Below are 144,179 nucleotides of genomic sequence, written 5' to 3'. Positions count from 1 at the left end.
GCTTGGGTGCTTGCATTTTTTCCTCTAATAGCTTTATGTACTGCTCATTTGTCACTGAAGTTCCAGTAAAGCCTTGCAAGGATTGGATAGCTGAAGTTTTAATTTCCAATCCAGTCTTTCCAATATCCTTGCCGCTTTACCAAGACTTAAACTTTAGTGAAAAATGAGCAGTATGGAAAGCTGTTTGAGGAAAGAAATGCAGGCACCTGAGCTCCTGGCCCCCTTAAGACCCAAAACCCATCAGGCCCAAGATGATTGTCCCAACCTAATAGCAGCCCTGGTAACAGTATTTAGATTTATGTGTGGATATCTTCAATAAGCTGCTGAAGTACCAAAGAGCATCACCTTTACATGGACTTATTACTACAGCTACACAAAGGGACTTATGTACTATTCTATTCAAACAGCTGAATCCAACTTTGTATGCATACAAAAGGTGCAGTCAGACATTAAGGGGCCTATTTTTGAAGCCTCAAATTTTTCTGGTTGAGTTTTAAAGGGGAAAAAATAAAAAAATTAGAGAAAAAAGAACCTTGAATTCGAGATGTATTATGCTCCAAAGCTGCTAAAAAACAAAAAATAAAAACTCCAGCCAAAACCTGTCCAAATCACGTAGACTTCTTTAGATGTAGTATCGTTATATACCTGTATCTCCCATGAAGTTGGTCTTGAAGCAATTAAATATCATTTTACTAACGATAGTACCTATTCTTCACATTTACAAATTTTTTTACTTGATGCAATAAGATCTTTATTAACACACAATTACTTTTTGTACAATAACAAGTTTTATTTACAACAACGTGGCACAGCGATGGGGGCGAAATTTGCCCCCTCATATGCCAATCTCACTATGGGTTGGTGGGAAGAAGAGTTTATCTATAATATGGATAATCCTTTTGTTAAACATATTGTATTCTTTGGTCGCTATATCGACGACCTGATGGTGATTTGGCGAGGTACACAGTCGCAATTTTTGCAATTTGTAGAATATGCCAATGGGAATAAAATAGGCCTTAAATTTACACACTTTGTTAATAGGGAATCCATTAATTTCCTGGATCTAACTCTATATCAAGATGGTGGCCGAATTTTGTCCACTATATATAGAAAACCGAACTCTGGAAATTCTTTGCTACAGGCATCTTCCTGTCATCCCAAACATGTTGTTAAGGCAGTATGAGATTGCGGAGATTATGTACTAATGTACAAGAATTTGTATCCCGGTCAGATATACTATGACAAAGATTTCGAGCTAGGGGCTATTTAGATACACATCTTAACCAGGCTTTCAATAGAGCCCTCAATTTTCACCCTAGTGAACAACGGGAGATGCCCCGTCCAAGGACGGATAATAACACATTGGTTAATAGTAGGTAACTCTATTCATTTTGTCACAGAATTTAGCCCTCAATAAAACAATATAAAGAAACTATTTGAAAGAAATGTAAGCATTCTAAGAACAGATCCAACCCAATATCAAGTATTAGATTTAGGCTATAAAACAGTCACTCGTCGTACCCGTACAATAGGTAATTTACTCGCTCCCAGCTCGGTCCAAGTACCCACTACTAACACTAGTTGGTTAAACACCAAGGGCATGTATAAATGTGGTGTGTCCAGATGTCTAACTTGTGCGCATGTCACTAAGACTAAACTTTTTAGATCTAGTGTAACTGGACCTGAGTATACCATTAGATGGTACATAAACTGTAATACTTCATTTGTAGTTTACCTTCTAGAGTGCAAGATCTGTAACATTCAATATGTAGGTCAAACTTCTCGTCCATTAAAAAATCGTATTAGAGAGCATATTTTGGACATAAAGAAGGGACATGGAGATTCCCAGGTAGCAAGGCATTTCCAGGAGTGTAATGGGGGAGACATTACTAAACTGTCGGTTTTAGGCATTGATAGAGCGGTGGGGGAAAACGAGGAGGAGACGTTTTGCCTAAACTACTCCTCTTGGAAACTAAGTGGATTTTTTTCTTAGAAAGTAGGAAACCTCTTGGCCTAAATAGTGACTTTGATGTCACGTGCTTTTTTTGAGATATTACTGCTGGTACTTCATTTCCTACATTATGCATACTTTAACATATATTCTCTATGAGTGCTTTAATAAAGGCCTGTACCTTAAGGAAATTCTTACTTATGTGCTGAATATGCACTAAATATATTTAATGCACTTTATTTATATATATGAAGAAAAAAATCCATACCAAGAAAACCTTATCAAAATTGTGACTGTAGTTTTTATATTTTATTCTCTCTTATTTTTTGGTTTCAATTATTCACTTTTTCACTTATTGTTTCATTTCATTTATTTTTCTATATTGTTCAGTTTTAGTTTTCCCATATATATCTTTTTTTTCTTTATTTTTCAGTTTTAGTTTGATGTGTATCTTTTGTATTTTGTATTTTTGTATTTTTGTATTCATTTGTTTTTTAACCACTAGGTGGAACTTCACAATTTGTAACATAAGTGGAAACACATGCGTGCTTTGTTGTGATTGGGGACAGCCCCTTTATAAAATGTGTACAGGGGTGTGCCATTTAGCCTATGAGTAAGTGCCCTATCAGGCACGAAAGCGTTAGGTTTTATGTCCTAATAAATTTTCTACTTTTTTAAAAAAATATTTAGCTCTTGATTATTGGAGATCCTCACATTCTTCCTTTTGGAGTTAGTGTCTCAAATCACGTAGAAGTCAATGGCAGATGGTCCCTTTAACAATTGGAATTGAAATGTTTTTTGCCTTAAGGTTTCTCTACAGTTTCGGGCTGCTTGCACTAGTTTTCCTTCAATAATCTGAATAATTCAAGTTTTTTGAGAGACAACTCGAAAAAGTCGGGTCTTCGAAGCGTCAGTTTAAAAACAGTGCACAATTCAAATTGACTCTCAATTTTGTTACAATGTATTTCGAGAAAAAATATTGGTAAATTGAGGTGATTCAGTTTTGGGAGTTTGGTCGATTATTTTTAAAGGATAAGTAAACCTTAAAAATAAGTGAATGTAAAATTAATGAGGGTACTATTCTAAGCACTTTTGCAATGTACATTTGTTTGGTCTATCTGGAGACCATGGTTGCTATGGGGCGGTGCTTAGCAATGGTATCCATTGGGGTAGATTAGGGAGGCTTGATGCTCTAGCACGCTCATCTCTGCAGTATAAACAGATAATTGGCTGGATACTGGTGATCCCTCTCATTTTGACTACAGGTGATGGATTTGAGCACTTCATATCAGCAGGTTATGCTACCTATACCACCTACTCTATTTTTTCTATATGCATTCTCCTTGCACTCTTGGCTATCCTTACTCCTCCAAAAAGGTGTCACTTTGGATCATAACAATGACAAAACGCTTTTTGTAAAATTATATCGTAATTACATTTCTAACACATGTACTGTGTTTTACAATGATGCCTAGCAACTGTTTGGCAGCCATCTTGGAAGTGGTATATATGTTTGTTTGTTGGTGGGGGTTCTGTTTGTTTGCTGTTCCTGATAAAGGTCCTAAACCAGGACCTTTATAAACTCTCCTCTCTTTTTGTAAAGAAAGAATTGTTCAGTGTACCTTCCTAAAAAAGCAATACGTTTTCCGAACGAAAGAGGTGTGATTACCAAAATAATGTGTTATAGAAATGAAAAGAAGTAAAACCCCTCTCTATTCAATTGACCACCAATTAAAGAAAATTCAAATATTAGTGCAGCAGTGTCAGAGTTTATTAACAGTTTCGTTAACGGTTACTAACCCAGTGTTGCTTCAATTATTGGGTTACCCAATAAAGTGCTATGTGCTAGGTGCTAATAATTCATTAGCAATTAAAAATCATGTAACAGGATTAATTAATATTGTGCTATAAAGTGCTAGTGCTTCAAATGAAATTAAGAAGTTAATTTAAATAACCAGGATTAAATTGACCCAGGTGAGATTAAAGTTAATTCATTATTATATATCACACATTAAAATCCATTCATTATAGAAGATTGTAAATAACAGTTAATCAGTTATTTACAATCTTCTATAATGAATGGATTTTAATGTGTGATATATAATAATGAATTAACTTTAATCTCACCTGGGTCAATTTAATCCTGGTTATTTAAGTTAACTTCTTAATTTCATTTGAAGCACTAGCACTTTATAGCACAATATTAATTAATCCTGTTACATGATTTTTAATTGCTAATGAATTATTAGCACCTAGCACATAGCAGTTTATTGGGTAACCCAGCAATGGCTGCCCAATAATTGAAGCAACACTGGGTTAGTAACCGTTAACGAAACTGTTAATAAACTCTGACACTGCTGCACTAATATTTGAATTTTCTTTAATTGGTGGTCAATTGAATAGAGAGGGGTTTTACTTCTTTTCATTTCTATAATCTCCTCTCTTTTTGCATAATATACAAATCCTGAGTGTGCCAGTTTTTACCTTTTGCTTTATCATGTTCCACTTGGCACCCAGGTCACAGACTCTGTATGTATATATATATATATATATATATATATATATATAGAAGTAACAAAAAGGGTCCGCACACACAGGACTTGAGTGAGAAAATAAGTTGGTCGTTTATTCAACGTTTCGGCCCAGTCACATGAGCCGTCTTCAGGACGGCTCATGTGACTGGGCCGAAACGTTGAATAAACGACCAACTTATTTTCTCACTCAAGTCCTGTGTGTGCGGACCCTTTTTGTTACTTCCATACAATGTTCAATTGCTCCAGCACCTAGGCATCCATTTTGTGTTCTGTGTGCACCGACCCTATGGCTTTTATATATATATATATATATATATATATATATATATATATATATATATATATATATATATATACGCCCCACAGTGCCTGCACTCAAACCAATAAAGCCAGAGGTGAAAATGTTGCAGTATATGAATGGAGGATCAGCACTCACTGTTATTTGTGAATACAGTATATGTTGATTATATGTTTCAGCAAAGGATGGTTTTGGCAGGGGGGCCCAAGATGAAGGACAGAGGCCACTCCCTATGAAGTCCCGTGTGGTTTCACTGAATTTTCAGGAAAATCAAACCATAGCATTGGGGCAAAATTTGCTTAACGTCTTGCACTGCAGTAAGGGGGTATTAACATTACATGTACAATTTTAACTGAGAGCTGTGAATGCTGGCACTACAAACACATTATGGGGAAAAAGATTCTGGCACCTAAAGTACATTACATGCAGAGACTGTAAGGTACTCTAAAGACATACAAAGAAGCAGTATGTGGTGTTTATAAAAATGGCCTGCAGGTGTCACTGTCTACATGAGTTACTGTGCATAGTTCCTGGTAGCTTAAAAGTGAAAGTTACTATTGTGGAATGCCTGCATGACTCTGCTAATAAAGCACTGTTATACTCTACTCATCCTCGACTACCCAAAACATAACACAGTAGGTACTGATCTCCCAAGAACATAAAAAGAAGGCACCACAAGCACTATAAAGAACATTATAGACTAAGAATAATCAGAGTGCCCTCGCACACCAAATACATACATAGAGAGCAATGGACAATGGCACCACAAGCAGTAAGATATAGAGAATACTGGCAGGCCAAGCACAATATACAATAAAACAAAGTGGGTATAAGTAAACTAATGCATTATATAGTAAGAATCAGTGAACACAGGCACTCCAAGTCTATAAATTCTAGCACATCCAGATGTACTGCGTCACTCTATTGCTCTGCCAAAATGCAAGGTATGAGGAGCTGCATTAGTAATGTGAAAAATTCAAATATCTCTCACTACATGCATCCCTTTTATGCTAGTTAGACAGCAATGTTATATTATAATGGGACATTTGTACAAATGATCTAATCCCACTGCATCAGCATAATAATTATATGTAAGCATAGTCATTTAGTTTGAAAAAAGTCACATCTAGCCCTTTGGCCTAAGTAAAACCTTCTAGCTGATACAAAGGAAGGAGAACAAACCATTCTAAAGCTTCTCCAATTTACTACAAAAAATTTCTTCCTGACTCTAAGATGAAATTGGACCATTTTCTGGATTAACTTTGTACTAAGTTAACCCTGTATTTTTTGTATACCCCCCCACCCAGAAAGCAGGACAGCACAGTGGAATTCCATGTATAAATACCCCTAGAAATCATAGCGGAATGGCAACTTCATTTATAAATACCTCCAGAATTCATAGCAGAATGGCAATTCCATGTATAAATTCCACCAGAACTTATATCAAGATGGAACGGTGGCAATTCCAAGTATAAATACCCCCAGAACTAATATTAAGATGGAACAGTGGCAATGCCATGTATAAATACCCCAAAATTCATAGTAGGATGGCACAGGCACAATACCATTTATAAAACCCCCAGAATTCATAGTAGGATGTCAAAGGCACAATTACATGTATAAATGCCCCCAGAATGCATGGCAGGATATCACCATGGCAATTCCATGTATAAAACCCCCAGAATTGATAGTAGGATGGCACAGTGCAATTCCATGTATACATACCCCCGAGAACCCATAGCAGGATGGCAAAGGGGCAATTGCATGTATATATACTCCACAAAACCCATAGCAGCAGGATGGCAAAGGGGAAATTACATGTATAAATACCCCTCACTGCCCATAGCTGGAGAAGAGACAAATAAATGAGTACATACATTGACAAATTGGCAATGATGATCAGCCCCTCACCTAGGATGATTCACAAGGGTGCCTAGTGGAATTCCAGTCTGCCACACAGATCAGGAGGATTCTCAGGAGTCTCAAATGCAAATGCATAATGCAGCAGTGTGTGATGTGCCAACTCCATGCTGCTCCGAAGCGAAACTACTGTAGTTAATGCTGGGCCCAAGCACAGAATGTGCACCACCACCTCCACCCCTCTAGACGCGCTGACATTTTACGCTGTGGCGCAAGGGGAAGGGGGAGTGGACCCTGGTGCAACTTCTCCCCCTGCTCCCTGTTGTTACACTGCCAGCCCGCCACTGTCTCCTCTTCCGGGCTCCTTCACTGCAGCAGACGGGACTCACAGACACAAACCAGTCCAGAACACACAAAAAAACAGCAACAAAAAATTCCAAACTGGAGGAGGAATATTCGGGGGGCCACGGACCCTGTGCCCGCCCCCCCAGTTCCAACACCTATGCTTGATTTATTTCACACAAATTTACATCTTATACGAGGTTTCAGTCCCACTTGGGAACCCTTCTCAAAGATATTGTGCAGTATGAGTGTTGCAATTAAGTACCCACCCCCATTAGTGAATTCTGGCACCAAGATAATGTCATAAGTCCATATTAAAGGGGAACTATCGTGAAAATGGAAATTTAATATAAGCTTCCTCATACTGAAGTAAGAAACTTTCTAAATACAATCAATTAAAATTCTGCATTGTTTATTAAATAATCAAGTTTATATTCACTATTCCTCTCCCAGCATCTGTTTCTCTACATTCTGTCTTCATGCAGCAGTTAGGTGTCAGATGAATGATCCAATATATCTTATAGGGGGGCTCCCTTTCCTAGCAGACTTATTAGAGCTCACTCAAATAACTGATTCCAGTACAAACAAAATCTAACAAAATAACTGCCTTTCGCACAAATTCTGCACGTAGAGAGACAGGATTCTTAGTGATTTTAATAGAGTGAGCTCTAACACATCTCACACCCAATACCTAAATGAATTAAAAGCGAAACAGATGCTGAGAAAAGAATAGTGAAGATAAACTTAACTATTTCAAAAACAGTACAGAATTTTTAATTGATTGTATTTACTTCAGTATGCTGAAGCTAATATAAAATTTTAATTTTCGCTATAGTCAGTACAAGGTTTTTCTCCTTCTCCATTAAACAAAAGGAATCCTGGGAATGAATTCCAAACAAGCTCCAAGAAAATCCTATTTACATGGGTTTATCCTATAGGCTAAAGCTCACCCACTGGGTTTTTAAAGCAGAAGCCAGGATAATAGCTGATCAGATTCCCAACTACAGACTGGTTTCACCTTTCTTGAGGCTCATCAGTGTAGAGCAGGGTTATCTAATCAGCTTAGATAGAGTCACTGTTTGGTTTCGCATACAAGTCATTTGGGTTAAGGAGACTGCCTCATACAGATTTAAATAAACAAAAGGAAACCTGGGAATGAATTCCAAACAAGCACCAAGAAAATCCCATTTACATGGGTTTATCCTATAGACTAAAGCTCACCCACTGTGTTTTTAAAGCAGAAGCCAGGATAATAGCTGATCATTTTCCCAACTACATTTCTTGAGGCTCATCAGTGTAGTGCGAATCTGGTCTGTAGTTGGGAATCTGATCAGCTATTATCCTGGCTTCTGCTTTAAAAACCCAGTGGGTGAGCTTTAGCCTATAGGATAAAGCCATGTAAATGGATTTTCTTGGAGCTTGTTTGGAATTCATTACCAGGATTCCTTTTGTCAGTGGCGTAACTACTCACCAGTGGGCCCTGGTACAACATGGGCACCTGGGCCCCCCTGTTGGGCTCTCCCCCTATGAATTGTGCCAGCTGTAAAATCTCCCCCTGCCCAGCCTCCGGCGATAACCGTTATTGCGGCTCCTGTGGGCCCCAAGGAGGTGTGGACCTGGGTGCAATTGCACCACCTGCACCCCTGGTAGTTAAGCCACTGCCTTTTGTTTATTTAAATCTGTATGAGGCAGCCTCCTCAACCCTAATGACTCCTTCTCCATTCAAACATGTGCAATATTTCTTCACACCACCAGGTGTCAGTGTACGCACTCTTTCTGTATATAAATGTGTCCATTTTCAAGAAAAGAGAAACTTTGTATTTTACAAAAAAGGAAACTTTGTCTTTTACATAACAACAATAAAGAACAACTTTTTTTTTACAGAGTTGCAAGATTATTCAATTTGTATTCAAATAGATAATATGTTTAGGTTCCTGTAAAGTGGAAAAATACAGAACTTGTAAATGTCATGAAACCATTTCTGAAAACAAAGTTAGGTCAAGAAACAGTTCAGTTGCAGTTGTCCATTTAACCCCTTAGGGGTAACACAATCCAACTCATAAAAATAAAAAAGCTTCACGTTTTAATAACAGCTTCTCAATATCACCACCCCTCAATGGACATGCATTTAAATTGGGACAGATCATGCCTAGATTCCCGCCAGTGTTTTGCTACTGGTTGCTGGGCAATGTCCTGTTTACCAAGATCTACTTTTCTATCTATATCCAGTACTGCCCTGATGCTGGCCCTATGCATATTGATCCTTTCAGTTTTGCTGCAATAAATGAGACTACATGGACATTTGATGACATACACCACCATGGTTTTGGTGCACGTCATCCTATGCCTGATTTTATACTCTTTACCTGTCCTTATGTGCCTGAATTCTGCTCCCAAAATTAGTGTATTACACACTACACAACCCTTGCACTTGTACACTCCTGGATGAGGTGTTAGAAAGTGTTGCATTGACCACTATTTCCCAATAGCTGTGCTCAACTATTGGGAAATAGTGGCCAATGACGATACCTTGGGACAGAGGGTTCCATGCAAACTCAGGTTTATCTACTCTAGAAACACCAGGCTCAAGTGTCCATGTGGTCTCATTTATTGCGGCAAAACCATTAGACAGCTAAAAGAAAGGATCAATATTCATAGGGCCAGCATTGGGGCAGCACTGGATATAGACAGAAAAGTAGATCCTGATAAACAGGACATTGTCCAGCAACCAGTAGCAAAACACTGGCGGGAAGCTAGGCATGATCTGTTCCAATTTAAATGCATGCCCATTGATCACATATGTAAAACGTCCATGGGTGGTGATATTGAGAAGCTGTTATTAAAACATGAAGCCTTTTCGATTGTGTTCCCCCTAAGGGGTTAAATGGACAACTGCAACTGAACTGTTTCTTGACCTAACTTTGTTTTCAGACATGGTTTCATGACGTTTACAAGTTCTGTATTTTTCCACTTTACAGGAACCTAAAAATAAGATGTATTTGAATACAAAGTGAATAACCTTGCAACTCTGTAAGTAAAGCTGTTCTTTATTGTTTGTATGTAAAAGACAAAGTTTCCTTTTTTGTAAAATACAAAGTTTCACTTTCCTTTAAAATATACACATTTATATACAGTGTGAACACTGATACCTGGTGGTGTGACAAAATTTTGCACATGTTGTTTCAATGGAGAAGTAGAAAAACCTTGTACTGACATTCTTAAAATGGATTTATAATGTTATCTTGGTGCCAGAAGTCACTGATGGGGGTGGGTACTTAATTGCAACACTCATACTGCACAATATCCTTGAGAAAGGTCCCCAAGTGGGACTGAAACCTCGTATAAGCTATGCCCTTGGTGCTTACAATAGTGACCAGTAGATGACACTGTGCTAAAGTATAAAACCCTTGGTAGCCATGCGCTCAGGGTCCATCTTGTGCTGGCTCTAGCCTAAGCAGGCAGGCAGAGCTCGAGTGGAACCTAGACAGGTCAGGTCTAGTAAGGATAGGATACTCACCTTAAGAGGTCACTCTAGGAGTGACAGATAGATAGGCTATTTAGCTGAGCAGCTTAAGGCTCCGATGAGGAGAGTCAGAGGGATTAATATCCCAGGTACTAATTGCCCAGAAGTAGGGACTAAGTGTACAGACTTAGGGTTGTAGAGATTCCCCTGGGTTCCACTTAAGGAAAAGGCTGAATGCTGGGTGTACTTTCATTGCTGCTGTGTATGTTCTTTTCCCTGTGGGGACTAATACTGACCAAAGGTGCTGTGAGTATGTGCCTATCCACTGTGTGGATGTATGATCCTGCTTGCTCTTATGTACACTCCATTGAGGATTGTATTGTTCAATAAATATGTTCATTGGTTAAGTTATAAGAACCATTGGTGCTCAATTATTGCACCCTGCATCAAGTTACAAAGTTACAGTTACACTACACCCTGCCTCCACACCATTTGCGATGGCTTACTCTCTAAGATTGAAAGTCTCATTCAGAGCACAATATTGGGAGTGGGGCTCATAGAGAATGGTGTACTCAATTTACTATAGCACTACACACACAAGTATGAGATCTGTTATTCAGAATGCTCGGGACCTGGGGCTTCCCAGACAAAAAGTCTTTCTGTATTTGGATCTCCATACAGTACAGGCATGGGATCTGTTATCCATAAACCCGTTATCCAGAAAGCTCCAAATTACAGAATGGCCATATCCCATAGACTCCATTATAATGAAATAATACAAATTTGTAAAAATGATTTCCCTTTTCTCTGTAATAATAAAACAGTACCTTGTACTTGATCCAAACTAAAATATAATTGATCTTTATAGACACAGAGAATTGGCCCATCCACCCTCATTTAAATACCTATGTACAAGCACCTGATGACATCATCAGTGGGTGTAAGAAAAGAATGCCAGTATGTGAAGCAGAAATACTACATTGTGTACACATGAAACAAATGTCAAAGTGACTATTAAAAACATGAGCACCACAGCCAGCCCTGATAATTTTTTACAGTACATGTTTTTACATTTTTACCTTATTCTAAATTTACCATTATTTGTTTTAATGTGCTATTTACCAGATTAGACGGAAGACGTGTTTTGGGATTCAAAACATATCTATTCAAGGCTACGTAGATTCCCAGAAAGCAAGCCACTATAAACGCTACAATTGCTGCCACAAGTGATCCTGTGATGAGACCTTTGGCTTCCACACCTTGAAAGATAAAAACAGGAAAAGGAAAATGATAAACATAATAAACTGTACTTGAACCATGATCATCTTATTTGGTTTCACATACTACCTCATTGTGATGTTGAACATGTTAATCTACAGCTCCACTGGAGCTACAGGGTAACAGAGCAATAGGTGGTGTGAAGAAATATTGCACATGTTGTTTGAATGGAGGAGAAAAACCTTGTACTGGACAACTGCAACTGAACTGTTTCTTGACCTAACTTTGTTTTCAGACATGGTTTCATGACTTTTACAAGTTCTGTATTTTTCCACTTTACAGGAACCTAAACATAATATCTATTTGAATACAAAGTGAATAACCTTGCAACTCTGTAAGTAAAGCTGTTCTTTATTGTTTGTATGTAAAAGACAAAGTTTCCTTTTTTGTAAAATACAAACTTTCACTTTCCTTTAAAATTTACACATTTATATACAGTGTGAACACTGATACCTGGTGGTGTGACAAAATTTTGCACATGTTGTTTCAATGGAGAAGTAGAAAACCCTTGTACTGACATTCTTAATATGGACTTACAATGTTATCTTGGTGTCACAATTCACTAATGGGGGAGGGTACTAAACCCTAAAAATGAATAGGCCTAAAAATGCCATGTTTTATATACTGAGCTTATTGCACCAGCATAAAGTTTCAGCCTCTCAATAGCAGCAATGATCCAGGACTTCAAACTTGTCACAGGGGGTCACCATCTTGGAAAGTATCTGCAACACTCACACACTCAGTGAGCTTTGAGCAGCTGTTGAGAAGCTTAGGGGTCGTTGCAAACTATTAAGCAAAAATGAGGTTCATCTGTAATATAAGCTGATGCCACAAGGCTGATTATTAATTCAGATGCTAGTTGCACTGGTTTCAGTACTGCCATGTAGTAATTATCTGTATTAATTTGCTAATCAAGTCATATATTGTGACATTTATATTCTATGTGTACTGTATATTGTGAGTCGGTCCCTAAGCTCAGTAACTGACAGCAGCATAGAGCATGTGCAGTGAACCAGCAGAAAAGAAGATGGGGAGCTACTAGGGCATCTTTGGAGACACAGATCTTTACTGCTAAAGGACTGTGGTTGCCTTGGGCTGGTACAGAAGCCCAAAACATAATGTACAACATTTCTAACCTACTTCTTTAGTTTTACTTTCCTTGTCCTTTAATTGCAACACTCATACTGCACAATATCCTTGAGAAAGGTCCCCATGCGGGTAGAGGAAACCACAGTATTATATTTTTAAGAAAATCTCCCTCATGATCACTTTGCATTGGGAGGGAGCTCTCTGTATAGACAACCATGTCGATGCATATGCATAATGAGCCAGCCTGTGCACCCTCCCCTATACTTGTTTTTCGACTTTTATATCAGGTTAAGAATGGGTGAGATCAAAGTATTGGGATCAGAGGTGGAGTGTACAAATACAATGAATAATGTTGCCCCTATTGTAAAAGATAAGGATATTAAAAATATATTATTATTAGTAATTATTATTATTATTATTATTAATAATAAAAATAATAATATAATAATAATATAAAATATAAGTCTCTAAAGAGTTCCATGACCATATAAAAACATGAGGTTGAATTCTGAACACTTTTATAAAGGTCATGGAGCTCCAAGGTGACTTCTAATATCCTCTTTTCTTTCTTGATCCAGCACTACATTACTGCAAATGTATACGGTACCAATAGAATGGGGCAGGGAGAGCTGGAGAAGTCACATAACTTTTTGCTTACATAGAGTTGTGTAAAGTGTATAAATTTACGGGAACCATTAACTAGTTAGTAGTAATTCATATAAATAGTACATTAATAAATGTGCTAATGTAATTCTTTTAATTAAGGGTCAGGGTAAAATTTTTTAATTAATTGGAAGGGTCAGTGGAGTTTGCCCTACCCACCTGCCTACCCCTGTCATGCTGTCCTGTCTTGTCATCTCTTGACATGCAAGTTAAGTAAGTTTATTTGAAAGTAACGTATGTTATTGCATAAGTTATGAAAATTGCAAGTGTAGGAGGCCCAATGATGTTGCTGTGGGGCCTAATGCGTTTTTGTTTATGTTGCTGTTTTGCTTGTTTTTTGTCTTCTGTCTTCTGTGATGGCAGCCTCCAGGACCTTTTTTTGTGTTGTCTGCAAGTTATTGATATAGTGGTTCCACCATATAATGTAGCGTAAAATTTTGTGAAAGCGTAAAATATGATTTGTTTGTCAGTGAGTAAAAGGGTTGTCTCTCTTAGTAGGGTGTAGATCTCTCAAAGAGATAGTTATCCTTCATGAAAATAAGTAGCTGCTTATTTGCTCGGCCAGTGGCTAGTGATGGGCGAATTTATTCGGCAGTCGTGAATTCACGGAGAATTTCCACATTTCGCCGCCGGTGAATACATTTGCAAAATTGCCGCAAAAATTTGCCAGCGTCAACGTTTTCTGACGCCGGCGACAATTCCAATGCCGCCAACAATTCCGACACCGAAGTAAACAGACACCCATTGACTTTAATGTACGTCAAATGTTGTCGCGTCAGAACTGTCGCCAGCGTCAATTTTGAAAAAGGTGAAAAATTCACGAAACGCAAATTTTGATGCCGGCGTCAATTTTCGTTTCACTATTTTTTTGCCCATTTCATGAATTTCGTGGGAAATTCGCAAATTTCGCTGCAAAGCATAACTGGACAAATTTGCCCATCACTACCAGTGGCCCTTACAGGTACCTGATCTATCCAATAACTATCTAAAATGGTATTGAAATCTCCTGCAGCTACCAGATCTCCTGTTTTGTAGTAACACATTTATTAAGGTGTGTAAGGAACTAGGAATACTTAGTGCTGTGAAATTATAGACCCACTATTGTCATGGGTTTACTATTTAACTCTCCCAATAAGAGCACTATCCTACCCTCTGAATTTGTGTGTGTATTGCATTTGTTGTTATTGGACACAAGTCTCTTAAAAGGAGTGCTACTCCTTGTGTATTATTGGAGGCAGAATAATAATAATAAGTGTGTTAGCTGTGTGTTCCAGAATTTGGGTTCTTTACATCTTTTACGTATTCTTATAGGCTACTCCCCGTATGACTGGTGAGTTTAAGCCCTTAGTGTAATATTGGTGTGTAGGCAGACATATCAGGTCATTGTGCCTGATCCTGAGCTTTCAGAGCCAGCACTTCAGAATGGAACTGTGGCTGAGCATCATGTGGTTTGTAGCACCCGCAAACCCACCCCTTTTAACTAATGGTCCTAAAGTCAATGACAAATGTTAATAAATCAGCCCCTTAGAGTAGAGTAAAAAACTGTTTTGTATTTGAGCTCTCTCAAAATGATTTAAAAAAATATTTTAAAGACGTTTAAAGCTACAAGATAGATAAACCCCTGTCTTTGTAAATGCATGCATCTGCATAGATTACTGATATGACAGGGGGCCAGGGAATGTGCATTGATCCATTTTTCTTCTTTTTCTCTATGTCTGTAGTTAATTTGTCCAGATCAGTAGCACTTCCATTGTATTTTAGTACATTTTTATTAAGCCTTGGAGTGCTCCCACAACCTTTCCTTTTTGCATTTTGTATTGTAGCAGATCTATTCTGTTCGGAAGTTCAGCAGCTATGCTGCAGGCCAGGCTTCCATGTGGTTGTAGCACCCCCACACCCGTCTCTTTAAATGGTGGAACAATGCCTTTGGAAATGAGTGTTGGTCTGGCCAGTTTCTCTCTCTTAAAAGCCGCAAGCGGGGGAGGATTAATCTCATGGAACCAATGCTGGCGTCTAAGTTATCTCTCCCCTTTGAAAGCGGGGGAGGACTAAGCCCTATGATGAAAACCAATGCCCAGGTCGGGAGACCTTTATTTCAGGTAATGCTCTTATGCCGGGAGGCTTTAGCATTTGAAATCATTACCAGAGGTAAATAGTTAGGGAACCACCATATGGGTTTTACCTTGATGTGGTATGGTGACTTATCATTATTATGATCATAATTTTGTAACTAAAAAATCCCTGTCTTTGTAAATACATGCATCTGCATAGATTACTGATATGACAGGGGACCAGGGAATGTGCATTGATCAATTTTTCTTCTTTTTCTCTGTTTGTAGTTAATTTGGCCAGATCAGTAGCACTTCCATTGTATTTTAGTAGATTATTATTAAGCCATGGCGTGCTCCCACAACCTTTCCTTTTTGCATTAGATAAACATGTTACACTGTTAATTTTCATGGCATTAAAACGCTTACCTTTCAGTATAACACATTGTTCAGAGCTTGAAAGACTGGTTTTCTTAATTTCTGGGAAATTCATTAGGACACTGAGGCAATATTGTGACCATGGAGTCAAGTTTGATATATTCCATATATTGTTTGTTGTAATTTCTATAATGGGCATCTAAAAGATAGATCAATTAGTCCGTAAGAAAGTTTTCAAATTAGTTCATGTTAATAAATCTAAAGTTGAAAGATTTTGGTTCAAAGCAGCACAACCAAATATACATATGTACATATACCTAGTGGCTAATTTGTAGTTTATTTTATTTTTTCTGGAACCACTAAATAATTTAAGCAATGTCTTAAAGACCTTTCCCGGTCGCTATCTTCTGAAACTTTGTGTAATCTTCGGGGGGTCTTTACCGCCATGAAGCCTGCAGTTGTCAGGAATGGGTTTCAACTGTGCATGCACAAATGCAACGTTAAGACCCAAAAACTACACAAAGGTCCAGAAGATGACGACCAGGAGCTCCAGTGCGCTTCTCTGGTGACTTACATGTTTTTGAGTGCCTTACTCCATTAATGTGCTGATATACAGTAAAACCCTGCTTTACATTTTCCCAGGGACCATGAAAAATCACCATAAATTCTGGGAAAATGTAATGAACAGTTCTTACCCAGGCCACAAATAATTGACGTTTTTCCAGGACGTAAAGAGGGATTCTACTTTACAGTGAAACCTCAATATTATATTCCCTGATTTTACATGATTTTTTTGTGGTCCAAACTATACAGTATATTATGGATAAAGCATTTCCTTGATATAACATTTTCCCATATTTTACATAGTTTTTTCTGGTCCACTGATAATTAATGAAAATGGGAGTTCTGCTATATGAAGTTTACAGTTGAGCCCTGAACTGTAATATTCTCAAGTAAAGTAAAAAAAAAATTTAATTAGTAAGTCTTCTTTTTCTTAATACTTGCCTATGGCAAATGGGGTATATTTTCTGCCAGCATTTTTCAGCTGGCAGAGAGAAGCAAGTTATGAACAGTCAACCTGACATTTGCTTTAATGATACGCCTATTACTAGGAGTGCCAGGTGGATTTCATTTAAGTGACATAAGTAATGTATTAGATAAGACACAAAACCATCATGTTCAGCCTTTCTGTGAAACCTGCATAACTGTTAGTTGATCCAGAGGAAGGAGAAAATAGAACAAAATCTGAAGACTTTTCAGTTTGCATTGGTGGGGCAGGAGGAATTACTGTACTTCTTGACTCCAAGAGAGCAATTTGAATAGTTCTTCAATCAACTTTGTAGTAAGAGTAGATAAACTTTTCATGTCCTGAAAAGTCATACAGTCCTGTCTTAAAACTACAGTACAGTACAACTGCTTCAGGAAAAGAATTACACAGCTTTACAGGTCTTGCTTGAAAAAAAAAAACACTTTTCTTGGATGTGCTTGCACTAATCTGGTGTTGAATAATTCATGAGACAGTTCATTGTATGGTCCGCTTGTATATTTATACATAGCTATCACATACGGTATCCCCTTAACCACCCCTTTGACAGTTAGGTCAACCTTTCCTCATAACTGAGACTTGGGGTTTTAAAGAAGAAAACACCATTTTTGTGGGGGGGGAAACTAAAATTTTTGAGGTTTATTATACCCCGAGGCTGTCTGAATCAAAAAAAAAAAACTCCATCTCAAACCAGCTGAGGTCATGTAGAAGTCAATGGTAGTTGTGCCTTATACAATTGGAAGGTATCAATAATCAGGATAATTTCTGATTTTCAGGCGATAATCCGAAAAAAATCTTAGCTTTTGGGCGTCAAATCTGATAAAAACATACGATTCAGATTTTTTCTCATAATTTTATCTATATTTTATTTATAGTCTTTTCCCACACCATATTTTTTTTTAGTTAATTTTTTTGATAAACATGATAAAATTCTGAATGGGAGGACTCTAGTAAATAACCCCCCTTGCTGTATTACATCTCAAACATAATTTTAGGGGGGTAAATAGGTATTTACAACGGTAGAGGAATCAATTTTTTGGATTAGAAATAGTGTTAATATTAGTGATTTCATTTGATGTAAATACAAGCTCCTTTACAGATTTACAGATACAGTGAATATGTTGTTAAAATGACAAAACAGAGAAAAAAGAAAACACAGCAGCATAGGGGAAAGATTGGCAGTGTATTTTATAGAAGTCAATGGCAGTTGTCCATTTACAATAGGAAGATATCATAATCGGTACTTGGTTTCGTACAATGATCCGAACAATTTGTGGTTTTGGATGATAATCCGAAAAGATAGGGATTTTTCGGGGCATGAAATCCAAAAAAATTACAAGGTTCTTATTTTTCCATGATATTTCCTGCACAAGATTTTTGTTCGGGTAAATTTATTCATAAATACAGTAAAAATGTGCACGGCGTTTGGTCGATGTGGTTTTAAGAAAACAGTGAGAGATTTTTCGATTTTAGTAAATAACCCCCCTAAATGTGTATAATTCATATGACACTACATTCATCAGCTAAGAGATGAGAAATTAACTAAAATGTTTGGTGATAAAGCATGTGTTCTGTTATACTGGCCTGTAAATGACATAGGGAATCTCTTGGTACATTAGTACAAGGCACAGCCACACCTGAGAGTCACTTGATGGCAGACTTAGGGGAGGGTATTGTAAGTAATATATCAGTGTTTGCAGATGACAGAAACTATGCAACCCAATTCATTCCATTCAGGGTGTGGCATTTTTGCATCAGGATCTAGACAAACTGGCACTCTGCAAGGCTAAGTGGCAGATGAAATTCAATGTCGACCAAAAATTAGGAGACAGCACCTTCAAGGAATGTCAATTTTAGAAGCCTTTATTAGCATTACATGGTTTTGATCTGAAAAAAAATACAAAAAATACAATGCTTCAAGCCAATATTCAGCCCTTTATCAAGTTACAGATTTACAAGTTGTAAAACTTTTTACATTTTGAAATAGCACCATCTTGTGGAATTCTATCCCTAAATCAGTCATACTGCAGATACATTCAATCGCTTTAATAAGGGGTTGGAAGGAAATACAAGATTATTTAAATATCTCTTAGTACAAGTTGAACCAAGAACTGGCCTGCTTGCCACCTTGGAGTCAGGAATTCATTTCCCCTTTCTGAATCTGAGGCTTGATCAATTAGCAGTTAGACATTTTTATTTGTCTATAGGTTTGTAGGTTTCATATATATATAAAAGGTTGCTCATCAGTGATCCAGGTGCAGATTCTGAACTGTTACAATCTGTTACATTTAGTTGATACATTTCTCAGCAATATCAATGGAATATTAGCAACTAATATATAAGTTATAGTAGTTAATACTCAGGAATTCTGCTGAGCAGGGCCAAAGATAAAGAATGTAGCAATTAAATGAATCAATTTAGAATAGTTACAGAGTCAACGACCCCTCCACCCCCACCCTGAGCTGCTTTAGAAAGACACGAAGGTGAAAAATTAAACATTACCATTCAATATTAGGAAAAACTGTCACAAATAAAAAAGTAATTGGTAAAAGTCTTCACCAGAAAGTATTTCTGCTGAACTACCTGAAAATAATTGAACTGAAAAAAGTTTTTAAAGGTGAACACCCCCTATATCTTTGCTGCTCAGATTGCCAATTTGTCCATTCAGTGATAGTCTGAACAGTTACAATCAGGGATGCAAAGGAAACAATACACACTTCTTATGTCTCCTGTTCAGAAACAAATTCATCCACAAATTGCCTTGCAGTATATAGTTTCAGGCCATACCTCTAAATCCTTGTGTGAAACCGTAATTATGAAGTGATTTTTGTTTACTGAATCTATGAGGTATTTGCTCTGTTGTACTTCCCATGGTATTGTTATATTTAGAAGAATTGAGGTGTGATGAGTCTTCAGTGTCACTGCTGGTGGTCCAATTGTTGCTGGAAGGAAATGGAAAAAAGCCAAGAAGGAAATATTCAGGTTAGAACTGCCTTTACTTTATTTTTTAGTATGAACAAGTGAGACATTTAAAGTAATTATCATTCCATGACTTTTAATTTCTATGTAGTGATGACCAGTTGTATATTACCAGTTGTCATATTTTTAAATTTAAAATAAATACCTTACCATTTCTTTTTTTTGTTAAGCATTTTTATTTCTGTTAAATGCTTCAGTGATGTCAATGAGTTTTCCAAATCAGCATTTTGTACGTCACTTTGGTAAAAAATGAAATGTTTCATAATACAGGTATGCAACCTATTATCCAGAATGTTTGGTAGCTGGGGGTTTTCAGATAACTGATATTTCCGTAATTTGGATCTTCATACTGTACCTTATGTCTACTAGAAAATCATATACAAATTAAATAATCCCAGTAGTCTGGTTTTGCGTTCAGTAAGGATTAATTGTTTCTTAGTTTGGATCAAGTACAAGGTAGTGTTTTATTACTAAAAAGTAAAAGGAAATCATTTTAAAAAAATTGGATTATTTGGATAAAATGGAGTCTATTGGAAATGGCCTTTCCGTAATTTGGAGCTTTCTGAATAATGGGTTTCCAAATAACAGATCTGATATGTGTAGTAGTAGTAATAAAACATTTTAGAAAAGAATTTATTATTTAAAAAGCCCCACATATCCCAAGCATGTCAATACCAAATATAAATAGTTTTATGTAGGTTTCTGACTTATAGGTACAACAATACACTACCAAATTTTCAAAGCACCATTCCAGAATGTTATGGACCCTGTCGGTCTGGCATAGTCCACCTTTATGTCAAGTATGTACAATATATATAACTTGTTCCCAATAACATCCCTGATCACAATATAGTAAAGATCAGCTCCAAGCTTATGCCATTTTTTACCTTAAAGGGTATCTGTTATGATATATTTCCCCCCACCAAAGATGTAGGCTAATAGAGCCAGTGGTGGGGGCATTTTTTTTAAAACTGTTAACCCTAACCGGAATGTGGGCTCTATTAGTCTGCACCAAAAATATTATAGGGCAACAGGCGCCCTTTAAAAGGGCAGATGTGCACAGCCCTCTGTTAAACCACTTGCTCATTTGTGGCAAACTGGAACTATTAATGTGGCAGAAGGGGCTGATGAGGGGGACTATATAGCCTTCCCTGCAACCCCTCATAGTCTTAAATGTCAGTGCTAAAGAGTGCAGATATGCTTACTAGCAGTTGAGGCTGGTACCTTTATCAAGTGTGCAGTCAAAATCTGCTTTATCCAGCCTCCCATATCTTTTATACAGATAATTTCACATGCAAAATGGACAATGATGGGAGCTAAATGGGGACTACCTGCTCTTTTTCACTTGAGGCTGGTGCATACACACTGTTTGCCAATGCATGCCCTTAGTACATGTGACATTGTGAAATCTAATTAGGAAGTAAAGAGAGTAAAGATTTGGATAAACAACCCCCTGCAGCAGAAATATTATAAGAAATGTGTTGGAAAAGGATGATGAATATTATCTATTTTCACCAGTGGTAAACTGGTAAACAGTTTGAACTCCAGGGAAAACTGTTTATTGCTGCAGCAAGCAAGGCTATGTTTATTTGCCAGTATTGGAAAAATTGGATAAATACAGTAGGTCCCTGGAGTGAATAGGAGAGAGCAGGATGGGTCCTCCATTCCATACTACATTTAGGGTTTTGTAGCTGCCCAGCTAGAGGTAGCTGTCTGATTAGGCTGCAGGTGAGCTGCAGATAAGAGGTGTGGGATTACATCTCAGTGTCCCTGGATGCCTCCTTGTGCTGGAAGAGGGTGTGAGTTTTCTGGAAGACCACTTTGAGAGGCCCTGGACACCTCTGTATACTGGAGGGAGGTGTTGTGCTGCCAGCAGCAAGTGAATGAGTATCCCTGGAGGGGAAGTAGAGAGGTTTAGAGAGAATTTAATTGAGAACAGGAGTCGCTCTCAGATGGGGAGAACCTCAGAGAGGGGAAAAAGTTTAAATGCATGATGCCAAAAGCTAAAGAACTGTATGCCAATGAATTAATGTTGAGAAAAGCCTTTTGAAATAAACCTGTGTTTCTGTGTCCCTGTCTTTTGCTCCTGATCCTCTGCTAAACCTGCCCATCATTGATAATTCCTCCAAAAACTACATGTGTAAGCAGCCAGCTTGTCACAATATATAATCAGATTTTTGTTTAGATAATATATGTAAAGATTAATAATTGCTTATATTATATTACATTGGAAATATTGGCAAGATGAGATAATTTACAATACTTTGTATAAAGGCATTTACTTGGGCTGACCCTTCTGGATTAGTGAATTTGGCCAGAGGAAGTTCATTTACAATATCAGTATCCAGGAGAAAAATGCTATACAGACTTTGAAAAACCAACAAAGACCTATTAAAGGAAAACTATACCCCCAAAATGAATACTTAAGCAACAGATAGTTTATATCAAATTGAATGACATATTAAAGAATCTTACCAAACTGGAATATATATTTACATAAATATTGCCCTTTTACATCTCTTGCCTTAAACCACCATTTCGTTACTCTATCTGTGCTGCCTCAGAGATCACCTGACCAGAAATACTACAACACTAACTGTAACAGGAAGAAGTGAGGAAGCAAAAGGCAGAATTCTGTCTGTTAATTGGCTCATGTGACCTTACATGTGGTTTGTATGTGTGCACAGTGAATCTTACGATCTCAGGGGGCGGCCCTTATTTTTTAAAATGGCAATTTTCTATTTATGATTACCCAATGGCACATACTACTAGAAAAGTATATAATTATGATAATGGTTCATTTACATGAAGCAGGGTTTTACACATGAGCTGTTTTACTCAGTATCTTTTAATAGAGACCTACATTGTTTGGGGGGTATAGTTTTCCTTTAAGTAAACCAACTGATAAAGGGGGTGCTGTGGTAATAATTGACACCTGAGATTACACAAATAAAAAGTCAAAAGTCAACTGTCTAACAAAAGGCTGAAAGAGGACCCAACTCATATATATATAGAAGGGAACTTAAGTCATCTCTGATGGGTAGAAGGCATCCTGAAGCCAAATGTCAGAAAAACACCAAGCTTTATAACATCCCACGTGAAGATTGCATTGCATTGGGTTTGATTGGGAATCAAAATGGCACCCCAGTATGCCAATCTGTTTATGAATCCATTAGAGGAAATTTTTTGGCTTCCAGACCTTTGACCTATTTACGGTATATATAGGGGCAATCCAGGGGCATAAGCGTCGGAGCAGGTTAAAGGGGGCCACATTGAATGCAATAGTGTTCTCTGTAATAGAGGAGCTTAAAACCCAGAAATGTAGCTCTTAAAGTTACAAGAGATGGCTTTTTGCCTTAACTTGCCTCATGGCAGCGGCCCTTGGTATATAGATGACATACTTATCATATGGACAGCATGAGAAAAATAGCTATTGGCATTCCACCAAAAATGTAACCAATTTTACTCCACTGCCACTTAATCTTAATCATTCTTATTCACACATCAATTTCCTGGATACCATCAGTTATCACCGGCATAAGATCAAGACCAAAGCATGTGATACACCAGTGGGGCAACACTTATGCTTCAGGACATGAAGATCTTAACTCTAAAAGGGAACTTAACTCTAAACAGGGGTTTTTAGTTACAAAATTATGATCATAACATTGGTAAGCCGCCATACCACATCAAGGTGGCCATATGGCGGTCCCTAACAATTTACCTCCGGTATTGGCTGGCACCTCCCTGCATGGTAGCATTTCTTGGGATAATTGTCTCCTGACCTGGGTATTGGTTTCAGTTAAATGGCAGGCAGGTGCCAACCTTTGAATACTATGACCGGAGGTAAATTGTCAGGGACCGCCATATGGGTTTACCTTGACGTGGTATGGCCAATTTTATGATCATAATTTTGTAACTAAAAACCCCTGTTTCTGTATATACACATGCACTAGCATAGATAATGGATTACTTATGAGACGGGGACCAGGAAATGTGCATTCATCAATCCCCCCCCCCCTTCTTTTTCTCTATGTTTTAGTTAATTTGGCCAGATCAGTAGCACTTCCACTGTATTTAAATATATTTTTACTTAGCCTTGGAGTGCTCCCACAACTCTCCTTTTTTTGCACCATGTACACTTTTCATTGATCTAACAGTATATATGCTGTGCCTTTCCAGCATTCATTTGGAAAGTAATACAGATGTGTTTTTCACCTAAAAACGGTTTATTTTTGCAGCGTGACTAATGGATCAGGTATTGTAACCACTAATTACACTGATGGATCAGTTATTTTATAGTTTCATTGTTTTGCACAATTTTTGTGTTTTTTTTTAAATTTTATCCCTGCATTATTGCCCCTTATGTGTTTTTTTTAGCATAGTTTTACTAGGGATGCACCAAATCCACTATTTTGGATTTGGCCGAACCCCCGAATCCTTCACGAAAGATTCAGCCGAATACCGAACCGAATCCTAATTTGAATATGCTAATTAGGGGTGGTAAGGGGAAAACATTTTTTACTTCCTTGTTTTGTGACAAAAAGTCACGCGATTTCCCTCCCTGCGCCTAATTTGCATATGCAAATTAGGATTTGGATTCGGTTCGGCTGGGCAGAAGGATTAGGCCGAATCCGAATCCTGCTGAAAAAGGCTGAATTCTGGACAAATCCGAATCCTGTATTTGGAGCATCCCTACGTTTTACAATTTGATACTTTGGAATACAAAGGTGTCTTTTTGTTTGTTGAATTCATTAGACTATGTACCTTCCAAAAATATAGTTTTCTGTGGGTCTTTGTACAGTTAGGGGGTCTTGCGGTACATAATACACAGATTGCAAAAGCTGAGTTGGCAGGCAAGAAAATTCATATGCACTATTTTCATTCGGGGTCCATACATACCACATACTTTGATATCTTTATGCATACTGGCCATCAAACTGTTCAGTATACCCATGGTGTTCATATTTAGGGTGATTTTCCTTTGTACATAAAACATTGTGTGAGAGAATGCGGCAAATCACAACATTTTTACGAGATTTCTAGAAATGTCATAAAACTAAGCTTAGGAAGGATTTGCAGTTTGGTAGTTTGATGTAGAAATATGTCTTTACCCATGTTAGATTCTTTAGAATATGTACTTTCTAAAAATATATGGTTTTCTGGGGGTCTTTGTACAGTTAGGGGGTCCAGAGGCACATAATACACACTTAGGGAGCTCAGATTGCAAAAGCTGAGTTGTCAGGTGAGAATATTCATATGCACTATTTCATCTGGGGTCCACACATACCAAATACTTTGGTAAATCTATGCATCTATGCATATTGGTCATCAAATGATTTGCAGTTTGGTGTATAAAAGCATATTTACCCTTGTTGGATTAGTCAGAATGTGTACTTTCCAAAAATATATGGTTTTCTTTGCTTACTATATTTTGATATAGCTTTTTTTGCCCAATAATTCGGCATTTAACTGTTCAGTAAACCCCTGACAGGGTGATTTATCTTGACACCTAATGATATGTGTGAGATAAGATGCTGCAAAGTGGAAGGTGATTTTCTGAAATCGCTTCAAAAACACCAAAGTTAGGAAAGCTTTGTGGTTTGGTACTTTGGAGTAGAAATACATATTTACCCATTTTAGATTCTTGCTAATGTGTACTTTCCAAAAATATATGACTTTCTGGGGTTACCGCATTTTTTTGTAGCTTTACCCTACATAAAATGCAGTAAATGTGTTGCTTTTGAAGTAGCTGGAATGACAGAGGATGATTGAACATGTGGTATCTTCATTTTGGCACCCCTAGAGGCCACATACTTAGGTACACCTATGCACATTGGGAATCAAACCCTGTCCTTCATATTTAGGGTGAATTATCCCGATACCTAATCATATGTGGGAAATATGATGTTATAAATTGTAAGCTTTGAGGTGATTTTCTGAAATTTCTTAAAAACTTCCACATTTAGGAAAGGGTTGCAGTTTGGTACTTTGGAGTAGAAAGACATAGCTACCCATTTTGGATTCATGGAATGTGTACTTTCCAAATACATATGACTTTCACAAGTTAGTATACTTTTTGGGGTCCCTGGATGCCACATACTTAGGTAAAACTATGCACATTGGCCCCCAAACTTTAGTAGACCCATGGCCTTTATATTTATGGTGATTTATCTTGGTACCTAATGTTATGTTGGAGACAAGACAATGTAAACTGGAAGCTTTAAGGTCATTTTCCAAAAACAGACATACAGTATTTACAGAATGTGTCCTTTCCAAAAAAGTATAGATTTTTAGGGTCCAATCCAAATCCAAATCCAATGTTAGTGGAATTTTTGGCCTTGAAACCAGAAGTATTCATGTTTTTGGAGCAGCACTTTGGAAATGTGGTTGTGTCCTGCTGGGAGTTATACAAACCTATACAAATCTGAAATCTCCATAAAATTATACATATTTGGTATTGGCGTGTTCTGGAGATTTGGGTCTTTACAAAGCAGTTGTAATTCCATACATAAAATGAATAAATGTTTATATTATGGAATATATTATTTTTTTGTACATAAGCTTATAACTTATTAGAGAAATTGAATTACAACAAACTTCTAGCAATTTTAAAAGTGTAGGTTGTTCTGAAAAATGAAAAAAAAAAAAAATATATATATCGTTTTTCTGGGTAAACCTTAAGTCCCCTCAAGGAAAGGTCCCTAAGGGTAAGGCCAGACGAGGAGATTCGGGGAGATTTTGTCGCCTGGCGACTTATCGCCACGTCTTTTGCGCGACTATCTCTAACTGCCTCAGCGTCTTTTCCGCATAGGCTACAGCGCAAAATCGCCTGCGCTAATGCACATGCGGCGATGTGTTTTCAATAGTCGCCCAAAGTTGCCTCACTGAGGCAACTTTAGGAGACTATTGAAAACACATCGCCGCGTGTGCATTAGCGCAGGCGATTTTGCGCTGTAGCCTATGGGGAAAAGACGCTGAGGCAGTTCGGGGAGATAGTAGCGCAAAAGACGTGGCGATAAGTCGCCAGGCGACAAAATCTCCCCGAATCTCCTCGTCTGGCCTTACACTTAAGTGAAAGAGCACTAAATGTTTAAAAACTCTGCCAATAAAAATTTGCAAGTGACCAAATCAGCTGTCAGTGAAAGGGTTAAGTATAAAGATTCTGGCTATGCTGCCAGACTGGATTTCAATGTAACTAGCAGGAGAGTTTAGAAGTAGCAGTGCACGTGGATTATGATTCCTGGGCACTCTGCCAAACTCAGTTACACAGCAGCTGTGTGTAGCAACTTTTCTGCCAAAACAAAGCACCAGAGGGAAGATGAACATAGAACAAAGGTTGAGATAATAGCAAAGACTTTATACAGGCCAGGCCATACACAAGAGTTGTACCAAGGGGTAGGCAGGGAAGGAATCATATTTCAGGTTATGTTATGCACAGCAGATCACAAATACTAAACCCAAGGGTTTTAAAAGACAAAGTCAGGTAAGCCATGATTTAGAAACAAACTGGATTTATAAAACAACCTGACTTCCTCACACTGAGGAATCAACCTAGCTATAAAGCAAAAACCTGTTTGCTCAGATAATGAGCCAGTGGGGAAGGGAAGATAATTGCCTCCTCTGATTAGACAAGCCCGACAACATCATTAACCCCTATTCTGGCACAACCAAAATTCCTAAAAACTGCTCTGTTGCCTTTTCGCTTCCTTAAAGATTTCATATGCCGATGGAATGCATCATGTGCACCAACAGAGTGTAATGATAGTTAGCTCATAGATGAAGTGGTGACACAGGAAGTGTTGTGTTACACCGTGTTTTCTCACTGGTCGCAGTGAGTAATTATAAGTCTGCAGTCTAATGGCGAGGACACATGAAGCACATTGTATGCCTTCCTCAGCCTGTAGAGCCATCTTTTGTAATGACTATGAATATTTTCATTCATCCAGGTCATGGTATATCTAGTATATGTAAATCTAAAACAACTGGACTTGCTGAGTAATCATTGATTACTCAGCAAGTCCAGTTGTTTTAGACTTACCAGTTATTACAGTTTTGCTGATGAAGGTGAATTGCCCTTTAAGCTGTGAGTCTAACTTCTCCAAAGGGACCCTTTATCTTATATTGTTACGATTACTTATTTGCTTATCTCAAAATTGTTACAGTAGTATCTTATCTGCTGCTGTGGCTGTTCTGGGCTCTCTGCCAAAAGCCAATTAAAAAACTAAGTTTTCTGGCTGTTCAGTGCAGAGAAAATCAGGACTTTCCAGTACAAATGAGGGACTGCGGGTTGAGCTGTCAAAAGAGGGACTGTCCCTCGGGACAGTTGGGAGGTGTGTCATAGGATAGAACAACCAGGACCGGATTTACATAGCGGGCGGCCCTGGGACCGCTGTTGTTCGTCACCCCCGTCCCCTCCCTTTTATTGACTCAAATTTTCGTCATCAGGACCAGAGCAATGGACTGAACTTTGGTTAAGGGGATTTGTACATTTTAATATATCTCCAGAGACTGATATAATTGCAATACGTGTCATAAATCTGCCAAGTTTCATCTATCTATACAAGTTTGAATTGTCTTAAATGTAAAAGCTTAGGCTAATGTTAGATTCAAGGTGCAGGCACATCATTTTCTGATCCCAAGCCCAATGCAGTGAATCAAGTAAAGGGACGTCATTAGCTTTAAAGGAATTGTTCAGTATAAAAATAAAAACTGGGTAAATAGGCTGTGCAAAGTAAAACATTTTTCTAATATAGTTAGTTAGCCAAAAATGTAATCTGTAAAGGCTGGAGTGAACAGATGTCTAACATAATAGCCAGAACACTACTTCCTGCTTTGCATCGCTCTTGGTTTCCACTGATTGGTTACTAGGAAGTAACCAACTTGAGGGGGAGGGGCACATGGGTCATAACTGTTTGCTTTTGAATCTGAGCTGAATATTGAGGATCAATTGCAAACTCACTGAGCAGTTATGGCTCTTGTGGCCCCCACACCCTGCTGATTCTGCTGGATGATGTGAAACAAGAATGTGCATTGCATGTCACGTTTTTTAATGCTGCTTCTAATAATTCCAGTGAATTGACTGATGACATGTTTGTAATCTTGGAACATGCGGTATGGAAGACTTACTTATAAAATCAGACCCGTTTTGCAAATTTTCAGTGAAACAAAATGAGTCAGATTCGCCCATCACTACTGATGAAAGCAAGATTGTTTTTTTTGGGGTCTAGGGGCTGCAGACAGTTTGTCAGATGACCTCCAAACACTGAAAAATTTGCCAAATGCAATTATATCTATGGGCGACAAATTTTTTTTGATGCGCCACAATTTTTTTTCACCCATTTGAGTCTATGGGCTTCTTTTTCACTGCAAAATCTGCCCAAAATTTAGCTCATCGCTATCATCAGTCCACAAAATTTCTCTTTAGGCCAGTCAATGTGTTCTTTGGCAAACTGTAACCTCTTCAGCACATGTCTGTTTTTCAACAATGGGACTTTGCGGGGACTTCTTGCCGATAGCTTGGCTTCACATTGGCATCATTGGCTGAGGCGTCGCCATTTTGGCTATTCCTTTATCCATTCGAATTGTAGTTTTCCAATTTCTCCTAAGTCTTTCAGGTTTTGAGATAATTTTAGCTGAGCAGCCTATCATTTTCTGAACTCCTTTATATGTTTCCCCCTCTCCAATCAACTTTTCAATCAAAGTAAGCTGCTCTTCTGAACAATCTCTGAAACAACCCATTTTATTCAGATTTTCAAAGACAAATACACTGTAACCAGCATACACAACATTTGCTGCATTCCTTCCTTAAATAATGGCCGTAATTAACACTTGTTTTCTCACAGAATGAATGACCTCACTAAATGAACTCCACACTTTTATTTGGAAAAAGCTATTATTTTGAACACTGCTATTATTTGGAACAAGCATCAATTAATCATTCAATTACACAGAATCAGCAGCATGCATGTCATGACTGTTGGGTCTTTTCTATTACTCCACTACACCTACTAGTAAATTATTTGCCGTGTAGAAATAGAATTTCCACAAAAAACATTGATTGATCAGGTTAGTGATGTTGTACTGCTTTTATTCGTGTTAAAAGACAAACAAATCAAATCCGATGAAGAAAATAGATTTCATAAATACTGTATGTTCCTGCTCTTCATTCAAAACCTCACAACTTTACATTTCTCCTGCAGCAGAGAATGACGGTGTGGGTACAGAGGAAACTACAACATCTGTCACATTTCTTTATGCAGAGAAGTTTATGAAGAAGGCCTTCAATGCTAGTTCAAGATATAATTCTCTGCTAAGTAATGCAAATTTCAAAAGGAAATTCAGTATCCTCCTCTGTATGCTGGCAAATGCACAGAGTTTGTCAGGTAAAATGGGAAACCTAGAGTTAAATATATGATACAATTTGATTCAATGAGACCTGGTGAGATGAAGCATATGACTGGACTGTGAATTTAAATGGATATATCCTTTTTAGGAAGGACAGAGGGATTAAAAAGGGGAAGGAGTGTGTTTGTATGTAAAGCCTGATTTAAAGCCAAGCACTAAATAAATAACCATTGATGGCACTGGCAAGGGTGTGGAATCCCTCTGGGATTTTGACTGGTCAAAAGGTTACAAAGAAAATGATCATTGATGTATGCTATAAACCACCTCTTATAGGTGACAAGAATGAAGCCCATCTACTTTTACAAATAGAAGCAGCTTCACAACTAGGTCAAGTTATGATTATGGGTGACTTTAATTACCCTGACATTGACTGGGGTAATGGGGTTGCCAAGACAGAAAAAGCTAGTAGATTTGTAAATATATTGAATGACAACTTTTTATTCCAGCTCATTCAAGAACCTACTAGGAATAATTCTCTTTTGGATATTTAATTAATAATGCTGAACTCATCTGTAGCATTTGTGTGGGTGAGCATTTAGGGAATAGTGATCATAAGAGAGTAACTAAAAAACTCTAAATTTCAGACGTGCAAACTTTGACAGTATAAGAGCATCTCTGCAACATATTAAGTAAAATGCTTTTCACAGGGTTGAACAGGGTTAAAATGCTGCTTAATAAATATGCATGTCAGTATATTCCCCTTGTAAGCAAGGAACGTCGTTGCAAAGCAAAACCTTTTTGGTTCAATAGAAGTGTTGGTGTTGAGGTGGGTAAGAAAAGATGTGCTTTTAAGGCTTTCAAGTTAGCTGGGACAGCCAAAACATTTATAAGGTACAAGGAGGCTAAAATCGATATGGAAAAGGTTATTGCAGCAAGCAATAAAAATAATCCAAAATATTTTTTTAAATATATAAATAGTAAAAAAAATGAAGCAGGAATGGGTGGGACCCTTAATATCAGAACAGCTTAGATTCTGAACTGTTATTTTTCAAATGAGGAACCAGTTAATGAAGGTTTCCTTCTAAATAGTCCTAATTCTAGTAATACAACTAATGATGCATGGTTCACACATGAGGAAATTCAAAAGAGACCAGAACATGTTAAGATAAACAAAGGTCCGGGGCCGGATGGTATTCATCCCCATTAGCGAGCTTGCCAAACCTCTTCACTTTTCAGGATTCATTGAGGTCTGGCATTATCCAAAGAGACTGCAGAATTGCTACTGTGGTGCCGCTATTCAAAAAGGGATACCATTCTCAGCCTCAAAACTATAGGCCAGTTAGTCCGACATCAGTGGTAGGAAAGCTTTTCGAAGGGTTAATAAAGTATAAGATAGTGTACTCATAGAAAATCATAATACTATGAGTTTGTGCCAGCATAGTTTTATACGTAATAGATCTTGCCAGACTAACTTAATTTCTTTTAATGAGGGTGAGCAGGGACCTCGGTTCTGGGATGGCAGTGGATGTGATCTTCCACTTTGCTAAAAAATTTGATACACAGAAGGTTACTGGTTAAATTAAGGAATGTTGGCCTGGTACATAGTATTTGTATCTGGATAGAGAACTGGCTAAAAGATAGACTACAAAGAGTGGTGCTAAATGGAACATTTTATAATTGGACCAATGTTGTTAGCGGAGTTCTACTGAGCTCTGTATTTGGTCCTTTGCTTTTCAACTTGTTTATTAATGACCTGGAGGAAGGCATTGAAAGTACTGTTTCTATTTTTTCTGATGATACAAAATTGTGCAGAACTATAGGTTCCATGCAGGATGCTGCCACTTTGCAGAGTGATTTGACTAAGTTGAAAAACTGGGCAGCAATCTTTAAAATGAGGTTCAATATTGATAAATGCAAAATTATGCACTTTGGCAAAAATAATATAAATGCAAGTTATACACTAAATAGTGTGTTGGGAGTTTCCTTAACTGAGAAGGATCTAGGGATTTTTGTAGATAACAAGTTGTCTAATTCTGGGCAGTGTCATTCTGTGGCTACTAAAGCAAATAAAGTTCTGTCTTGCATAAAAAAGGGCATAAACTCAAGGGATGAAAACATAATTATGGCTCTTTATAGGTCCCTTGTAAGGCCTCATCTGGAGGATGCAGTGCAGTTTCTGGCTCCAGTCCTTAAAGGAAAATGAAACCCTTTACCACAAGATGTTACTACAGTAGGTTATAGGGAACCCTGTGTTATTCCTAATTGCTAACTTTATATTTCAAAATACCTTTTCATTTTCATCCAGTATAATTATCTGTGTTGAAGAAAGCAAGTTGCTTCGCGGGCCCCATTTTTTTCCCTTTACGTCATCAACATGGCCGCCATAATTACACTGCGGATGCCCAAAAGTCCCCTTCCCTTAAACTAGCGCATTGATTTTCTTCAGGCAGGACAAAAAGCAGGTAGAAGCTGGCACAAACACACCGATCAGCGCTTAAGGGGAACACATACAAATCGCTTGCCGATGTCTTGCCTGTATGTATGTCTTCCTGATTTTGGCCCGTGTCACCATAGCAAACACGCGACTATTGGTGCATGCTGAAGGCAGTGTGGGCATTGCAGGAATCAAAGTTTGCAAGTACTAGCTCAGAATCTTATGTTATGAGCATGCGCTGCTTACGGATTCTGTCTATATGCATGCTAAAAGTGAAGGTCATGTTGCAGGAGAGATGGATTCTCTGATATTTTTTCCATTATCTCCGTGTTTTTTTCAAAAGCATGCTGTTTAAACTGCTGAACGGATTGATATAAAGGAGAATCACTAGCACTGTGCATCACGCAATAGGTATGCTTCTCCAATGAATTTAACTCTTTATCAGACTTTCCTTGTCCTTTAAGAGGGATATAAATTAGCTGGAGAGAGTGCAGAGACATGCAATCAAACTAATTAGAGGGATGAAAGATTTAAATTATGAGGGTAGACTGTCAAGGCGGGGGTTGTTTTCTCTGGAAAAAAAGGTGCTTGTGAGAGGACATGATTACACTTTACAAGTACATTAGAGGATATTATAGGCAAGTAGCAGGGGGCCTTTTTCCCATAAAATGTATCACAACACCTGAGGCCACCCCTTCAGACCAGAAGAAAAGAACTTTTATTTGAAGCAACTTGGGTGGTTCTTCACAGTTAAAACAGTGAGTTTATGGAATGCACTGCCAAGTGATGTTGTGATGGCTGATTCAGTTAATGCCTTTAAGAGTGGCTTGGATGATTTCTTGGACAGACACAATATCCAAGGCTATTGTGATACTAAATTCTATATTTAAGGTAGATATGGGTATATATACTTTATGGGAGGGTGTTGAGGGGTGTGTGTATGGATACTGGGTTTCATTCGGAGGGGTTGAACTTGATGGACTTTGTCCTTTTTCAACCCGATTTAACTATGTAACTATGGCATTGATAGCAAGTCATGTGCCAAAATATCTCGTTAACATGTATCCTAAAAAATAGCCATAAAAGAGTACAATATCCTTGATGATCAAAGTCATTCATTATCTAGAAATCTGATTTATTTGACATGTTGAGCTGCACCCTATACAGTACATTTGGAGCAGGTACTGGTGTAACAGAGACAACATGATGAAGAGCTAATGGTTGCATTACTTCACAACAATTTTAAGTTACCTCTGCCAATTACCGAACAACAGAAATGAGTCCAACATGGGAAGCTGCAAGTATTTATCCCCACTTAAAGGAAAAGTCAAGTCGCTTTTTAATTTCAGTATCCCTGTGTAGCCTACCTTAGCCCAATGTGAACCGCATTAGTTGCGCTTTGAAAAGCGCTCCAGTTTCCCTGCACCATCGCATTCTTTACACCATTGCGCTCTGATTTACCCGGCGGCCATTTTTTTCTGTATGCGCGCTTCCTCGTTCTAATGCGCATGCGCCAATAGCCCCATCCTCCTGACCTCTACACGGAGGTTTCTTCCGACGCTTAACACAAGCATGTGCGCATGCGCTAGATTTTTTTGGTGAACTGCGCATGTGCGCATCGCCAAATTTCAGCGTGCATTCCTAAGGGAGGGGGGAGAGAGGCTGCGAGTGCTGGAAACCAGACGGAAGAGCAGAACAACATTGCTGCTTCACAGATTAACTGTCAAGGACTTCAGTGGTCGGTATGTAAACCATTCTAAAAGGCTTTTCACTGATAAAATTTATGTTAGGGGGTTTGACATGTCCTTTAATGCCCGTATCTGACCAGATACAACCAATAGACGAGAATGTAAAAATAATACTGCTTCAGCTTGGTAGAAGTATCTTAGGAGTCAAGTTTGTCAGGATTGTAATGTTACAAGAGACCTGATCTTGGATAGGTGTTATTTGGAAAAGTTTGCATTGACAAGACACCTACTAGCAGGATTAACACTCTAAACACCAAAATGTCTGAAGGGGTGGCCTCAGGTATGGTGATACATTTTATGGGAAAAAGGCCCCCTGCTACTTGCCTATAATATCCTCTAATGTACTTGTAAAGTGTAATCATGTCCCCTCACTGTCTTGAGGATTGCTCCAGATTAAAATATTCTGTAGATAAAAATATACTTACCTGTAAAGTATACCTGTATTATAGCTACTTCCTAAAACTCACAAATCTGTGGATAATCTACCAGGCAGATCATTTGTGTCAGATATAGACTTGGTTTAAGAAGCATGACTAGCTGCTCGCAACCACTTGGGAATAATATCCCTGAAATGCCTAAAGATAGCAAATATTGTTATAGAAACGGTAACACAATTTTAAAACCCTGTATATATCCCTTCAAAATACCTTTCATCATAAATAAATTGCACAGTTATATATTTTTTTTTATAAAAAATAATACCACTGATTTATAGTGGTATTGAAAAAGGTGATGTGGAAACTGCTTGACCTCCACTTTAAGCCACAAGTTAAGTTGCAGTATTCTTAAACTTTTTCAGATTCCTCCGTGTGACTGTTTTATGGATTTTCACATGATGATCCATGGAGAGGGTTGGGGGGGGGTGGAGCATTTCAATTTCTATTTGGTTATGCTATAGCTAAAATAAAGGCGGTTTTACTATGGAATGTGAGTGCTGCAATTCTTGTGAATTGTGGAGGGAGCATTTCTGCCTTCCTGCATGCCTGTCTATATTTGCTAATAAAAGCATTTCTAAAGCATATTTTGAATGTAAAATATTGTCTTACAGTTTCTTTAAACAGGTTAAATGCTTTTAAAAAGGGTGTTCTTTTACAGCCTTGCTTGCTAAATTATGCTATTGCGTGTACCACATTCCTTCAAACATACCATCAAAGACTGGATGGAAACGTTGACTCTTTTCCCATTTGGAAGATTCATTTGCAGTTTTTGCTTTGACTCGAGCAATGTTGTTCTCATATTCATGTTCAGTGCTTGACATTACTGTGGTTAGATTGCACCAGTTATCCCGGTGGCCCCAACACTCTGTGTTATTTTCCCATTGCCAGTCTCCGTATCTATAAAATAAAGAGTCTTTTGTTATGACTAGTGCTTCTGTTCATGTTCACATTGAACTAATCAAAAAAGTGATTGGTGCATAAATCGTTAAAACATATCCTAAGATGATGTATATAAAAAAACATCTTGATTGTAGAAACAGATTTAAAAAGGAAAATAGCAAAAGGTGTGGAGCATTGTTCCCTATAAGGTGCGCACTCACATTTTGAGGCCAGTGCACACAACAAATTGTGGTTCCCACAAAGAGTTTTGAGTGAAAATACAAAACTTGGTATTAATTCTGATCTGAGAACACAGTTTTTAAAAACTGTGCACATAAGTTTAAAATGTTGCCCACATAGTCAAGAAGGAATTAGAGGGAACATTGGTGTGAAGATATCATAGAATTTATCAATTTCTTAATTGTGCTTTTTAAAACTTCCCACAAGTGGGAGAAGGCAGGAACCAAGGGACTGGAGTGTCAATTGTTACCTTATCTATCACTTGTGATTAGAGGCTATATTGCCCTATAATGTCACAAACCGCAAGGACCATGTTAATAGAAAACAGAATTCAAGATAAAAAGATTAAGAGAATAGGTTCTTTAAATTTGAAAAGTTAAAAATATTGCCACCTTCAGATGTTTACTATTACCACTGTATGGCTACAGCGTCTGTATAGAACGAAGAGTAAAAAAATATACCAACAATGGACTTTAACTTGGCCTGAAGTACATTTTGCAAAAAAAGGTTTATCAAAAGGCAAAATGACGATCCCCACGTATGGTGTTTTTTATGACTCACAGGGGTGTCTTACTGTGCATGTTCTGTACCTGTTACTAAGCTATGTCGCATCACCAAATGCCAGCCTACCCTACAAATTTGTCACCACACATCGTCACCATGTATGCATCACCATCTCAATCTATACTATGATTGGTCCTTCTTATCAAAGACAATCTTCCTACTAAACTACCTCCAAAGTCCAGAGTAACAATGGAAGGGCACATGGGGACTTCAATAAATCAGTGTAGGTGTTTTATTTATCTCTTAAAGTGCTGTGCCAATATAGATTCAATTGTGTCTGCTTCAAAATCACTATCTGCATTCCTAATAGTGCTGCAATGTTTTTGAATATGTTTCTTACATTTGGGTAATCACCCCTTTATGCTTTCTATGAAAAGGGCATTCGATGCAGTATATAACACCACTTGTTCTATAATTATTATACTTATTGATCTTCCATTTTTTCCCATATCTGTTTTTAAAACTTGTTTTCCTTTTCATTTGATTGCATATATTGCAGCTACCACATGGGTATGATCCCTTATTTATTCTTGTTTGACTGGGAAATTACTATGACAAAGTATATCTCTTAAAAGCACATGGTATATATATTGTACAAATCGCTAGGCCATATGACAATATTCCCACCTTCGTCAGATTGTTTTATTCAAATTTTTAAAGACACAGTACATGATAAATTTCGATATTTGAATTTTTGAATTTTTCTCAAATTCAAATTGAATTGACTATTCCCTAGTTGAAGTACATAAAAAATAGCTCGAAATTCTAATTTTTTTCATTCGAAAAATGTTTGCTCCTTTTTTTGAGTTTTGATTGGAGTATAATTGGGTCTGGTCCTGTCTCTCAACCTCCTTGTTTCCTTCTTTTTCACTTCCCCCAAGTCCCATATTGGGCTCTCTTGATTCTCTCTCCCTCCTAAAAAAAATAGGGAGATAAATCTCACATTCTCCTTTAGAATTGCTCGTTAGCTGAAGTCTCATAACGTGATACTCCTCTAGGTCTTGATCTCTTCCTACTTAGTGACCATGTATTGCTTTGGTTCAAAGAATAGTCCTTAAAATCACTAAACAGTTGACCCTTTTTGTTATCTAATGATGAAATTTCCATTTTATCAATCTGTGTTTTTCATATCACCATATACTTTAACATTACAAAAAGGGTTGAGCAGATTGTATAAAAGGGATTGTATAAAAGGGTCATTCATTTAAAACTGATTCCATTTTTCTTTTACATTTTTATTGGGGGGTTCAAATGTTGGGAAAAATGTAACCCTTAACACCCTTGGGGTCAGATTATTAATTTTGTCTTTCTTAAAGGACTGAAGGTTCCAACAAGACTTACATTGTTTAGTTAATAAAAACTGAATTTAATCTAATATCTCTCTCTGATTGAAACTATCATACACTCATTGGATGCCTGTAGTCAAGCGTTTAGAGTTGAGATTATCCAATTCATTACTCAGGTTAAATAAGGTGGCCATCTTGTATAACAGTTCTAAAGGTTCTCAGAACTGAGGGGAGACACCCATCAAATACAATAATTGATTAACACCCATATCATAGCAGTTTTTGTTACCATTATCTTCATTATCACCCTATAACCCCAGACCTGGTGCCTTGAACTTATCCTTGATTCTGTTCCACCCTTTACATATCCAATCAATAAATAAATAATGTTACTTCTACCTAAAGAAATGTTTCAACAAATGTTCATTATCAAAATTCTGATTAACTTTCTCATCATATTGAGTATTGTCTGCTGTTTTATAACTCTCTCAAATGCCCCCTAAACTGACCAATCCCAGTAAGGGATGGCACCCTTAGGGAGGGAAATACAACCGGGAAGTCACTTTACACTGGAAAAGGAAGCAGGTGGAGTAGTTACTAGTGAGAGACTGAGAGGCATGGTAACTTTGATCCCACACCGCTGAAAGGGTGATGGAAGCCTGACAGGTGCACATGATTGTTATTAAGGTCAGTGACTGTGTCCATCCTGGGACATTGCCACATTTTACTGTGCCCACCTTGCCTGACCTATTTTGCGGAGTAGGTGTCATGCCCTGTGGATTTATATCTGTGCATCCTGTACATTTGTGACAACTGGTGGGACTACACCCTGTATGTACAAGTTGCAGTGTTGAGGTTGCAATATTCTCTTGTTCTTTGAATAACACATTTAAAAAACCTAAGCCTGTTGGGATTGGTCTGTTGACAGGTCTCAGAAATACCACTACCCTGGTATGACAACCAGCATCAATAGTTGCAGCATACTTTCTCTTAAAGAATCATGCCCAGAAAGAGTTTTTACACTGTCTAGAAACTATGCAACTATGAAACTATGTTTTGTGGAAGTGCAGTTGCAAGCACTTCCCCCTTAAGACCACAATTAAGATGGAACTATAGGGAAAACACTGAATTGTGGGTAAACACATGGCAAATTACATCTAAAAGTATTAATTAGCCCACAGTTATTTGTAGGAAGCCCTACATCAGAACAATGAAGGATATATTTCCTTATTACACTGGATAATGTTTCATTAATTTTTTTATGGATTGCTGTGAAATATTCCTATATGGTGTAATGTAACTTTAACTTACAAAATAACTTACAAGCTTAATCCTAAGTAATGGAATTCCATTCATAGCATTATCAGCATTATCAGCATGACTTAAATCATAGAAACAAGGTTGCAAATACATATGTCATTTAGAGATAAGTGCATTTTAAATAATATTAATTGAAAATACGTTAAATGTAAAAGAAATACATACACTTTGTACTGAACATAGTACTTTGCATCTTCACGGTCAATTGCATCCCAGTGTAGAAATGCTTGGAAGTTTATAGAGTTGAAATGAACGTTGCCAACTTTCAAAGTCAACTGCACCACTGAGAAGACTTTAAAAAAGAATTAAAAAAGAATTAAGCAACTGTAATATTTGTCATTAGAAAGCAAGGGCAGCATAGATGAAGAGTACTCTTTAAAATACAGGTATGGTATCCGTTATTGTATTAATAGGAGTTTTTTCAATAATGGCTCATGGTAATACTCTGATTAAACCCAATAGCTCATCGCAATACTTTGATAAAGAACTGTATAAAATATAACACAAAGAACTGTTCTATTGTTGAACCCAATGTTGTATGTTGAGCCCAATATAGTGTAAAAAGACAGCTTTATGACTTATAATTGTGTATAACAAAGCTTTGTATCATAGTATACAAGGTGGCCTTATAATCCATAATCCTGTACAATGAAGCGTTGTGCAAGAGAAATCATGGGAAGGAATCAACTCGATGACCTAATACTTGTTCATTATTCTCATGTATTATGTCTTATGATTTCTGAAGCCCTTATCAGACTCTTCTTTATTATAGATAGGGGCACAATATGCTATTCAGCTACCAGCTAGCTAAGATAAGATCTCTGCTTCGGATGTGCTAGTTCGGAGTCTGGCCAGATCCTGATGAGCGCATGGGAAGCAAGATCTGTTAATAACCAAATCATTGTATCTTCTTACTAAATTACTATATGAGCTCATTGTTTGCTAAGCCTATATAAACTGGGGGTCTCCATTCGGTCAGTTGAGATTCGCCTGTGGGGATAACGCGTGCCTGCGCAGGGTCTTCTGGAGACCGTTTGAGCCTCGATCTGTGGACTGTTCAGGTATCTCCCAGTCGTATAGGCAGAGAGGGGGGCTTGCATACTTTGCTCACTCGGTAATGTATATCTTCTTTATTCTATGTATGTAATAAACCTTTGCTTATACGTAGCTGGTGTGTTTGAATTACTTCCGTGAGACTCATAGAACCACAATTAAAACAGTTATCCAGAAATCCGTTATCCAGAAAGCTCAGAATTACAGGGAGGACATCTCCAATAGACTTAATTTTATTCAAAAAATTTGTACTTGATCCCAACCAAGGTAAAAATAATCCTTATTGGAGGCAAAACAATCCTCTTGGGTTTATTTAATGTTTAAATTATTATTTTTTTGTAAACCTATGATGATCCATATTACAGACAGATTCCCTTTTTCTGGAAAACCACAGGTTCCAAGCTAGAACAGGTCCCATGTACCATGACTTTTGCTTTCATGCAAAAACTTTAACACAGGAGCTGATCATTTGATTTCACAGGTTTTAATACATTCCTGAAATGTCTACATGCATATACAGTATGTGCTTCTCATTTGGAAGATATGGCTTAAAGTGGAGCAGCACCACTTCTGAGTTCTATTTGCCTGCAGACAGTAATGTAACTAGATGATAATGGGTCCCACAGGAAATTAAATTTAGGACCCCAAAATATAGGTAAATAGATTTATTCTACCAAGATTTATCGAAATTGCTCAATAATTAGGGCCTCATTGGGCCCTCTACACTTCTTCCCCCCCCCCCCGAAACAGCAGGGTCTACTTCCTCTGTAGACTTCCTCTGTATTTGGTTCATAACAATAACAGTACTTTTAATCTTTTTTCATGTTGATAGTTGGCTGTATGATCAACAGTGGTGTTCTGCAATTTAAACAAATATGTGGCTTGGCTAAAAGAGCCTGTCCAGAAAAATAAAATCTAAAGCACTGACAAAATTATCTTTTTTATGCAGGCTACATAGGTTAATACAGTAATACAGTAAGTCCGTTTGGGGCCGGCACTTCTCGTATAGAAAGAGTACGGTGCCTGGGTGCTATAAGCAAAAAAGTTATCCACAAGAAGGCGAGCACTTAGAATGCAAAAACGGTGAAATATATTGAAATGAAAAAATAGCTGACGTTTTAGCTAGCCCTCTATCCTTTCTCACAGTACAACACACAGTGCAAACCAATCATTTAAACACCAAGTGGCTGGAAGGCATAAGTGATGATGTCATCAGGCATCAGGGGGGGAGTGGAAAAGTATATACAATACAGAAAAAGGAATACAAAAATGTGAATACCACAAGTCTCTATCAATATAACGTGGTTTTGTAGCATGGTGTCAGATATAAGCATAGTATCAAGTAAAGAACATAATTAACATTGAATCAAGTAAAGAACATAATGCGATCAACACAAAATATTACTGAGGAAATGCAGCATCAATTAAAAGATCCACAGTGATAAACTGGAGCATATTATTACGATTATTATTGATACATAGTAACAAAGCAGGGACATGTTGTTACTGTGTGTGCCCTATCTGTGTGGTGTGTGAAGGGAAAAGGACATAAGGCAACCTGGATGCTTGAATCCAATAGTATCACGATTCAAAAATCAGAGACTTACTGCCAGTCAGGCCCGGACTGAGAATTAAAATAGGCCCTGGCATTTCAGGTACACAGAGGCCCAATCAGCCCACACAGAGGCCCAAATAGCCCCCACCAGCCCACTAAATACTGACTTTCTATGGCACCTTATAGAAGCCCCTCTGGCATCTGCCAAAAACCACAGATTGCCAGTCCAGGCCTGCTGCCAGTATCGGGTTCAAGAACTGGGTCAAGGGGGAGAGTCACTCGATGGCAATTTCCATGTTCAGAATATCAATGTCCAGAGAGATTAGTGGTAGGAAGGGGGGTGCACGGACCAGTATCTTAAGGTCGGAATTCGAGTCCTCCCATGCTTGCGGATACTTGCTGGCGCTCAGATCTAGACCGGCAAGCGCTGGGAGACATGGGCCTGTGGGCGTGCGACTACACGCTGGGACGCAACCGTGTCTGCTGTCTATCGATCAGAGTAACTGTGTTGGCAAGGACTGCTCGCATAGCAACCGGAGGCAAGATCTGGAAACGATTCCCAATGCGATGGAGTGTAAGCGGTTGCGGTGTGCTCAATTGGGCAGGCAAGACCTCAGTTCTTGTAGATAGAATTGAATGGCCAGAGCAGAGCGGGGTAAGGAAATAAAGAAAGCACTAAACATATAGAATGTGAAAAAGACAAATAGGTGTAGACTTAGCAAAGAAGAACGTTGAAAGCGAAAGGAGCTACAGAAAGGAAAAATGCAAAGATGAGGAAGAAAACTTGGAGCAATTAGGCTGAGAACAATGGACTGAATTAAGCAGCACAGCTCGTAGAAATAAAAACCAGACATGGCTCATAGGTATCCACTAAAGGACCTTGTCCGGGATCAGAATCACCACTGCATAGTTTTAAAAAACAAACTAGGTACAGAGCTGGGTAGACCACCTGTCTGTGGCAGGGGTACACAACACAGAGCCCGTCCACAATAATGTGTGTTGTATTCGAGGTGCACTGGGAAGAGCTTTGATTATAGTGAAATAAGATATGGCCCGCTCTCAGTACAGTAGGGAGTAGTGCAACCTCGAATTGCACTGTACTGAGAGCGGGCTCATTGCCATATCTTATTTCACTATAATCAAAGCTCTTCCCAGTGCACCTCGAACACAACACACATTATTGTGGACGGGCTCTGTGTTGTGTACCCCTGCCACAGACAGGTTAGCCGAAACATCAGCTATTTTTTCATTTCAATAAATTTCACAGTTTTTGCATTCTAAGACCTGTGAGTGCTTGCCTTCTTGTGGATATATATATACAATCTTCTAATTACCAAGTCAAAAGTAACATTTCTATATCCTCCTAATATGCAACTAAATATCAACCTGTGCCGATGTGTGAAAGAACTACAAAGATTTTTTCGGCACAGGTTGATATTTAGTTGCATATTAGGAGGATATAGAAATATTACTTTTGACTTGTTAATTAGAAGATTGTGTCACAGCACAAAAAGCAGAAGTGGCACAAGATTTTATAACTGCTGCAAAAGTGTATCAAAAGAATCACATCACATATGCGACGTTTCAGGAAAGTTGCATGCCCTTTATCAAGCTATATGCAACTGTTACAACAGAATGCATTTTACTATATAGTTATTGTTAATATGGATTTTAATCATGAATGATGTCACTTCCTGTGAATCCCTTTAAATGCATTCTGTTGTATCAGTTGCATATAGCTTGATATGTGACTAGCCCAAAATGTTGCATACTGTATGTGATGTGATTCTTTTAATACACTTTTGCAGCATTTACAAAATCGTGTGGCACTTATGCATTTGGAAACATATATATGATTGGGGACGTAACAGAGTTCCTTATGGTTGCTGAGCATTGGGACTATAAGCTGTATGTGAGTGTGCTGAGTCAAATTTTCTGGCAACCAAGTTTGGGAGTTTTACTTTAAAAACATCAAGTAAGTTGCGAGTAAAACTTAGTCACTTTGTAAAATGTATAATGAAGCAATAGAATTCTTAATGAATCAGATAAAATTTATATATATATATATATATATATATATATTCTCAAAGGGAATACTTGTGAAAAAAATCAAGATTTATTGAAAAAAATCCGACGTTTCAAACACCAACTGTGCTCTTTCTCAAGGATAACCAACAAGAACTAATATAGTAAAAATGGGAAAATATTATTATCCAAAAAGCTTACATTTCTAGATAAAGGAGTATTTTACTAAACATTAAAAACCCTAGAGGAATGTTTTGTAGTTGTTTTTGATTTATGCTAAGCTCATTTGTTTAATAGGACACTATATTAAACATACTGTATCATGTGAATACTGGATAATAGATAGAAGTACTGATTGGTATAAGTTTATTTACCTTACAAAAAACTCTGTACTCACCATATGCCCTGCCATCCACAGAATACCCATGTAGGCCTTTTACTTTATATGCACTAAAGAAAATATTGTGCCAAATGCAGTACAGTGTTGTGAACTCCATTATGAATGATTTAAAAGTAAACTCGAACCTAAATATATGGTGATACTTTCATCTACAATACTGTCCTGTGTGATTTCAAGAATAATAATAAGGAATTTTCATTAACACAACATAGTATCTTTAAATACAGAGAATACATTAAATAGAGAATAAAGAACAACCAATACTTACAGCAGGTGCTCAATATCCATAACACTAGAAGAAGCAGCATGTTGTCTGCTGGTAAAAAATGAACTATAAAATACCCTATATAATGCTTCTAGGTATGAGTTAATGTTTGATAAGAAAAAGGGAAGTAATAGTTAAGGATTTAAACAAACAAACTTCTTTTAAAATGCTCACCAATTGTTTCCAATTCAGTTTATTTCAACTATAGTTTGGATTGTTATAAGGATTACAAAGCTTCTGGAAAATTAAAGTTCTTCCTGAGCACATTTGCAAATTGCCTTAACATTTTTACTAGCCTATTCTGATTAAAATGTACTTTTAAAGCCCCTTTTACTCTAAAGCTGTTGCAGTGTACAGGGTCCAAACAAATTAGATATGTGTTTATCTTAATGTACATACAGTAAAACCTTACTTTAACATACACTGATTTTAAGTTTTCCTCCATTTTATGCTGTTTTTTTGGTCCCACCAATTTATAATGCATTTCAGTGGGTGCTTTTCTATGATTTTACATCATGTTTACCTTGACAAAAAATGGTTTTGTCCTCTGTGAATATTATTACTTGTGTAATTAAGTGGTTTAAAAAAAATACTAACCAGGTGCATATTTTGCCATGGTTCTATCTGTATTACTTTAGATTAACACCAAAAAATAAAAGGAATGACAATATAGTGTACTATTTCATCCAGGTCCCACTGCGACACATTCAGTTACATTGAGTAGGAGAAACAACAGCCAGCCAGAAAGCAGTTCCATTAGTGATGTGTGGGTCGGGTTTTTCCAGGTACCTGTGACAAGCCGCCCCGCCAATGTCGTCATAAAAGGGGTGGGCGATAAAAAGTTCAACCTGGAAGTCAGGTAAACCAGGGGGTATCGGGCCTGCCCGCACATCACTAAGTACCCTTCTCATGTGATTGGGACTGTGATATTAAAAGGATTGTGTTAGATAGACAATCGAACTAATATCTAGTACTGAGTTAGATAGGACCCCACTTGTCTGACCATTTTCTTTATTTCTTTATAGAAAGTTAAATTGTTTTACTCATAGTTGAATCCCCCTGAGGGGTGCTCCTTAGTGCCCACTAGGTGGAGGCACTGCACTGTAAATCTCAGCTCCAAGAATTACTTATACAATTTATAGAGAATTCAGAACCCTGAATTGCAAAGGGTTAATCGCTATTTAAGAGACTGTACCAAAATAGGGTTATATAAGGCTAACGCAAGCTTTATCAGATCTGCCAAATTTATGAAAGCTTTGGTATTTGATTTTGGTTCGGTAGTTTGGAGTAGAAAGTAGTGATGGGCGAATTTATTCGGCAGGTGCCAATTCGCGGCAAAATTTGCGCGATTTGCTGCCAATAAATTAGCGAAACGGAAGCGAAAATTCACTAGCGAAAAAGGTCAAAATAAAGTTTTCGCCATTTCGCGGGAAATTCACAAATTTTCCAGCAAAGCGAAATGGCACAAATTCACCCATCACTAGTAGAAAGACATATTGCATCAAATGTGTTGGTTTTGCAATAGTTGTAATGACAGAAATGATAGCGCATATCAGATTTATGCATTTTGGGGCCTGTAAATTTCATACTTAAAACCTATGCACATTCAGCAACAAACTGTTCTGAGGACCCTTGGCATCCATATGTAGGATGTTTTATTTTGCCACCTTATATTAAGATTTTGCAATGTGGAAGCTTCTGTGTAATTTTAGGAAAATACTTCAAAATTGACAAATTTAGGAAAGCTTTGCAGCTTGCTTATTTGAAGTACGAAAATATAGTTACCCATTTTGCATTGGAGAGAATGTGTACTTTTCAAAAATATCTTTTTGTGGCTTTACCCCAAATAAAATTCAGTAAATATGTTGATTTTGCAGGCTGAAATTACAGAAATGATAGATCAAACGGTAGTATTTTAATTTTGGGGACCCTACATGTCACATACTTAAATAAACCTATGCACATTGGGCATTTAACTGTTCAGTAAACTCCTGGCATTCATATTTAGTATGTTTTATCTTGGTACCTAATGACTAGTGATGGGGGCGAATTTGCGCAGTTTCGATTCGCCAGAAAAATTTGTTTCGATTCGCCAGAAAAATTTGCGAAACGGCGTCGGCTTCTTGTTTTTGACGCCCGTTTTTGACGCCGGCACCCGTTTTTTGACGCCGGCGGCCGACGAATTTTCGGGGGTGTTTCGCGAATTTATTCGCTGGCGGCGAAACGCGCAAATTTGCCACGAATTTGCGCCTGCCGAATAAATTCGCCCATCACTACTAATGACCTGTATGAGATAATATGCTGGAAACTGTAAACTTTGAGGTGAATTTTCAAAAATATCAGACATGTTTATAAAGCCAATAACATTAGGAAAGAATATGTTCTTTGCAGAAATGTAGTGTTTGCTAGGGTAAACCTGGAATTGTTAGCTTTGAAAGCTGATGTGAGGGGTTTTCTGGAGTAGAGCTTTGGAGTAAAGCTTTGGAAATTTGGTAGTGTACTGCTGTAAGTTGTTAATCTATACAAGTCAACATTCTCCATAAAACTATACCTATTTGGTATTGGCTTGTTCAGTAGACATGGAACTTTGCAAATCAGTTGCATATTGTGCACTAAATAAATAATGTTTCTAATATATTTGCCAGGTAGACCTAGGGGCAGATTTTTCAAAGTTAAAAACTAAGAATTTCGAACTATTTTTTGGGTACTTCGACCATCGAATAGGCCAAATTCGACTTCGATCCGAAGTAAAAAGTCTCTTTAAAAAAAGTTTGGCTTCAACACTTGGCCACCTTAAAGCTGCCGAATTGCAATATTAGCCTAAGGGGACCTTCCAGACCCTATAGCCAAGATTTGGCTAAGTTTTTAGAAGTCTATGTAAAATCATTCGATCGATAGATGAAAGGATTTCATCGTACGATCCAGCGATTTGACTTAGACCGAAAACGGCCAAATTGGATTAAAAAAAACTTCGACTTCGACATTCGAAGTAATCCAATTCGATGGTCGAATTTCAAAGTATTTTTCACTTCAAAATTCAACCCTTGATAAATCTGCCCCTAAAAGAACTACCCAGAAAATAACCCTAAACTGAAAGAGCAAAAATGTTCAAAAACTGTCTGGCAATAATAGTACCAGTAATGATTTTGGCAGTGAAAGGATTAAACCAATTGTCTCTATAAAAGGACAGCAACACACTAGTGCCAAATTTACCAACACTCTCTTTACTTGCAGACAAATGCAGACAAGGTACTTTCAGTCTACAGATCAGAATGCCTTGTTGTCCTGCCTGTTGTCCTGGTATTGCTTAATAAAATACTTATAACGTCTCCTGTTACCAAGGTTTAAGTTATTTTTCTTGTTATTTTTTTGTTTTTTTCTCATTCTTTCTCCTATTTTTGTCATTATCATATTTATTTTTTTAATTGTTGTCATCACCATCTCCCTTGGATATGCCGTCACCAGAGGAGACTATTTTTAAACTGTACATACCTCACTATGACGAAGTTCTGGATATTGCTTTCATTTCTGATTTCTGCAAAAGATAGTTTCCTATTTCCACAAGCATTCTCTGAGTGATATACTACTGATTATAGTGCCTATTATTTATACTTATTGCGTTATTCTATAAGTTGTCGTTATTCACCAAGGTTACCATATCTCCCTAAACAATTTCACTTCCTCATCTTACAGAGGTGAAGGCCATACAATTCTCTATGGTAAAAATGACTGCTTTAACTAAATGTTTCTGGTGTGCTACAGTTTACACTACAATATGTTCTTTCAAGGACATTGCATCCACCTGTGCTGCATTTATGACTGATTAGTGATGGGCTAATCTGTGCCATTTGCGAAATGGCACAAACTTATCCTAGCAACCAGGGAATGGTTTAAATGAGAGACTGGTAGATGAATAGAAGAGGCCTGAATAAAAAGATAAGTAATTAAAAGTAAGCTATTACTACATAGCAGACCAACTTAGTCAACTCACAGAGGTGACAAAGCCCCAATGTGGGTTAACACGATTCTTTGAACAGTGGGAATGTTTGAAACTAAGTATGGTCTCATTTCTCTTTACAAGTATAGGCTAACTCAATATTGTCACATTCTCTTAAGAGACGGCACAGATCTGGGCTCACTTATAAGCAAGCATCTCCATCTAAGGCAGCTGCTAGTTTACTGTCTAATCCAGTCTTTCCTCTAGGAACTTCTCATGGGATGTTCCAGTGGTGGGAGCAAAATGACCTAACTACAGTTTATTCTCTTACTAAACAGACATCTCTGCTCTCTGTGCAACAATTATGTGACCAGTATAAAATTCCCTGACAGGAAATATTTTGGTTCCTTTAAATGCAACACTACACTAGATTATTGTTATGGAAGGAAAAACACTTTTCCACATCCAACTTATTTTGGACTGATGTGCCTCCAGATGCTCTCTCACAAACGGGTCTGTTTTTATCTTAAAACCTGGAAAGGATTTTCCCATCTTGGATATTGTTAGGTATGTCTGTGAGAAGCACATGTTCAGTGTGCTTTGAACAGTTGTTGGTAGGCTATGTTTAGGTGTGGTTGTAAATCATCAAAGAGAAAAAAATTTTGTCCATCATATAAGATGATGCTACAGGACTGATTATTAATTTGTGATGCTAATTGTGTTGGTTTCTGAGCTGCCATGTACCAATAATCTGAATTATTTACTAATCAGCCTTATATTGTGATATTTATACAATGTATATTCAGTATATATACTGACCCCTAAGCTCAGAAACCGACAGCAGCACAGAGTGCATGTAGTGAATCAGTAGAAAAGAAGATGGGGAGCTACTTGGTCATTTTTAGAAGTACGGATCTTTACTGCTAAAGGGCTGTGGTTGCCTTGGGCTGGTACTGAAGCCTAAAAACATAATGTACAACATTTCTTCCTTACTTATTTATTTAAGATTCATATCTCCTTTAAACCTTTCAAGACATTTTATTGTACTACACTCCCTTATAAAGGCCTGATATCCCAACTCTTGGAGGCTGATTTATTAAAAGTCTGTAGTGATTTATTAAAAGTCTGACTAAACCCACAAACTCTAAAACCACGATTGTCAATGAATTCATTTAAAGATCCGAATATAAGAAGTACGAAAAAAACCAAAGTTATTTAACGATCTTTTATGATTCGTCAAAAAATCGCAATTTTATTGTTAGCAAATGAGACCCAAAACCTATAAGTTAACTTCCTGTGGGCCCTTTTCCAAAACATGCAAACATGCAATATTAGAAAACTATTATGGAAAAGTAAATGTCTCTTCAACTGATTTGGATTTGAAAGTCAGTATGTTTGATAACCAAAGGGTGAAGGTCTGAAAAAGAACACTGAATCAAATAACTGCTACAGTAGATAAATAACGTAATATCTTCTACAATATGCTTAGTGCACCAGTTCACACGTTGTTCAGCTTGTACTGTCTTTAAAACATAACTTTTAGGGGCAAATGTATCAAGGGTCGAATATCGAGGGTTAATTAACCCTCAATATTCGACTGGGGAATTAAAATCCTTCGACTTCGAATATCAAAGTCGAAGGTTTTTCCGCAAATAGTTCGATCGAACGATCGAAGGAATAATCGTTCGACCAAACGATTAAATCCTTCGAATCGAACGATTCGAAGGATTTTAATCCATCGATCGAAGGATTATCCTTCGACCAAAAAAAGATAGTCAAACATATGTGGACCTTCCCCATAGGCTAACATTGACTTCGGTAGCTTTTAGGTGGCAAAGTAGGGGGTCGAAGTTTTTTCTTAAAGAGACAGTACTTTGACTATCAAATGGTTGAATAGTTGTAGTCGAAGGTCGAAATAGCCCATTCGAACTTAGTGAATGGGCCCCATAATATAAAATACTGCTAAAACACCCACAGATCAACTAAAAACATCACTATGTTTGAACTTCTGACATTGTTGTGGTCAGTGCACTAACATATATCACAAAATTTTGGAAAGAGAGACAAAAAGTTTTGGCGCACGCCCATTTTTTGTGGCCACATCCCCTAATTACCATGTTAATTTTACAAAATGTGGCAGGTTATGAAAGTTTGAACACAATTCTGTGTTTTTTTTCAGTTATTACAGTTTTGCTAATGAAGGTGAATTGCCCTTTAAGCTGGAAGTCACAGTTTCCCCAAGAGACCTGCTTATCTTAAATTGTTACAATTGTTTCTTTTCCTTATCTTAAATTGTTACAAAAGTATCTTAAGTGCACCTGCCACATATTCTGGGGTCTCTGCCAAAAACCAATTAAGTTCTTATCTTTTTCTGGCTGTTCAGTGCAGGAGATCAAAGAAAGTCGGGACATTTCAGTAACAAACCCGAGACTGTGGGCTGAGCTGTCAAAATCGGGACTGTCCTGCAAAAAATGGGACAGTTGGGAGGTATGCACTTAAACCACTTAAAAATTGATACTGTGGACACTACTAGCGCCATTCATTCCCCAATTAACACCTTCTATCTTTTTATGTTGGGACTGAAGGGGAATAGTCAGCTATTACAGTCCACCTATACAGCCCAGCCCTGCAAGTTTTGCCATAACTCTGGATTTCACAGGTCCATAGGACCTAGTTGCACTGCATGCCTATAAGTGCTTGACTTGCCTAACGGTTCATAGTAAAGCATTGGGTACAACTTTAGTGTGCGTATTAACATTTAAAGAGACATTGTGCTACTGGAGCGCTTGAAGATTTACTTGAATCTTGAAGATTTACTTGAAGACTTTTTTTTTTAATAAGTTATGGATTTTATTCTTTCAGTTAGCAGGACTCTATTCACCATTTTGCTAGTTGTGTTCCCTGTATTCTTTCCCATATTTATTTTAGATAAATAGTTATTTTACATTTATTTTGTTTTACAAATCATTTTTGCTATGTAAGAGTGATCTATCCAGACAACTTTGTGTATCTTTTTAATTACAACTTTTAGACCACTGTTATAATCTATTGTTCTGTAGAGCAGCACAGATTTTTTTTATGCAATGGCAAAGCTGATATTTGTAGCCAATAATTACATGTAAAAAGAGGAAGGATTTATAATTTTACTGGCTTACTTACATTACTTCTGCATAAAAAGTTTATTGAGTTTAATATGTAACCAAGAAAACAGCTGCTCTTTGTGTTCCAAAGCTAATATCAGATAATATAACATATATACATCTGCTAACTTTATTTCCTGGTATTTTGTTTTTTCTCGCTTTAAGGATGGCTAGTAATACAATCAAATAATAGAAAACAAAATATCTTGATGTAATGATACCTAAACATGTAAACGTGAAAATATCAACTTGGTTAGAAGAAAATATGGATCACATGAATACTGTCAGGGGGTTAGGTAGCTACGACCAGCTTTCTGGGGGGTAAAGCAGCCCACTCATGAAAATATAGTATTTTTCAGGCAGTTTATTTACACTTGCAACAAGTAAACAAAATAAACAGCCACTTAATGGTCTTCTAACTAACATAGGTAAGTTGTCCTAACTAACCAGATGTAGACCTACCGCCTGTCTACCAAACAGGTACATATGAAGAAAGACCATATAAAGAAAGACAAATCCCAACCTTATTGTTAATCCAAGCTTCTCGGTGAGCTCACACAGGCATACTTCTTGTGTCGTTCCCCCAGACTGGAGCTTTCTATTCTGACTTTAATATCCACCTGAGGTGCCTCATGTAGACATAAAACATCCGGGCTGGACTAGCAGTCCCAGAACCACTCTGTTAGTAACCTGGGAGATATATAAGCTCCATCCCAGGAATGTTGGTAGTGACCTTACCACATACCCCAGTCTCCTTCTTTTGGGTCAATAATAAGGTTCATATTAAGGCCTGCCCTATGGGGGGCATCCAACACAGCCTGAACTCTGGGCAGGTGAGAGTCCCAATTCATGTATCACTATATCTATTATTTAGGTATGAAGCACATACTATTGGTGAGGTCTTAAGATTCTATATGTAGTCCTTTAAAATGTGGCTGGGGCATTCTGTAGATCAAACAGCATTACTTTGTACTGGAAAGAACAACCCAGTGACAACAGCAATCAGTTTTTTCCTTGGCCTGTTCAGTTAATGGTATCTGCCAATACCCTTTCATTAAATCTAATGTAGTCAGATACCAAGCAGTATTCACAGACCACATCAATCAATATCCCAGTGCCCAAAAATTAGTTTCCTTGTTAATCATATAATGACAAGCACAGGGAAGGTACTCATAAATGTTGTTTTCTGGGCCGATCACTGTTTACTCTGGTGGTTCGGGTGCAATCTGCCCGCGAACCTTTCACTTAGAATCTAGAGCAGTCCCCTTCCAAAAAGCTTCAAATTATACATAGTAAATTCACATCTTACCGGATCGGTATTCTAACCCGGGTGCCGCTGCTCCGAGTCCATCTCTAAGAAGAACATTATCACCGAAAACCATCAATTGCAGCAGTGCACTCCGGATCTTCACAGAAACCACCAACTTCAGTGTTTCAGTTAAAAGGTATACATTTTACTATACATTTGATTACAAACAAGCGTTGACAGTTCCTGACAAGAATAAATCCCTCCAAGCTGCTACTTTTAGAGCGTATTAGCTTTTTTTTAAGGGGTCTCCACAATGAATTGCTTTAGAAAGGTTTTTATAAGTGTAATTAATTAGTAACATTGTTTGGTGGGATTTATACTTGTCAGGAACTGCAAAGAATCGAGTTAACTAGTTATTTTATAGGTGGAACCAAACACAGTGTTTTTGATATAAAGGGATCTATACATATATGTATAAAATATATACAATTATATGCATGATTTGGAATATATTTGATTGTATAAAAGTATAAATTGTATGAACTGCTTTTTGATACTTAATTGGTCTTAATCTGTTCGTGTGAAAAATATTTTCTTAATGAGATGTATTAATTGATATGTTAACTTTATGGGAGGGTCTTTGGCGGTTTAAATCCCATGAATAGTAACGAGGAATGAGGCCTCTGAGGAAGTACATAGACACAAATCACGTCAGAGCTCGGATGCTTGTTTATAATCGAATGTATTAATAAAATGTATACCTTTTAACTGAACCAATGAAGTTGATGGTTTCTGTGAAGATTCGGAGTGCGCTGCTACAATTGGTGGTTTTCGGAGATAACGAGCTGTACCGAGCATGTCTATTAGCTTGTTTACCCTAGGCATTGGGTAAGTGTCTAAAGTGGTCATAGAATTAAGCTTGTGAAAGTCATTAATAAATCACTAGCTTCCATCTGGCTTGGGAACAAGGACATACGGAGTAGACCAGTCACTACTGGACTCTTCAATTACCCCTAGATCAAGTATTTTTGCCACTTCATCAGCAACAGCTTTCTGTCTCACTTCATGAGTTTAACTCAAACCCCTGGCTCAGTGACAATGTCATATTCAATTATGGGGGGGGGGTCTTTCCTGGGAGGTCAGAGAAAATATCCATATTCATCATAATGGAATGTGGACAACGTTTCTGCAATGGTAACTTCAGGGAGAGGGGTCTCACAAGTTACATTAGAAACAGTGTAGGCTGTATATAACTGTGAGACATGATGGATACAAGAGTTTTTCTTGACCCTCAGGGTAATTGCATATGGTGACAATGTCCTCCTCTGCGTAGGAGAGTATCCATTTTCTGAAAGTAAAAACGTATGAAAATTAGCTATGACGAAAGTAAATGCTGTAATGTTTTCTAATAAAAAAAGTTTTGAAAGAAACAGTGTAGGCTGGTACTGCAACTAATGACATTCTGTCTTTCCTTCGATTAAGTAAATTAACATGATACATTTGTTCTGGCTTCGTTTTGCTTGGTTTGCTTGGTTGATGTACCTTACCTCCCCAACCCTCACACTGCCATTTTGTCAGGAACTTACTCTCAACCACGTGGGACCAACACTAGTACTCTGTCTCAGGTGAGAAAATCTGTAAATTAGCATTACCATTATAAATTCATTGTTGGACAGCCTGAGTTTGAGGTAGTTTTCTTTTACAATTACACTCCTGTGAGGTGATACTTCCCCTTCACAGGTTTCCTTGGCTATATCTAAGAGCCCCTTAGAATGTCTAACATAGACTAACTCAAATGAGGAATAAACTGTAGAGGAATGGGGAACTTCCCTTATAGCAAACAAAAGATAATAGGCAGTCCCAGTGTTTCACAACCAACATGATACCCTTGTGCACTAAACAGATCAGTAGACAGCAGTAAAGTAAAACAGTTTTATTTGTGATACCACACATACTCATAGATGAGTCTTTCCCATCTTTGTCCACTAGCATTTTCAACATACTTTTTAGTGTCTTGTCGAACCATTCCTCACGACCACTTGTCTGAGGGTGTTACACCGAGGTTTGCAAATGTGAAATTTTAAACAATTTACAGAGTTCTTTTGTTACTCTGAACATAAAAGGGGTATCCTGATCGAGGAAGATTTCTTTAGGGATCCCAACCCTACTAAACACATGAGGCACTTCTTTGGTAATTGTTTTAGCAGAAGTGTTGTACAAAGTAACAGCTTCCGGGTAGCAAGTGGCATGTCCATAATCGCTAAAATATACTGATGACCCCTGTCATGATAGAGGCCTCTAAGAGTAATTAAACAGACCAATGTATCATGAAAAAACCATTTCTGCCAGTACCAAAATCAGATACGTAACAGGCCTTTCTTCACTAAGGTCTGGAATCAGCCATGTGTAAAAGGGTCACAGCCTGTGATGCCCTGCTCTGAGTCCTGGCTGATAAGAGCCATTCCATGTGGAAGGGTGACAGCCCAAGCAGTGAATTAGAATCCTTATAAGTGATGTGGAGGTCACTCTATATCATAGCCTCAAACACATTTATCCTCCTAGAATTCATAACTTTTATACCAGGTATAAAAAACTGGGTATACTTTAATTTAAAATTCCTTGTCAGATGAGTCCAAACATTATGGGTGCAGGACCTCACAGGAGGTCATAAAAACTCAATATGCGTCCTGTTCAGTCACGCCCTATTGCATTCATGAGGGAGGGGGGAGTGTCCAGCTACCTGATGCCCCTAAAATAAATTATAGTCAGCATTTCTGACTAAACTTTGAATTTGCTTAGGAGGACCCATTTCTATGGGATTGATCCAGTTTGCTTCTCCTTGCCTCCCGGACCAAGAAATTCTATATTTGGCACCAAGTACAGGTTTTCTGATTTTTCTCCCTTTTATTTTATAATGTTTGCCATATTTAACTTTGTCCTTTTTTAACATCTTTTTGTTCATTTACACTTTTATATTAGTAAATATAAAATTGAACAGGTTTGTCTAAACACCATAGCCCAAAAGTGTGTAACTGTAAGCCTTAGTCCTCTGCATGCTGAATGGAAATTCTAGTCTGCTTGCATGTCAGTTAACCCTTTAGCGGCTGTGGAATCAAGTGTGTTTGTTGCATAACACATTAAGGTATCTCTCATTTTTGTGGGTGTTGGTTGGTCTTTGGGGGTGCTGGTGTGTTAATCTAGTGACCCCTGAGAGCCACACCTAAAGTCATATGCAGCTGAAAGTGCCATAGGTAGGCAGCGTTGGCATAATTTTTATTTAGAGCATTAGTGCTTGGTTTAAGTCGTTAAATCATGCACTAAAAAAGTGTAAATCCTTGCTAGGAGTATACAGTCCTCAAGGACAAACCTAGTACATACTATTTTGATCGAGATGTTCCCATTTTCTTTTTGTTTTTCTTTCTATCTTTATTGGGTAAAGTGTTGCAGGATGGCAGAATTTTACAAGAGGGAAACCAAAGAGACCCTCATCGTTCTCTGTGAGCAAAGAGGAATTGATGCAGCAGACAAATGAAAGTAAATGTTGATTTGTGCCTTAGTGGAACAGGAGCAGCGGAACTGCACACTTAAGTCAAGAAGCTATTCGACTCAGGATGTCACATGGTGAATTCTGTTCTTGGATTCTCTCAGCGAGAGGACAGTTATAGCTGCAGCGAGAGAGAGAAGGATGCTGCAACTGTTGAAAGACAGGCGGAATGCCATCATCAACCGGAGTTAGCCAAGCTCCAGCAGCATGGATCACCCCCACGGTCCAGAGAGACCCAGCAAATGTGCGCCCTTTGATAACTCTGCGGATAAATATCTAGTCATAAAGATGATCTGGATACCTTTTTGCTGTGCGTTGAAAGAGATTGCAGACAGTATCACTTACCCCATGAGCAATGGGCAAAATACCTCACACCTAGGTTAAAAGGCAAAGCCCTGAATGCCTTTGTGTATTTACCACCAGAGTTTGATGGGGACTATGATGCTATAAAAAAATGCTCCAATCAAAGTACCATCTCACACCAGAGGTATATCTTAAAAAGTTCAGAACTGTGCAGCAAGGACCTTCAGACCTACACACAGCTTCTCTGATGTTGTGAGTAGTCCGAGAACCACATTTAGATCTTGGTTGAGAGGCGTTCATATTTAGGATGTTTTATCTTGGTACCTGGTAATATATGGGAGATAAGATGCTTTGGAGTGATTTTCGGAAATGTCACCAAAATCACCAACTTTAGGAGAGTTTTGAGGCTTGGTACTTTGGAGTAGAAAGACATGCATACCCAAATTGTACTTGTGAATGTGTACTTTCTGAAATTATATGGTTTTCTGGGGTGAATGTACTTTTTTGTAGCTTTACCCCTCATAAAATGCTGTAAATGTGTTACTTTTGCAGTATCTGAAATGATAGATCATATACGGTCTCTTCATCTTGGGGCCCCCACATGCCACATACTTAGCTAAACCAAAACACATTAGGCATCATTGTTCAATGGACCCCATGTGTTTATATTTAGGTTTTTTTTATCTTGTGCCTAATGATACAAGGGAGATTTTTGAGGTTGTAAGGAGTCTGAGAACTGCATTTAGATCTTGGTTGAGAGGCATTCATATTTAGTTTTTGCCAATATAATGAATTTAGTAAGGGCTTCTGATTTCTTTCCGGAGCAGAGCAATATCAGAACACTTCTCCATTTTACTTCTGCAAGTGAAAAAAAGAAATGTAAATTTCTAGCTCCTGTAGTTTATCGAGTTATTTCAAGCATGATCACTTTTAACTGCACTTTTTTAAACCCAGGATTCAATGAAGCACAAGACAATCTTAAATAACAGAAGCACATATTTTTATTAGTGGACAGCTTCCGATACACAGAACATATGTGATATTATTTCAGAAATTACGGTTATTCGGCTCCCAGCTGTGTAAAATTAAATTTGCAAAAAATAGTTGTAAAGAGCTGTGTTAAATATTGCATGGTGTGTGTAATTTTACACAATTTGCCGCCATTATTTTACACTCTTTCTGGCGGAAGTCACTCTAAGAAAAACACACCGAAGCCTGGCATTGCGTGGTGTATTATCCAACAGTTTTTTTTACACAGCATAATAAAAATGCCCCTCATTGTCATTACTGATAAGTAAATAATGTCTGAAATGACTTTCTCTTCAAGCCAATCATGATAAAAGTAAAGCTAACTTAAGTTAAAGGAGAACTAAACCCCCTGTTAATCAAAAAACCACCCTTCCGTCCTTTGGCCCCCCTCACTGCTTTCTCCCTCCTTAGTAACTCAGTGGAAAAAAAGTGTCCCTGTCGTGTACCATGGCATATTCATGCAGAGTAGAGCAGCGGAGCTCTCTGGCGCCATCTTCTGTATCTTCGGATACTCTACTTTTCCTTCGGCAATCTTTGGAGCTTTCCATGCATGCGCAGTAGGCATGAACACCAGAATGGTCCCAACTGGGCATGCGCGGAAAATCTCTGTGTCAGCGCTCACTTCCGCAAGACACCAGAAGATAGCACCGGAGAGCTCCGCTGCTCTACTCTGCAAGAATATGCCATGGTACATGACAGGGACACATTTTCCACTGAGTTACTAAGGAGGGAGAAAGCAGTAATGGGGGCCAATGGGTGGAAGGGAATGGGGATTTTTGTTTAACGGGGGGGTTTAGTTCTCCTTTAAAATTAACACAGGAAGCCTATTTATCAAAATTTGAAATATCACAAAGAATGTCTATTAATTAAAATATTGTATATAAAAAGCATGAACGAATAAAAATGCTGAACAAATCCAAAAAAAATACAAAACCTTGAAATACTCAATTACCAACAAAAGAAAAAACAGAAAACATCTAAAAGTTGAAAGCAAAGAAAGATTTTATAATTTACAAAGCACAGCTCCCACTGACTTCTATATGACATTGCCAGCTTTTAGATGGAGAAGTTCTGTATTCGTTTTTAGGGCTAAAAAGTTTAATTAGGGGAACGAATAAATATGAATGACAGTAAATTGGTCCCTCAGTTGATCATAAATAAGCCTATTCTTAGCAACTTTCACCTGGTCTTCATGATATATTTTGTAATGTATCCATTTTGTATGGATTTTTCAATAGCACTTGCTATTCTGCATCTTTCCATACTGCAAATAATTATGTTATTACATAGGAACCCTTATCCTGTAACACTTTATCCAGAAAGGGCAAACATTTTTAAAAATGATTTCCTTTTTCTTCATAAAACAGTAACCCGTATTTGATCATAACTAAACTGAATCCATACTAGTGGAAAAATATACTAATTAGGTTTATTTAATTTTTTAATTGTATTGAAATTATTTATGGTCTGTTGATCCAAATTACAGAAAGACCCCTTATCTGAGAAAACCCAAGATTCCAAGCATTCCAGATAATAGAAACTATACTGTGTAATTGTTGGGGATTATCTTTATTCATTTACTTGTCATTATTCATTTGGATTTAAGTTTAAAAGCTCTGTGAAGATAAACAGGAGGGAGGAAGTTATGATAAATTGAGTAAATGTGCAATGTGCAAGGTCTGCTGCTTGGACATGGTCTTTGAAGTATGTCAGAATTGTTTATTTACAAGTGCCCCCTGATCTCTCCCTGCCTCGACTGATAGATGAAAATCCCAAGTACATGCTGGTTGGGGCGGGGGGGGGGGTGTGAAGCAGATAGAGGTGGGTTTGCGGGCGGCTGCTAAAGGAGGGCCCTGAAATTGGCCGGTCTGGATGAAGGGCCCAGAGCATACCCCCCCCCCAATCTGACACGGTTCACCTAAATATGAAAAAGGTTTTATTTATCAAATACTGCTTTATCCATTAAAACAACGTGAAAATGTGCCCTGGAAATGTGTGAACTTTTTGACTTCTTAATTTGTGGCCGTTTTGCTCACTTACAAACTTGGTTGTTTATTATCAAAGGGGGTTTTAAAACACTGAAGTGCTTATTGATTTAACTAGTAAAATAGTCACTGGAGATGTTTTACAAAGCTTTTCATGATAATTGCACTTATAAATTCCATGTTTGATTTGATAAGGATGATTGCAAATAGATGCAGGCATTTTAGGCATGGTGGCTACCACAATTCTGCAACAATCAAATATTAATATCCTGAAAGCTCTACCTTGTTCTTGAAAGCTTCAGTTTATAATGTAAGTCTAACCCCCCATATGTAGTAAAAGGTACTGTTTGCCCAGTAGCAGTAACCCATATCAACCAATAAGATATCTGCTTTTAAACAGGTGACCAGTAAATGATAACTGCTGATTGGTTGTAATGGGTTAATGCTCCTGGGCAAACTAACAGGGAAATGTAATAAAATTTGCAAAGAGCAAAACGTTGTGAATAAAAATTCACCTGTCGCAATGTAGTATTCTTTGTTAGGCTTTTATTGCTTTGTGGATCTTAATTGCGTATTGCGAACCTTTAACATCTGCTCTGGAGTTTCGTTTTGTCACAAAAAATGGTTTGCGATTGCAAAATTTTATTACATACACTGCGAACATTCGCAAAAGCAATTTGGTCGCAAACTTTGCGAGGAAGTCTTTGAGGTCTTTAATCAGTCAAAAATGCTGCAAACATTGACGGTAACATTCGTAAAGGTGATTGCAAACTTTTTTAGCGCTAACGAAACATATTACATTCCCCCATTAGTGTCTTATATTACATAACACCCTAAAAGTTAATTCAGTATCTTGCAAAAGAGAATTTGTTATTGTTATCTTGCATGTAAATTATTTTCCCAGCTCTATTATAGAAAAAGGAATGACATATGTGTAATTATTTGATAGCAGATTCAGATCTAATTCATAAAGATATATTCATGCATCTCTGTCAAGTCTGTGGTCCATGATGCATAATATAGACGGAAAGGTGATAATGTTAGCATTAAAGGGGTTGTTCATCTTCAAACACTTTTTTCAGTTCAGTTGGTTTCACATAGTTCACCAGAAATAACCACTTTCCCCAATTACTTTCTATTTGTGACTGTGTTTCTACTACTGAAGTGTAAAGTTTCATTTTGCACCATCTAAAGCAGCTCTGGGAGGGGGGAGTCACCCACTCTTTTGCTGTTCTAAATTGATATTTAGTTAATATGTTTATCTTTAGCCCTGCTGAGCAGAATCTCTGAGTTTTATTAAAGTGGACCTGTCACCCAGACACAAACATCTGTATAATAAAAGTCCTTTTCAAATTAAACATGAAATCCCATTTCTATTTTTTATTAAAGCATTCATAGCTGTTGTAAACTCATTTAAAAATCTCAGCTGTCAATTAAATATTGTCTGCCCCTTCTCTATGCCTTAGGCCAGTGATCCCCAACCAGTAGCTCGTGAGCAACATGTTGCTCCCCAACTCCTTGGATGTTGCTCCCAGTGGTCTCAAGCAGGTGCTTATTTTTGAATTCCAGGCTTGGAGACAAGTTTTGGTTGTGTAAAAACCAGGTGTACTTTCAAACAGAGCCTCCTGTAGGCTGTCAGTCCACATAGGTCTACCAATAGCCAATCACAGCCCTTATTTGGCACCACCCAGGAACATTTTTCATGCTTGTGTTGCTCCTCAACTCTTTTTACATCTGAATGTTGTTCATGGGTGAAAAAGGTTGGGGACCCCTGCCTTAGGCAATTACTTTCACTTTCTATTCACTGCTCTCCACACATTCCCCTGTTCTCTTCACTGTTTAATTATGTAGCCAGGGCATGGGGATGGATATCGGGTCCCCCATTCCGGTGCACAAACAAGATTGTGAGATAATGCAAGGTTTGCCTTAAAGGCAGCTGGGAAATTGACAAAATGTCTAGCCCCATGTCAGATTTCAAAATTGAATATAAAAAAATCTGTTTGCTCTTTTGAGAAATGGATTTCAGTGCAGAATTCTGCTGGAGTAGCACTATTAACTGATGTGTTTTGAAAAAAACATGTTTTCCGATGACAGGATCCCTTTAATAACAGTGTCTACAAAATGTCTCCTGCCTGCTTACTAAAATTATTAATTCCCAGACTGAAGGCAACAAGATTCAAATAGTTTATATAGTGTAATTAAAGTTAATTTTGCTTGACTAATGTGATAAAATAGGATTTGGAATGATTTTTTTGGGTGACGGGTCCCCTTTAAAGGCAGCTGTTAGAATTGATACAATAGTTGCTAATATTCCACAGATATTGCTGAGAAATGTATCAACTAATTGTAGCAAATAAATGTAGCAAATGTTAACAGTTCTGAATGCCCCTGGATAACTAAGCTGCCAGACTGAAACACTAGAGACAAGAACATTAAAATTAAATTCAGGTAAAACGGTACAAAAAAAAAAAAAACAAAAAAAAGATGGAAAGGAATTGAAAAAAGTATTTGTTTTCAGTGAACAATCTGAAAACAAAAAGTGTTTGAAAGGTGAACAACCCCATTTAATAAAGACATACATTGTTCTTTACAATAGTTATATTTCTTTATAGCATATCTAAAGGAGCATGTGGTTTATCATATCCTGATGAGTTGTTGGGACATCTGGCTTCACTTAAGGGTGTATTTTCTGTCATATTGATTGTTTCTGAGTCCAAAGGTGTTTCATCATTACCACTGTCTGTGTGGAAATAACTGCTACCTTTAAGTTCCTCAATACTTCTAGCATCATAGTCACTTGTGCCTCTAGGTTCTTGGCCATTGTCAGATATCTGATTATTTCCTGTTCCTGTAAAAGAGGTCCTGTATCCAGGTTCATCAGTTTGCCTGGTGTCAGAGGTATCCAGCAATGGGTTTACAGGAGACTCTGCTTCGAAGACTGCTTCCAAGTCAGTGTTTGTTCCTTCAGGATTTATGGAAAGAGGATCACACCTTGTTTCCTGTTGGGTGTTCATTGAGCCACGGACTATTCCTGCAAAAGAAGTCTGCAAAAAGCAAGTATAACATTTAAGAATACTGACAGTGAGTGAAGGTAAAGTAGCATTACAGATTATGTTGCCATGTTGAATCCATCCAGAAAATTCCTATGTGGGTTAAAAATGATGCTCACATTCAGACAAATGTCCAAATATGAACAGCCCTTGCCATTAAACATATTTACCAAATGACTGTGGTTTTTGAAATGAAGCATTAATTATCATTGAAACTGTTCTTTACCATTGTGAGAGTGGACCCTGCCCATTGAATGACTTAGAAAGAAGTTTAGGCATGCAGTGCTACTGTGCTTGCGCATTGCTTTTAAAATTCATTTGCAGGAACATTTTAGGTTTCTTAATCGCTTGCCCCTGGCAGGCAAAGAAAAAACAGCCAGGAGCATTTTTTACACTAAAATAAAGCGATCTACTGCAAAATATGTTTAATATGTTCACCATTTAGTTAACTTTCAGTATGTTATAGAATGGCCAGTTCTTTAGATGGTCTTCATTGTTTATAGTTTTTGAATTATTTAGCTTTACCATCTGACTCTTTCCATCTGTCAAATGGGGGTCACTGACCTTTCTTATTCACCTACCAGCTTCTCATTCAAACCACAGCTTAGTTGCTAGGTTAATTTGAACCCTAGCAAGCACATCCCAGTAGAAAGTGGAAAGCTGCTGAACAAAAAGTGAAAAAACAAAAAACAAAAAAAAATGAAGACCAAATGCAAATTGTCTTGGAATATTACTCTCTACATCAGGGGTGTCCAAACTTTTTACAAAGAGGGCCAGATTTGGTGAAAATGTGTGGGGTCCGACCATTCAGCCTGACATGCTGGATCCCAGACAAAATTAAATGTGAAGCCAATATAGAGACTGGGACTGAACCAGCAGCAGCTGTAACACAACGACAAGTACCAGTCTAAAGCAGTGCAACTACAATTCCCAGCATTCCCAATTGGCCAGACACGCAGCAGCAGGGACAGTGTACTGATATATGTTGCCATAGTTTTATGGGATCTCTCTGTACAGACAATGAGCAAACTTAGGGGGCTGTTCCTGCTGAATTGTGCTTAGTACAGGGGAATACCTATGCTGCCATAGTTTTATGGTATCTCTCTGTACAGACTATGAGCAAACTTGGGGGCTGTAACTGCAGAATTTAGTCCATGCCCACTATGGTAGAAATATTAAATATATTGATAGCTAAACATTTCTTTTAGCTGTAGCTAAAGCACAAATCTCATATATTTGTGCACAGTAGCAACATGCAAGGTTACTGCAGAATTATAAGAAGCCTCCCCTGCTAATGGGACACGAGGCTGCCTCATTGACAGCTACAAAAAGCGCAGTGCTGGCTGCCCATGCAAGGCTACAATATGCTGAATACAAATCCCAACAAGTCCATGGGCTGGACAAGCTAGTAGCTGTAATTCGACACCAGCCACACAGAAGACTGTGATTCTCTCAATTAACTGCCCGAAAGAACAAGTACATAAACTAAAACTTTGAGCTAGAGAGTTAACATAGACAATTGTGTTCCTAACTGGATACAAAGAGTGATCTAATACACCATGTGGCTGCTACTTGGTACCCGGCTAAAAATGCAGGCAGTGGAACGTGTGCAGGAATACGGGACACGTACACCTTTCAGGACATATGAGGAAGGGGAGAAGGAAAATATAGCTCGTAACCGAGTGCAAAGCACAAGGGGAAGCAAACGCACCGAACCACAGCACCAATAGCAGCGGAAGGACACTAGGGCATAGGATTGAAGCAGGGATGGCCAACCTGCGAGCCTGACAGCTGTTAAAACTATTCCCCTTAAAAGTGCTCAAACTCAGGTATCGTTATCTCTCCACGGATTAAGCCGGCGCCTTCTCCTCAGTCAGCGATGGCTGCTCGGCAGCGTTATCCCAACACAAGTCACCTCCCACCTGCTTCACGACACCAGTGCTCTTTGGTATCCCCAGCAGTGCCAAGGCAGACGCCAGGGCACCTGCAAGGTGAAAAAGCAGCACGCAGGTTTGTCAGCTCGTTCAGCTTCTTCCCAAAGATTCACTTGCACCCCCACCGGACAAATGGCCTGTTCCTGTCAGCATCATCCTCCCTCTGCTTTCTCTCATTGGGTAGCCGTTCTATGCACTGTGCGCTTTGCACACATTGGTGGGAGTCTGGGAGTGGAGGATGGTGCGTCACCCATCTATTGGACCAGGCCTCTAAAACCAGGTGGGCCCTAGGCAAGTACCTAGGGCGCCTTGTAGGTAATCCGGCCCTGGCTGCGGGCCAATTAAAAATGGATCGCGGGCCGTAGTTTGGACACCCCTGCTCAACATCAATGCTGTCCAACTTGTGGCCCCCTTGTATGGTCTAGGTATTGTTTACAACTCAAATTCTGACAGTAATCCCCTGCACTGTTCACACCTGTAATTAGGGATGCACCGAATCCAGGATTAGGTTCGGGATTCGGCCTTTTTCAGCAGGATTCGGATTCGGCCGAATCCTCGAGCCTCACCAAACCGAATCTGAATTTGCATATGTAAATTAGGGGTGGGTAGGGAAATCACATGACTTTTCAGCACAAAAGAAGAATTTTTTCCACTTTTTCCTTTCCTGCCCCTAATTTGCATATGCAAATTAGGATTCGGTTCAGTATTCTGACGAATCTTTCACCAAGGATGCTGCCGAATCCCAAATAGTGGATTCGGTTCAGTATTCTGCTGAATCTTTCACCAAGGATGCTGCCGAATCCCAAATTGTGTATTCGGTGCATCCCTACCTGTAATGGCCCTGTATTGTTCACACCTGTAATGGCCCTGTATTGTTCACACCCAGACTGAAAGTGCCCACACTGTTCACACTTCAGAAAAATTGCTGGAAGAGCACCAGCATTGTGTCACTGTATGTAGCATAGTATGAACTTAAAGTGTGTCAAGAGTCACCCTGGACACCCGCTGCACCTTTGGTGGGGAAGCCCGCTGCAGTGATCTTGTTTCTCCTCTTGCTGGAGAGCACTTCTGGGTTTTGGTGTGGCGCGAACAACATGACATCATCGCAGTGGCACAAACTTTAAATATTTAATGGGGCTTTGAACACAAACTCATCCCTGATCCCTGCCTGTCTGACCTTGCTCGAACTCTGCCCAAACCGTCCTAGCCTGTCTGACCTAGCTTGAACTCTGCCCGCACCAACCTGGCCTATGCTTTTTGTCTATTCCTTGATCTAAAACCTTGATAACCACCGTGGCCCTTTGCCAGTCCAGAACTCTTGCTTGGCTCCTCTCTTATTAAGACCTGGCGGCATCCGATTAGCGGAGGGCTCCTCCCAAAAGTGAAAGGCGGCTGTTAAAGGCAGAAGCAAGAGCCGAGACAGGGAGCCTAGCACCTGTTCTGGATCTAGGGAGCCGATCGTGATAGAGGTCCTGATAAGTTTCTCCATCTCCTACTGTATTCTTCCTGCCCAATATTATGTGTGTGTGTGCCACACTCTGCATGCCCTAGGCTCCTTGTGTGTGCCATACTCTGCATGCTTTATGCTCCGTGTGTCAACTGGTTTGAAGGACAAGGAAATTAAAATCACTGGGTCCCAATTTGTTATGCATTCCTCAGTAACTTTAGTTGGCTTAACCTATAGGGCAGATTTCTGTCTGAAAGGAGAAACTGTCAATATTGTGGAACTGCGTTATCACCATTCCCAGGTTTTACTGCTGTTTTTAGTGGAAAATGTTGTTAGCGCTCTTTTTTCGCAAATCATGCTGCAACTTAAAACGAGTGTAATGTTCACGTTATGAGGAACCTTGCACAGTGATGGGTACACTCAAATGCACCAAGGATCCCTGTGGATTCCGGTGTTCATAGACGCCCATTTGGGGCCCTGGGTTTTCTGCTGTGGAAACCAACAATGAAAAGTGCAAGTGCAAGAACAAGTCCGTAAAGAGGTACCGGCAAGGATTTAGAGGAGACGTGATCGAGAATCAGGCAATAGGTTCAAGGCAGGCGGCAGGAATCGAAGTCAAAGGTCAGGCAGGAGTCAAAAACCAGGATATCAAAGTCAGAATATACGCTTGGGCACTAACAAAATGGTGGACTGGGCTTTTAAAGATGAATTGGCGCCAAAGATTCGAATTCATAGCCCATAGTCACATCACGACGCTCAGCGCCACAACACAAGCGTCAGAAAGCCCCGAACCCGGAAGTGAGAGCCTGTGCACCAGAACAGGCAGAGAGGCGCTCCGGGAGGTAAGAGAAGAAGCAGATCTCCCAGTAACCCCCCTTCAAGAGTACCCTCCGGGGACTCCCATAACTTGTGATGAAATTTTCTGTGAAAAGCTTTGACCAAACAAGGAGCATGGGTATCGGAGGCTTTTACCCAAGACCTTTCCTCAGGCCCAAACCCCTTCCAGTGCACCAAATATTGAATATTGAAACTCTTGATGATCACTGAGAAAAAAGGGAGCAGGAGGCAGTGGATCACAGGAAAAGATGTTTGTCACCAGAGGTTTGATCAAAGATACACGGAAAGAGTTTGAAATGTTCATATTAGGAGGGAGATCCAACTTGACAAATACAGGATTAATGATCTCCTAGAATAGTAGTCATCTTGGACGATTTAGGCAATTTCACAATGAAATCCATGGTAATCTCTAGCCAGGGTTGGTCAGGTATAGGCAAAGGTTGAAGAAGACCACAAAGTGAGGAACGAGGAATCTTCTGAACAGGCCGAAACAAAAAGCTTGACATCTTTAAAGGCCACCAACAGTATCTAGACACAAACTCGTGCATCTTCTTAATCCCAGGATGACCAGAAATCTTAGATGAATGAGCCCACTTGAGAACTTGAGGAACCATTTGTTGAGGAATAAAAATCTTCCCAGACGGACATTCGAAAGGAGAATCCAGAGAGGAACATTCAGACAAGCAAAAAGAAGTAGGAGCCACTATAAACTCAGAGGGAATAATAGGACAGGGTGGGGAGGGAAAAGCCTCCTTTTCCATGAGACATCTGGATAGGGCATCCTCCTTCATATTCTTGAAACCCGGTAGATAAGAAATTAGGAAATTGAACCTGGAAAAGAAAAGGGCCCACCGAACATGACGAGGATTGAGCCTTCTGGCAGAAGAAATATATTCTAGATTCTTGTGATCTGTCAGAATGGTAATAGGTTGATTAGCACCCTCCAACAAGTGACACCATTCCTCAAGAGCGTGTTTTACTGCCAATAATCCGTGGTTGCCCACATTATAATTTCTTTCTGCTGGAGAAAGTCTGTGAGAAAAGTAAGCACAAGGGTGAAGAGTTCCTTGGAAGTACACTCTCTGGGAGAGAACGGCACCTACGCCCACCTCGGAGGCATCAACCTCTAAAATAAATTGATGAGCCGGATCAGGATGAATGAGAATAGGAGCCGAACTGAACAATTGTTTGAGCCTACAGAAAGCCTTTTGTGCTTCAAGAGTCCATGAAGCCTTGTATGTTTTTTTTCGCGAGAGCTGTAATGGGAGCCACTATCTGAGAGAAGTTCTTTATGAACGTACAATAAAAACTGGCAAACCCCAAAAATCGCTGTATGGCTTTCAAGCCAGTAGGAACTGGCCAGTTCAGAACAGCAGAGACCTTGACTGGGTCCATCTCAAAGCCTGAAGAAATAATATATCCCAAAAAGGAAATACTGGTCTTGTGGAATTCACACTTCTCAAGTTTGGCATAGAGACAATTATCTCTTAATCTGACCAAAACCTGTTTTACTTGGGCAACATGATCTGAAAATGAAGAAGAGTAAACCACGAACAACATCATTGATTAGATCTTGAAAAACAGTGGGGGCATTGTATAGGCCAAGGGGCATGACCAAATATTCATAGTGGCCATCCCGGGTGGCTATTTTCCATTCATCCCCCTGGCGGATACGTAACAAGTTGTAGGCTCCCCTTAAGTCTAGTAAAGACTTTGGCTCCTCTTAACCTATCAAAAAGTTCCGTAATAAGTGGAAGGGGGTACCGCTTCTTCTTATTCAACGCACGATAGTCAATACACGGTCTGAGACTGCCATCTTTTTTCTGCACAAAAAAGAAACAGGCTCCAGCGGGTGAAGTAGACTTCCTGATGAAGGCTATGGATAAATTCTCCAAAATGTAATCCTTCATGGCTAGTGTTTTAGGCACAGATAGAGGTTATGTTCTTCCCCTAGGAGGAATAGCACCAGGTAACAAATCAACAGGACAATTGTAAACCCGATAAGGAGGTAGAATCTCAGCATTTTTCCGTGAAGACATCCGTGAAGTCTTTGTACACATCTGGAAGAAGACTACCGGTTGAGGACACTGAAGAAGCAGAGACTGGAATGATGGAGGTAAAAATACAATGAGCGTCAGAACGAGCTCCAATCGGTGAGTTCTCCAGTAGACCAATCAAAAGAGGGATAATGTAACCAGAGCCAGGGGAAACCCAAAATTATGGGATTTTCAAGACACTGAATGATCAGAAAGGAAGTCTCCTCTTCGTGGAGACTGCTGATTTGGATGAGAACTGGAGTGGTAGCTGAAGTAAGGACTCCTGGAGAGATTGGTCGACTATCTACAGCACGAGCAGAAAGTGGGACCAGATCTGATCCAGAATCAACAAAGGCTTGGCAGGAAAAGGTGCCAGACAGGGTTGAGAGGGAAATAGGGAGAGACAGCCGAGACTAAGAAACATTTGGGAGTGCACAAATCTTGCCTAGGGAAGACTCCCGCGTCACACCTAGGCTGGAGCATTTCCCTGGCGCTGAGGTCTAGTTTGACAAGACCTAATGAAATGCCCACTGAGACCGCAGAAAATACAAAAGTCCTTCCGCTCTCCTATGTGTTCTTTCTTTGGCAGTCAAGTGCGTAGCTTCAATTTGCATAGGTTTGTCCAGAACTGGTGGTGTGGGAACCACATTAGGAGGAAACTCAGATCGAACTTGAGTTAAGACTTCTCTCTCATTCGGGAATCTATCTTGACAATGAAGACTACAAATTCATCAAAAGAGGTAGGTAGATCCCAAGTAACCAGCTCGTCCTTTAGATCCTCATGAAGCCCCCTCTAGAAAGCTGCAATAAGTGCCTCGTTGTTTTAAGACACTTCTGCAGTCAGAGTCTGGGAAATTATGGCATATTCGGAGGCAGTATTGGATCCTTGGTTGATCTTCATGAGGCGATCAGAGGCATTAAGTTCCGAACCGGAACATCAAAAATTTGCAGAAATGTGGAAAGGAAGGCCGTGGAGTCATGAACCAGGGGTCGTCTCTATCCAGTAACAGAGAAGCCCAAGCAAGTGCCTTTCCCTGTAGAGGAGCGAGGCTATAACACACTTTAGACCTCTCCGTCGTAAATTGGTTGGGTGCCAAATCAAACTGGATCTTGCATTGAGTCAGGAATCCACAACAATCATCTGGGTCATCCCAAAAACGAACTGGAGCAGGAATGTTCGGAACCTTTGCAGGTGCAGGCGGTGGAGAGTGAGCAGTGGTCCATGAAATCTGAAGTGCCTCCAAACGCGAGGTAATGTGCTGCAAAGCTTGAGCAAGATGTGCCTGTTTAGTCTCTTGGCTGTCCAGACATTTCATCACATCGAAGTAACCCTGAATAGCAGAGGAAGAAGCAGCCTGGGAAAGTTCCATGGCCCAAGCTAACTAACGTTCACGTTATCAGGAATCTTGCACAATGATGGGTACACTCAAATGCACAGGGGATCCCTGTGGATTCCGGTGTTCACTGGACTTTCTGCTGCGGAAACCAACAAGGAAAAAAGGCTAAGAAGTCCGTAAACGAGGTACCGGCAAGGATTTAGAGGAGACGTGGTTGAGAATCAGGCAATAGGCTTAAGGCAGGCGGCAGGAATTTAAGTCAAAGGTCAGACAGGAGTCAAAAAACAGGATATCAAAGTCAGAATATACACTTGGGCAGGATCAGTAAACTGAAGCCAGCTTGGGCACTCACAAAATGGTGGAATGGGCTTTTAAAGATTAATTGACTCCCAAGATTCGAATTCCGCGCCCATAGTAACATCATGACGCGAGCGTCAAACGCCAGCGTCAGAAAGCACCGAATGCGGAAGTACGTGCCTGTTCACCGGAACGGGAGGTAAGAGAGGAAGCAGATCTCCCGGCGCGTCTTACAACGAGATATTCTACCTACTTGTAGAATTTCTTAAATACAACATATCAAGTTCATAACATTTCTTGAAGCAAAAAAGTTCTGGTTACCCTCTAAAGCTCAACACTGCTGAAGTTTTCTATGAACATATTCTATTGACTCATCCCAAACAATCAAAGGTTATTAGTTAAACACAACACCCAGACATAGCAACGCTATAAAAAGGAATTTTTTATTACTTTTTTTTGATTAAGGGCAATATTTTTACACATCCTCATACTGGGAAAATTTTTATCATTCAAACTGTATTTTACCTATGAGTCCACATATGTGGTTTATTTGATAAAAATGCCCCTGTGGACTAGCATATTTTGGGACAACAACACAAATGGTTAAAGACAGAATCTCAAAACATAAATCCACTATAAGATGATTTGGAACTTCCTATACCAGCACACTTTCATACAACCAGACACACACCTAGCCAACTTAGATTTCAGGTAGTTGATGGGACTCCCAAGTTGAGGATACACTCTGGCCAAAAGGTCTTAACAAAAAGTATACAACTATTTTTTTTAAATTTAAGGTAAATATCCTGTTATTCTATGATTGGTCAGTAAAACACCCTTTAGCATGAAAATGTTTTTAATAATCCATTGTTTAATGCTCCTTCTTTTCTTTTGAAGGTTTTTAGTATTACTAAAAAATGGTGCCAGATCCCGGACTGCATTGAGAACGGTACATCTGAAATTTTCCTGTCTGGGGAAAAGTTACCACTGTTTTTATTATCCCTATCCTTGTGTTTTTAGTCAATATATTTATTCTTGAGATGGGTATGCATTATGTCTATTCAGGACACAATGAGTAATGGATTGTCACATTTCTGAAAGTTGAAGCAACAGACTAAGAGACTATTGAACTAAATTGGACTCATTACTTTAATTACACTGGTTATACTTTATTGATTTATGCGTGCTAAGGAGGTGGGTTCTGGTGTGGTATACTCCCACACAAGGGGTGGTTAAATAGTTTGTACTTGAAAAAGGGCGAGAGTAAGCCTGAAACGTTGCCTGGTTGTCTGCCCTAATAAACTGAAGTTTTCACTTTTTGCAACAAAGAGGTGCTGCAGTGGTATTTTTTTTTTTGTCTATGTAAGGCAAGGGTTTCCGGACTGCTTTGCATCCAACTCTCAAGGTTAAATAAGATGGTTGAAGAACACATAATACTCTGGATATCTAGCAATGACTTCAGCCTCCCCTAAACCAGCAAGACCCTAGTTCTATATAGACTTGGAATATGTTATGGGGGGAGACTGGTGGAGATTCCACAGCAACTAGTGGATCCTCTGCTGAGCGGCATCATGCAAAAGGGGAAGCGACACCCCTTCTAACCTTCAATCCAAAGCAAAGTCTCCCCCGTCTTCTATGTCGTTTTTTCCCCTCAGCTTTCCAGGCACATCTCAGCCACATGGAAGCCCCAAAAGTCTCCATGATATAGGCCAAGAAGCCAAGGAGTGAAGGGTTTTTACAACATTGAAAATGACCATAGCACATTCAACTTGCATAGCTAAAGAGTAACAGTCATGTGCAAACAACAGAAAATTATTAAATTGTTTACACTGTAGATTAGTCGGATTGTTTGAAAGGGAAATGATTAAGAATGACTATTGACAATTGTTGAAAGGTCTATTTAGGATTTGTGTGGATATTTTAGTAAAACTATAAGATGTTAAAATTATAAACGTTGATTTTTTTGGTGGCATAATAAAAGGGGTCCACTCCCTGACTGCATGTTCTAAAACAATAGAACATTTGTATTAATGGCCTAAACTTGAAATTGACTAGTGAATGTATAGGCAAGTATATCCTTTTTGGATTTATAACAAAGAGATGTAGTAATAAGGTTGATTACACTGTCCTAAGATGGGAATTTATTCTTAAGACTGACTAGCATCACCCTGGAGAGCATTTCAGGGGGATACACACTGATCAATCCTATGGCTGAACAGTTCATCAAAAATTCATGCAAATTAAGTAATCTTGTTTTTGCTAGGAATAACCCCATGGAGGTGCGAACTGATGGGATTCCAATTAGCCCTATTAACAGAGAGATCTAAGATCCTTAAGCAAAGGGTCTGTGTGTGGATGCTTTACACTGCATACAATGTAGTTACTTATGTTATATGGTAAAATGGCTCCCAATTTAAAGATATCTGGGGGTTACACAAGATAATTTCTGTGTTTGGGTGAACATCTATGTATGGTAACTATACACTTAAAAGCCGGTGACTTTGTGACACTATGGAAATGTCTGGGTATTCATAATCAAGTTTTTATAACATTTTTGGCTGATACAATATGCCTACTACACTCTCAACTTTTGAGTGCTGCGATATTCCTACCCCCCCCAGCTGAGCATTACTTAAGTAATGACCTCTTAAATGTAAAGATCAGTAGAGTTATTGTGCATTCTGACTACTGTGGATTCAATACACATTATCTGACAAACAATTAATCCAGAAAAACTGTTTCCACTTATTGTTCCTTTTTTAAAACTCAAAAACATAAAATACAGGTATTGGGAAAAAAACCCTGACAATTAAGGAGAGATTGAGAGAAAATTACTCATCTGTATAAAAGCAAAGCAAAATTTCATTCTTGGTTTCTGACTGGGGAAAATGTAATAAATTTGCCAAAGGAACAAATTTGCGCACAGATAGAAATAATAATTTGCCTGTTGCAATGTAATTTTCTTCATTGGACTTTTATTGCATTGAGAATCTTAATTGTGCATTGTGACTTGCTTGAAGACGGCATAAACTTTTGGAGCAAATGTAACAATAAGAAATTCTATTACATAAACTGCACATCAAACTATAATATTCACAATCTATTTCCTACTGTTGCATTAGGGGCAAAGGTTTCTCAAAGGCAATATTGTTCAAAATGTAAATATCTATTCGCATTGCAAAAATTTTCACTATCGACCTATATTACATTCACCCAAACTTTCCTTATACAGGTATGAGATCCAGTATCCGCGAAACCCATTATCCAGGAAGATCCGAATTACGGAAAGGCTTATCTTCCATAGACGCCATTATAATCAAATAATCCAAATTTTTAAAAATTATTTCCTTTTTCTCTGTAAAAATAAATTAGTACCTTGTACTTGATCCAAACTAAGATATAATTAATCCTTATTGGAAAGCAACATCAGCTTATTGGGTTTATTTGATGTTTACATGAATACCCAGTAGAAGGTATGAAGATCCAAATTACGGAAAGATCCGTTGTTCGGAAAACCCCATGTCCAGAGCATTCTGGATATCAGGTCCCATACCTGTAATTAAACTTAAAGTTCTCCCACATGATGCAGGTTTTTTTTATTTGCAGACCCACATATAATAATGCATTTCATGCACTTTCCACCAAAATTCTTTAATGATTTTTCCTAAAAAGTAGTGTTCTTTATTTATATAGCACAAAACAAATTCCACAGCATTTTAGAGAGATTATACATCAAAACAGTTCCTGCGTTTGAGAGGGACAGCTATTTGAGATTTTTGAAAAGCTAACCAAATGCATATCTTGGCCAGTGTCCTTCATTAAAGGGGTTGTTCACCTTTAAATTAACTTTAAGCATGATGTGAAAAAATTATATTCTAGAATAATTTGCAATTGGTTTTAATTTATTATTTCTGGTTTTTGTGTTAATTCGCTTTTTATTCAGCAGCTCTCCAGTTTGCTATTTCAGCAATCTGGGTGCAAATTACCCAAGCAACCATGCGCTGATTTGAATAAGAGATTGGAATATGAATAGGAGAGGGCCCGAATAGAATGATGAATAATAAAAAGAAGCAGTAAAAACAAATGTGTAGCCTTACAGAGCATTTGTTTTTAGAAGGGTTCAGTGACCCCCCATTTGAAAGCTGGAAAGAGTCAGAAGAAAAAGGCAAATAATTAAAAACTATATAAAATTAATATTGAAGACCAATTGAAAAGCTACTTAGAATTGGCCGTTCTATAACATACTAAAAGATAACTCAAAAGTGAACTACCCCTTTAAATAGTAAATTAAAGAGTGGTCTTGCAAAATATGTCTCATATTGTAACATACTGTATCCCAAAGAAAAATGTCTCTGCTTATCTCCTTTCAATATCTGAAGGTTAAGTTTCATTCATATATTTCTCTAATTATTTCTCTAGTCCCTTGAAAAATAGATAGTAAAATGTGGGTTCTACTGTTTTGTAAACAATTTCATTACAAATATGCACCATAGGTTATGATGTTCCGACTTACCAACGACGGTGGAATTTTGACATTACTCTTCAACAATAGTGTAATGCCAATCACAAGTGATAAAAGAACACAGCAAGAGGTAACGATAATCCCTATTACGATGTTCTGAGTCATAAAATCTTAACAAGAAAAAAAGAATTAGCATTACAGATGCAGATACTTTAAAATGAATTAGATTATAATAATAAAAATGATACTAGTAATGCTCTAATATTAGTAAAATTAGTTTATAACAGGTATGTATATTTAAAAAAAAAATGCATAATTTGAAAAGGACTTGTATAAAGCTTTTTATGTCTAGGTGACAGGTCCCTGGAGCTTTAAAATTGCAATACTGAAGCTCTGCCAGAACCTAGATTGAGGAGTGTCTGCTACACATCACATGAAAGGGACAGCTATTGAAAGTATTAAAAGGGCAGCACTTTGTGGAAAAGTGACAGGAAACCCTTAAAAACGTCCAAAATGACAAATCTGAATTAGCAGTAAAGAACAAGGTCAACAGGCAAAAGTTGTCCCCGTGTCAAGATCGACGCATCATACATCCTTGTTCCAAAATATTTTTTTAATATTTAAAAATGACGATTTTTCTTTGTAATAATAAAATGGTATATCATAATTGTTAGCAACTAAGAAACATAAATCCATATTGTGTTTAGTTATATTGATCCAATTGGCTTAAAGGAGAATTCAACCCTAAACGAAAAAAACCCTAACCCCCCTACCCTACATAGATCCCACTCCCTCCTCCCCCCAGCCTAAGTGCTACCCCGGGTAAATGCCACTAACATTTTATTTACCCCTTGTTGCAAATTCAGGCATTGGAGTTCATGGGGGCAATCTTGAGCCTCTTCCGTAATACATGCAAACTAAAACAATCTCCTTAATACAAGCTTCAGCAATAGCAACCACAGAGAGAAGACCAGAAATAAGCAAAAAAAGCTATCTTTGTTAGTCAGAATTTATATTGAAACCTGATGAGAATAGGGACTTTAACAATAAAGTCCATAGCTATACTGTTCCAAGGTGTGTCAGGTATAGATAAATGATGCAAGAACCATATAGGCTGAGAGTGAAAATATTTAAAAAGGTGTCACACGAAAGCACATACTGTTGCCAAGCTTTGACCATTTTAGGCAATTTCACAAGCTTTTAGTAAACCAGTATGTCTGGAATGTGGATCATCATGAACATCCACTTGCACAGTATCTGGGAAAATGTTTTCATCTTGCATGTTAAAGAAGTTCCCAGGATGGGTAAATCCCTTAATTTTAATGTTACAATTTTCAGAAGCCTAAATCTTAGTGAGTAATTGGAAAAAAGAGAAGGGAGGGAATCAAAATATTTTTTTGGAGCAGCCATCTCAGGCAACATTTTAGCATCTATAAAAGTACACATCTGCTGTGTAATTCTTAGACCCAGGTCTAAAAGTAATATGAAAGTGAAATCTGCATAGGCTACCTAGACTACTAGGAGTAAAATATTTTGTCTGTCCTCAAGTATCCGACATTATGAAAAGAATAGACTATAATAGGATGGTGAGCTCCTTCTAGCATGACACCATTCTTAAAAGGCAGATTTAATGGCAAGAAGTTCACATCTACTATACTCTGGTGTAAATTTAGCTTTTCAGTTCTCTTGGCCTAGCTTGAAAAAAGGCTTGGAGTCATTGAGAAGAGGGCTATGTTGTTCAAGGATATAATGCACCCTTCAAACAACAGGTAAATTGATAGACAGACCAACTTCAGCATCCTCAGAGGAATAGGTAATTAGCCAAAATGACCTTTTGGAAGACAGATAAGGCAGGAGCAACAGAAACTGGCTATGAATTCACCATGGGTAGAACAGTGACAGAACCAGAGGTGGTTTAAGTTTGCAACTTGGTTCTAGCATCTGTAAAACTCTGCCCTTTCCCACACAGCCTGCATACTTTGATCACTGTCTAATTGATTAGTCAATCAAGCTCTGGTGCTCCCAATGAGTTGCATATAAATCCTGGACCAGCAAAGAGTCATGGGCATGGCTAGTGCAAACATATTTCACAAGTGCTTGGAATATGGCTGTTAAGCAAGGCAATGGCAAGGCTCAAGGCATTGAATTCTCTGCAAACAACACTGAAGAATCCAGAATAACAAGAAAGCAGATTTGTTTGCACCTGCCAGTTTGTTACTTCATACTCTCCAAATGTTTTATCCTACATTTCTCCTCTTCACACTTTCATGCATCCTAAAAAAATTCTCTCCCACCTCCTCCTCACAAAGGTATAGAAATTTCAGCCTCTCTACTTTCCCTCTCCTTCCACCTCCTCACATGAAGTATACAAAGAATTCTGTTCTGTTGTTCCAGGTAACTCCTTTTCTTCATACAAGATTTTACAAATACTATTCTCACTTAGCTTTTCTCTTCTTTCTGTTACTGGCAGCCATGGACATTTCACCAAACCCTAGCCCTTATGCCATCATTGTTATGGCCACAGTCCCATTCCATTCTGTGTAAATCCCAACTTCACAGAATTCTTATCCTTATACCCAAGAACACAGTTCAGCTTTCCTGTGCTCTCTGGAACGCCCACTCCGTTTGCAACAAACTCACTGAAATACATGACCATTTCTTTACTAATTCCTTCAACCTACTTGTAATTACAGAAACCTGGCTTTCTCCTACTGACACTGCTTCTGCCAGGCTGTCCTACACAGGTACACGGTGCGTGTAAGGTAGTGTAGCCCACAGCAGATTGTTTTAGTCCCCAAACTTTTCACTCGCAGCCGGTTTCGTGACTGAAGAATCACCGCTCACTCTGCCCTGCCGTGCGCATTTAAAAGAGCAGTTGCGGTCTACCAAGAATTTTGAATTGATCGACTGGTAGACCTTGATCAACGTCTCGGGCACCCCTGCTCTAGCCATTGAACTAGATGAGTCAGCACAGGGTGAGCCATCAGAATCATCGGGATCTATTAATCGTCAAAGTTGAGAGCCAGGACAAGTCCCTTTACACCCATTACAGATGGCAAACCAGCACAGACACCCATTACAGGTGGAGGACCAGCACAGACACCCATTACAGGTGACAGACCAGCACAGACACCTATTACAGGTGGCAGAATAGCACAGACATGACAGTATGATCAAGTCACACAAAACAGAGCCGCTGGTAACCCCTCTATGAATAGGATAAACTGCAACTCTCTGCTCAGTGGCTCTCATCTTTTAAGAAGTATGAAGGGGAAGATGGAACTTTTTTTCTGATTTCCTACTCACATGTAGGAAGTTTGCTATTATTCCTTTTCTCAAGCAAGCACCCAATTCTATGAAGATGACTTATTATCTTGTTTCTCATTGAGGGTAAAGCTCAAGACTGGGTAGAAGCATGCACTGATAAAGAGGCTCACTTTATAGAGGACCCCCCTGTTCTTTTCTTTACATTCTAAAAACTGCCTTCACAGGGGATTTATAGCCAGTCCCTTTTGATATTTTCTTTCCAGTTCAGTTCATAATTCTATTCAGACTTTTCAACTGGCGAGGCCCCCAAAGTAACTTTCAGCCTGCTAGTCCGACTGGTTCTCTGAGTAATGAAGATAAAATTTACTGGGAGGATGTTTCTGAGTAGAGTAACTGTGAAGATGATATTTATGATGATGGAGTGGGAAGATATTGACTCTGATGAGGATAAAATACCTACAGCTTTTACTTCTAAGTTCATCATGTGTACCTGTGCCTGCAGTTCAGCCACTGATTCAAGTACACACTTTCAGGTTCCAGCCTTTCCACCCCTGCCGATTCTCCAGAGGTTTGGTCCAATTCCTCTCCCAGTGCCTGTGCTGGTTCCACAAGAGTTGTCTTTGTTCGTCAGACACAGAGGCAGATGAGGGCAATCACTTGCCTCTTGGCCCAACAAGCAGTCACTTGCCTCAGCATCTGTGCCTGTTCCTGTGCTGGCTCCCTGAAAGCTTCCTGTAACTCGACCATGATTGACTGCTGCCTGCCACTGAACTTTGCCTGCCTTTCAGACTTTGCTAGTCTTGTGCCTGCACTGACCTTTTCAGCCCATAACTTGACTTTGCTCAGTCTTCTATCTCAACTCAGGCGTTTCAGTTTTGCAATTCTGTTTGTATGTTTCCTTTACTTTGTGTCTTCCTTTACTTTACCATGGCTTCTGCTGTTAATCCTGCAGTTAATGGGTGTTATCTGGGTTACCCAGCATACAGGCTTCTACCTTCTGGAAATTCACCATTGTTTAGTTATGACAACATCTCACTAATAATACTACTTGATCTATCAGATATCATGCATTTGAGAATTTGGATCATCCTCTCCTCCTCATTCACTTGGCCTTTGCAAAGCGGCCTTGTTCTGGTTCTCTTCTTACCTCATGAATAATTCCATCAGTTTCTCCTACAATGGAGTATAACCTACCTCTTTCTATTTGGGTTCCTCAAGGCTCTGTCCTGGGCTCCTTATTATTCTCCCTCTTTACTTCCTCCCTCAGTAAGCTAATCAACTGATATGGTTTCCAAAAGCACCTCTATGCTGACGATACTCAGATCTATCTCTCCTGATCTCAACCCAGAGCTCTTAACTCGGGTCTCTTTCTGCCTGTCTGGTATTTCTATGTGAATATCACTTTCACCTAAGAAACATATCCAAAATACGATCATTTATCACCCAAGATGCCGCCAAGACCACAGTGGGGGAATGAGCCCTGCTATGCTTTTAATTTAATTATATCAGGTTGTATCCAAGGACAAACTTTGGTTTCCCCACAGTTCAGCACTTGCAGGTCCTCCTCCACCTGTTTGAGACGATCTCCAAGTACAGAAAATAAAGTGCTAAATTCCTCAAAAATTCATTGAGGAGGGGGATTTAACAGAGAGAATAAAATATAGTATAGTATTTTTATACTTTATTGGCACCCACCATGATTATTGACAGTGATAATAGTGTTCTTTTAATTTAACTTAAAAGAAGAGGACCCAAAAAAGTGAAATTTGAAAATAAAAATAAAAATAAAAAATAAAATAAAAAAGAGTGAAAAAAATGTGAATTATTCAGTGAATTTATAAGTGCAAACGATTTATCTCCAAGTGATAGTGAATGCAGTATCATTCATTTCTTAAACACATTCATTGTGCAATTGGTGAATATTAATGTGATTAGTGAATATTTAGTGTGGGTTAGACTTCCCCTTCGATTTTGCTCGTTTAAAATCCACACTATATAGGTTAGAGGAAAGGAAACGTAAAATACTTTGCCACAATTCCGGTACAACCGGTTGTGCAGCTCACTCACCAAATGTGAGTTAAGGGAGAGCGTCTGATAAGTCCTGTTCGCACTGTTTCCACTCTCCGGGTTGTTGCAATAGGGATAAAAATAGAGAGGGGCATGTGCAGGGATCACTTTAAAACAGTTTAATAGAATAAAAATACACTCACAAACATGATCGGTAAAACTGCAAAAGGATAGGTAAAAGTCCCACGAAAGTCGCTGTGTCTCCTTGGCGTCCCTCGGAGGATACAGACGTCTCTTTGGATCGGGTACTCCTGCAAATAGTTAGCGTGGTCCTTTTCGCTTACGCGTTTCGCCTGAATGGCTTCTTCCTGAGCGATAATGTCCACATACTTTCTTGCCCCTTTATTTCCTGTGCGCTCTCAACCAAACTTACAACAACTTTATTTACAACTGTTCCAGTGCATTTAAGCACTGTTCTTTATACAACTAGTACATATCGTAGCTTCAAAAATCCTACCCTCATATTTCTACACCCAAAGGGATTCAGTGCACCTATTTACACATTTAAAAATAATTTTAAATAGACATATGTATTCACCGTTTCTACAGCATTTAAAATCCATTTAAAAAAGTTTAAAAAACTTGGAATCAAACATTAGTCTTAGCGATAATTGTCACATTAAATACTTGTCACACTCTCAAGTATAGCCTATATGACACCGCTCTTGTTTTTTACTTATATTTCAAAGTATCATAATCTATTTAGGTCTCCTGATAAGACCTGAAAAATGTGGCAATTATTTCCTTATCTATAATTGCCTAAGGGATACTATACTATATTTTATTCTCTCTGTTAAATCCCCCTCCTCAATGAATTTTTGAGGAATTTAGCACTTTATTTTCTGTACTTGGAGATCGTCTCAAACAGGTGGAGGAGGACCTGCAAGTGCTGAACTGTGGGGAAACCAAAGTTTGTCCTTGGATACAACCTGATATATTTGGATTTTGTCCTCTCCTCAGTAACCTTGGACTTTGGTGAAATACAGAATGTTTGCATTTAGATCACATAAGAATTATGACTTTAATGATATTTTTGGGGATTTGGATAATGAGTTAGAAGATGACCCAGAACACTTGGTAGACATTGAAATGGTGGACATTTTATATAAGATAGAAGGTGCAATGAAAAAAGAATTAAAGATATGGTGGGATAAAACAACATTACAGAAATACTTAGAATGTGGTAGAATCCCACGAGGTTTAAGATTACACAAAAACCCCACGTTTGGTTTAGAGGACACAGATTTTACAAAAAGCTGGAATAAAATATTAGAAGATTGTAGCAATAACCTAATGAAACTAATTATACAAAAACACGGAAAAGAGTTGGACGAATTAGGTAAAGAAATAGGTGAATACCGTAAGGAAATCGAACCTTTCAAAGAACTCGAGGAGTTTAAAACCCTCGAATTAAAAGTAACTGAAAGACTCAATACATTAGAACGAGAAGTGATTGATATTAAGAGAAAGAAATTCGGAAGAGATAAAGAAGACTACAGGAGAGGGAATGGAGGAAGTAATAAGAAAAAGTTCAACTCCCAGAAATTAGATAATGGATGTTCGAATAATACCAGAAATATCCATGACATAGAAAGTAGAAACTATCAAAAACACTCAGAGAAAACGAAGGGAGCAAAACTTGGGTCCCCGAAAAAAATACATTACACAACTCAAAATAGATACACAATGGATAATGGAAGGAAAGAAAAAGAAACATATATGTATGGAAATAAGTATTTTTTAGGGGGAGGTCACCGAACACACAACAAAGAGAAGTTTTGGGAAAGAACAAATCACTTAGAAAAAGAGAGAGAAAAACAATGGACACAGAAAGAACAATACCGGATGGGAGGGGGGAATTGGACATATGTGAAACACAAAGGTCAGAAAGAAAGAGACAGACGGGAACATTAAGGACAAATAAAGACAAACAAAAAGGAAGAATAAATAAAGAAAAAGAGAATAATGTAGAAGAAACTACAACAAAGGGAAGAACAAATGGGATATTTAATCTTAGTACAACAAATTTAACAAAAGCACAAGAAAAAGTATTAGAGAAAGGACTGAATTTCGCACCCACAAATAAACCTAACAGTTTCAACTTATTCATAGATGCACAGAAATTTATTCGTAAGTTGACACTTAAAAAATACTTTTTGAATAGAAATGCAGAAACAAGAAATTATGAAAATGAGATAAAAGGGAAAAATGTAACAGTCAAAAAGAAGTCTACTTTTATACCCTCTCAAGAAAAAGGAAAAGCAATAGAGATGTATGAAAAATTAATATTAAGGGACTTAGAAAAACTAGGAGGGGAGAAAAAACGACCCTCTAATAATAATATATCGAAACAAGAAAGACTAGCCCTAAAAGAACTATCAGAAAACAAATTAATAACAATAAAACCAGCGGATAAATGGGGGGGGACTGTGATCATGAACACAGAGGACTACAACAAAGAATGCCTGAAATTATTAAATGACACTAGCACATATAGAAAATTAGAAAATAATCCTGGTGAAATTTTTAAAAAAAAATTGGAAAAACTTATAGAGAAAGCTGAAACAGAAGGAATAATAAATAGAACAGAAAAAGAATATGTTATAAGTAAATATCCGGTGACCCCTGTATTCTACATTCTTCCAAAAATTCACAAGAATCCAGTCACACCACCAGGAAGACCCATTATTTCAGGCATAAATTCCCTAACTAGCAACCTTTCCCACTACATTGATACAAAACTTCAACCGTTCGTAAATCAATTGCCCTCCTATTTAAAGGACTCAACGCAAATACTTAATTTATTGACAAATCAAAAATGGGAGAAAAATTGGCTGCTAGTAACTTTAGATGTTAAAGCACTTTATACTAGCATACGACATGAGCAGGGAATACGAGCAATACAACATTACCTAAACAAAGATGAAGAAATAAGTCTGGAATCGAAGGAATTTATTTTAAATAGTATACAATTTATTCTACAGCATAATTATTTTTGGTATGAGGGAAGTTATTATTTACAAACCTGCGGGACAGCAATGGGTACGAGGTTCGCGCCCAGTTATGCAAATCTTTTTATGGGATTCTGGGAGGAGATGTTTTTGGGACCCGAGATACAGGACGCGGACCTCGTACTCTGGAAACGCTACATAGATGATATTATACTAATCTGGACCAAGGGTGAAGTGGAACTAATGCATTTTATAGAAAGGATCAATAAGAATGATTTTAACTTGGATTTTACATTGAAATATAGCCCAGAAGAAATAGAATTCCTGGATCTACATATCTTTATAGAAGATGAAAAAATACACACTAAAACCTTTTTTAAAGAAGTAGACACGAATACTTATATTTTGGCATCTAGTAATCATAATCCACAATGGATAAAAAATATTCCAAAAGGCCAATTTAGAAGAGTGAGGAAGAACTGCAGCAATTTAAGAGATTATGATAAACAGTGTGATATTCTCAAAGAAAGATTCACAGAAAGAGGCTACAAAGAAAAGGACATAGAAGAATCATGTGAAAAGATAAGACAGGAAAATAGGGAGGAAATGCTTGAATACAAAAAAGACAAGGAAATAAAAAAGAAAGAAAACGAGAAAGATTCCTTTAATATGTGCTTTGTTACACAATATAATACAAAGGCCAGGGAAATAAATAAAATAATTGAAAGACACTGGAATGTATTAAGCACTGATAAGGAACTACAATCGGTCCTTCCAACAAAACCAAAAGTCATATTTCAAAGGGCCCCAAATATTAGACAGAAACTAGTACGGACAGGAAATACAGATATTACCATAAAAGAAAAATATCCAGGTTTCTTCCCCTGTGGCTTATGCAAAGCATGCAGACACACTACAAAATATAAGACATTTATAAGTAAAGTAACAAATGAAACATTTGAAATAAAGGATTTGATTAAATGTGAAACAGCTAATATTATATATGGTTTAGAATGTCCCTGCGGATTTCAATATGTAGGGAAAACAAATAGAAAGATAAAGGAAAGGATAGGAGAACACATAAATAATATAAAAAAAGGAAATATAAAGCATTCCGTATCCAAACATTTTGCAGAAAAACATAACAAAAATCCGTCAGGTTTAAAATGGTGGGGTATAGAAAAGGTTAAAAAGAACTGGAGAGGAGGGAACCTGGTGACCAAAACCCTACAAAGAGAAAGCTGGTGGATACATAGGATAAAATCCCTTACCCCTTTGGGGTTAAATATAGATTTTAATCTTAAAGCGTTTTTAGACAAATAAATAATTAATATAGTCACATTAATCCTGAATGTAACTATATTTCACTGATAACACTATGGGAATTGAAACTGTTACTTTCGCAATGTTAATTGATACTTCCCTTAGGCAATTATAGATAAGGAAATAATTGCCACATTTTTCAGGTCTTATCAGGAGACCTAAATAGATTATGATACTTTGAAATATAAGTAAAAAACAAGAGCGGTGTCATATAGGCTATACTTGAGAGTGTGACAAGTATTTAATGTGACAATTATCGCTAAGACTAATGTTTGATTCCAAGTTTTTTAAACTTTTTTAAATGGATTTTAAATGCTGTAGAAACGGTGAATACATATGTCTATTTAAAATTATTTTTAAATGTGTAAATAGGTGCACTGAATCCCTTTGGGTGTAGAAATATGAGGGTAGGATTTTTGAAGCTACGATATGTACTAGTTGTATAAAGAACAGTGCTTAAATGCACTGGAACAGTTGTAAATAAAGTTGTTGTAAGTTTGGTTGAGAGCGCACAGGAAATAAAGGGGCAAGAAAGTATGTGGACATTATCGCTCAGGAAGAAGCCATTCAGGCGAAACGCGTAAGCGAAAAGGACCACGCTAACTATTTGCAGGAGTACCCGATCCAAAGAGACGTCTGTATCCTCCGAGGGACGCCAAGGAGACACAGCGACTTTCGTGGGACTTTTACCTATCCTTTTGCAGTTTTACCGATCATGTTTGTGAGTGTATTTTTATTCTATTAAACTGTTTTAAAGTGATCCCTGCACATGCCCCTCTCTATTTTTATCCCTATTGCAACAACCCGGAGAGTAGAAAAAAAGTGGAAACAGTGCGAACAGGACTTATCAGACGCTCTCCCTTAACTCACATTTGGTGAGTGAGCTGCACAACCGGTTGTACCGGAATTGTGGCAAAGTATTTTACGTTTCCTTTCCTCTAACCTATATAGTGTGGATTTTAAACGAGCAAAATCGAAGGGGAAGTCTAACCCACACTAAATATTCACTAATCACATTAATATTCACCAATTGCACAATGAATGTGTTTAAGAAATGAATGATACTGCATTCACTATCACTTGGAGATAAATCGTTTGCACTTATAAATTCACTGAATAATTCACATTTTTTTCACTCTTTTTTATTTTATTTTTTATTTTTATTTTTATTTTCAAATTTTCAAATTTCACTTTTTTGGGTCCTCTTCTTTTAAGTTAAATTAAAAGAACACTATTATCACTGTCAATAATCACGGTGGGTGCCAATAAAGTATAAAAATACTATACTATATTTTATTCTCTCTGTTAAATCCCCCTCCTCAATGAATTTTTGAGGAATTTAGCACTTTATTTTCTATGCTTTTTATTTATGCAGGCCAAAAGGTTAATTGTACTCAAGTGAAAACAGAATGCTAACAATGCTTTTATGGATGTAGATCATAATGAGACATCATCACTTAAAGTAGACCTTGCATCAGTAAAGTATGGGCACTCCTGCATTAGACTCACGGATTTCTCCCCCACCCAGACCCTAATTCCCTGCCCACTCCCTATCAACCCCCCTACCTCAACCCCCCAAAGGCGCGAAAAAACTCTGACAGGGCAATTTGTTTATTAGTTGAACGTGACAGTTGTCTATTCACAGAAATGTGATAAAAGGTATGCCATGTAATTGTATTATGCAATAACTGTAAAGATAACCTTGAACTGAATAAACAGTCAATATTGATATGTAGTCAACTGAGTATGTAGTAAACTGCTTTGCTTATACACCTCAGCAACCCCTACTCCTCTGCCATGACACTCTGCCAATTTCTGCACTGGCTTTCACTACCTTGCTTATTTCTGATCTTGCCCACTCCCACACCTTGTTTCTTGTTTCTCAATCCCTTCCCCATTAAGATTGTAAGAGATTTTGCACAGAGTCTAATTCTGTATGTTCTTTGTATAAACAAATGTATTTTACAGCTGTGTGAAATATGTTGGCACTCTAAAAATACATGTTAATAAAAATAAAACAAGGCAAAACTTTGTAGAGAACTAAAAACAAATAAAATTGATTGCGTATGATGTTTTTTTAAACAGGAGTCTAACCTCTCCCCCCAAAAAATGTTGGGGCCCCCAGCAGAAAAAAGAAGGTGACCCAAGCCACATGCAAAACCACTGATCACCTGTGACCCTTCCCCCACATTTTTGGGGTCTGCTCTCTCAGTAGTTATTCCTTTGCTTTTATTTTATTTTGTTTTTTGAATGAAGACCTTAAAAATATAAATGTAATGAAATAGGTGGAACATGAACTTACTTTTGTTTTCTACATACAAACAGATTTCATGGGACTTTTCTCCATCAACAACCCAAGAAACAGATTTGCCTTGAGCAGAAATGCAGTAGGTTTTATCTTTCATGATGTTTTTAAGGTATGCTGTGCACCCAAATTCATCACATTGTGAATCTGAAACCTGCAAGAAAACATTATTTGGTTAATTTATTCAACTACGGTTTGCAACATCTTATATTTTAATTGGCTAGTTTTCATGGTTTTACAGTCTTTTTATGAGTCAGCAGCTTATTGGCACGTGTGTGGGGCCATCAGACAGGCTTCCCCGAAAGTCGGCCAGATCTGGATCGGGTAGGTTAAAAAATCCCGTTGGGTCGTGGCCGCATCTGTGCGTGTATGGGTCATGGCCGCATCTGTGTGTGTATGCGGTCCGCGATCTGACCGCCCGTTTCAGATGCATTGTGGTCAGTCCGGCATCACCAACTTCAATGTGGGCATATAGGGGAGAGATCCGCTCATTTGGCGATGACGCCAGACGAGCGGATCTCTGCGTCTATGGCCACCTGATCTATTGTACTAAAACCTGCTCAGTATTAAATCCTATAGTGTTCTGTTCTTATAATGTTCATTCTCTGAGCCAAAATGTAAATGTACTAGTAAAAATAACTTAAATCTTATAGCTATAGCTCCATAACAGCTCTCCATGTCAGGTTTAACTGAAATCTTAGCAGAATAGAGGGTTACTAACAGCAGCAATAACACAGTCTAATCAGATATCACAAGCAATAGTTAATGCACATGAAATAGCACCAAAGCTGTTGAATGTCTTTACAATAAACATAGATACCATATAAACACTCGTGGTCTAGATTAGATACCAGGGCAAGAATACCCAATGCAAGTCCCCCTACCCAGTAAAATCCAGTGCCAATACTAAGGATGAGGGGGTGTCCTACAGAATATCTCTTCTACCTGATGTTGCCATTAAAAGCATATTTATCAAATTGATAAATACGATTCTAAAAATCCCATAGGAATGAATAGAAAGTGAGAGTTTTTCTATGGTGAGTTCTAATCTCACACTTTGATAAGTCTGCCCCCAATTATAGAGTTCCAGAAAGGCGTGTAATTGGCACAACCACATATAGGATGCAGGGAGCCTATTTTTTCTTACTTTTTTTCTTTACTAATATTTGGAACAGGTTAGGTTTTCATTATATTGTCTATCTAGGAATGTACCTTTAGTTACATCAGGAGGGAGGTTGTGATTGCAAATAATCGATGATAGAGAATCATCACAAGTGATCAAATAAAAAGCACTTTACAGATATTGGTCTGCTTGAGCTAATGTTTTCTGCCAAATTTTAGGAAGTAAAGAACTGCTTTTTATCTAAGGAAAGGTTTTAGTTACCACAATGCTTGCAAATGTCTTCCCACTAATGACTGTTTAATAGATGCATTTTTTCCTATTATGGCTTTGTAAACATTCTACAATCAAGCTTGAAGCTGATTTGTGAGATCCAAACCACCTTGCTATTCATGCATTGTTAGAATATTTTTATTTAACCTGGGTTTTGACCCAGCCCACACAAAAGCTGAGAGTGCTGTGTGTAACACACAAAAAAAAAGTTTGACAGAGAATTCTTGGTAATGTTTATTTTTATTAAATGAATGTGACCAAACCAGGATATATATATATACTTTATTGCAGTGGCGTAACTAGAGTGCGCTGGTCCCCCTTGAAAAAAAATTTCCATCCGCCCATCCCTCCTCTGCCCTACACATGTTGTGCCACTGCCCCACCCACTCCCTGTCCAACTTGCATCCCCCCCGCCCGAATGCATCCCCTTTGCTTGACGCAGGTAAGAGAGCAGCTGGAAAGGAGGTTTTTTTATTAGCTATAGAGGAAGCAGAACCCACAATCTGGGCCCCCCTTTTCCCCACCCCCCTGGTCTGCTTTATTGCCTCCTTTCTCAATTTAAAAGTGTATTTGTAATGTTAGTTCGGTATGCTTTTGTAATGTTACATATATACCAATATATACCAAACTATATCTTAATTTGCTATATTGTTCACATTTTTTTAAGTTCTACCATTAAGGAGGGGAGTGAGTGTGTGGCTAGGTGACAAAGATTAATAAATCATCTGAATATAAAGCAATTTTATGGTTTGTGCCCATAATTTGTATTCCAGAGATATCTTCTTTATTACGAATTGTGTTAGCTAACTGTTCAATTACAGGTACGGGACCTGTTATCCAGAATGCTTGGTATCTGGGGTTTTCCCAATAACAGATTTTCTGTAATTTGGATCTTGATATCTTAACCTTTTCGCTGCCAGACAATTTGGCTGATTTGGTACTTCAATTGCTCTTCTTTCACTTTAAGAGCCTTTCCTGGGGGGGTCTTTTAGTTTAACCAGGGAAACAATATATGTTTTTTTCAGGACAACCTGAGCTTTCAAAATATGCTAGAATTTTTGTGTAATTCAACTTCTGTAAAAAAATATAGGCTTCAAAGTGCCTAATAAAATGAAAAAAATCAGGTTTCACATAGTACAATTACATATATCAGAAACATCATTTATTTTATGTACGAGAACACAGCAGATTTAGAAAGGTCTATGTCTCCTGAACGCAACAATACCAAATATATATAGTTTTATTGAGATTTCTCACTTATATAGATCAAAATCTACAAGCAGTACACTAGCAAATTTCCAAAGCACCGCCCCACAAAACGGCATACTTCTGATTTCAAGGCCAAACATTCCACTAACAGTAGGTTCACCCCAGAAAACTATATATTTTCAGAAAGTACACATTCCCCCGAATCTAAATTGGGTATGCATGTCTTTCTACCCCAAAGCACCAAGCCGCAAATCTTTCCTAAATTTGCCAATTTTGGGGACATTTCCAAAAATCACCTCAAAACTTCCACCCTGCAGCATCTTATATCGAACATACTATTGGTTAACAAGACAAATGACCCCAAATATGGAAGCCTAGGGTCCGCTGAACAGTTTGATGCCCAATATGTATAGGTGTACCTAAGCACGTGGCATATAGGGGCCTCAAAAGGAAGACCCCCATTTAGTCTATCATTTCAGGTGCTGCAAAATCAACACATTTACATCATTTTGCGGTGGGCAAAGGTAGGAAACAGTACGTTCACCCCAGAAAACTATATATTTTCAGAAAGTACACATTCCCCCGAATCTAAATTCGGTATGCATGTCTTTCTACCCCAAAGCACCAAGCCGCAAATCTTTCCTAAATTTGCCAATTTTGGGGACATTTCCAAAAATCACCTCAAAACTTCCACCCTGCAGCATCTTATATCAAACAAACTATTGGTTATCAAGACAAATGACCCCAAATATGAAAGCCTAGGGTCCGCTGAACAGTTTGATGCCCAATATGTATAGGTGTACCTAAGCACGTGGCATATAGGGGCCTCAAAAGGAAGACCCCCATTTGGTCTGTCATTTCAGGTGCTGCAAAATCAACACATTTACATCATTTTGGGGAGGGCAAAGGTAGAAAAAAGTACGTTCACCCCAGAAAACCATATATTTTCAGAAAGTACACATTCCCCCGAATCTAAATTGGGTATGCATGTCTTTCTACCCCAAAGCACCAAGCCGCGAATCTTTCCTAAATTTGCCAATTTTGGGGACATTTCCAAAAATCACCTCAAAACTTCCACCCTGCAGCATCTTATATCGAACATACTATTGGTTAACAAGACAAATGACCCCAAATATGAAAGCCTAGGGTCCGCTGAACAGTTTGATGCCCAATATGTATAGGTGTACCTAAGCACGTGGCATATAGGGGCCTCAAAAGGAAGACCCCCATTTAGTCTATCATTTCAGGTGCTGCAAAATCAACACATTTACATCATTTTGAGGTGGGCAAAGGTAGAAACATGCATGTCTTTCTACCCCAAAGCACCAAGCCACAAATCTTTCCTAAATTTGCCAATTTTGGGGACATTTCCAAAAATCAAATCAAAACTTCCACCTGCAGCACCTTATTTCATACATACTATTAGGTATCAAGATAAATCACCCCAAATATGAAAGCCTGGGGTCCTCTGAACAGTTTGATGCCCAATGTACATAGGATTATCGAATTACGTGGCATGTAAAGATCTGGGGTCTACCTTTTGCATACTTATTTGATGTCTTACATTTACACAAATTTCCAAACATTACCAGTTTTATATAGGATAAAAGCTACAAAAAGTTATGGTAACCCCTAAAAGCCATATATTTTTGGAAAGTACACATTCTGACGAATCTAAAATGGGTAATTATGTCTTTCTACTCCAAACTACCTTACTGCAAAGCTACGCTAAATGCAGTGGTTTTTATGACATTTCTGAAAACTGTCTAAAAATATTGCAATTGGTCGCATTTATCTCACTTAATTTGTTACATACAATTGTAAAACACCCTAAATATTGACGCCAAGGGTCTACTGAACAGTTTGATGCCCAATATGCATAGATATACCAAAGCAGCTGGCATGTGCGGACCCCCAAAAAATTTGTGTATTTGAATTTTCTCCGCTGTCTTTTCGCCTTCTGTGAAGTATGACACGTGACTATGTATTATTTGCCAAAAGACCCTCCTAACAGCACATAGACCCCCAAAACCATATAAGTTTGGAAAGTACACATTCTGACGAATCTAAAATGGGTAATTATGTCTTTCTACTCCAAACTACCTTACTGCAAAGCTTCGATAAATGCAGCGGTTTTTGACATTTCTGAAAATTGTCTAAAAATATTGCAATTGGTCACATTTATCTCACCCAATTTGTAACATACAATTGTAAAACACCCTAAATATTGATGCCAAGGGTCTACTGAACAGTTTGATGCCCAATATGTATAGATAAACCAAAGCAGCTGGCATGTGCGGACCCCCAAATAAAATGAGTGCATTTGAATTTTCTTCCCTGTCTTTTCACCTTCTGTGAAGAATGGCCTGTGACAGCGTATTGAGCCACAATACCCTCTTAACAGCATATAGACCCCCAAAACCATATATTTTTAGAAAGTACACATTCTGACAAATACAAAATAGGTAATTATGTCTTTCTACTCCAAACTATCGTACTGCAAAGTTACGCTAAGGCAGCGTTTTTTATGACATTTCTGAAAATTGTCTTTTCGCCTTCTGTGAACATAAACCAGTGACTGTATATTGTGCCACAAGACCCCCTAACAGCACAAGACCCCCCAAAAACATATATTTTTGTACACATTCTGACATATAAAAAATTGCAACAACAAAAAAAAAAGCCTGAAAAAAAAAGAATAAAGCTAACTTAGTAAAATGTGTATTGTGTATTTGTACATGCATGTAATTAGTATGTAAATGTGTGTATAACTGTAAAATAAATGCTTACTTACAGTTCTGATGTCCAGCAGGGTCCTGGGCAGCTAAGGGGGGGTCCTAAAGCAGAGTGCACACAGCAGGAAGCAGCAGGCTGGCTGGAACAGGCAGAGGAGACGCAGCACAAGGAGAAGACACGTGTCAGCATAACTGTCGATGGTTCCTCGAAGATCGCAGGACCCACGTGACCTCCCCCTCCTCTCCCACTGCTCATTGCCTAGGGGGTGGGGAGAGTAACAGATCCCTCTGCTGAAGCGGCAATCGCCGCAGATGCATATAGGAGCAGAGGCAGCACAAGGAGCAGACACGTGTCTGCATAACTGTAGACGGGTCCTGCGACGATCGTGTCGCAGGACCCACGTGACCTCCCCCTCTGCTCATTGCCTAGGGGGTGGGGAGAGTATCGCAAGCCTCTGCTGAAGCGGCCGCAGATGCAGAGAGGAGCCCTTTACAGCCAAGACCGTAGGTACTACGTGCTTGGCAGTTAGGGCTTTTCCCTGCAAGAACGTAGTACCTACGTTCTTGGCAGGTAAAAGGTTAAATCTACTAGAAAATAATGTAAACATTAAAGAACCCCAATAGGCTGGTTTTGCTTCCATTAAGGGTTAATTCTATCTAAGTTTAGATCAAGTACAATGTGCTGTTTTATTATTACAGAAAAAAGGAAATAATTTTTAAAAATGTGGACTATTTATTTAAAATGGAGACGGCCTTTCCGTAATTCGGAACTTTCTGAATAATGGGTTTCCAGATAACAGATCACCTGTACTAATTCACAAAGTAATGGAAAGAGGGCATTCCTGTCTGTCCCCATTATTTAACTAAACGGGGTCTGATAGCTGACCATTGATTTTGATTTTAGCCTGTGGCTAGTTACAGTATATATATTTCCTATTTAGGAAAGTGTTTCCTGTAAAAAGTCACTCTGTCAAATGTGGTTTATTTATCTTCTCCTGTGGTCCAACTACATTATATAATTCTGTATAGTATTTGTGCATAGCTTTACAACATCTTGTATACTATTTTTTCATTTTTGATTTGAATTTCTGAAATAAAATAAATGGATGTTGCGGGAGCATATGCAGAAGAAGCTTATTCAGAACATTCAAGATTCAACTGTGCATGCCCCTCTAAGATCTGTGTCAATGCTTCAACAGAAGAGGATCAGAGAAAGACAGAATATGGTGCTTTTGAACGCCACTGCGTAACTCTGTAGATTTATAGCATGTTAGGAGACAGGCAGACTTATAGGATAGATGCTGTAGGCAGGGAGCTTGGGGCAGGGGGGGGGGCAATGGAGCAAGCAGTGGAGGGGGTAGAGGTGGGCTAGAATTTAGTTCTCCTTTAACACTTCTGTAAGAAGAAGACCAATCCTATAATCCATATATTTTCTCATAACTACCTCCCTGCATCTCTAGGTTCATAGTTCCTTTCTTTGATCAACAGATCCAAGAACCAATTGTCCTAGCTTCATTGCTCAAATGATCTGATCTGAATTGTCCAATACAGCAGTAATTGTCACACCTTTCCACAGCCTCCAGGTTGATTATCTAGTTACAGGTACAGGAAACCCGTAGGGTGGATGGAGATGCAGATTTATATTTTTAACTTTGTATAAATAAAATTATTTTTTAATTGAACTTCTCTGGTCCTGTGGATCCATTTGAGTGCCGGACGGCCCTGTCTTTTCCTTTGCCGTACCGCTCCCTTAAGCTGGGGGTCTGGGGCTGGTGCACCCGGACCACATTCACTACTCGATGAGTCATTTACATTTTATTCTGGAGCACCTTGTTCTCTTCTACTAGTTTTAGACTTTGCAACAATGCATTGCTCATTCTTATCTTTGCCTTCCGGATTATGGTTTTACAACATTTATTACTGTTTATATTCATTAAATACAGCTTGTGTCCCCATAGACTAGTGGTTTTTAAATGCCCTTCTCTTCTTTCCTATTAACTTCTTTACTTCTATATTAAGCCCCATAGGGTGGTTCTTGGTAGTATAGATTAATGGGGTTCTCCATTTACAAATTACTGGTAAGGCCCTCTATAGTATATGCAGTGTGGTTTTGGCCTCAAGTCTTTAAAAAGGATAGTAATGAATTACAAAAAGTCTAAAGAAAAGCTACTAAGCTGATAAGGTCTCAGTTTTATGAAAATTTAAAATAAGCTTCATCATATTGAAATAATAAACTTTCTAAATACTGAACAATCAATTAAAAATTCTGTACTGTTTCTGAAATAATCAAGTTTATCTTCACTACTCCTCTCTAAGCATCTGTTTCTGCTAATTCTATCTTCATTCAGGAGTTGGGTGTCAGATGAATGATCCAATACAGTATATCTAATAGGGGGCTCCTTTTGCCTAGAAGATGTATTAGAGCTCACTCAATTAAAATCTCCAGATATCCTGTTTCTCTACATGCAGTATTTGTGCAAAAGGCAGTTGTTTTGTTAGTACTGAAATCAGTTATTTGAGTGAGCTCTAATACATCTGCTAGGAAAGTAAGCCCCCCCCTATAAGATATATTGGACCATTCACCTGACACCCAACTGCTGCATGAAGATAGAATGAAGAGAAACAGATGCTGAGAGAGGAATAGTGAATATAAACGTGATTATTTCAGAAACAATGCATAATTTGTATTGATTGTATATTGGAAAGTTTCTTACTTCAGTATGAGAAAGCTTATATTAAATTTCCATTTTCGCAATAGTTCCCCTTTAAGAGGGGGTTACAATTACTTTGTAGAAATATACAAAAGGACCATATAGTAAACTTTCTGATACTTTATTCACCCGAACACAAAGATATCCATTCAGATTAGTACAAAGCGGTTCCACATTAAAGGGTACCTGTCATCCAGACATATCTGTTTTAATGCCATTTAAAAATTCATATGTCAATCATATATTGCCTGCCCCCTGTCTATGCCCCAGACAATACTTTCACTTTCTTTTCTGCACCTTCTAGATGTCCCTGTACTCCCTACATTCCCATCCCTACTCACCATCTAATTGTGTATATAGGCATGTGCATCAGGCCCCCATACTATATCATAGACAAGATGTTGGGATGATGCAAAATTTGTTTACTAGCAAGAAAATTGATACAAAGTAGCAGTGCACCCGCAAGTTAATAAATGTAAAAAATATGTGTATCTATTGAGGAGTTACAATGTGGAATACATAGTAGCTTCTGTATCCCTCTTGCAATCCTCCAGTTAACTAATTCAGGTGCTGTAGTAATTCGTTAATTAAAACTCAACTTTTATTAGTCTCACTAAAAAATTACACTACAAAGACACATCATTGGGGATCCTCCTCAATGAAGCTGGACCATGTCCATAAAAATACATACAACTTAAAAACCCATAGGATGGACAAGTGGGGAAATAGTGAGCTGATATACATTCAGCCGCTATCTATCCAAGTATAGTCAATGGTAGGGTATATATAAATTACCCCCTTGCTCGTATCTATATACAAACAAATAGTAAGATGCCCAGTATTAGTTCTGGTAATTACTAGTTAACTGTAGAATGCCACAAATCAATGGCACTATTCCTTAGAGAAGGAACAATTGTGCCTTTTTCTAACCAAACGTGAAGATTTACACCAAAAATCACACTACCCAGTAAGTGGTCACTACACAGCATATCTGTGGTCAAATTAAGATAAGCCAACGTCCTTGTCATAGTGTGTTCAGCTAAACTAGTGAGCAATTTTACTTTTTAATTAGGAACTCACATTTAATCTCTCAAATTCTGTAACAACCATAATTTTAAAAGTGCTTTTCTTGACAATCATTATGCTGCTTCTATTATGCTGGTGGATTATCACAAATTAATTTCACTAAAATCATTTTAGGCAGACACATATTACATATCATAAATGTCACCGGAACAAGAATACGCAACAAGGAGGTTCAATTTATTTAAATATGCACATATTTTCCCGCTAAATAATATTTTATATATTTGTTTTAAATACCAACATACCATACACAAAGATTTAAAAGTTTGACCAAAACAGTTCACACTATAACTTTCAGATCAAGAAAGCAATACAAGGGAGAATAAAGCCTGTTTAGTGCTGATATCGGGTTTGGCAGGGCCACCCCTTCCCCCAGGTGTTGCACAGCACCTGACTACCACTAGCACCCCCCAATTGAACAATTGCAGAGTCTTACAGGGATACTGTCATGGGAAAAAAAGAGCAAACAGATTTTTTTATATTTAATTTTGAAATCTGACATGGGGCTAGACTATATAGTGTCAGTTTCCCAGCTGCCCCAAGTCATGTGACTTGTGCTCTGATAAACTTCAGTCACTATTCACTGCTGTACTGCAAGTTGGAGGGATATCATCCCCCCCCCCAAGTAGCCTAACAACAGAACAATGGGAAGATAACGAGATAGCAGCTCCCTAACACAAGATAACAGCTGCCTGATAGATCTAAGAACAGCACTTATAGAAAAAGCCAGATCCCACTGCTTCACATTCAGTTACATTGAGTAGTAGAAATAACAGCCTGCCAGAAATCAGTTCCATTCTTAAATGCTGGCTCAGTCGGAATAGTGAATTATTTGCAGTGTAAACAAGTGTATTTTATAAATAAAAATAAATCATAAAAATCATGACAGCATCCCTTTAAAATGAGGAAAATCAGTTTAAGACAGACATTGAGGAAATTATTAATTTCTGACTGTAATTGTGTACTTACTTTTAATGTACAACGTTTAAGCAATTTCTAACTTACCAAGGTTTGATTGTTATAAAATACTGCATAGTTAAAGTCATCATAAAAATGGAAGATTGTTTTAAAGTCATTCCCTTGTTTGAGTGGTGTGACAGGGTGCCAAATATCAACAATAATGTCAGTATTTTCCACAGAGGCGTTCAATGTTGGTGGCCCAATCTTACCTAAAATAAAGGAGATTAAATACAAAAGTAGAAACATTCATCTAAGACCAGTGGAAGTGGCAACTATTTTTCAGAAATACATACTTTTATGTGCTGGGAGATTAGTACCAAACACCATACTTGTATTTAGCATCTAGCAAGGCAAAAAAAGCCCATGGTTTTAGTGAAATCCATAACACATTCATATGGGAAAACACAATGGCAGCGTTTTAAATAATGGATTCATCCAACATTTATTTTCTGTTTTTTTCTATGTTATACATGGAGCTTTCTTCACCTCTGCAAGGCAGAAATTCTTTCCCTATCAAAATCTGTAAAGTCCTCCCTATACCTAACACTAAGGGGCAGATTTATCAAATGTCGAGGTGAATTTTCTAATGAAAATTTTTTTTTTATTTTTTGTGTACTTCGACTAGGGAATAGTCCAAATTCGACTAAAATTTGTAAAAAATTCGTAAATTACAATATCTAAATTTATCATGTACCGTCTCTTTAAAAATTTCGACTTCGACCATTCGCCATATAAAACCTGCCGAAACGCTGTTTTAGCCTATGGGGGACCTACTAGAACCTATTTGGAGGCAATTGGTGGACTTCGAAAAAACAGTTTTTGGGAAAAACCAAATCAAATTTGATCGAATGCACTATTCCTTCGATTCGACTTTATTTGGGTTGCTCTTTTTTAATTCGAATGTCAACGTTTTTTCAATTCCGAATTTGACCCTTGATAAATATGCCCCTAAGAGTTATTTCTCTGAATCAGATGGTAATGGTGCTGTCCAAAGACAAACAGTGTCTCTCTGCTTAAACCAGTACTGGAAAATGAGAAAATGTAGTGAGATCTCCAAAAAAATCTAGACAAAAAATGTAATTAAAAGTACAAAATAATTTCTTACTCAGACATCTGACTGAAGAGATACACTGAAAATTTTAGAAATAGAAACAGTCCAGAATTTTCAATTGATATATTTAGAAAATGTCTTATTTCAGTATGGTAAAACATATTATACATTTTCATTTTTGAGATCATTTCTCTTTAAAGGAGAAGGAAAGCTCCAAGTTTATTGCTAACATATTAGCCACAATAGTGCAAGCTAGAATGCTATATTTATTCTGCAGAATGCTTTACCATACCTGAGTAAACAGCTCTAGACACTGTCTGTTTGTTTAGGATAGAAGCTGGGGGAGAGGAGCAAACTGAGCATGCTCAAGCCCTGCCCTGGAGGTATCAGCTGAAAACAGGAAGTCTGATACAGAAGCCCATGTGTACACAATAGAAGGAAAGAAATGTGGTGTTTCTTTTGACAGAGGACTCAGAGCAGCATTACTCTGAGGGTTTACTGGTGTATTTATATAGATCTTTCTGATAAAGCTTACTTAATTTTAGCCTTTCCTTCTCCTTTAAAGGAAAACTATACCCCCCCCAAACAATGTAGGTCTCTATTAAAAGATACTGAGTAAAACAGCTCATGTGTAAAACCCTGCTTCATGTAAATGAACCATTATCATAATAATTTACTTTTTTAGTAGTATGTGCCATTGGGTAATCATAAATAGAAAATTGTCATTTTAAAAAATAAGGGCCGCCCCCTGAGATTGTAAGATTCACTGTGCACTCAAACAAACCACATGTAAGGTCACATGAGCCAATTAACAGACAGAGTTCTGCCTTTTGCTTCCTCACTTCTTCCTGTTACAGTTAGTGTTTTAGTATTTCTGGTCAGGTGATCTCTGAGGCAGCACAGATAGAGTCACGAAATGGTGGTTTAAGGCAAGAGATGTAAAAGGGCAATATTTATGTAAATATATATTCCAGTTTGGTAAGATTCTTTAATATGTCGTTCAATTTGATATAAACTGTTGCTTAAGTATTCATTTTGGGGGTATAGTTTTCCTTTAAGTAAGGAGATTTTGTAATCACAGAGCTAAGCTTGATCAGTACTCTAAAAATGATTAAAAATGAAGTATAATTTGGTTTAATTTTACTTCTTGTTGCAATACCCCTTTCCATCACAATCTGCAGGCAGATATGCCCCACACCACATGGTACACAGGTTTTAATTTTTGAAAGTTTCTCATTTTCATTAGAAAAAGATTATATGAAATTTTAATTTTAGCAATAGCTTCCCTTTAAGAGAAATTTATGTAAAAGTATGTGGAGTCTAGATGCCTACAGACTAAGGCCCATTTCCTAACTGTTTACGAATGCTGGAATAATTTGCAACTGTACAGGAACCCATTGCAAATAAAAGCGAAAAATTATAGTTCTATTTAAATGTTTCACAAACTACAATTTCACATGTGAAATAAACAATAACCTTGTAGCATGTGGATTTCATGTATTTTGTTTTAAAGACATTTAGTTGGCAGATGATTCCTTTAATGTGCATCTAACTATTGTTACATCACCAGTATGGGGGCCCAGGGAGTGGATCAGGTTGGGGCCTGTGCAGGGAGGCGATTCATTAAAAACTTGGTGTCCCATGCCCATTAAAGGATAATTAAGCCTTTTATTTTAAAATTCTCTAAAATTACTCTAAATGGCCCAGAATAACATACATTTCTCCCTGCGTTTAGATTTATTTTATTTCTCAATTAGACATCAAAGAGGTGCCTACTAGGCATGCTCACTGCCTCTGCTCCAATGGAAATCAATCTAGCATGCACAGTAATTAACTCTTTGAGGTCTTCTTGGTCAGAGAGACAAGAAGTGCTCAGAAAACAAAAGGGGCAGAGTTCCAATGCCCCTTTTCTACATTTGTTCAAATGATCAGTCCACAATTCATTTCACAAATATTTAATTATATTTTCATAACTACAAATACTGGCAGCTGTGCTTTATCTATAGCCAAGTCAATGCTTGCATATACAGTTTCACAGGAATGCTGTCACTTACCATGAATTCTTAAGGAAAAATCATTAGCAATGCAATAGTCACTTTCTTTAGTTCCAACAAAGGCTTTAACTCTCGCCTTGTAAAAAATATCTGGATCATCAAATTTCTTTGAAAGGTCACAATAATTTTGTAATATTTTCTTGCATGATCTCACAACATTCCAATTTCCACCTTCTCTGAAATACAAATCCAAGAGTTATTAAATTCAGAATGCTTTATTATAAAAATGATTTATAATAGTTTTAAGATTCTTTAGAACGCAAGACAGGAAGATTTGGTTATATACACAGAAGGCAAAATTATACAAATCCAATTAGTTTGAATGTTCCCTTGCAATAGTCGACCAGTTGCAATTTGAAATCTAGCTCAATGAGTTTGTTACCTTGCTCTGCTCTGGTCCTGATTTTAATATGTATGGGCTCCCTCTGTGTCTGTGTTACATCAGGCATAAAAATATACAAGTTTTCCCTTAAGAAGTAAATGTAAAAGCATTAAGAACCACCCTTTGTGGTTTAATACTGAAGTAAAGAAGTTAATAGAAATGAAGAAAAAAGTGATTTAAAAGCTACAAGTATGTGGGGACAGAAGCTGCATTTAATGAATATAAACACTATGATAAATGTTGTAAAACAGCAATCTAGAACGCAAAGATAGAAAATGAGAAGTGCATTGCTGCAGAGGCTAAGACTATCCTAAAGTATGTTAATTGTAAAAAGATGTAGGTTGAGATTTTGGCTCCTTTAAATAATGGTACCAACATGGTTGTAATAGAAAATGCAAATGTGCAAAATCAGAAAAAAAAGAAGAAGCCAGAAGAGGAGTGCTCCGTGGTGCTTGCTGGAATAACCCTGGGTTAGTGTAGTTTTCTGCAATAAGGAGCACCGGCCCGGGTTTTCACGTAAGTAAATACATTCACTTGGGGGTGCCGAACATTTGGCACCCCCAAGTGGTAAGCGACTTTCCTTCTCCTTTAAGAGATCACAAAGTTTATGTCCTGGTAAATGGCATTGTAAGTAGTAATCATCATGGCTTTATGAAGGATAGGTCAAGTCAGGAATATATCATTGCATTTTATGAAGAGGTTAGTAAGATGCTGGACAATGGTGAAGCAGTATACAGTAGGTGATCTATTTGTATTTTCTAAACTAAGGGCTGTTGGCATTAATGAAGTCATTTGCACACGGATAGCAAACTAGCTACAGGATCAGGTACAGAGGGTGGCAGCTAATGGTACATACTCTACGTGGTGTAATGTTCTTAAAGGGGTCCCTCAGGGTTCTGTATGTCCATTTGTATTTACCTTGTTCATTGACTTTGGGGAGGGTATTGTAAATAATGTATCAGTATTTGCAGATGACACAAAACTATGCTGCCCAATTAATTACATCCAGGATGTAGCTTCCTTGCAGCATCTTGGGTGGCTAAGTGGCAGTTGAGATTCAGTGTTGTTGAAATGTAAAGTCATGCACCTGGGATGTAAAAATATACAAGCTACTTATACCATTAATAGGACTGCACTAGGCAAATACATAATGGAAAATTACCCTGGAGTCCTTGTAAATAAACTTGGCTGCAGCAAGCAATGCCAGTCAGCAGCTGCACGGGCAAACAAGGTCTTGAGCACTTTTGAAAGAGGCATAGATCCATGGGAGGAGAGAGTTATTCTTACTCTTTACAGAGCACTGATGAGGCCTCATCTAGAATATGCTGTAGAATTCTGGCCCCCAGTATACAAGGATATTGAATTGGAGAGTGCCCAGAGAAGGGCAACTAAGCTGGGAAAATAAAATATCAGCTGTTAGGACAGACTGGCCAAGTTGGGGTTTTTTACCCCAAAGAAGAGGGACTTAAAGGGGGATATGATAACTATGTATAACTATATAAAGGGATCATATCATATTATCTCTAATGCTTTGTTTAACTGTAGGTCTTTCTAGCTGGCACAAGGGAATCCAATCCGATTAGAAGAAAAAAGGTTCCGTTGAAATATTCTGAAAGGGTTTTTTTTCAGTGACAACTGTAAAGTTGAGGAATTCTCTCCCTGAATCATACATGGGACACAATATACTGACTTTGAGTGTATAACCACAGTGTGAAGGATACTATTGAATTTTTTCCACCTGTGAGACAAATTGTAGAGGTATTTTGCCTTCCTCTGGATCAACTAGCAGTTAGGCATGTTATATATAGACAAAAATGGTTGAACCTAAATTACTATGTTAAAAATAAAATGGGGAGATAGATATACTGTATATATCCAACTACCCAAGTGCAATGCTTTCCTAAATATACTAGTATTTACAAAGAATTCATAAATGTTTGAAAAATTACCTTACCTTATCAAAAATCGATCTAATTTTATTTGCACCCAAACACACATTTGACTTATATTTTTGAAAATGCAAATGTCTGGAATTTATTAAGCAAAAAAACTTGAAAATTCGAGTTTTCGGGACATAAATTCGATCGATTTCAGAGTTTTTTCGCCTGTCATTTTTCATTCCAGTTTTTGACATTTGGATTTTTTCATGTTTATGCAAAAATTCGGAATTTGAGTTTATCCAGGGTATAAAAACCCTAACACAAAATTCCATTTAGTCAGCAGCAAGATGTTGATGTTGTATAGCAAGTAAATGGAAAGGGACATTCCCACCAACAGAACAAGAATTACTGAACCAGATCCACTATATAAGAAGGATTGACTTTTTAACAGCCTTACGAAATAACACAGTGGACCAATTCAATAACATAAGGAACAATTGGGATGTAAATCAGGAAATAATTTCCAATTGAAACGCTAACATGCATAGTCCAGTTTCTCTATATACTACCAACCAAATTTATATAGAAATTCAAACCACCACTGCTCACTATTGTAACGCTTCATTCTATCTCTAGAATAGTGAGACTCATTTGTGTGTATAGCCATATCAAGTTATATGTTAAATGTTTTTGTATTATTTTCATAATTTGGTATGAAAGGTCATATTTGGGATGGGCGAATTTGACCCGTTTCGCCAAAAATTAGCCGTGGACAAAATGTCGCCAACGGCCATTAAAGTCTATGGGTGTCAAATTTTTTTTTTGATGCACGTCTTATTTTTTGATGCACAACTCCATACAAGTCTATGGGCGTCATTTTTTCGGCGAAAAAGGTGAAAAATTCGCCCATCCCTAGCCACAAGCTAAAAGTAGCAAGGTAAAGCAATCATAGTATATGTCAACAGGAGATAATTATCATTCTTATATCATAATGTGATTTATATGTCAACAAACTGTGATGTATGATGTGAACAACAAAAAAAAAAGTTGTTTACTAAAAATAATTTGCAAAAAAAAAGAAAAAACCCTAACACAACTCACAAATTCGATTCTTGCTAAATGTGCCCCTTACTGTATGTTATGTGGGGTAAAGCCACAAAATAATTCACCACAGAAATCCATATATTTTTGTAAAGTACAATGATGCCTATGACTAAGGGATTGAGTCCCGAAATGCGTAAGGCGTGATATCACTGCAGAGCAATGCAATAAACCAGTTTTCTGCTTTATAGGTGTGCTGTCCTTCCTTTGGTTTTGATATACAAATGTTAATGGTTAACACTTCTGCATAATAAGCACAGAATATGCATTTTAGGTGCTATAAGATACCCCAAGAGCATTCAGACACCTGAAAAACATATATTTTTTGAAAGTACACATGTTGAATCCAAAGTACATAAAGCCATCTTTTTACCTTTTAAAAATCCAACTAAAAATATTGACATTTTCTTACACACAAAGATAAAACTTCTTAATTATGAATGCCTGGGGTCTCCTAAACAACTGGTTTCCAATATACATAGCTTTACCAAAGTATGGGGCATGTATGGACCCTAAAATAATAATATGCTTATGAATATTCTTGACTGCCAATTCAGCTTCTGCAAACACCACACTGCCTGCATATTATGTGTCCTACGAGCCCCAAACACTTGATGACCCCAGAACACCATATATTTAGAAAGTACACATTTTGATTCATCCAATATGGGTAAAATATTTCTTCCTACTCCTAACTACCAAACTGCAAAGCTTAGCTAAATTCACCAGTTTTTATGTTTCTGAAAATCGCCTTCAATTATGAAACACCTCTCAATCAATTTGACTGCATTTAGTTGGATTTGATAATGTCTCTGAACACCTCAGAATTCATTCGGCTGCTTCTGTCCTGCGTCACATCATCGATAAACACTAGTGTCCCAGTGCCACTGGCAGCCATGCACGCCCCAAGCCATCACACTGCCTCCGCCATGTTTTCCGCAGTCTTCTTCAGCCTACCTCCTGGAGAATGTTGTTCACTTGTTTGGCTGTTGTGAAGGGGTTTCTCTTTACCTTGGAAATGATTCTGCGATCATCCACCACTGTTGTCTTCTGTGAATGTCCAGGTCTTTTTTGCTTTGCTGAGTTCACCAGTGCTTTTTTTCTGAGGATGTACCAAACTGTAGATTTTGTCACTCCTAATATTATAGCAATTTCTCTGATGCTTTTTTTCTGTTTTTACAGCTTAAGGATGGCTTGTTTCATCTGCATGGAGAGTTCCTTTGACCGCATGTTGTCTGTTCATAGCAAAATCATCCACATACAAGCACCCCCCTCATATCAACTCCAGGGCTTTTATCTGCTCAATTGATAATGACATAACGAAGGAATTGCCCACAACTGCCCATGAAATAGCCTTTGAGTCAATTGTCCAATTACTTTTGAGCCCCTGAAATAAAGTTATTGTGTTAAAAAAGGCTTTAGTTCCTCATATTTTTCTGCAATCTTTTTGTTCAACCCACTGAATTAAAGCTGAAAGTTTGCAGTTCAACTGCATCTGAATTGTTTAATTTAAAATGCAGTGAAAACAAGAAAAAGCAGTAAAACCCCACACTACCTTACTGAAATTAACTGAGATCTAATTATATAAGTGCTTAGTGCTATTATAATCATATGCTTAGTTCTCAATCAATTTAGCACCAACATACAATTAATGGTATTTCAATCTATTGTGTTATATACAAATAATTAAAATGAGTGCTTAAGTGCTATAAATTACGTGCTGTGACTTTCAATAAAATGTACCTACACACAACTGATGAATAATCTAAAATTTCATGGTTCTTATATGGATTAAATAAGGTGCTAGTCCTGTAGTTATCATTTTAAAGTGAGTTCATGGTATCAAACAATTAAAAATAAAGTGTCAGCAATTCATGAATAAATGAATTAGTATAGAGGTGGAGTTGTCCCGAAGAAACTGGCTGTGTTGTTCTAAGCCCTGGGACACCACACATGGGAGAAAGGAAGAACATTGAGGACTGTGGTCTCGTTACTACGTTTAACTGTCTTGTAAGAAGAGCTAACTTTGCTATAAAACCAACAAATTCTCAGTGCCTTAGAGATAAAAGAGAATAAAAAGAATGAATGTTGCGCTAGTAGTGCTACAATTCCATTAAATGGATCTGAGATTCAATTTATGTTTAAAAAAAGGTAAGATTTTAATAACAAGCTTTTTTTAAAAAAAAAAGGTTTGAAGGCTTGCTGACGCACGTTTCGCATACGCTTTATCAAGGCAAATGGGCTTTTCATCTCAATTAATTTCAGGAAGGTAGTGTGGGGGTTTACTGCTTTTTCTTGTTTTTAGTATCCTTATTCTGGTTTATATACCTCTACACAGCCTGAAATTGGGTAATACAAGTGAGTGAACATTAATTAATGAGTGAACATTAATTACAAGTGAACTATATTTTTGTTTATTTGGTTACAGAACCAAATTAGAAAAAAGTTGTCTCTGTCCAAAGATTTACGGGCCTAACTGTAAGTCTTATAGTTAGTTATTGTTAGTTAGCCAAAAATGTAATCTATAAAGGCTGGCTTTTCAGCTCTCTTGATTTCCACTGATTGGTTAACAGTCAGTAATCAATCAGTGACTTGAGGAGGGGCCACATGGGCCATAACAGTTTGCTTTTGAATCTGAGTTTCAGCTAAGGATCAATTGCAAACTCACTGAACAGTTATGTCCCACGTGGCCCCCTTTGAAGTCGCTGAATAACTCAGAGTTAGAGAGCTGAAAAACAGTTATAAAAAAAAAAAGTTGTATTCTGTTCTCTTATGTTAGACATTCATTCACTCCAACTAACTATATTAGAAACATTTTTTATTTTGCACAGCCTATTTAGCCAGTTTTTATTTTTACACTGAACTGTTCCTTTAATAAATTATAGCTTGAAAAAAAATAATTAAATGAGCGTATTGATGTTGTCTCTCTGTACTCCTGCATGCCCCACCATCTAGGTGGTGGGGTATGCAGGGTGATAAAATATTACCTCACTTAATACAGTACATACGACTCAAACTTAATTTCTCTTTTCTCTTGCAGTCTTGGTATTTACTTACACCATTTTTTCTTATTTGATGACAAATATTTGCAGTGTTGTGGAACAAAAATGGGTCGTAAATTCAACCCTTTATATGCCAAACTGTAACTAGGTTGGTGAAAATTTGTATTTTTTTAGGGAAGGTAATTCTTTTTCTGGACACATACAACATTATGGTGGATATATTGCTGTTATTCAACATTACATTAAGTAGTGAGGACAGTAACATAATAACTACTATCTTTAGAAAGAAATGTTCAGTATGCAAGTCTCTCTCCTAGCTAATAGATAAGTTCTTGGTATAGACATGGTACATGTAATCCAGAATGCTAGGGACATAGGGTATTCCGGATAATGATCTTTCTGTAATTTGGATCTCCATAACGTAAGTGTACTATAAAATCATATTAACATTAAATAAACTCAGTAGACTGGTTTTGCATCCAATAAGGACTAATAAAATGGAGTCTATAGGAGATGGCCTTCCATAGTTCTGGAAAATTGGTTTCCGGATAAAGGATCCTGCATTTAGCTGCTGTGCCTGCCAGCACGTATTAATATACATGCTTGACAGGCAAATGGGGCACATTTGCTTCTTGCAAGGAAGATAATCAACTTACTACTGAACAGATTATAACTGTATTATCTGTGCACTATTTATCGACGTTGCAAATACCAAACATGGAGCACCTTTCGTTTCCCCGCTTACCCTGTTTAGCTCAAAATATAACAGAAACCAAGAAGATTTTTAGTCATTAAAGAAATAGGAAAAAGTATACTTTGCACCAACCCATATTTATTAAACTCTTTTTGACCTTTGAAGATTGCCTGTAACAAGTAGGAGTTTTGGACAACTGATTCCTGAAAAAGGAATATGATCCTCTCTTAATGGCAACCTACAAAGTGACACTATGGACAGGCATTGTAAAACCGCGCTCGTCTAAGCAAAAAGGAGATAATCACTATGACTGTTGCTTGAAAGAGACATTCTGCCGAGGACTGGATGTATGGGATTGGAGAGAAGAGGTAGATTAGAATGAAGTACCAGGGTGTGGTCACTGCATTTACCTCCAGAGCCTGTGGGACTTATGACCTACAAGAGTCAAGGGACTTGGTGATTGAACCTGGGTGCCATCAGGTCACTCTCTGGGGTCCCCCATTTGATCAGGTGATATACATCCTATGTGTCCATGGAGGGACAGAGGCAACCACGTGTGGAGGTTGCATTGGTCTTTGGTCCATTTGTGGAGGAGCTCTTATTGTAGTGAGTGCATGTGGAACTGCGTGAATAGTATCACTTCTATAGAGGAAGTCATCAGTTCCAAGAGGTGCATGCAGTTCTTGTGGGTCCTGAACAGCAGCTTGCCATGCTGCTGTTTTGAGTTTGGTACATTTTTCTCATGTAAGACCATGTGTGGGTGAAGAAGTCAAATAGAACCCTAAGAATATCACGGACTGAGTGAAAAAGTTGTTGCCCAGTTTTGGAAGTATGAATAGGTCTTGTCACATTTAACTGACAAAATCACCTATGGTTCCTGTGAAGACCCACGTGCAGTGGCAGTCTGAATGGAAGTTCATGGAATTGATATCCCCCATGTTAGTTTGTTACAGCAACCTGCCTCCTGAAAGGAAGCATTAATTTATTTATCCACCTGCTGCCTAGTGACGATCAGATAACAACCTGCCAGACAGTTTTCAGTGGTAGCATTACTGCAAACTCTTTATATAATTAGTCATCCATCTTACCATAACTGAAATATATGTGAGTATGACCCTGTGCAGTTTTAGTTTTGTAAATAAACCTTTTGTTTCATCCTTATAACTTATTGCACAACACCACTTCCTTCCTCCTCCATCATCTCGAGGGCCCAACTGAGAAAGGAGTCACGTGTAACCAATGTTCTGCCCTACTAAGCAAAAAATATATTCTGGGACAAGATAGGGTTACAATATCATTTAATTGAAGGTTAATATTTTTCAGTTAGAGGTGAAAGATTTACACAGATTTGGCTAACTATTGTTATATACATAAATAGCTTTCGTGAACAACCTGTTACATATAGAAAAAATAATTTTTTAAGGCCCTACCGAGGGCTGGAATTTTTCTGGACTGCATGGTGGAGGGCCAGTGGAAGCCACTGTATAGCCAATGGAAGCCAGTGTTGAGCACTCCCTGTTTTAAACCACCCCCACTTTAAACCACATCCATGTTACAGACCATGTCCACATTAATTGTGGTAGCACACCAAAAAACCAAATGGTTGGTGCACACTGCAGGGATATCACTTTTCACTCATATAGTAACATAGTAAGTAAGGTTGAAAAAAGACACACATCCATCAAGTTCAACCTTTTTTTTTTTTAATCTGCCTAACTGCCAGTTGATCCAGAGGAAGGCAAAAACCCATCTGAAGCCTCTCCAATTTGCCTCAGAGGAGAAAAAAAATCCTTCCTGGCTCCAAAATGGCAGGCTAGTCCCTGGATCAACTTCTACGATGAGCTATCTTCCATAACCCTGTATTCCCTCACTTGCTAAAAAGCAATCCAACCCCTTCTTAAAGCTATCTAATGTATCAGCCTGTACAACTGATTCAGGGAGAGAATTCCACATCTTTACAGCTCTCACTGTAAAAAACCCCTTCAGAATATTTAGGCGGAACCTCTTTTCTTCTAGTCGGAATGGGTGACCTCGTGTCAGCTGGAAAGACCTACTGGTAAATAAAGCATTAGAGAGATTATTATATGATCCCCTTATATATTTATACATAGTTATCATATCACCCCTTAAGTGCCTCTTCTCCAACGTGAACATCCCCGTTTTGGCCAGTCTTTCCTCATAGCTAAGATTTTCCATTCCTTTTACCAGCTTAGTTGCCCTTCTCTGTACCCTCTCTAATACAATAATGTCCTGTTTGAGTGATGGAGACCAAAACTGTACGGCATATTCTAGATGGGGCCTTAAAAGTGCTCTATACAGTGGTAGAATGACCCCCTCCTCCCGTGACTCTATGCCCCTTTTAATACAGCTCAAGACCTTATTTGCCCTTGATGCTGCTGACTGGCATTGCTTGCTACAGCCAAGTTTATCATCTACAAGGACTCCAAGGTACTTTTCCATAATGGATTTGCCTAGAGCAGTCCCATTAAGGGTATAAGTGGCTTGGATATTTTTACCTCCCAGGTGCATGACTTTACATTTATCAACATTGATCTCATTTGCCACTTAGCTACCCAGATTGCCAGTTTGTCAAGATCGTGTTGCAAGGATGCCACATCCTAGATGGAATTAATTGGGCTGGATAGTTTTGTGTCATCTGCAAACACTGATACATTACTTACAATACCCTCCCCTAAGTCATTAATGACCAAGTTAAATAAAAGCAGACCCAATACCGAGCCCTGGGGGACCCCACTAAGAACCTTACTCCAAGTAGAAAATGTACCATTAACAACCACCCTCTGTACCCGATCTTGTAGCCAGTTTCCTATCCATGTGCAAACGACTTCATTAAGCCCAATAGACCTTAGTTTAGAAAGCAGTCGTTTGTGGGGCCCTGTATCAAACGCTTTGGAAAAATCCTCCTCTCCTGTGGATAACACAGCACCCAAGCACATGATAAAACACCTTAGGGGCCCCTAACAACAATTTTCAAATGCTAACAAACCCACAGCACTGGTTTAAGGAATTCCATCACAAGAAAAGTTTTTTCAAACTACATTGGTTAATAATGCTGCTCCAGCAGAATCCTGCACTGAATTCCATTTTTCAAAACTTTTTGACTTTTTTTATTTTTAATTTTGAAAACAGACATGGCACAGGAAACCTCAGCCATGTGACCTGTGCTCTGATAAACTTCAGTCACTTTTTACTACAGCTAGTTAGAATATCACCCCCTTCCTTCCCTCCCCAGCAACCTTTCAACAGAACAATGGGAAGGTAATAGGTTAATAGCTTTCGGACACCTGCATTGCTAAAAATGATCCCAAGCCCCACATAGTGCAAGATATGACAATAGTACTCAATAGCATAACAAACAAGCTCGACCACAACACCTCCAGTTATAATGAGTAGGAAAAACAATATCTTAAAGCAATTCTATTGTGATGTGTTGGCTCTTTCACAGGAAAAGGCACAATGACCTGAAATCGCCGTTAACACACCAATATTACAAGTAAAAAAAAAAAAACATTTGTTGGTTAAGGAATACATTTTTTTTTTCAAAACTGTTTTTAATACGAGTTTTCAGTGCAATAAAATGAAATTGAAAAGAAGTGATAATATTAAAATCAGCTTAATCAGTGAAATATAGTAAGCAAACAAAATCAATAGCCAGCAGCGTAACTAGAGGGGGGCGGCCCTGGCGCGGGACATGCATCCGGGCCCCGCCCCCTCAGTACACCCGGAAACGGCTGCATTTATAGCCGCATTTGGTGAAAACACAGTGGTGCGCTAGCTGCCGGGGGGCCCTGAGGGGGTGCGGGCCCTGGCCCAATCGCACCCCCTGCTCCCCTGGTAGTTACGCCACTGTCAATAGCAGAAAAGAAAATATTGTGACCATTAGATTATGAGATGTGCCTATACCAGTCTTAGGTGCAAATTTACAAGAGGGCGAAGTGGCTAACTCTAGCGACAATTCGCCAGCGTGACGTCATTTCGTTACTTTGTCGATTTACTAATGGGTGCTGGCGTAAATTCGCTAGCGAAGTGGACCTACTCTAACGCTACTTCGCACCCTTACGCCAGGCGAAGTTGCGCTATGGCGAAGGGACGTAACTACGCTAATTCATTAACTTGCGGATTTTACCGAACGTTACCTCTTGCGCCAGACTTGCCTTCGCCACCTCAGACCAGGCGAAGTGCAATAGAGTAGATAGGGCTTGCTTCAAAAAAAGTCCCAAAAAATGCTGGCTTCTTTTACTTTTTTTAAGGGTGATAGGCTAAAAAAGATCGTAAATAGTTTTGGGGCACCTAAACTATACAGTGGGCACATGTATAGGGCAAAATAACAACTCTTTTATTTATTTTTTTATTTTTATTTTATTTTATGAAGCTTCCCTGGGCTTGTGTAGTGTAATGTATTTGCTGCTACATATACGTCCATTGTACTTTAACTTGGCGCCGTATGCAAATTAGGCATCGTTAGCGTAACCTCGATTTGCTTAACGAATTAACATTAGCGCAACTTCGCTACCTTTCGCTTCCCTGAGCTCAACTTCGGATTTTAGTGAATTAGCGGCTCCGGGCGAAACTTCACCTGGCGAAGTGCGGCGAAGCCAATGCTGGCGCAACTTGGAAGGTAAGTTAATTTGCCCCTTAGTGCGAAAACAATATCAACAAATGCGTTAATTATAATTGGTGGTGTTTACCCTTATTATTACATGCATTTCAATATTACAGTTGTCAGTCCAGATTGCTTGTTAACAATCTGTTAGCATATGTAGAAAGTGTCATTTAGAACTAAAAAGCACTCATACAAATCATGAAATAATCCCTTTAGGTGGAGCGTGAGCCCTGTAGGAGGATTAAGCTGCCAATATCAGCCCCTTCAGACCGACTTTGTAGTTTATTGGCATGTCTGATTGCTTGTCCAGAAGTAAGCCCAAGTATTTGGATCAGCCTGATCTGACCAAATAGTAAATTTGAGAAAAAATGTACTTAAATTGAAAACTTTTCTTCTAAACGGAGGATTATAAAAAACGCTTACTCTAGAGCAAGGTTAGATGATTAACATCCTGGTAAGTCTATATTCTAAAACCAGTTCCAAAACTACTGAAGACTGCTATTAAGGAATTTAAAGAAAAACTTAAGGACCCCCCCAAACATTGTAGGTCTCTATAAAAATATATAGTATAAAGCAGCACATATGTAAAATCCTGCTTCATGTAAATAAACCATTTTCATAATAATAAACTATTTTAGTAGTATGTGCCACTGGGTAATCCTAAATAGAAAATTGTCATTTTAAGAACTAAGGGCTGCTCCTTGGGATCTTATGAATTATGGGGCACACAAACAAACCATACATGTTAGGTCATATGAGCCAATTAATGTCCAACGCTCTGCCTTTTGCTTCCACACTTCTTCCTGTTACAGTTAGAGCTGCAGTATTTCTGGTCAGGTGATCTCTGAGGGAGCACAGAGACCATCACAAAATGGGGGCTCAAGGAAATGTAAAAGGGCAATATTTATTCAAATACACACTCCAGTTTGGCAAGATTTTTTAGTAAGCCACTTAATATGTAATAATATTAATCTGTGACATAAGTATTTATTTTGGGGGAATAGTTTTCCTTAATAATAATTTAGATCAATGTAAGAATATAGCACACAAAAGCAGATGATTTATTAAAACTAGCACAATTTATTATATCCACCAGATAGTTAAAAGCATCACTATCCAAAAACGTATGTTTCATATGTGGTCAGTAAACTGGTGAAATAATCTCCTACGCAGTTACACCAACTGCATGGCTCAAACTGGACCATTTTCATGTTAAAAGGGAGTTAAAATGGGCCAGGCCCATCAAGTGGTGTGATAAACCACACTGTCAAATTTAGTAAACTACAACCACAAAGCTTATTTTCTTATACTATCAAGGGACTCTAAGCAGACATGAATGCTAAAAACCTGGTTTCTGGATTAAACTACCACCCAGTATCTTCATTGCACTGTTGAGAAGCCAAAGGCTACGTTAATTTCTCCACAGTACAGGCTAGTACAGGTTGAGGGGTCTACTTCTAGGTAATGGTTGATGCAATTTTTTGTTAATAATGTAGATTTCCATTTATATGGAACAAATACAAATTCACATTATTTAATCATTGTGATTAGTTCAACACGTTGTGCTTACTTGTAATCCTTGATTTGTACTTGAAAATGTGGTGTAGGAGAAGTAATATTATAATCCCAGAATAAAGTTGTATTCATATTATATGACTTGAATAACAGGTTATAAGGCACTGCAAAGAGAAATGCAAATTATTAATACATTTGAACATACACTGAATCCTCAATTTAGAACTCCAAGATTTTAAGTTTTGATCTTTTCTACACCATTTTTCTGTGGTCCCATTAATTAATAATTGTTGATTGAAACTGAGGTTTATACTATAACTAAATGTATATTTTGCCTTCTGTTTGTCTGTCTGTAATAATGAATTCCAAGTCATGCACAAATCACTTGAGAGTTATGTAATAAAGGGCACTAGGTTTGCCCAGGTGCAGTAACCTATAGCAACCAATCAGCAATTAGCATATAGTGGTCACTTGTTTAAAAGTAAACATCTTATTTGTTGCCATTGGGTAATGCTCCTAGGCAAACATAGTTACATAGTTAAATCAGGTTGAAAAAAGACAAAGTCCATCAAGTTCAACCCCTCCAAATAAAAACCCAGCATCCATACACACACCCCTCCATATTTTCACATAAATTATATACAGTATACCCATATCTATACTTAACTATAGAATTTAGTATCACAATAGCCTTTTATATGATGTCTATCCAAGAAATCATCCAAGCCACTCTTAACAGAAACGCATACCTCCATTTTGGAAATCAAAAGAGGGACCTTTTTTGGCCCCGCCCATTTTTGTGGCCACACCCCCTAATTACCATGTTCATTTTACAAATTGTAAATAAGCCATATCACTTTAAATGGGCAGGGAGAGCTGTATGGCAGTCCCTACTAAGGTGATGTATAAAGCTGTAGTGCAACTGGCTTCCCTCCACTGATTATTGAACTACAACTCCCTATAGACTGCGGATACCTAAAGAAAAACAAATTCAGACTGAACTCTGGCAATAATTTGTACAGAAGTCTTCAAATCAGTCAACTTCAAATATCGCAAAGATGGAAGCTGCGAATTTGTCCCCTCCCATTCCCCACCCACTCTATCCCTCACTATAAAAAGTGAGCCTATCCGCATATTCCTCTAACCCCGCCCTGTTAGGCTTCTGTAAATGTGAGAGCATATTATTGATCACGTGTCCGAAGCCACGCAACCTCTTGATAGGGTGGATTTGTTTTAGCGCCCGTCCATCCGACGGCTACGTCTCAGGTTTATTCATCCTATTGAAGTGCATACGCGTGACGTAATATCCCCGCGCTGACAGATTACGCCTTACTGGTGCGACTTTACGGGCGGAGATTTTACTAAATGGTTACATGACATAAGGTGTGGAAGTGGACTGGCATGGCTAACATGGCATTAGATGACAAGTGGCAATCCTACCAATTTCCAGCAGCAGCAGAGAAGCAATTGGTGACCCATGCAATGTATTAAAATAACAGCAAACACTCTGCATGGAATAGCACAGGGCCAGGCACATTCTAGCACCTCATCCAGAAGTCAGGAGCACAATAAACAGGAGCGTGACTACATAAGGGCAGGATGTACCAAATATTCCATTTCTACAGAGACTGTCATTATGCATCACGTCACGATCGGAACTATTCCTCCCCTCCCCCGACACTATCCATTTTCGCTTGATCTCACCCGCTGCAGGTTCCCGGTGTCCAGTTGAATTGCCCGGTTCGCCAGCTTCATGGTTCTCTGGAGAGGCCTCAGAGCTACATCCCCAATGGAGGAAGCCATCAGCGTTTCAGTAAACATAAAACAACGTCTCCTGGAACTGTCTTCTCTCAGTACACAATCCACCTGGTGTGTATAGAGAACACACCTACCTGGGAGTAATTAGGAAGCGCACACACAAGTAAAGTCACAGCGCCACCTGCTGGGCATGACATAAAATGGCGGCTTTAGATAAGGAAGGAAAGCGTAATTTCCCTGGTCCTCTACTCCTCAGTAATACCCGGGATAGCCCCTCCCATTGCCCTCTGTCAGAAGAACCCTCCCACTTAATTATCTGGTGTATAAGTATCTCTCCAGCACTTACCCCCAGCGTCTTTTTTTGTTCTTCTCATTCCCTCTCGCTCCTTTGGAGCTCGAATTTTAGGAATTTTGCAGGGTGAGTAGCGTGGGCCTGCCCAAAAGGCATCCCTAACGTGGGATTTTTTCCTCCAGGCCATAGGCGTCTGATGGAGGTTTTTATTTCCCACGCCGTTTTCCTCAGGCTACTATCCTTAGAAACGGCTGTTCCTGCTTCCACAGCTTTACTGGACTGCTCTAAAAAGCGTCTGGCGGCTCAACCAAAGCAGCACATACGTCCTCCTATTTGGAAGCAGGTTTGGGGATGCGGAGGGTATTTTATATTTCATTTTTTGCCTATTGAGATGCTGTTATAGTGTATAAGCGCCAAGCTGCGATGGGCGGAAGTGATGTCACAGCAGGGGCCTTGCACAGCATGTTAGACATGTATAGAGGCGCACCGCCGTGTTGTTGGTGGGCGGTAGTGACGTCACAAACGGCAGGGGCCTTACACAGCGTGTTAGACACGCATAGATGCGCACCACCATTTTGTTGGTGGGCACACAAAAAGTGATTTTAGAAACGTCAGAGGCCTTAAATAGAGTGTCCAGAGACACGCACAGGGCTGCATTTTAGCACACCAGACACTGGCGTGTCTGTAGGGCTGCTTGGAGGACTGCTTTTCCTTTTGGGTAAGCTGGAATGGTTTATTTTTTTTTTATTCTTCTTTTAGGAGACTCAGGGTTGCCTGCTGCATTTTATCTTTGACAGATTGGGTTTTTGGCAGGTAGTAAAGACCTTGATGATCCGCCCGCATCCCCACCAAGTCTATTCCCCTGACATTTTGAGGTAAAAAAAAAAAAAAAAATATATATATATATATATGTATATGTATATGTATATGTATATGTATATGTATATGTATATGTATATATATATATATATATATATATATATATATATATATATATATATATATATATATATATATATATATATTATATATATATCTCGCAATACCTTAGGTATCAGAGATCAAGGATGGTGGGGTCAGTAAAAAAAAAAATATATATTTTTTTTTTGGTGTTTGTTTTTCAGTGTCCCCACTATGACTGCCCCTAAACAGAAGGAATTGAACACAGCTATGGATCAGCCTTCAAAATCATCCTGTTTAGGTTGTTCAGAACAGGCACTCCCAAATAAGAAGCTCTGCCGTGCATGCTTATCCGAAGCAGCAGGACCCTCAGAAGCATTGGCTCCAGATATAAGAGCATGGATCAGGGAAGCAGTGGCTCAAGAGATATCATCTTCTAGGCCTAGGCCAACCTTTGAGTTTTCATCACAGGAAAGCATGGGGGTATCTGAACAACAGGGCACTATTTCATCATCAGAAGATGACTCAGAGGATGATGTAGCCTCCTTTGATTTTTCTCTAGTGACACCCCTCATTCAGGCGGTCAGATCAGCCCTGGAACTGGAGGAAAAAAAGTAGGGAGCTTCTTCATCTTCCTTCTTACCAGGACCTAAGAAAAAGTGCCAGGTTTTTCCATTCCATGAGGAGGTTTTGGACCTAGTCAAAACAGAGTGGGAAGTCCTGTCCAAAAGACCCCGCACTCCACAGAGGTTCGGTAAACTATATCCATTCCTAGAGGAAGATCTCAAAATATTTTGCTCAGTTCCAGTAGTGGATGCTCCAGTGCTAAACTTGTCCAAAAAAACTCTACTTCCAATTGATGACCAAGCGTCCCTAAGGGATCCTATGGACAAGAGGCTCGAAGCAGATTTAAAAAGGGCCTTTTTGAATGCAGGAGAAACCCTGAAGCCCGCAGTAGCCAGTAACTCAGTGGCAAGGGCAATAGAAGTTTGGGTGTCAAACACTGAGATGGCTCTCAGTGAAAATAGGGACAGAGAGGAAGTCTTAGAAGGAATGACAGAACTAAAGATAGGAGCATCTTTCCTATTGAACGCTACCCTGGACCTGGCTCGGCTGGCCTCGAGGTCTCTAGCCCTATAAGTCTCAGCAAGGAGACTGGCTCAGGTCGTGGGAGGCTGATGTGGCATCAAAACTAGCATTGTGCACGGTACCCTTTCAAGGAATGTCTCTCTTTGGAAAGAGAGACCCCCCAAGGCTTCAGGGGGTAAGAGTTCAGCTCTTCCCCAAAAGAGAAAGCGGAGGTATCCAGAAAAGCAATCATCAAAGGGAAAACCTCCATCCAAGACAAGACCAAACATCTCAGCGTATCGGTCCTTTCGGAATTCCACGGAAGTATCTAGAAAGGGGAAAGGGGGCCAGTCCGGATTTTTCAGACAAACAAACAGCAAGGGTCCAGGGAACACCCGTCGTCAGTTCTGAAGGTGGTGGTCCCAAGGAGTTGGCAGTGGGAGGAAAAGACTCCTGGGAATGATCCACATGACAAGTGGATTCAACAGATAACCAGCCGGGGATATTCACTGGAATTCAAAACCACTCCTCCACTACCATTTTTTCGTCCTTCTTCTCTTCCAAAGAATGCTGCAAAGAGACATGCTCTCAAGGTTTGCTTAGCTCAGTTAAGCCAATAAAATGTTATAAACCCAGTACCTCTACAAGAGATGGGCAGAGGAGTATACTCCAACTTTTTCTGGTTCAGAAAACATTAGAGGCCTGGCGTCCTATACTAGATCTAAGGAGGTGAACAGGAGTCTAACGGTTCAGTGCTTCCGCATGGAATCATTAGAAGCAGTCAAGAATGCACTTTCCCCAGTGGATTGGATGTGCACCTTAGACATCAAGGACGCCTATCACCACATGCCAATAGCTTCCGGGGACCAAAGATACTTGAGATTTGCAGTAGGGGACCGGCATTGGCAGTTCCGAGGGCTTCCATTTGGTCTTTCGACAGCTCCAAGAGTATTCTCAAAGGTCATGGTAGCTTTGGCGGCTCAATTGAGATGGAGAAAGATTCACATTTTTCATTACTTGGACTACCTTATTATTATTGCTGCATCCAAGAAGCAGATAGTTCTCCACAGGAATCAGGTGATTTAATTTCTCAAGTCTCACGGCTGGGTGTTCAATTGGCCATATACCCAATTGGACCCAACACAGAAAATTTTGTACCTGGGGCAACCCTGGACACAATAAAAGGTCGAGTGTTCCTATCAGATCAGAGACAGGTGCTGATTCAACAGGTGATCAAAGAAGTGTTAACAGACACAAGAGTTCCGGCAAGTCTGATGATGAGAATGCTAGGAATGATGTCATCAACAATTGGAGAAGGAGAAGGTAACAGACCTTTCGGCAGTGTATATCCCAGGGAAAGAAAACAGGCAAGCGGACTTCCTGAGCAGACAGACATTGCAGGAGCACGAATGGGACCTACATCCCCGGATTTACAAGAAAATCGTGAGCCGATGGGGCACTCCAGCAATCGACTTGATGGCAACCTCCCGGAACTCGAAGTGCAAGGAATTTTTCTCGAGGACACCGGACATGGCCCCAGGGTTTAGCCTACATCTTTCCTCCTCTTCCTCTGATTCCGAAGATTATCCAGAAGATAAGGGAAGAAGGAGCGGAAGTGGTATGCATTGCGCCAGCATGGCCGAGAAGGCCATGGTTTCCTCGTCTAATGCAGCTGACAGTCGAGGCCCCATGGAGGTTACCAGGGGATGGTCCAGTACTAACACAAGGTCCAATAGTCTACCCAGACCCAGGGCCATGGGCTCTTACGGCATGGAGACTGAGTGGCAAAACCTAGAGGCACAGGGTCTATCTTCCCAAGTAATTCAAACCCTCTAGAAAATCCACCACTAACAACAGATAAGGTAAGCTGTGGGAAAGCTGTGGGAAATCTTCCTGAAATCGGGAGAAAGTTCAGGAATGACTTCTACATCAATCTCCTTATCAAACATCTTAGAGTTTCTGCAATCAGGTCTAGAAAAAGGACTAAGCATCAGCACATGCAGCAGTGAGGATTCTACCAGTTAAAAGACCATCCTGTCAACAGTGCAACCTGCAGATGGTACTCAAGACATTAACAGTCCCTCCGTTCGTCCCTTTGGACGAGATAACCTTATGGCGGCTAACCTTGAAGGTGGTGTTTTTGGTGGCAATTACATCAGACAAGAGAGTAGGCGAACTTCGAGCATTAAGATACGATGCAAACAGTCCGGTGTTTTTTCCTGACAGAGTCCTGTTGAAATTTGGTTCCTCCTTGCCTACCCGTCCCGCTGGGCAAATACCCCTAACTTGTTACTTACCCTTCTGCGCAGGTCCAGTCCAGGGAGTTCACAGATGACATCTTCTTCCACGCGATCTTCTTCCTGCTTTGAACGGCGCATGCGCAGTACGATCATTTCGCCGGCACGATCTACTGCGCATGCGCATGACTTTTGGCGCATGCGCAGTAGATCCGTACCGGTGAAATGCTCCTACTGCGCATCCGCCAAAACGCCGTTCACAGCAGGAAGAAGATCGTGTGGAAGAAGATGTCGTCTGTGAACTCCCTGGACTGGACCTGCGCAGAAGGGTAAATAACAAGTTAGGGGCATTTGCCCAGCGGGAGGGGTAGGCCAGGGGGGAGGAGGGAGGGTGGGCAACACATGGGAGGGGGGGGAGGGTTTTTGCGCAACCAAGATGGTATCCAGTTTTCATCTCAATGATGAAATTTCCTTGCCAGCATTTCCCACGGAGGGGACAAGCCCAGAGCTGAAGGCCTTGGACGTGGCAGCTAATGTTAAAAGATACTGCGAAGCAACCCAGTCCTTCAGAAAGGCAGACACACTTTTCGTGCTACCGGCAGGAAAGAGAAAAGGGGAGGCTGCCTCCACTACAACCATTGCAGGTTGGATTAAGAAGGTGATAAAGACTGCATATATATCACAAGGACAAAAAGAGCCAGTGGGAGTCAGGGCACACTCAACTAGGGGTCAATCAACATCCTTGGCGGCTGAAGCTGGAACTCCAATAGAAGTCATATGCAGAACAGCCTCATGGTCATGTCCAGACAGGTTTATTTCCCACTACAAGGTGGACGTGGCATCAGCCGAACTATCTCGCTTCGGTTCTGATGTTCTGAAATTAGCTATGGTGTCTCAATAAATTTATATGCATCACTAGAATTTGGTGTTTTCATTCCCTCCCAACATCCAGGAAGCTTGCTTCATCCCGGGTAGTACTGAGGAGGAGAGGACCAGGGAAAAGGGAAAATTGTATCATACTTACCGTAATTTTCCTTTCCTGGTCCTCTCCGTATCAGTACGTTCCTACCCCATGCAAAGTAAAGAGAATCTTGTGACTAGACGCTGGGGGTAAGTGCTGGAGAGATACTTATACACCAGATAATTAAGTGGGAGGGTTCTTCTGACAGAGGGCAATAGGAGGGGCTATCCCGGGTAGTACTGATACGGAGAGGACCAGGAAAGGAAAATTACGGCAAGTATGATACAATTTTCCCTTATCCCCGCGCTGACAGATTACGCCTTACTGGTGTGACTTTACGGGCGGAGAGCAGGGGAAGTGCGCGCCTCATGCCCAGTAGCGGGACATTAAGGCCACATTCCAGGACAGCGGGATAAAAGCAGGACTGTCCCGCGAAAAACAGGACAGTTGGGGGGTATGGAAACGTATTGCCTTATATTACATGGCGGGGTTATTTTGTGGATCGGACTGTCTGTCAGAGGTCTTAAAAATTCCCCTCCCCCAAAGTGCAACATTAATGCTACAATGCTTAACCCTTATCACTCAAGTAAATATTGTATTTCAAAGTAAAACAAACGCCTGTACTTATATCCCGAGTACTTGAATAAATTGTTTTAAAACATTTCTCTGATTTTACATTTTCCCAGATTTCTCACAGTTTTTGCTGGTCCCCAGAAAAATGTAAAATCAGGGTCCTGTATGTCTTTGATGTACCATTGTATTGAACTCACCTGCGTATTCTGCAATGGATTGCTTTGTCTGGCTGCCAAATAGGTTTATGATGCTGGCATCCCTAGGCAAGACTACCTAGTAACTACTTGGTGCCCCCCTACCCGTTCGCTACTGCACACACAGGTTTATGGTGAAAAACTGGGAGATTTGACTGTTTGTCTTCTGTCTTTTCAGGTTCCCGGTATAAGCCACCTGGAAGCCATCCCTAGATGGTGCTGCCCTTATGCCTCTTCTGACTCTGCTTGAACCCTTGTGTCACAAATATTTTTTATACTAACACATGCCTATGATTAAGGGAATTCTTCCCTAAACGCGTCAAGCCGATGTGGATCCACCCAATGTTGCAATAAATGCTCTCTTATTTTACATGGAGTGACGCCTAAATCTATACTGTATCAACCAACACAAAAAGACAGAAATAGTTGGATTTTCAGGCTAATTCCAGCTCAGACCACAAAAACTCCCATTAACTTATATACAACATCGGCAGGTCCGAGATACCGGATTTTCGGATTCTGACTTTTTGCAACATTGGGCTTTAATAAATCCCGAAAAATTCAAGGTTTTTTTTTTACAAAAAATTCGTATTTTATAGTAAAAAAAAACGAAAAACTCGAATTTCTGTAGTTTTTTTGCATTCAGACTTTAATAAATAACCCCCTAAGTGTGGTGACAAGTGGAGATAGGCATTTTGCATGACGTGGAGGGAATCAGTTATCAATATGCCCCATTTGGATCTACAAGCACACACAGAAGGACCTAAATTACAATGGCCATTTTATTTTTTTTCTCTGTCTCCAGAAGGCCGTTGCATTCCCCCAGTTAGTACTTTGCTTAATGGCAATTATACGCTAGTGACAAGGTGGCTGTACACAATTAAAAGGTGACAAAACAGGTTACAAAGTTCAAAAATGATTATACCTTCTAGATTTGTTTTTGGCTTCTCCGTTATTTCAGATTCACTCACATTTGTGGGGGATATAGGATAGCTACCTGCAAAGAAACACACAAACAAATACAATTATAATAGGTATAACTCTTCAAAGCCCAGTAAAACATAGCTGACAAATGATTGGATTATGTGGAATACAAAATCCTCTATAAATAATATGGCAGAACATTTTTTTAGAATTTATATGCATTCATGAGTACAATCCACCAAAAATGTTATCTAAAGAAAAAGTTGCTGTATTCAGTTTTCCAGAGCTTTAAGGTTATGTGATTTTATGGGTTAAAGGGTAAATACAATAGACTAAAATGGCTAAAAATGAATCCTTCAAGAAGTGTGCGGAATCATATGAATCCTAAACAAAATCTTGGAATCAGTTTAAATTATTGCTGTTATTCTTGAGAAAACTACAAAACAACTTATGCCACCCACCATTAACATAATACACATTTTATACACCAGCTTTAAAAGTTTACAGTGGAGGGAATCTTGCATGAGTGTCATAAAATGTAGCTGTCTGCCCCAGTTTTCTGGGATTGAACTGGCCCACCACGTTACCGTAATGAATCCTGGTGGGCCCCAGTTCTAGCAGGCCCTTGCGAGTTTGAGCTGTATTGTCCTAAATATTGTTCCCTGTATGCCTTAGATTTAGAGGCTGAACACCAGACTTTTCGGGTCACATCCGGACAGGTGGCAACCCTATTTATATGTATATGAGAATTTAGTAAAATTCTTTAATAGGGCATTTATAATTATATAAATAATCTGTTGGTTATTTGTGCTGAACGTATAGTTTTATGTTTTGTGAGTGCATACAAATATTAATGTGTGCTTCATAAAATCTATGCAGGCAGCAGGCATAGTCTTAATGTTAATGTTGGGTAAAACTGCTTCATCTGGATGACATTTGGGATGGGTACAGCATAAATACTGCAAATATATTACAAAGTTAAAGTGGCCCAGACACAAAAATCTGTATAATAAAATCTCCAATTTCTATTTTTTATTTAAGCAGTCATAGCTGTTTTAAGCTCATTTAAAAATCTCATCTGTCAATCAAATATTGTCTGCCACTCCTCTATGCTTTAGGCATAGAGGCGGGGCAGGCAATTACTTTCACTTTCCATTCATCACTTCCTAGATGTCATTGCTCTCCATCAGGGCCAGAACTAGGGGTAGGCAGAGTAGGCGTCTGCCTAGGGCGCAATCATGGGAGGGGCGCACTTTTAAGGGGAATTTTTTCAGTTGATTTTAAACCCTGGTTTGCTTGGCCTTTAATAGTTTTTGAATTTTAGAAACCGCCTGTTCCAAACCCCTCTTGCCCGTGATTTGTACTGAGGGCAGAGGCACTACCCACCTCCCTCTTCGCTCCTGCTGGCAAAAGTACATATTTAGGGGAATTTTGTGAATTTTTTTGGCTGCTGCTGGCACAGGTACAGATTGTGGGCAAAATGAGGGATTGGTTTTGCTGCTGGCTCAGGTATATGGGACAATATGGTGGTTGCTAGCACAGGTACACATGTTTGGGGCAATATGATGGATTCTTGGCTACTGCTAGCACAGGTACAAATTACGGGCAATATGATGAATTTTTTTTAGCTGCCTCTGGTATATGTACTGATTGGGGGCTTGGGACAGGTACATGGGGCAACATGATGGCTGCTGGCACAGGTAGCAATATGAATGGTAAAGAGGGAAATGGTAATGCATGATCGGGTGGGGGGGCACTGATTGAAGCCCTTGCCTAGGGTGCCAAAACACCTTGGCCCGGCCCTGCTCTCCATACATTTACCCGTTCTCATCACTGTTTAATTGTGTAGCCAGGGCATGCGGATGGACATTGCTCTGATAAACTTCAATCACTCTTTACTGCTGTACTGCAAGTTAGAGTGATATCACCCCCCTCCCTTTCCCCCCCCAGCAGCCAAACAAAAGAACAATGAGAAGGTAACCAGATAACAGCTCCCTAACACAAGATAACAGCTCCCTGGTAGATCTAAGAACAACACTCAATAGTAAAAACCCATGTCTCACTGAGACACATTCAGTTACATTGAGAAGGAAAAACAGCAGCCTGCCAGAAAGCATTTCTCTCCTAAAGTGCAGGCACAAGTCACATGACCAGGGGCAGCTGGGAAATTGACAAAATGTCTAGCCCCATGTCAGATTTCAAAATTAAATATAAAATATCTGTTTGCTCTTTTGAGAAATGGATTTCAGTGCAGAACTCTGCTGGAGCAGCACTATTAACTGATGTGTTTTGAAAAAAACATGTTTTCCGATGACAGGATCCCTTTAATAACAGTGCCCACAAAATGGCTCCTGCCTGCTTGCTATAAATATAAATTCCCAGACTGAAGGAAACAAGATTCAAATAATTTATATAGTGTAATTAAAGTTAATTTTGCTTAACTGATGTGATAAAATAGGATTTTGAATATTTTTTTGGGTGACAGGCCCCCTTTAAAAGAATATCTGTATCTCTCAGTGATACATTTTAATAGTATATGCTTCTTTATTTATAATTACTTAATACACCTATTCTATTTTTGTACAAACAACAACATGTACTTTGTTGTATATATGCTTTTTCCTAGCAGGCTTATGTTGGTATAAGGAGGGCCCTTGAGGTCAGGTTTTCTGGTGGACCCTAGTTACTCTAGTCCGACACTGCATTTATCCAACAGACTAATAAAAATGGAGCCTTTAAAGAAGTTTAATGCTAGTGTTTTGGTTTTACAAACTACAGAAAAGGTACAGGATAAGGCACCTCCCCCAAAAAATTACTCTCATTTTAGCTCACCCTGTCCCCTTCAGGGCTGCTATAATATTTTTACTGAAAATACAGTTGTATGCAGTCCTTTCGTACAAAGTTTTTTAATGCACAGCTGATTAAAAATTATCATTGACTTAAGAGAGTAAAGAGGCAATTTTTGATTCAAATGTGTACTTTCAGTGGTCTGCATACTCACAAGCAGCCACTGGCTTTGAGGCCACTTTTGTGGCATCTCTGGAGAAAGCACAAAAATGTTAAAGTGATATAGCTCATAATGCAAAGATAGGACACCTTTTAATTTTAAGATTATATTATGAAGTGAAGGAGGCGTTTGGCAACCTCAAGATCCACAAGAAAAGCAAGAAAACACTGGCACAGCATGGGTTGCTTCTAGCAGGGAAACCCCTTGCTCATTTATTGCGGATGCAACGTTTCGGGGCGTAACGCCTTTGTCAAGATGCTTGACAAAGGGGTTACGCCCCGAAACGTTGCATCCGCAATAAATGAGCACGGGGTTTCCCTGCTAGAAGCAACCCATGCTGTGCCAGTGTTTTCTTGCTTTTTTTATTTTATAAATAAACCCCAGTTTTCTAATAAGAATTAAGAAGCCTACAAGCAATAATTTTAATAATGTAATATACCAGGCAGCAGAGATGGGTTTATAGATACCGAGAGTTTTAGGGTACAGCATGCGTCTTGATTGACACAGCATTAACCAAGAGTAGAAAGTTAGAGAAAGTGATGCCATTGACAGACCTAGGTTTCTACTTTAAAGGGGTTGTTTACCTTCCAAACACTTTTTTCAATTCAGTTGTTTAAAGACTTTTTTCAATTACTTTCCATTATTTATTTTTTTACTGTTTTTCCAAAATCTAAGATTAAAGTTGAATGTTCGTGTCTCTGGTGGTTGAGTCTGGCAGCTCAGTAATTCAGGTGCAGACTCTAAACTGTTACAATTTTGCAAAATTTAGTTGATACATTTCTCAGCAGCATCTCTGAAGTATTAGCAACTATTGTATCATTTCTAACAGCTGCCTGTAATGAAACCCAGAGATTCTGCTCAGCAGGGACAAAGATAAGAAATGTATCAACTAAATGAATCCATTTAGAACAGTTTACAGGATCAGCGAGCCCCCTCCCAGAGCTGTTTCAGAAGGAGAGAAATGACACTTTACACTTCCATATTAGAAAAACCGTCACACATAGAAAATAGAAAGTCATTGGAAAAAGTAGTTATTTCTGGTGATATGTCTGAAACCAAGTAGTTGTTTGAAGGTGAACAACCCCTTTAAATGGTTGTGGGCACAAGCCTTTAAAGAGACGCCTGATCACAGAGAACTGAGCGAGGAGAAGTGGGTATGGGTTGTACAATGGCAACATTTTAAAGAGATGCCTGATCCCAGAGAGCAGAGTGAGAAGACAATGTACAATGGCAACATTACACAGAAACCCCTAATATACCCATCACAGTTACCTGTTTTTTCAAAACGTATAAATAAATGCCATTTTGTATGCTGCAATCCAGCTGGTTAACAGTTCTTCTCTTTCTGCATCATTTGAAATCCTGGCATGGAAGGAAGGACTAAAACACTGTTACAAATTGTAACAACTTCTCCACAGCTTACAGACAGCATTGCTGTTTAACAAATTATATTTGTTATATTTTATATAAAGATTTTTTTCAGTCTCTTTATCTCCAATGGCTCCTGGGTTTGTGGTTGAAGGCTAGTGGCACACAGCCTGTGATTAATTGGCACAAAACTGCACATTTATTTTCACGCCAAAATACACTGCAGTGTCTGTTACAGACTGACCCATTGTCGGTCAGTGGCCTTGTAGGAGGGAGTGGATGGGAATGCATCAACTTTTCTTTACCAGTAGAAAACACAGGACGATGACCTGCCCTTTGTGCCCCTAGCCACAGGCAGAGAATCTGCTGACCCACTGCTCTCTTCTACACTGAAGGCACGGCACATTTTGGTGCAGAATGCAAAATCTTGTATTTCTGCGCTAAAATCCAACCTGCATGCATCCAAGCAAAGGTAATGATTCTGGGGGCAGGCAGAGAGCAGCAGAAGAAGAGCAGCGGGACAGTGGATTCTCAGCCTGCACTTCTATGCAAGCCTAGATCCATGTTGTGTGGCCCTAGCCTAGACAATAGACAGCAATTTAGATAGTAGTTATCATACATACTGAGTAATCCTATTACCCCTTACTTTCCTTTAAACAATTAGAAGCTTGTGAGTTATTCCAATGAGCAATACCACAGGGACAGGTGAAAGCAAAAACATTGAGGCTGAAGAAGGCATCAAGGTTCACAGACTTATCGATAAGCAGGCAGAGGTTAGGGCGGACAGAAAGCAACAAAAGTCGAGAAGCAGACAAGATTAGAATCAAAAGGCTTTAAGAAATTCGTAGTCTATGCTGGACTTAGAGGATAATTTCATATGACCAAGAAACTGGTTGATGTGTTAGCATGATGCATTCAAGCAGATACACCCTAACAAAACAGAACCATGTATTCTCACATAATGTGTATAACAGTATATCCAGTATATGTGATGTGCTTGTGACTGGGACCTTGCCCCACATGGGTACCACTTCCCCCCAATTTGAGAGGCTGCACATTAGGAACCCTAGGTTATAAGGAAAATCATTCATATTTCTTTTGAATTATAACTAAATACACAACTAAACATGCTTATTTTATTGGTGTTGTGGCAAACAGGTGCCATTCCGCTTCCCACAGAGAAACCACAAGCATGACGTGTCCCCCTTGTTCAACTGTCTATTACTTTTTGCATGCCGCAACACCAATAAAATAAGGTTATGTATTTACTTACAATTGAAATGTAAAAATATAAAAGTAAGATAAAAACGGATGTCCAAAAATAATTTGCATAGGGACATCTTTAAACCCAAGAGAATTATGAAGCACGTGAAACCTGCAACAACAAGAAAAAAAAACGGAAATTGCACAGGAAGAGACTTTATTAATGTGGTTGAAGTGCTACCCTCAGCAATGACATTTCATTAAGTTTTTTGTGAAGAAATACTTGGGAGTAATCTGCACCTTCAGAAAAGATTCCATCAGATACAGTATTACAGTAAATTTCCCACTTCTCGTTTCTTCTTTGGGCAACCAAGGTGGCTCAGCCAAATATAAACAGTTTAAGGTTAATTAGCAGCATGTGCATACTGTATTTGCATGGCAAAGTGACTTGGGCAATTATAATATAATCTTGCCATTCACCGAAAGCCTTAATACTGGATATTTCAAGATAAAGGTGCTTTTTAAGATCCAAACTAAAGCTGCAGAGAATAAAATATTTGCAGATGGCAAAGGCTTAGGCCAGCATAGTAATACAGCTATAGAATCCATTATCCGGAAACCCATTATCCAGAAAGCTCCGAAATACGGAAAGGCCATCTCCCATAGACTCCATTATAATCAAATAATTCAGATTTTTAAAAAATATTTATTTTTTACTTGTAGTAATGAAACAGTACCTTGTACTTCTTCCCAACTAAGATATATTTAATACTTACTGGAAGCTAAACAATCTATTGGGTTTAATTAATATTTAATTGATGTTTTAGTAGGTATAGAGATCCAAATTACAGAAAGATTCCTTATCCGGAAAACCCCAGGTCCCAAGCATTCTGGATAACAGGTCCCATACCTGTAGTAATAAGGAGCTGTACCGTGGGGGAGAACATGGCAGGCTGGGCATGTGATCACTGGCATAAGTATACATAACACTGAAATCCTGCATGTCTCAGCCATGACATTAGCACGCCTCTATTCTTCCTCCTTACATCTGCGGTCACTATATTATTTACTTGTGCCTGCCCTGCCCCCTCTGGAGATGTCAGAGAGGGACAGACAAGCTGGCCATGTTTTTTTGCGAGAAGGCAGGTTAGGGTCAGTGTTTGAAATAGACAATGATAGACAATGCCTTTAAAAAGGGACCTGCCATCCTAAGAAATAATTACAAATACTATTTTATCATACTAGTTGGACAATTTTTTAATGAGGTTTTATTTAGGTTATAGTTATTGAGCTTTACTTTCCCCCAATCAATAGAAAATTACAAACATGAACTGTGGTTGACTTACATTATCATATCAAATATGGTGTAGAACAAGATGATGTAGTCAGATTACAATATGTTGTCAATAAATGAAATACTTACAAAATATAATCTTGCATTGACGACCACACTGAATAAGCAAACCAATAAACATAATTTCCCATCCTATAAAAAAGCTCTCAAATTAATATCAATATTTGAGAGCTTTTTTATAGGATATTTTAGACTGCTTGTAGGATTGCTATACTGTTGTATTTGTATAAGGCATTCCTGTATTGTATTTATTTACTCACTGATTGCAAATGAGCCTGCGCTCTAAAGGCAAATCTAGTACTTTTGTAGTATAAACAGCCTTTTTAACCTGGTGTCTATATGGATTTTATGGGGCAGAACACATCTCTTTGTATAGCAAAGGTTCACCTCCATGATCTGGATTGTTTGATTTGCACTCAGAAGTGTGACTTATGTAAGTGCAATAAGTTTCAAAACCTTTTAAAAAATAAAGGCAAATTACAATATGGGCGCTGTCGATGCTTTTTAATGTCTTCACAGAAAAATGAATACCCTGGTGTTGATATTGATATGCTGTTTTGAAATCAGGAATCTTGTAAATTGCCAATCCCACCAGAGAGTGGAGAAACCACATGCTGATTTTTACTGAAAATCACCATTGCACCGTATTTTAATTCATTTTACCTATGAAGCACGCATTAAAAGCACTTTGTTTGACTTAATTATAATTTATTTTGGAGATAGAACCTTGTAGAAATCACTATAGCACCTGTAACCACCTGTTGAAAGGTTTTTAATACATGGTATTTAGATGAGAAGAATTATAAAACAGGTTTAGTCAAATCAAGGCAAGTAAAATAAACTTTACTTACACTCTATAAATTTTTTTAATTGTCTCCTGCATTCTTTTGGAATCTAAAATTCAAGCATACAGGTAGCTGCCATTTGTGGAAACTGTTATTAAAGCAAGATTTGCTTTATCCGAAAATCTAATGTATGAGCCTGAATACGATGCCTGTGCACAGGCTACAAAACTACAGAGAGAAGAGGGAGGGGGCACATGGGGAGTGACAGCGACATCTAGGAAGTGCAAAAATGAAAGTGATTGCTGTGCCCCAGGCATTTAGGTTTGGAAAGCAATATATGAATGACAGATTTGTAAATAACTGTTATGAATGCTTTAACTCTTCCACTGCCAGACGATTTGGTACTTTTATTGCCAGACCATTTTTGAACATTTTCATTTTAGGGGCCTATTATTTTCTATTATTATTAAAAACACACATATCAGAAACCTAATTTATATTGGCTAGGGAGATTTTTTTATGGAGATTTCTCACTTCTCACACGTGTACGTCAAAATCTCCAAGCAGTACACTACCAAATTTCCACAAAACTGCATACTGATTTCAAGACCAAACATAAAAAAGTAGGTTTACACTAGAAAACTACACATTGTTGGAAAGAATAGATTTTGATGAATCCAATATGGGTAAATATATCTATGCACTCCAAACTACCAAGTTGCAATTCTTTCCTAAAATTATTATTTTATATAAAAATGTAAACTTTTTGAAAAATTACCTCCAGTCTACAGCATCTTATATCCCACAAATCATTAGGTAACCAGATAAAAGACCCTAAACACGAATGCTTGTGGTCCGCTGAACAGTTTGATGCCCAATATGCATAGGTTTACTTAAGTATGTGGCATATAGGGGGTCCCAAAATTAAGACAACCCATACAGTATGAGCTATCAGTTCTGTAATTCTAGATACCACAAAATCAACACATTTAAAGCATATTACGAGGGGCAAAAGAACAAAAAGTATGTGCACCCCAGAAAACCATATATTTTTGGAAAGTAAACATTCCCCAGAATCAAAAATCGGTATGCATGTCTTTCTACTCCAAAGTACCAAACCACAAAGTTTTCCTAAATTTGACAATTTTGGTAACATTTCCAAAAATCACATCAAAACTTCCAATTTGCAGCATCTTATCTGCCTCGTATCATTGGGTACCAAAGTAAAACACCCTAAATATGAACGACCAGGGGTCCACTTAACAGCTTGATGTCCAATTTGTTTTGGTTTACCAAAGTATATGGCATGTGGGGCCCCCAAGATGAAGACACTCCCATATGATTTGGCATTTCAGGTACTGGAAAAGAAAAACATTTGCAGGATTTTATGAGGGCTAAAGCTACAAAAAAGTACGGCGCTTCGTATTCCGAATGAATATGAATTTTCTTGGCTGCCAATTCGTGAACAAAGCCCCCAAAACCATATATTTTTGTAAAGTGTACATTCTTAAGAATACAAAATTGCTAAAATGTGTTTCTACTCCAGATGAACAAACTGCAAAACAACGCTAAAAAAACATAAGGAACAACAATACAAGCATAACACCACAATAAAATCACAAGAATCAAATACAATTAGGCAAGTAAATAAAATAACTGATGTCAGCGTAGTTAGAGGTCAGAATGCTTGATCACTTGATCATTGATTATTGATTAGTCACACTGTGAAATCAACAGTTTTTTTCTGAACAGAACTCTGTGTCAAGGTGAACAATCCTTTTAAGGGTTTTTTTCAACAGTGCTTTATTCAGGTCTTATACAACAGTATAAAGTAGCAGTGTGTACTTGAGCTTATACTCAGTGATGGTAGCAAGTTAGCTTTTTTTTCTGTCAGTTTCTGCTCCATTTGCGGCTTCGGGTCTTTGGCACTTTTGACTTTGTCTTGCTCTCAAACCAACAAATTGCCAATGCCTAATCAACTACTGCACACACAACATACTGATGGTAAGTCAGCTAACCAACCTGTAAACTATAGGTGCAAACCAGCAATCATACGTGTGTACTATGCATATAACCTTTAGTGTGTCTAAAAGCTACTACTGTGCATACCACCAATCGGGCCCAAGGCAGATGCTGTGCAAACCACGGGAGAAGAAGGCAGCTACCACACAAACAAGCAATCAGTACACCTGCAAAACCCTGGACCACAAGCTAGTCATACTGCTAGTAAGTAGTGGCATACAAAACCAAAGACAATGCACAAAAGACTAAAGCAAAGGTCAGATATAGAAACCAACAAACACTAGCCCAACCAACGTGCTGAATAACAATCAATGGTTGTTGCCCTGCCAAGGATTTCCACAAGCCAACAGCCATCCATACCATGCATCACAGCAAAAGCCTACAGTCACATCTGCCAAAAGGCCCTAGCAAAGGTTAGCTGTAAAATGCACCAGTGAGGAGGGAGATCCTACCTCATTGTCCAGTAGGACAAAAAAGAATGATTGTGAGGAGGAAGTCAGGAGGTTTTATAGGTCAGGATTAATTTTGACTGGCTATGGTATGTGTTCAACCTCCTTGTCTGGCAGGGGCAACACTGCCAATCAAGAGTTGACCAATACTTTTACAATCTGAGAAGTCAACTGCTACCTGGGAAACTTGTAAATCAGTGCTGTCCAACTGGTAGCCCATGGCCCCCCTTGTGTGGCCCTCCATTGAAGTCTAGCTGCTGTGATTGCTTACCTTTGTGTAAGCTTTAAAAGACATCAGACCTGAGATCATCCCCTGTGTTGTTCAGACCGTAAGTGGCCACTCAGTTCACTCCTCAGACAGACTGTATGAGCAGCACTGCCACTGTGTCAATGTACATAGTTGGGTTGAAAAAAGACTAAAGGCAATTTCAACCCCTCTTCAAATGAAACCCAGCATCTATACATACACATTGAGCCCTCCTTACACTCACATAAACTATATATACCAATATCTATATCAACTATAGATTTTGGTATCACAATAGCTTTGGATATTATGCTTGTCCAAAAAATCATCCAAGCCACTCTTAAAGGCATTAACAGAGTCAGCCATCATAACATCCGACAGGGCATTCCACAACCTCACTGTCCCAATTGTGAAGAACCACCTACGCTGCTTCAAAGGAAAGTTCTTTTCTTCTAGCGTTAAGGGGTGGCATCTGGTGCAGTGATCCTCCTTATGGGTAAAAAGGTCCCCAATCATGTCCCCTCACAAGGGCCTTTTTCCAGAGAGAGCAACCCCAAACTTAGCAGTCTACCCTCCGACTTCCGCGTTGCTTTTATAGACCCGTCGGCCGATGGTGTCACAAAAGCAACGTCTATAAAAATCTAACCAAGAAGTCGGAAGTCAGCATCTGAAGGTGAAGAGTGCGAGGTCGGCCTGTGGGTATTGGGCCAGCCCGCACATTGCTAGTGTGCAGGGAATTGTGGGGTTAGGAGTATGCAGACTAAGGACCGATGGCTGCTGATACAAAGTAACAGTAGTCAGCCAGCTCAGCAAAGTAGTCAGACAGATCAGAAAGAGATCAGGGGGCTAGGCTTAGGAAACTGTTTCATACAATTAAAAATCTACATATTTTTTTTATTGATGAATATTGCAAAGTTGCTTGAAATTGTGTTTTTGTGGGGTTCCCCTTTAGGGACTAGAGCCCAAAACTGCACTGCCTACTGCAGACGAGGCCTTACCAGGCAAATTATGTTTTCATCCCTTGAGTTTAAGCCCTTTTTATTCAAGACAGTACAGGTATGGGATCCATTATCCGGAAACCCATTATCCTGAAAGCTCTGAATTATGGAAAGGCAGTCTCCCATAGACTCCATTATTTCCAAATAATCAGAATTTTTAAAAATGATCTCCCTTTTCTCTGTAATAATAAAACAGTAGTTTGTACTTGATCCTAACTAAGATATAATTAATCCTTAATGGAGGCAAAATCAGCCTATTGTTTTTTTTCATACTTACATCATTTTCTAGTAGACTTAAGGTATGAAGATCCAAATTACAAGATCCATTATCCAGAAAACCCCAAGTCCCAAGCATTCTGGATAACAGTCACATACTTATTTGCTTTAGTAGCCACAGAATGACACTGCCCGTTATTAGACAATTTGTTATCTACTAAAAACACTAGATCCTTCTCAATTAAGGAAACTGCCAACACACTGCCATTTAGTGTATAACTTGCATTCATATTATTTCTGCCAAAGTGCATAACCTTGTATTCATCAACATTGAACCTCATTTTCCAGTTTGCGGAGCAAGCTAGTCAAATCACTCTACAAAGTAGCAGTATCCTGCATGGAACCTATAATTCTGCACAATTTTGTATCTTCAGCAAAAATATATAATACTGTTCTGTTCATCTTAGAATGGTCCTGATCAGTCACTGTGTGGAACGGTGTTTTCTTGTGACATGCCCCACTCTGACTGTGCCTACCCTACTCTATCCTACCTGTGTGTTCCATACTCTGCCTGCCCTGCCTGTATGGCATATGCTGCTTGCCCTATGCTATCTGTGTGAATTATACTCTGCCTGACCTACTCTGCCTCTATGCCACACTCTGCCTGCCCTACTCTGCCTGTGTATATCATACTCTGCCTAACCTACATTGCCTGTGTGAGCGGCATACTCTGCCTGACCTATGTTGCCTGTGCATGCTATACACTGCCTGTCCTACTTTGCCTGTGTGTGCCATACTCTGCCTGCCCTACTTTGCCTGTGTGTGCTATATGCTGCCTTTCCTACACACTGCCTGCCCTATGCTGCCTATGTGTGTCTTACTCTGCCTGATCTATGCTGCCTGTGTGCCATACGCTGGCTTCCATATGCTGCCTGTGTGCCATGCACCGCTTGCCCTTTGCTGTATGTTTGTGCCATGCACTGCTTGCCCTTTGCTGCCTGTACCGGAAGTCAGAAGCCGGCATTTGTAAGGTCGTGGGCGTTGAGAGCAGTCAGAAGAGCTCAACCCGCACCCGCCTGTGACCCAGACTACTGTGCTTCCCTTGAGTCTCCGAAGTAGGAGCTGAAGCCGCCAATGTAGGAGCCGAATCGCCAAAGCCATGGAGGAGCCAATGCCAACGAGGGTTAGCCGAAGAAGTTAAGAAAACTTGAAATGTAACAGCATTTTTTTTTAACCCCCTGTACACTTTTTTTTTATTATTCTTTATGGGAGGGGGCCTTGGTTTTCTTTCAACTTGAGGGGGGGGCTGGCCACCAAATTTTTTTTACTTGTGGGGGGGGGCTAGCCACCAATGGGTATTTTTTTTTTACTTGTGGGTGGACCTGGTAACCAATTTTTTTACTTTAGGAAGGGGGCTGGCCACCAATGTTTTTTTGTGTTTTACTTGTAATGGGGCCCAGAATTCTGATGGCAGCCCTGTGTGAGTGCCTGACCTATACTGGGTGGGTGTGCAATACCCTGCCTGACCTTTTTTTTACTGGTGTGCTACCACTATTAATGCGGGTATGGCCTTTCTGTTACATGGGTGTGTAAAAAAGGGAATGGTCAACATTGGCTTGCATAATTGGCCCTCCACCATATAGGCCAGGAAAATCATAGCTCTAAGTACCACGTATGTTGGACAGCACTGCTTTAAATGATTTGGAACAGTACAGTGGGGCTCCTTTTCTTCTACTGGAAAATACTGCCTCGGCTTTTCCTGCTATTTTACATACTGCAGCAGGTCTGAACTGGGACTCCAAATATAGGCCCTTGCATTTCTAGTACACATAGATCCAAACAGCCCATCACCAGCCCACAAAATAATGATTGTCTATGACATCTTACAGCATTCTGACGCTTGCCAGAATCCAGAGATTGCCAGTCCAGGTCTGTAGCACATAATAATTATTATGGATCACTGCTATTCTACCCAGTGTTAGGCACGGGACACCCCTGTGGTTATTTATATTCCTGAGCACAAACAATAAAGCTTATACTAGCATATTTTAACCCAAGAATCAGGAACTCGCTTAAAGAGTTTTTCTTACAGTCTCTCTCCTGCCCAAAACAACCATAAAATAATATAATTAATTATTATGATAAAGCCATTTCAAGGTATAATGGATGCATAAACACACTACATAGAAAAAAAACTCCATCCGCACACATCAAAGTCAAACATAATTAAAACATAATCTCCATGTTTATTGAACACATAGCTGCCGAATATGTTCACCTTATAAATATGAGGATAATACATACAACAACTATAAGTTTCCCTTCATTTTACACTTTAAGGTTTAATACATAGTGAATAAAGTACCCCCTCTTGAAAAATACAAGGATATTATAAGTTACAGAGGAGTTTCAGGACCATATAAAAACACGAGGCCGAAGGCTGAGTGTTTTTATACAGGTCATGGAACTCCGAGGTAACTTCAAATATCCTCAAATTTTGCAACTGGGGGTACTTTATTTATTATAATACACACGTCAGTGAGTCATGTGACATAAATGACATCAAAACTCACCGTTTATAAGGATATCATTTATAAGATGTGCATGGATTTTGTGTATTATATAACACATAATGCATTTCCCTGATTTTATATTTTCTTCTTCCCGTGAAAAATTGGGGTTCTGCTGTATTTCCACTGTGGGGCCAGTAAAGTGGGTGTTCACTATGCTACAGAACAAATTCTTTCTAAATAGAAAGTTTAACCATCAATCATATCCAAAACCTGCTTTTATTCCAATTAACAAAACAGCTTCACACACCATTCCTTCTGGCGAACTGTATCCGTAGTGTATTGACGTCAAGACACTACGTCGTTACCAAGATCCTGTTACCCTGATGGGCGTCCCGTGTTATTGTTATTTACCTGTGCTGGTGATCGTTCTCTGTGTCCGATGCGCCAGGCCGGGTGTTCGACTCCCTTGTGCTCCGGAAACAATTAGGATAAAAGACAGGAGAGCCGACGGGCTGTACTGGAAAGGTAGATGGCAGTGTGTTCGGCCTCGTTCCATTTTCAGCTACAGACCCTAAACTTCACCGGAGAGACTTAAGGGAAATCACTTTCGGGAAATGAGGAACAATGTCAAGAAAAACTCCCAGCTCTTAGTCAACGACTGGCGCTGCGTCGCGCATCCTCACAGAGACTTGCGGTTCCTCCCGCCCTCTTTTCCTGGGCACGGGGAAACTGCAGGCCTAGTCTGCTAAGTGTTGCTGCCAATGGTGCTTTCCAAGCATGATTTTTGCCGACCTACTGGTTTTGCGGTGTTCTCGCTGCACGGGATTTTTTGTGTCTTTCCCATATGTCGCAGTTTTACGTAAGGGGACAGTTTTTTTCTGGATAAAATTTATGTTTAACATTCTTCCCTATTAATAACTGCATCAAGCTCATTTTTTTACCAGCCTATACACAGAGTTCCAAGCAGGCCCAATTATTAATAGTGGACTCTTACAGTAGCCTTTCTAGAATTTAACAGATTTGTGGTTGCCACATTTTCTGAAACACTATTAAACTTCCTATATTTGTATTTGTCTTTCCTACTGGTTTCATGGTATGCTTGCTGCACATGATTTTTTGTGTCTTTTTGCATGTATGGCAGCAGTTCCTAATGTACATGAGAGGTTTTTTGTTCTGGAAAAAATTGCCTTCCTATATGTTTAAAGGAGGCAAGTAATATAGTAGGTTGCTTTTACATGTTGCTAAAAATTAACATTATCTTTAAAAATCTCCCCTTAATTAGATCTCCCTATAGATGTTCTCTGGTCCCTGTTTCAAATGAGGGGTGGGCGTGTCCTAACGGTCCCTGCCAGAAGCACAGTAGGAGGGGGACGGCCAATCACAGCCCTGCAGTCACACAAGGCCAGGCGGGCTTCAGTTTCCTATCAGGTCCTGCTAGCTGCTGTCCTGCAGTACTGAGAGCCGACAATCAAACGTGAACACTCATGGCGCCTAGCAGTGACATAACTCTTTCACTGGTTTCCGATTGGCTTATACTGCAGAGACCAGGCATTGTGGGCCAACCATTTCAATGCCGGCTTCCCTACACAGCCTGGGAATTCAGGGAGCAGGAAATGGAAGGGAAGGGAGGGATTATTAGGGTTTTTGCAGAAATACTACTTTTTAAGGACAACTAAATGAGTATAATGCACTGGTACATTCTTATTTTTTTTTTTACCAGCCTATACACAGAGGTCCAAGCAGCCCCTTTCAGGCCAGATAAATAATGCACTCTATGGACTTACAGTAGCCTTTCTAGAATGTGACAGATTCAGGGTTGCAACATATTCTGGGACAATATTAATCTTTCAATATGTTTATCTGTCTTTCCTACTGGTTTCATGGTGTACTCGCTGCACAGGATTTTTTGTGTCTTTTTTTTCATGTGCAAGAACTGTTCCTAATGTACTTGAGGGGTGTTTTTGTTCTGGAGAATATGGCCTTCCTATATGTTTAACATTTTTCCCTGTTAATAACATTGCATCAACAGTGCTGTCAACATTTTCAGAGTGCACAGTCCGGGGGGGGGGGATTTTCGGGTATGTGACGTCAGAGGAACTGACATCATGCAAACTACTCCTGAAAGGAGAAGGAAAGCCACGGAGACATTTTATTGGCAATAGATTAGCTGCAATAGTGCAAGCTAGAATGCTATATTTATTCTGTAGAATGTTTTACCATACCTGAGTAAACAGCTCTAGAAGCTCTCTGTTTGTTTAGAATAGGAGCTGCAGTATTAATGTGGTGTGACATCACTTCCTGCCTGAGTCTCTCCCTGCTCTGGGCTCAGATTACAGTAGAGAAGGGAGGGGTGGGGGGAGAGGAGCAAACTGAGCATGCTCTTGCCCAGGGCAATGAGGTTTAAGCTGAAGGCAGGAAGTCTGATACAGAAGCCCATGTGTACACAATAGAAGGAAAGAAATGCAGTGTTTCTTTTGACAGGGGACTCAGAGCAACATTACTTTGGGGGTTTACTGGTATATTTAGATGGACCTTTCTAATAAGGCTTACTTAGTTTTAACCTTTCCTTCTCCTTGAAGCCCAAGAAACCACACAGCGTATGCACACTTTCCTGCAGCTGATGTCACTGAATTATTCTGCGCATAAGTGGCGGAATGTTTTGGAGTGACGGGAGACCTGGGAACAGACTGCAAATTCTGGCAATTCCAGAAAAAAATTTGGGGGGGTGGCAGTTGATAGGTCTGCATCAAACATATTTTTTTACCAACTTTGCCATACAGGCAAACCTATACACAGAGGTCCCAATAAATACTGTCTATGGACCGTAGCCTTTCTGGAATTTGACAGTGTATAAGAGCCCTAAAAGGCACTAATAGAATTACAAACTTTTACCAGTTTAGTTGCATGTCTCTACACTCTTTCCAGTTAATGAATATCCCTCTTGAGGAGAGGGGCCCAAATCTGCACTATACATTCCTTTATGTAAAGGTAAATTACAGGGTTTGTTCATCTTTAAATTAACTTTTAGTATGATGGAGAGAGTGATATTATGAGACAATTTACAGTTGGTTTTCGTTGTAATCCGATTGTTCGGCCCTAGGGGCCCTGGTGCCAGGGTTCGGCAAGTGGTTGATTGGGTAGACAAATTATTGGGTGATGCTGCGCATGTCCCAGCTGTCTTAGTACATATTGGTCCTAACAACAAAATTAATGGTAGATGGAAGACCTTAAAGAGTGAGTTCAGGGATCTAGGCTCTAAAGCTGGCCATAAATTATAAGATCCGCTCGTTTCGCTGATATGCCCACCAACGCAGGGCTATACTCCGAACATTCGGCCCTAGGGCCGAACGATCGGATTACAACGAGGAGCAATGGGTTCTGACTGGTCGATCAACTGAAAAATGAAACCTTCTCGATATATATCGTGGCCAGATATCGATCCAGAAGACCCGTCGGAAGCCCCCATACATGGGCAGATAAACTGCTGGATTGATCTAAAGGACCAATATCGGCAGTTTTAAATCCCATGGGATCATTTGATTCATGGTGCACACAAACATACTAAACAAACTATACTTGTTAGGTCACATGAACCAATTAGCAGACAGATTTCTGTATTGAGATTTATTGCATGCTTCCACACTTCTTCCTGTTACAGTTAGACTCATCTCTATATACTCACCCAACCGCTTACTACGTTCCTCTACTGACCTGCTACTCAACTCTTCTCTCATTACCTCCTCACATGCTCGCATTCAAGACTTTGCAAGGGCTGCACCCCTCCTCTGGAACGCTCTCCCATGGTCTGTCCGACTTTCTCCCAACCTTTCTGCTTTCAAGAAAAACTCTTAAAACGCACTTCTTTCGAGAGCCTACCCGCACTCTGCTTAGCTACCAAACGCAACACCACATACAGTACCACATTTCTCACCCACTTAATTCGATCTTGCCCACTCCCACACCTTGTGTATTACCTTCCTTTTAGAGTGTATGCCTATGCATAGGGCCTTCCTCACCTTTTTGTACCTGTATTGATTGTGATGTATGTAACTCCATATGTTCTATGTATATAATTCATGTGATTTAGTTGTATAATCACATTTACTTTACAGTGCTACGCAATATATTGGCACTTTATAAATACATGTTAATAATAATAATAATAACTTGTAGTATTTCTCGTCAGATGATCTCTGAGGCAGCACAGAGACCATCAGGAAATGGTGGTTCAAGGCAAGAGATGTAAAAGGGCAATATTTGCTTAAATATTTATTACAGTTTGATAAGATTCTTTGTTATGACACTTAATTTGATATAAACTGTTGCTCAAGTGTTCATTTTGGGGGTATGATTTTCCTTAAAACTAGGCAAGGGGTGGGGGTGGATGAGCCAAAGATTTATGGGGAAGCTAGGGTAGACTGGCCAGTGGGATTAGTAAGGGGTCATGGAGGAGTGAGGGGGCATACAGTTTACCAGCTAAGGGGTCCCTCTGGGTTAATACTAAATTAAGATATAATTCTCCATTAAGTAATGGAAATTGCAAAAGGAAAAGTAGTAACCTCCACGGTATGCTTTCAAATGAGTTTGTCTAAAACTTATGATATAATTTGTATCACTGAAACCTGGTGGGATAAAACATGGCTGGGCTGTGAATTAAAATGATTACATACTTCTTAGGAGGGACAGGGGGATTAAAAAGTGTGGAGTGTGTTTGTATGTAAATCTTGGATTAAAGCCATGCACTAAATAAATAATCATTGATGGCACTGGGGAGGGGGTGGGATCCCTATAGGTAGAGATTTCAACTGGGCAAAAGTTTACAAAGAAAATGATCATTGGTGTATGCTACAAACTACCTTCTATAAGTGACGAGAATGAAGCCCAGCTACTTTTACAAATAGAAGCTGCTTCGCAACTAGGTCAAGTTATTATTATGGGGGACTTTAATTATCCAGACATTGACTGGGGTAATCTGGTTGCCAAGTCAGAAAAAGCAAGTAGGTTTGTAAATATTCTGAATGACAACTTTTTATTTCAGCGCAACCTACTAGGTATCAGTCTCTTTTGGATCTTGTAATAACTAATAATACTGAATATATGTCTAGCATTTGTGTGGGTGAGCATTTAGGGAATAGAGATCATAATATGGTCTCCTTTGAGATTATGTTGCAGAAACAACTCTATAAGGAAGCAACTAAAACATTACATTTTAGACATGCAAACTTTGACAGTTTAAGGGCATCTCTGCAACATATTAAAAGAAAACTATACCCCCAAAATGAATACTTAAGCAACAGTTTATATCAAATTGAATGACATATTAAAGAATCTTACCAAACTGGAATATATATTTACATAAATATTGCCCTTTTACATCTCTTGCCTTGAACCACCATTTTGTGACTCTATCTGTGCTGCCTCAGAGATCACCTGACCAGAAATACTACAACACTAACTGTAACAGGAAGAAGTGAGGAAGCAAAAGGCAGAACTCTGTCTGTTAATTGGCTCATGTGACCTTACATGTGGTTTGTATCTGTGCACAGTGAATCTTACGAACTCAGGGGGCGGCCCTTATTTTTTAAAATGGCAATTTTCTATTTATGATTACCCAATGGCACATACTACTAAAAAAGTATATTATTATGATAATGGTTCATTTACATGAAGCAGGGTTTTACACATCAGCTGTTTTACTCAGTATCTTTTAATAGAGACCTACATTGTTTGGGAGGTATAGTTTTCCTTTAAGTGGGAAATGCTCTTCACAGGGTTAAACACAACAAAAACGGTACGTTTTTAAAATGCTTCTTAATAATATACATGTCAGTATATACTGCTTGTAAGCAAGGAATGTTGTAAATAGAAGTGTTTGTGTTGAGGTGTGTGAGAAAAGACAGACTTTTAAGGCTTTCAAGTTAGCTGGGACAGCCAAAACATTTATCAGGTATAAAGAGGCCAATAAATCCTGCAGACAAGCTAAAATCGATATTGAAAAGGGTATTGCAGTAAGCAGTAAAAAGAATCCAAAATTATTTTTTAAATATGTAAATAGCAAAAAAAAATTAAGCAGAGAGGGTGGAAACCTTAATATCAGAGGGGGGTCAGGTGGTTGATGAGAACAGAATAAAAAATTCTGAACTTGTATTTTTCTTCTGTCTACACAAATGAGGAACTAGTTAATGAAGGTTTCCTTCTTAATAGTCACAATTCTAGTAATACAACTAATGTTGCATGGTTCACACATGAGGAAATTCAAAAGAGACCACATAGCTACTTAGTAAGTTAGGTTGAAAAAAGACACACGCACATCAAGTTCAAGTCTATATATAACCTGCCTAACTGCTAGTTCATCCAGAGGAAACCCCATTTGAAGCCTCTCTAATTTGCCTCTGAGGCCAATCTGACCAGTCCCTTTATCAACTTGTACTATGTGCTATCTTTCATAACCCTGTATTCCCTCACTTGCTAAAAAGCCATTCAACCCCTTCTTAAAGCTATCTAATGTATCAGCCTGTACAACTGATTCAGGGAGAGAATTCCACATCTTCACCACTCTCATTGTAAAAAAAACCCCTTCCAAATATTTAGCCGGAACCACCTTTCTTCTAATCGGAATGGGTGACCTCTTGTCATAGAACATTTAAAGATAAATTTAAAGATAGATGGTGAATGGTCGAAGTTTTAAAGTTACAGTACATGATACATTTTAATATTTTTTTTTTTTTCAAATTCGATTCGAATTTGGATTATTCCCTAGTCAAAGTACACAAAAATGGTTTAAAATTCAATTTTCTTTTTACTGCGAATTTTCAATTCGACCCTTAATAAATCTGCCCCCAAATGGGGGTTGTATTATTCTGGGCAGAGTCATTCTGCGGCTACTAAAGCAAATAGAGCACTGTCTTGCATAAAAAAGGGCATTATCTCAAAGGATGAAAACATAATTTTGGTTCCTAGTAAGGCCTCAGCTGGATTATGCAGTGCACGTTTAGGCTCCAGTCTTTAAGAGGGATATAAAGGGGCTGGAGAGCAGAGACACTAAACTGGTTAGAGGGACAGAAGACTTTTTAAATTATGAGTGTACACTGTCAATTTTGGGGTTGTTTACTCTGGAAAAAAGATGCTTGGGAGGGGACATAATTACACTTTACAAGTACATTAGAGGACATTATAGACAAATAGCAGGGGACCTTTTTACCCATAAAGAGGATCACTGCACCAGAGGCCACCCCCTCAGCTTAGAGGAAAATAGTCTATAGTTAGTATAGATATGGGTGTATATATAATTTATGTGAGTGTATGGAGGAGTAAGAGGGTATGTATTGATGCTGGGTTTCATTTGGAGGGGCTGAACTTGATGGACTTTTCAACCCGATTTAACTACCGTATGTAACTTCCATTAAATCAGTAGCTCTTGTACGCTATAGCATGGCCCTCATATTGCCAGAAACAACTCCCCTCAACTTTAGATTAATTAAATTGTGATTGAATCACAGCTGGAGGGCCACTTCCTGTTGTCACAGAACAAGCATTGCCTTCACCCCTGGCTGGTGGTAATCAGGGACAGATGGAGGGCCATTACTCCATATATGCCGTTGAATAATTACATGCTCCTCCATGTGAGCAGGTGGCCCCCTAGCTTTTGCAGAACAAAAATTACTGCTTTCACCCTAGTCTAAAGGTAGTTGATCAGGAACAAGTGGAGGGTTGGCATGCTATTACTATATGC

At 38.7% G+C, this 144,179-nt stretch overlaps 2 protein-coding genes across 2 annotated transcripts in view; both read right to left on the bottom strand.

Moving 5' to 3' along the window:
• The window catches only part of LOC121394094 (interferon alpha/beta receptor 1-like), a 50,871-nt gene extending 6,348 nt beyond the window's left edge, over nt 1-44,523 (bottom strand). The window contains exons 1-6 of the mRNA XM_041564099.1: nt 44,485-44,523; nt 39,349-39,475; nt 35,604-35,791; nt 19,737-19,891; nt 15,956-16,103; nt 11,571-11,707 (exon numbers count right to left, since the gene is read on the bottom strand). Coding sequence (XP_041420033.1) covers nt 11,571-11,707; nt 15,956-16,103; nt 19,737-19,891; nt 35,604-35,715 — 552 coding nt within the window. The 5' untranslated portion in view covers nt 35,716-35,791; nt 39,349-39,475; nt 44,485-44,523. The remainder of the gene's footprint in view (nt 1-11,570; nt 11,708-15,955; nt 16,104-19,736; nt 19,892-35,603; nt 35,792-39,348; nt 39,476-44,484) is intronic.
• Nucleotides 44,524-61,910: 17,387 nt separating this feature from the next.
• Nucleotides 61,911-137,508, bottom strand: LOC108717881 (interferon gamma receptor 1). The gene is made up of 8 exons (XM_018265300.2): nt 136,859-137,508; nt 122,287-122,358; nt 113,434-113,542; nt 100,181-100,356; nt 97,121-97,284; nt 86,979-87,135; nt 75,120-75,238; nt 61,911-62,712 (listed from the first exon to the last, which is right to left on the bottom strand). The coding sequence occupies exons 1-8, from the start codon at nt 137,001-137,003 to the stop codon at nt 62,275-62,277; spliced, it is 1,380 nt and encodes a 459-aa protein (XP_018120789.1). The 5' UTR covers nt 137,004-137,508; the 3' UTR covers nt 61,911-62,274.
• Between the last annotated feature and the right edge of the window lie 6,671 nt (nt 137,509-144,179).

The sequence above is a fragment of the Xenopus laevis genome, chromosome 5S (assembly GCF_017654675.1).
Source record: "Xenopus laevis strain J_2021 chromosome 5S, Xenopus_laevis_v10.1, whole genome shotgun sequence".
Lineage (NCBI taxonomy): Eukaryota > Metazoa > Chordata > Amphibia > Anura > Pipidae > Xenopus > Xenopus laevis.
Note: the sequence above shows the minus strand (reverse complement) of the source record. Positions and strands in the feature narration are given on the sequence as shown.

Bases quoted from the DNA above. Each gene is read 5' to 3' on its own strand.
- LOC108717881 (XM_018265300.2), bottom strand. From the start codon at position 137,003: ATGGAACGAGGCCGAACACACTGCCATCTACCTTTCCAGTACAGCCCG. The intron at 113,543-122,286 runs GTATAATCATTT...TTCTCTTTGCAG, and splicing joins GCCAAAAACAAATCTAGAAG to TGCCTTATAACCTGTTATTC. The intron at 87,136-97,120 runs GTAAGTTAGAAA...GTTTTCTTGCAG, and splicing joins TTTATAACAATCAAACCTTG to GTTTCAGATTCACAATGTGA.